The sequence below is a fragment of the Camponotus vicinus genome, unplaced genomic scaffold (assembly GCF_025532165.1).
Source record: "Camponotus vicinus isolate PSW18456_S1 unplaced genomic scaffold, iyCamVici1.0 SCAF_12, whole genome shotgun sequence".
Classification (NCBI taxonomy): domain Eukaryota; kingdom Metazoa; phylum Arthropoda; class Insecta; order Hymenoptera; family Formicidae; genus Camponotus; species Camponotus vicinus.
The window spans coordinates 7,682,326-7,812,064 of record NW_028141948.1 but is presented as its reverse complement, the minus strand read 5'-3'; the positions used below and the strand labels follow the sequence as shown (position 1 = coordinate 7,812,064).

At 34.0% G+C, this 129,739-nt stretch overlaps 7 protein-coding genes across 12 annotated transcripts; 5 read left to right on the top strand and 2 right to left on the bottom strand.

Annotated features, from left to right (window-relative positions):
- The first annotated feature begins 10,220 nt into the window (after positions 1–10,220).
- LOC145963115 (facilitated trehalose transporter Tret1) lies at positions 10,221–23,465 on the top strand. Of its 2 annotated transcripts, XM_083084783.1 has the most exons (11): positions 10,221–11,505; positions 15,009–15,217; positions 15,294–15,471; positions 16,752–16,887; positions 20,436–20,644; positions 21,056–21,325; positions 21,423–21,645; positions 21,751–21,947; positions 22,015–22,191; positions 22,350–22,484; positions 22,560–23,465. In XM_083084783.1, the coding sequence occupies exons 2-11, from the start codon at positions 15,195–15,197 to the stop codon at positions 22,635–22,637; spliced, it is 1,626 nt and encodes a 541-aa protein (XP_082940909.1). In that variant the 5' UTR covers positions 10,221–11,505; positions 15,009–15,194; the 3' UTR covers positions 22,638–23,465. The 2 variants fall into 2 exon arrangements, with proteins under 2 accessions (XP_082940909.1, XP_082940910.1); XM_083084784.1 differs by lacking the exons at positions 10,221–11,505; positions 15,009–15,217; positions 15,294–15,471 and adding an exon at positions 16,252–16,507.
- Eno (alpha-enolase) lies at positions 23,000–26,695 on the bottom strand. The gene is made up of 7 exons (XM_083084785.1): positions 26,343–26,695; positions 25,506–25,620; positions 25,243–25,416; positions 24,990–25,147; positions 24,584–24,884; positions 24,222–24,508; positions 23,000–24,109 (listed from the first exon to the last, which is right to left on the bottom strand). The coding sequence occupies exons 2-7, from the start codon at positions 25,566–25,568 to the stop codon at positions 23,788–23,790; spliced, it is 1,305 nt and encodes a 434-aa protein (XP_082940911.1). The 5' UTR covers positions 25,569–25,620; positions 26,343–26,695; the 3' UTR covers positions 23,000–23,787.
- A 15,587-nt stretch (positions 26,696–42,282) lies between these two features.
- On the top strand, positions 42,283–44,507 carry LOC145963089 (uncharacterized). The gene is made up of 2 exons (XM_083084744.1): positions 42,283–44,033; positions 44,386–44,507. Exon 1 carries the CDS (start codon positions 42,324–42,326, stop codon positions 44,028–44,030), a length of 1,707 nt encoding a protein of 568 aa, XP_082940870.1. The 5' UTR covers positions 42,283–42,323; the 3' UTR covers positions 44,031–44,033; positions 44,386–44,507.
- Positions 44,508–44,745: 238 nt separating this feature from the next.
- On the top strand, positions 44,746–117,294 carry LOC145963110 (uncharacterized). Of its 3 annotated transcripts, none has more exons than XR_014436078.1 (4): positions 44,746–45,815; positions 116,011–116,419; positions 116,501–116,707; positions 116,834–117,294. XR_014436078.1 is itself a non-coding variant. In XM_083084775.1 (4 exons), the coding sequence occupies exons 2-4, from the start codon at positions 116,330–116,332 to the stop codon at positions 117,188–117,190; spliced, it is 654 nt and encodes a 217-aa protein (XP_082940901.1). In that variant the 5' UTR covers positions 44,746–45,815; positions 116,011–116,329; the 3' UTR covers positions 117,191–117,289. The 3 variants fall into 3 exon arrangements, 2 of the variants coding, with proteins under 2 accessions (XP_082940901.1, XP_082940900.1); XM_083084775.1 differs by having other exon boundaries at positions 116,834–117,289; XM_083084774.1 differs by lacking the exon at positions 44,746–45,815 and having other exon boundaries at positions 115,555–116,419; positions 116,834–117,289.
- Positions 95,141–102,245, top strand: LOC145963167 (uncharacterized). The gene is made up of 6 exons (XM_083084855.1): positions 95,141–96,261; positions 96,342–96,564; positions 99,023–99,131; positions 99,403–99,647; positions 100,131–101,831; positions 101,903–102,245. The coding sequence occupies exons 1-5, from the start codon at positions 95,141–95,143 to the stop codon at positions 100,308–100,310; spliced, it is 1,878 nt and encodes a 625-aa protein (XP_082940981.1). The 3' UTR covers positions 100,311–101,831; positions 101,903–102,245.
- LOC145963111 (uncharacterized) lies at positions 100,998–101,960 on the bottom strand. The gene is made up of 2 exons (XM_083084776.1): positions 101,901–101,960; positions 100,998–101,561 (listed from the first exon to the last, which is right to left on the bottom strand). The coding sequence occupies exon 2, from the start codon at positions 101,559–101,561 to the stop codon at positions 101,166–101,168; it is 396 nt and encodes a 131-aa protein (XP_082940902.1). The 5' UTR covers positions 101,901–101,960; the 3' UTR covers positions 100,998–101,165.
- A 1,584-nt stretch (positions 117,295–118,878) lies between the features above and the next one.
- LOC145963087 (proto-oncogene tyrosine-protein kinase ROS-like) lies at positions 118,879–129,033 on the top strand. 3 transcript variants are annotated; one of them, XM_083084739.1, is made up of 11 exons: positions 118,879–119,221; positions 119,707–119,922; positions 121,442–121,586; positions 122,148–122,241; positions 122,368–122,694; positions 122,910–123,212; positions 124,786–126,212; positions 127,152–127,253; positions 127,441–127,661; positions 127,931–128,404; positions 128,652–129,033. In XM_083084739.1, the coding sequence occupies exons 2-11, from the start codon at positions 119,779–119,781 to the stop codon at positions 128,997–128,999; spliced, it is 3,585 nt and encodes a 1,194-aa protein (XP_082940865.1). In that variant the 5' UTR covers positions 118,879–119,221; positions 119,707–119,778; the 3' UTR covers positions 129,000–129,033. The 3 variants fall into 3 exon arrangements, with proteins under 3 accessions (XP_082940865.1, XP_082940864.1, XP_082940866.1); XM_083084738.1 differs by having other exon boundaries at positions 118,879–119,922; XM_083084740.1 differs by having other exon boundaries at positions 118,879–119,922; positions 127,931–128,147; positions 128,652–128,844.
- Positions 129,034–129,739: the final 706 nt, after the last annotated feature.

Here is a 129,739-nt window from a genome sequence, read left to right as displayed (position 1 = left end):
CACGCAATCTGCGAGGCTCGAGTGGCAATCGAATTTCCAGCGACTCCTTCCTCTTTGAAGACTCGATTTAGAGATTCTATTTGGGGCTTCGACCCTATCTACGGCGCGGTCGTCTCTAAGTCAAGCTGAAAATCTTCTTATAACTCTATTTATCCGGTAGTTAAGTTCATCGATTTGAGATTTGTTTTTGGTTTTTGCATACATTTTGGATCGTACGATTTTTACAAAGAGTTTTCGCACGAGTGGATGGTTTCCTTCGTGTCTTATAAATGAAACTAATTCCTCCTCTCATAAAGTTACTTCGAACTAATGTTTAATTTGCCCTTTCACGGCCGATTTGACCAGGAAGGTGTTACGTCATTACGACATGATTTTTCTTCTGATCTTCGAGAGAGAGCTTTCTTTGAGAAACCTCGCGCATCGCTCAAGTTTTCTCGCCCACTGCTTCGCTTTCTCCGAAGTGCCGCCTTCGCTAAGTACACCCTGCGGAAGTGTGTTTACCCTTTCCATCAGCGCTCTCCTTGCACTTGTTCAGCTCTTTTTCTTCTCTTATCCAAAGACCATTTCGTCTCTATGACGCGCGGAGAGGAAGCGAGCCGTTGTTCCCGTGCTTCCATTTTCGATTCGAGGCACGTAAGAACTCGGGAAATGCTCCATCTGGGATCGCATTCCCCATTGGAATTTAAAACAGACTCACGGCAAGTTATCCTCCCGTTCTCAATTACCTCTCGTCCGTTCTCGCCTACCTGTCATCTCATTTTTCGCGTGGTGGATATTCTTTTTCATCCCACGCGCCTCTTCAGCCTCCTCTTTTCGTGTCCGAGACCCGGTTGCAACTATCGCTTTCCGACGATACAGATTTTCGATGGGTGTCATCTGAACCCTTCTTCCGCGATGCACGCTTCCTTCTCCCCCTCCGTGAACTTCGGATCCATTTATCTCTTTCAGCGGATTCGTCCCCTCGGTTAAATCTCTCGCGTCACGCCGAGTATTTCTTACGCATTGTCAACCGCGTGTGATGGATGGCGGTATCTCGTGCGGCCGCTTACTTGTCTGGGGTCGATCATTATGTTTTATGGACTCCAACAGGGCCCCAAGGTTGCCGTTAGGGATGCACCTTATCTGTCGGAGACGCTAGACTTTACGAACGATTCGCGGAGACAAATGCCCGACAGTGACATTATGGATTTATAGCAACGTGCCGTTTACGGTGTCTCTTCCGTATGGAGTGATTCGGAGAGCAGTTTAAAGCGCGTGGCTAAAACGAGATACGAGATCGTCATTTTTCGATCGCAGGTTTGTCGAGATGCGCTCTTTATCGTGATTCACCAGGAGTTTTGTCGCAGAAAGATTTTCGAATGATTTGATATTCTACGAACGATAGGATTCTTTGCTACATCTATTATTGGCTGCATGCCACACGTTCTAGAAACAAAACGACATGACAGCACACGTAGAGCAAGTGGCAGATGAAATATGGTATGCGATACGTGATGATACTTTTTAAAAAAAAAAAAGGAGAAAAGACGCTAAGTCCACGCGCCTGTTGTAAGAACACTATTTTGTAATATTATTTTAATAAAAATAACAATAATAAAAATAATAATTGTAAGAAATAATATTGTTGTAAAAAAACTATCCTATGAAATGGTGTTGTTTTAATTTGTTCAAAAGTAACAATATCACACACGTAAAAAATTGTATCAACTAATAAAAATAATGAGTAAAAAATAATGTATATAAATAGTTAAAAATGAAAACGTTATCTTATAATCTATTCTTAAAAAGCAGTATTAATATAATAAAAAAATCTTATTCTGCAAAAAATTTTATCTTTAATTTATAAACTATTTATATATAATTTATAATTATAATTAAGAGATAATATAAGAATGTGCTATTTTATAATTAATTAAATTTATATAATTATAAGAGATATTTATAAGATGTATCTATTTATCTATTATATAGAATGCACTTAAAAATATGGATACCACGATCACCTGGTCGAGATTTGGAACGTGTATCTTAATCGCGACTGATGAATGTACTATAGCATTTTTTATTACGTGCCACTGATAATATAGATAAAATATAATATATGAAAAAAGACATTGCTTGTTTTCCGAAATATTTTACGTATCTTTTGCTATATATATATATACATATACACGTATTCAGGCCATTATTGACCTACTTTACGTAGCTTATATTGTTTTTCGGACTAGTATATATTGGATCTACTTTTTGTCGTCCCTGATTATATTTATTCTGGCTACATTTAGCCACTTCAATCTTTATTACAAATCGAAACAGGAAAAAGATTCTCCTTCTATGTGTCGACTAATTACTGTTACTGGCAGATAAGCGTAAACATTTGACATTGTTCGTTTACGATTATGCGACTTTACGATCGCTTGTTGAGCATCATTTTAATGTAATTTTGCTTTAGCTGATATAAAAGTTGTTAATAAAAAAATTGATTAATTAAAAAAATTTTATAATAATATATAAAATAATGAAATGAAATCATTTTAATAATGAAGTAAAATTATTTTAATAATGAAATAAAATTATAAAATAATTTTATAATGAAATGAAATATAATATTACTTTATAATAAAATAAAATTAACTTTTATTCAATTAATTTTTACCTTATATATAATTAATTAATACTTTATCTTTACATTAGTTAAAGGAAAATTTTCTAATATATGAATATAGATAGATGGACTATAAAAAATTAAGATAAAATCGACGCATCTTATAAGAAGTAAGTTATTATTATACACAATTAATAAAATTACTAGATTATTCTGTATGAAAAATAATTAGATGAATTTCACTAATTAAAAAAATATTTTCTACTCTTTTATAATTTACACTTTAAATTATTTTTGCAATACATGTGTATTTAAAAAATCCATATTAAAAGTTATTTAATCTATTTTAGCCCATCTAGAATAAAGCAATGCATCTACCTATAATGGATCTATAATACTATCTACATTTATAATCTCTATAAATCCGTTGCCTCTCAAAATAAAATGAAAGTCACTCATCGACTGATGCAACGGAGATTTTAATAAAAATTTACATTGAAGCTGTATTGATCTGTAACATGTAAAACTCAAATTACAGCAGCGCCGAAAAAAACAATTAATATTTTTAAAAATTATTATATGAATTTTTTTCAATAATAAATATACATAGAATATAATGAAATAATTTTATAAATTCTGAAAACTTTTTTTAAATAAAAACTTTTATAGAATTTATATTAAAATTTCTCTTTAATTTTCTCTTGCTTTGTTGAAATACTGTTCAAAAACAAACTGAATTAATGTGCGATTTATAAATGTCAACTATTATACAAATAATAAATATTCATTTTAGAGTTGCTTCGCGTTCGATGCTTTTCCTAGACCTCCTTCTCTTCTTAGACTGTCAGGATTGTTAAAATAATCAGAGTTTGTCGATACATTTACATGTTGTACACAACTCGTGAAAAGTTTATTATGTTACGCACGCATACATACACACCTTTGTGCCTCCACACTTGGATGTGCGGTATTTTGGACGGCACTGCCGAATTCCGCGGTCACGAAACAATGTGCCGTTCCACGCTAGGATCGCACTTTGAGTCTACGAGGTAATCTAGAGCAAGAGTTAAGCCCGAGGCGGTAGAAGATGGAATTGATGGATAGAGTTGATTGCTACTCTGACTCTTATTTTAGGACATAATTCGAATTTCAAACTTGCTTAAACACGATTCGTTATGACGTCATCTTATAGACGCGATGAAGAAGAAAAATACCCATTTTCGATCATCTAGATGATCTAGAAAATAGAGGTAAATTCTCTTTTTTTCTCTTTTCGTCGCAAAAATCGTGCAAAGTGGTTCCCAACCAGCTCATCAAGGTGAAACATATATGTCTTCAAAGTATTAAAAAAAAGAGACCATTGTGTTCACATTAGACTACATGAAGACGTGTATAGAATTGGTATATGGTGTATATCACACAACGATCTCACCTACCCTTATCGGACAATCGACGAAACTTTAACCGATTTGAGCCGAACCAATTGTCCAAAGCAGGGTATTGTCCAGCAATATTCAATGAGACTTAATTCAATTTCGTCGGCATCGGAAGTACGACCCTCGGTAACAATAACGCGAAATCGGGATATCACTGAAAACCGACGCACTATTCAGTGTGAACTCAAAGACCTCAATATATATAAGTTATTAACGAATCGTGGCAATGTTATTTTGAATACATGCAGAAATCCGTAAAAAACTCATAAGAATCGCAAGGGAACGATAATTTATAATTTTGATCTCTGAATTTTTTATTCTTATTCTTATTTTTATTCTTTAAAATGAATAGAGAAATATACATTTCGATAAGAGTCGATAGTCACGATATAATTATATAGTGTTATTAAAATAGATTAATTATAATAATCATAACGAATTATTTTCTGATATTTGTCGCAATCGCGTTTAGAAAAAGAATTTGACAGTGTTTCGTACTACTATCTTACTGATTGAATGTAACCGCTCCAAAACTGAACACTTGTGACAACAATAACTATAGGTAGTACAAGGTCAAATATCATTACAGTTAATTTGCTCTCAATATTTAATACACATGTATATTATATATATATATATATATATATATATATATATATATATATATATAATACACATGTATATTATATATATATATATATATATATATATATATATATATATATAATCTTATAATATAAATTAATATCTATAATATAAATTAATGCTGAATATGTATTCTGTACTTTGCATTTCAAATTAATATTAAATCATTAATTTAATTTTGAGATTAAATTTGATTAAATTAAATTATCTTCGCAAATAAAATGTTGCTCGAAGAAAAAAATTTATTGTATTTTAATCAAGAGATTATTGATATAAATTAAAATTTAATATATATATCATTATATTGTCATCAAAATAATAAAATTTTTTTTCTCCCTCTTTCTCTTTCTCTTTTATTAATGTAGTATTTCTCTCAAAAGCTTTTGCTATTTTTGAAAGAATAATTTATTTCGCGTGAATCTTACGTATAATCTTTGCTTCTAAAAGATAATCTATTTCGTAAGCGAATCTTACATGTATTGTACGAATTATTTTACACTTGATATGTTAAAGCAGATATTCTATATATTTGCGTAATTATTTGCATTTCAAATTAATATTAAATCATTAATTTAATCTTGAGATTAAATTTGATTAAATTAAATTATCTTCGCAAATAAAATGTTGCTCGAAGAAAAAAATTTATTATATTTTAATCAAGAGATTATTGATATAAATTAAAATTGTATATATATATATATATATATATATATATATATATATATACACATAATTATATTGTCATAAAAAAATTTAATCCATTTGTCATAATATAATGTTTTATAAGATACAATGTGATTAGCTTAAAAATGTAACTTTTATAAAAATTTTCTCTGCAAATATTATCAATTCGTAATGTTACAAAATATTTGCTATTGTTATATTTTTATATGAATAAATTGACGCGTTAAATGTAAGATAACTTACTTAATAAAAATTAAATTAAATATTACATTAAAATTAAATATTACAATTAAATTAAATATTATTCTTGTTGATCTCTGCTTGTAGAATTTGTTCATTAAATTGATTATTTCTTTTAAAATAAGCAAATCTAAAATATTCACTTAAGACAAGCAAATTTAAAATAAGTACTTTGTTTTGAGAATAAACGAACGATTAATCTGATTACACAAATAGACGAGAGCGTGATAATATATACATCAGATAATTTAATTTATAATTGTGTATAAAATATAATAAGAAAAGATAACGCGATATTGCGTTAACTTGCTCAATCAATTCATGACTGCAAGTATTGTTTTAATGGTTGTATAAATGTAATGTCATTACAAACGTTATTGTTGGTCAATAATATGCCTAGAGATTAATGTATGTTGCATTGTAAGATGTACGCGTTATTTTATACGATGATAATAAGGATTAAATTGTATAAATATATTTATGTTTAATTGTTATCTTGTTATTTAATTGTTACGTCTAATAATAAAAAATCGAAATTGTCAAAGTGATAATATCTTTACATTCATTTATTCATATAAACAATACATCTATTATTGTTTTAAGAAAATCTTAATAAAACAATAATAGTATTATACGAATTGCAAGGGAGAGTATAGTTGTATTTGTGTTAAGAAACTAATGCGCATGCATTTATTCATGGTTTATGGAAATGTATGACAAACGTGAATATAATACTTCGCTTGCGAAATTGTAGAAGTTTAGGAAAACGGCAGAACCAGGATTAATTCCTCTCGTGGCAATTTGCCCGCAATCGTAGATTGCTTTTATAAATATATATGTATGATGTACACGAAAAGCCACGATAGGCACTTTAGTTTCTATATCGTATCCTGCTGCAAGTTTTCCTACTTTTAGTATTTTTAAATATGGTTTTGTAGACTTGTAATTTTGATCTCTGGACAGGTTTGTGATAAATTGTTACGTCAACGGAAATGCAAATATACCTCATCATTTTTTCCACAAATAAATTTTTCAATATCGTGTGCAAATGATGTAACTCGACAGGTAGAAAAACGCGCGTATCATTCTGCTTGCGTAACAAGCAAGAAAAAAATAATAATTGCCTATTATACCGGTTTCAAATCGTCCGACGTTGCCAAAAAGTTTGAAAAAAAGTAAATACTCTAATTTCATCCATAATTCCATCCATATTTCATCCATATTTTAGAAAAAGGACATGTACAAAACATTTATAAAGCATTTATATATAATCTTAATAAAAATTTCTCTCAATTTTAATAATTTTATTTCTCTTTAATTGAACATAGACTTCCACGTGAAATTTCGTATAATAAAAAAAAGAGCGAAGATTAAAATTCCGATGCAGTACGTTAGAGCGAGCGAATTAAAATAAAAAATACGAGTTACACAAGAGTGGATTACAAGAGATTTCTCTTGATAAGACGGTCTTGATGAGAAACCGCAGCGCTTCTAACGACCTTGTGCTAGTACGATCGTAAGGGATATACGAGTAGGATCTCCATCGAATATTCTTCCTCTACATTTATGCTATCCAATCTAAACTTTTAAGCTTCAACAGTTCAACGAATAATGACTAATAGACTTATCCTGAAAAACCATACATAAGTAAAATACGAAACTGCCACGTCAAACAATTATATCCAATGCGATGTGACATATTGCAATTTTATTTCTTCTATTATCTACAAGAAATAGAAGAAAAAATTTTTATATTATTTTAAATAGAAAAAAAGAAATGTTAATATATTTTATCTAGAATTATTTTCGCGCAAACCGATTTACTTATTACGTAGAATATAAATTATATTATTATCCTGATGTAAAAAAATAGAGATATGTAAAATAAAATAATTGATAAAAAAATGATAAAGAAATTCACTCGGGTTCTATATTTTTATTAGATAAAAAGCCAATAGTTTACGCAGATGAGATAGATCTCCCTGAGGTATAACTTAAAATTAAGAACAATAAGAAGTTACGTTCGCAGCGATCGTATTCGATTATGATTCGTACTTGAGGGAGCTACAATAAAATTGTCGTAATTGTTATCGCGGCTTCTCATTTTCGTCTGTATCAGCGAGCGGCGCATAGATGCGACCCTGGACCACTTTGCGAGATCATAAATCTAGGAAGAGAGACGCCGGTGGAAGACCCTCCACGAATCAACGAGCGTGCATGTATACAAACGATCGTACGTATGTATGAACGTATTCGAACGAGGTGGTTCTCTCAATCTAATCAGTCAGGTTAGAGTCGTTAGCCTTGTCGACGAATTTATCTGAATATCGGGTCAAGGTTAGCAGACGTTAATGGACGAATGTTCGGCTGGCTGATACTTGATGACCGATAAAGATGACACTTCACTCGAACGAGCGTCGCGTCGCATCGGCCCTTCTGTCGGTTTGCAATTGAAGCTAGCGGTCACTCGAGAGCCGTTTACGAATCATTATTTGCTTGAAAATCCACTTGTCTATCTGGAATCGCGAGCACATAACAGGATTGCGCGTTTTAAAAGTGTTTTATGAATTACGTAAAATAAAACAAACGCATGTGTGAAATAATTCCTTATTTTTCTTAATAACTAAAATAAGCGGATATTATGTTGAAGGGTATTTAATTTCAGTGGCATCGTGCAAACGAGACGTAATTAGTAACATAGGTATTTGGATAATAATGCCAACCGCAGCATAAACGCGATCGGTTAACCCGGATTCGAATTCGGGAATCTCTCCCTATGATAAGCATTGTTAATGCAAGTACACCGCAACGATCCGTTCAATGATCAGCGGTTCGTTCTCAATACGAAATTTTGAATAATTACAAAATTTCATTATTGTTATAAATAATACATTTAAACTAAAAAAAGCGAATTGATTCGATTTGTTAAGTTCATAAATCTTGTAGCTGATATAATTAACGAGCGACTTTTGATTACACCGACAGCTCGGTTATCATCTCGGTTAATTAACGTTGATTAGAAATTCCCTTTTAGATCATCGACATCATCCGGCTAAAATTCAGCTCGAACAAGAACACTTAATTAACTAGCACATTTCCCGGTACATGCAAAACACGACCTGCCTTGCTCTTTATTACAAGTTCTATATCATGTAACTAATTGTTAGAGAAAAATTACTTACAATAGGTTTTATCTTTTTCCAACATAACATTCTGTCATTCTTCTTTCCGCAAGATTGGATTCGCGAAAGATAATTGAACAATTTTTCAAATAATTCAACTCGCGACCTCGTAACTATAACATTGATTGTCACTGCGAGTACACCAGGTGACCCGATTAATTTCCAAATAGCCGGCGGCCAATTACGGATAATTAGGGAATATCCGTGGATCCACCTCCGGCATAGATGCGGGAAATACGCAACATCATCTCTGTATCCAATCGACAACGCATAATTCCTCGCTAAATCTTAAGCACCTTTTGCAACATTGTGTAAGCTGGCGATTAATTGATTTTTCCTCCAGCTTATTTCTCTCTCTTTTTCTCCCTTTTGTATAAGGACACTATAAGTCCAAAAAAAAATAGGTCGCTAATTCAGCATTAATTATTTCAAATGATCGATATGAGGCCTAAGACGCGTTGAAGTTGCGTCGAGCGTTGATAGCGAAAAACCTTCATTAATCTCCGTTATTTTACACGGATCTATGGCGCAGTTTATCATCGTTACGAGAAATTTCCCTGTATATTATTAATGCACGCCTTAATTGTATACCTCGTAAATTGTTTGGCGACTTAGCGCGTGTATCGATTATGAATACGCGACATTAGAGATATCATGAATGATAGATATAATATTACCTTTCTTCACAACTTTAATGATTCAAAACAGGAAAAAACCGAAAATATGAGATAAAATGAAATGATAAGTCTTGAAAATAATTATAAGAATAACTTATCACTCGCACTTTTGCGAAACCTAATTGATTGTATATCACATACGTAAAGTAATTATAAATAATAAAGTAATAATTGTATATCACATACGTAATTAAATAATTTATCAAGCTATCGCAAATATTTCAAGAATGCGATATTCTCTTCTAAGGACAGAAGGAAATTGTCCTTCCCTTGCTCGGGAACATTAATTGAAATAAAATGATATTTTGAATTAGAACCTTTTGCATGCGAGAGAAAAATTTTATTATCATCAAAATGATTCAGAACTATTTTTAATAAATTTTCATTAAATAAAATTCATAGCATTCCTCAATATTTTGCAATATTTCTCGCTAATTTTATCGTAATAAGTGACGAAACTCTTGTTACGATATCAGAAAATTTCTTTTATATCAACAAATTTTTAATCAAGAACGAGATCCGCGTATGGATCTATTTATAATGAAAATGTTATTGCGAAAACAAGATTAATTTTTGACATTTCTGGCTTGTTTCCTTTTAAGGCCGTCATTGAGAAAAGAGAGTCCCTGGACATTTTCTTCGCAGAGATCAGCGAGCCAAGGCCTTCGTGGCGGACACCAGCTCGTCGTCGAAAAAGGGGCCTAATCGAAGTGAGCGGCCTATAAGAGCGAGCCACGGACAGATGTCTCATTCAGTAGAGTCGGCGAATAAGCCAAGGCGAGCTTGGACGACCACGTGCGATATTTAGTCGCGAATGTCGACCGGCTTTTCTGTTACGAAATTTTCATATTCGAACGAGTTTTATTCGCGATGAATTGCTAACGAGGAGGCGACCTCTCTGATAACGAGAATATCTGAAGCATATCGTATACGACTATCACACCGTTTAAAAGCAATTAGCATCAAGGAGAGATATACCTAAATTGCGGAAATAAACGATTTTCGCGATAGCGCCGTTACTTAGTGAAGGAAAAAAGGAAATTGAAGGCGAAGAGAGCTGCCACGGGTTCTCGAAGATCCACGATTATAATAATACGTAAAGTCAATATGTAGACTTCATCATTACGTTCGCAGGCATTAAGTCCATAAGAAACGAAGTCAATTGGTCTCACATCTGTTAAAGTGAATTATAGTGATAATACACATAAATCTCAGCTTGACCAGATTTGAAAGATTCGCGTGAGAAAATCGAAGCTTTTCTTCATCGAGAAAAGCTATAACTGCCTTTATAAAACGCATTTTTTAAAACGTATTTAAATCGTGATTACGCATATGTTACTTATAACGCACCAATCTAGTATATAAATTAAATCATTGCCGTGACTTACGTCAAACTTTTTCCTCGTCATCACGTTCAAAGCCTATTTAGTCGGACTGTACATTAAGAAGCATAGATATAAAAAGTATAGATATAATGAAAGTTATAGATATAATGAAAGTTACTGAAGGTGATGTTGCCTCCGACTTCATTGATTATTCAAAAGGCTGCATTACCGCTGGAAACACACGAAGGCTGTGATTGGCTTGTGACAGTTGAACAAGTGAAGGCGCGCAAATTCTTTCCACCTTAACGAATAATTATAATCGATCGAATGGCATAGACTTCATAGATATAAGCAATCGTAATCGCTTCGTTTATTCTGCTTGTCATCGTGACGAGAGATAATCAATTGGCACTTATCTCTCATTCGCGTAGTTCATAGAACTTTGCTCGTTACGAGACACACAAGACGGGGAAATGACGAGGATCACGTCTCGTGTTTCGGACAGATGCCTCCCAAAGTAGCAAGAGACTGACAGACGAGACGAGTCGAAGTTTCTGCGAAAGAGTGCTGGGGTGAAATACGATTCGCAAACGCGAGTTCAATGTTCTCCAGGGAGATGAATGAGTCGACCCACGGGTAAAGTTGTGATGTCACGTGATTCCTCGACCAAGAGATCGTCAGAGAGAAAGTTGAATCAGATCGAAGTAGTCGGTAAGCGTGTTTTTCTATCTTCTAGTATCCTCTTAGACACTCTTCGCGTTCAAGTATACAGGGTTTAGCAAAAGTGTGGAAACCCCTTAATATTTCGAAAAATACGCATTTAAAAAAAAAATGTTCGTACAAAAGTTATAGGGTTTTATGTGGCGCATTACACAGCAACATTATTATGACCTCGAATAGCGTTGTCAAGGTTATGTGAAGGTCACCTCCAACTTTTTAAATGGGACACCCTATATGCTTTTGCATATTCTTGTAGCTTATCTCGAGAGCTTTCCAAAACACTATAATTAAGTTAGTTTTCATTAAGTACTTTCCGAGTTATGAGGCTTGAAATCATTTCTTAATTTTACATAAACCATAAAATATCTTATAAAATATTCATTTTTCGATTATCTTACCTTAATACTTTTATGTACAAAATAATGAGAGAAATCAATTGGTGTAAAGAAAAAACATAGTTGTTTTTAAGAAAAAATATGTAATTTGCAATTAACAATTACATATTTTTTCTTAAAAACAACTGTGTGTTTTCTTTACACTAATTGATTCCTCTCATTATTTTGTACATAAAAGTATTAAGGTAAGATAATCGAAAAATGAATATTTTACAAGATATTTTATGGTTTATGTAAAATTAAGAAATGACTTGAAGCCTCATAACTCGGAAAGTACTTAATGAAAACTAACTTAATTATAGTGTTTTGGAAAGCTCTCGAGATAAGCTACAAGAATATGCAAAAGCATATAGGGTGTCCCATTTAAAAAGTTGGAGGTGACCTTCACATAACCTTGACAACGCTATTCGAGGTCATAATAATGTTGCTGTGTAATGCGCCACATAAAACCCTATAACTTTTGTATGAAACATTTTTTTTAAAATGCGTATTTTTCGAAATATTAAGGGGTTTCTACACTTTTGCTAAACCCTGTATAATAAGTTTGTTTCATACATATAGCAAAGAAAAGATTTATGAAATCTGCATAGATTAAATGTGCTAAAGTAAAAGTTTATTGTATTCTTTAACTCTATCTTCTTTTTATGTAAAAAAATTTATATATGTAAAAATAATCTTTGTTGATAAAAAACTGTGCGCGATTAAAAACACGCAAGCATGAAGAGAGACAAAAAATATAGTTAATTCAGATTTTTATAAGATATAGTTCATTCAGATTTTTTTTTTATAAGATATTCTTATTAGTAAAATATTCACAATTCCGTTTAATATAAAAGATATGAATAAAATTTTATTTCGATGAAACGGAAATGACAAAATTATGTCAAGTATTATTGATTTTATCGAAGCTTCAAGATCATGATAATAATTAGATAAGAAAATAACGTGCAATGCTTGTCAGTTCAAAGAGTAATATTTTAATGATATGATAATCATGAAAATATGTATGTATATAGTAAATAATACATATTAAACATTTATAGTAAATTTCTTCGTGTGAAAATATTAAGTCGTTAGAGGCTTGGAAATGTAAGGAATACTTTTAACAATGACCTCCAATGTGACTAAAAAACTCTGAAAATCGATCAAAAGAAATTCTTCTTTTCAGGATAAAACAGGAAAAAGAAAATTTTGAAAATGTGAACAAGCAAATAATAGCACTTAAAAAATTAAAAGTTTAATAGAAATTTTAAATGTGAAAAAATACATTTAATATAAATCAATAACAGAACCATGTGAATAAATAATGAGAAATGTTTGAGAGAAAAAAAACAAAAAAATTAAGAGAGAGAGAGAGAGAGAGAGAGAGAGAGAGAGAGATCTAATAAATTAAATATAAATAATTCTTATATAAGTTTACCCGTTTTTTGTATAAACTTTCTAATTTTTAAATATTCTATTCTTTTTATTTTGATTCGATACATTATTTTATATCGTGTCTTATGTGTTATCTCTTGATGGACATTGTTTTTCACATGTTTGCGAGTTTTTTTAACTCATAATCTGTGACAGTAGATATCTCTCAACATACATTCGCGCGAATGTTTTTCCATTTTCATTTTTTCGGCTGTTGCTATTTAAGATCTATATACACTGTGTATTATACTGTGTGTTATATGAAGTCAATCAGTTCACTTGAAATAAATCTAGAGAATAACATATTGTCTCTATCTCAAGTTACCTTCCATATTTTTTCGTCATTTAGTCTAAATTCCGATGTCAAATTTGGGAAATAACAGTGGACGCAAATAAATAACAATATTTTATACAAATATGTCTATACTGTTTTTTAATTATTGTTAATTATATTTTACATCAATATATCTGTAATAACTATAATGACGATGCTAAAAACATATATTTAAAATTTATTTTCCTTTCGAATTAAATTAGTAATCTGCAATGCAGATTAATAAAACGTTGCAATTATGTTGTTATATGTTCTTTTTCATATATGTTTGTTTTATCTTTTCATCTCTAAATTGAACTATCTACGTCAATAGATGTAATCATTGAATTATATTTACTTTTTTATGTCACGTAATTATATATATATACAGGGTGTCCCACACACAGACCATCCGTACACCCCTTTTAAAATGAAAATAAATGGCTTTTATTTAAATCGCGAACAATTTTTAAGTAAATCGTGTACGCTCTATCAAATGGTGATATTTTCAACTTTTGATTCCGACCGGAAATACGCCATCCGGATCGGAAGTTGAATTTTTTTAGGGGAACATGGTACTTTTTATTACAGATTCGAATTGTACGTGAAAAAATAAGAAACTTTTGTATCAAACGTTTTTTCTAAAAGTGCCTCTGTCAATCTTAACATTTGAAGTTCATTATTTCATCACAGTTACTTTCAAGGTCAATTTTAAGATTGACAGAGACACTTTTAGAAAAAACGTTTGATACAAAAGTTTTTTATTTTTTCACGTACAATTCGAATCTGTAATAAAAAGTACCATGTTCCCCTAAAAAAATTGAACTTCCGATCCGGATGGCGTATTTCCGGTCGGAATCAAAAGTCGAAAATATCATCATTTGATAGAGCGTATCCGATTTACTTAAAAATTGTTCGCGATTTTTAAAAGCCATTTATTTTCATTTTAAAAGGGATGTACGGGTGGTCTGGGACACCCTGTATATGGAAATTATTATAGCAACCGTTTGAGTGCCACGGACTTTTGTAGAAATTCGATTGAAAGATGCCAAGCGGCGCTATAACGCTTCTAATTCCGAGTCGAAAAGTTTATTATATTGTTATGATAATGCTTGTTTATAATATTTAAAAAATGTATACCTGCAGAGTGTTGTATTACTTCAATTTCCTCTTAATTTGATTATGATCAAACAGTAACAGTAAACACATGCGTCGATAAAAACCGAGTTATTGGAAATTTACAAATTGATACACTGGCACTTTTAAGCATTGGACAGAAGAAGCGCGATCGCGTCGCTTGGCACTCAAACGATTAACATAAGACAGATTTGCGTGTATATCTCACGTGGTCATTATCTCACTCTTTTTAGAAGATACTTATGCAATCCAAGAGCGAAGACAATTAAAAACAAACTGCAGCAGTGCTGCCGCATAAAACGTGATCAGAACTTGTTAATGATAAATGTAGTGCTAGAGACGTCTCGTTTTGCAAGTGGAAATTACGGATCGAAGATATTTGAGAATTTCGTAGCAAATATAGCGATTCAGTTACATAGATGAAAATGGCTCTCGAGACAAGGTACATACCGACTAATCTGGTGCAAATTATACTTGTAGAAAGAGAAAAATTGAGAAAATATATTTTTCTTGTCAAGATTAAGCGAGGAACTGCATCCGATGGTGAATTCATCGGGTGACATACAACGAGTGGCATATACATCGGACACCGAGAATAATAATAACAATAACAATGTCAAGAATGGAAAGAGCCCTTTGCATAAAGAAGAAGCGGCTGTGCAATATTCATCGAATGCGAAAGGAGTGCTCGCGCAGGTATTAAATTAAAAATTGTTACAGATAAAAGAAATTGCTTATTCTTCTCTTCCTTTAATATAATCGTAGGAGTTTTCCTTCACGCCATCATTTTCTCTGATATCTTTACGACATTATTGAAACGTTCGCGCAGTAGATTGCAAAAAAATCAAAACACTTGAAAACATATTCTAGAGCTTATCGCGTGCATGACAGATTTCTCTCTTCTTTTGCTCGCAATCACTCAGCGTGTGAATTGCTAACTTTCATGCAAAAGGGAACTTGTAACGCGGTAGTCGCGTGTTCAACGATGCGAGAGCGACGGAGATATTCTGGATTAGTGCCAGAACATTTTTCTGTTTAAAAATAGATAGAAAGCTGCCAAATACAGCACCTACCATTCTTCATCGCGCTTTCTTCTTGTTGTTTCGCTGCAGAAATGCAGCATACAGTAACGTAAATATATCTGAGATAAACGATATTTCTAAAAGGATTTTCTAAAAGGTCGTAGAGTGCGTATAAAATTATATATTAATATTCCTTAGTAAAGATATCGCGTCTTTAAGCTTGTTCAATAAGTGCGTGCAGAGAAATGTTCATAAAGTATATTTATACGTATCTGCAACATGTAATTTGCGTTACGTCATAATGAATAGCCTCAGCGTAAAATTATGCTTATGCACTTGTGTACACTTATCTCCTCCTCTCTCGATACGATGTGTTATTTATCGTTTCTCGCAAGACACACATCCATGAGTCTAGAGATTTTTGTTGTAAGCATACCCTCTTTGCCTCGAATGTCGTGCGACGTATAAATATCCTCCAGCAGCTTATGTCAGTATCTGCGAGGAAGTGCACAGGAACGGGAAAAATGCCATACTATATAATAGCTGTTCAGATTTTATAGAAAGAATGCAGGCGAAGCGATAATAAATCTTGTCAACCACACATGTTTCTTATCCGTTTTTCAATTCGGTCAAGCTTTCGTATACAATTACTACGTAGCTATCCGTAGGAAATGCTGCAAAATTCTTCTTATGATCTCTTTGTGATTAAAGTACGTGTAATTTTGCGATCGTCAATTTTGCGATGTTACCGATTCAAACCTTCCCGATATTAATCCATGCGATTTAAAAATGTATTCAGCCATAATTGGAATTTTGATCCCAAATATCGCGATCATATGCGCTTCTTTGTTACTTCATACCAACAATGAATTAAATATTTCGGGATAATTCCGCTGCAACAATTCTACTAGCGAACACAATGAGCGAAATAATTAACGGTTGAATTATTTGCAGTGTTTAGTAACAGGTGCAGTATTATTACTGGTAACGGGTGGCGGAATGCCGATTGGCTACAGCGCTGTATTGTTGCCGCAATTGTCCGAAAGCAACAGTACTATTTACATGGATCGTGAAGTTGGTTCCTGGATAGGTGAGAACATCTATATTTGACAATTTTACACGATAAAAAAATATATAAATTATAAAAAAAATTATTTTCACACACACACACAGATATTTTTTTCATACTCTCTAAAAGTGAATCAGTGAAAATATCACTAATTTAAACAGTAAAATAAGATTTCACTGAGAATCAGTGAGTATTTTACTGATCTTCAGTGGAAACGCTTATTTTTTGTTATTTTATCTTATATCTCACTGATTATGGTCAGTTAAAATAAAATTCACTGTAAAATCAGTAAATTTCACTGTAAAACCAGTAATCGCTAGTTTGTTCGTTTACCGCTACGATCGCTATCTCTCTCGTATTTAATTTTAGTCATAAGAATTATATAAAGTTTGCAAAAAGCGATATTTAAAATTAGAAGTATTATTTCGATTTAATTTCTGATACAATCTCAATAGAGAGGCTTCAGATATTAAATCGATCTTTATAAATCGGACAAATAAATGTCTGGCGACTTAATGAAAATTATTCGTTATTTATTTAAAATAATAAGTTCAATATGCATGTAATATATAAATAAAATAAAATTTTTAATATAATAAATATTTAGTAAATATAAATAAAATTTTTAATTTTATATGAAATAGATAGAGAGATGAATTGTAGTTTAATATTACTGACAATAACGAAAGAAATATTACTGATATTGAGAAATATTACTGATTGAAACAGTCAAAATTATTAACTGATTCTTTCAATAAAATATCACTGATTTACAGTTGTACTTATAACTGCTGTAATCAGTGACTATTTACTGTTTTTTAGTGATAATACACTGATTCACTTTTAGAGAGTACAAATTAGTTTCATGAACTTTTTTCCTTCGTTTCTCAAAATGAATAAAACGATTCGCGAGTCGCAAAATGAATTTGGAACAAATAGAGAAATAAATTACAGTCTACGCGAAATTGAGAAATGTCTCCTCTCTTGGACCTTGCGAGTTCAAGAACCAGCGTGCAGGTTCAAGGTTGCATTAGCTACAACCCTCGCGCAAATGAAGTGACCGCCGCCGATCGTTGCAAGCACCGCATGCTGTAACTGACCTACATACTGTTTCATTGGATAATCTTTATCAATGAGTGTCAAGGCCAAGTTCGTGCGCGAAGGATATCGTTCGAAAGCCTAGGTCTTGATAATGCGCGAAGCCGCAATTAAAGCAACTAAAGTAAAAAACGCAATGTCTCTTCGTAAGTACCAATCAAATCGGTCGTACGGTCTTTTGAAAATGAAAACTCGAGAAAGAATCATCTGCAATGCGACTTTTAAAACAGCTTCTCTTATGCATTTCCACTTATACATCTTGCATACGTAGCGCACAAAACTGCATCTATTATTTTTTAAACGGACAGCGCATACAGCGGAACTACGATGTCAGCACGCGATAATTATCATTTTTTTCCCTCTCTTTTAATGCCACATACCACATACGATGTTTTAGTGCGTCGTAAAATTCGCGATACTCAGCACATTATGTATTTTATAGTTTGCAGATGGCAAACGTAGATTTGTTAACATATATCGTGCATTTATGCGAATCCGCGTAGAAATTCGGATATGCTTTTTATTACGTCAATTTCACTGGGAAAAATAATATGTAAAGTACCTTTCTCCAAAAGAAGAATTCGATGATGTTTGATTTAACATTGCGTTGGATTTTCAAGTATTCAAGGATAATAGGGAGATGTGACCCGAAATTTTTCTTTTTCACGCTTCTGTTCAGACCGTGATCGAATGGGCTTAAAAAGAAGCTAATTTTAGAATGTGGGTCACGCATGTTAAGGGTTGACAGTTTATTGAAATATATCAAGTCGAAACATGGTCCATAGATATATGGATAGGTCCGTAGGTGGTTCCCGCATGGTTGATTTCGCTATTCCGATACGGAATTTATCTTGCCATGTATCACGAGTGACTAATGTTGCTGACAATTGCATGCGTCCGTTGTGATCGATGATCCATTTCCCTAGATATCATTATTCGCGATCATTGGTTGCGTCTCACCACATTAAAATATTTCATTCCGGTCATATATATCTCAAAATTCCAATGTGCCATAAAGAATATTTCTTGATGCTTGCAAATCCGTTAATTGAAAATTTGACAATAGAAATAATTTAATTTAATTTAATTTAAATCTATAATTTATAAACGATTTTTCGTGTAAAAAACTGAAGTGTAAAAAAGTTATATATTATAAATATAATTATAAACAAATCCTAAAAATATATATTTTATCATGAATAATAAAATAATATAGTATAAATTGTATACTCTAAATTACTTCTCTTTTGCTTTTTTCTAAACTTTCTAATATATTTAGCTCTTTTTTTTCAACCGGTCAAATAATTACTTTAGTTTTTTATCTGATTTTGTGTGCTGTGTGAACCTAGATATCCGGCAAAACTGTCCTTCTATCGGAGCTGTGTGTAACGGATCCTTTTAATTTTATTAAAGCAATGTAAAAAGACAAGTTCGATACACGTGAACTGTGATTACATTCCTCCCTGTGGACGCAATGAGAACGTCGATAAGCTGAGACGAAAAAAAGTGGAGTCGCAATTTGCATTAATCAACCGGTACCACGGGCATTCCGTTAATCTATTGGATATCGATAATAAGGAATCAATAACGAGAATCAAGCATTAATAAGCGCGTTATTTAAGAAGCTTCTATTTTCTGGCGCGAGAGCAAATTAAAATAATTATTACTTTGAAAAAAGCTTGCCGCAATTCTCTTTTAATTATAAGATGTAAATTCTTGTAACGCGCAGCGAGTTCTTCTCATTTTCAGGAGAGAAAAGAACGCAAAGCTTATATTCATGCTGATAATTGCCTCCTCATTCATATAATATTCAGCGATATACCTGTAATTTTATCTGCTGAAAGTCGACGAGTAATAGAGCGACAGAATCTTGACAGCTTTTCGCGCCAAGTCGGTAGAAATTTTTACAGGAGATTCTCTTTTGTGCAAACGTATATCAAGTATGCGATAACACGCGATTATGATCGTGTCATTGAAAGTTAAACTTTTAACATTTATAACAAAGCATCCTACGCGCAATCCAATAATAACGTAAATACACACGTGATCGTAAATAGATTGATGCAACGCCTTAATGGGACTTTTGAAAAGTGTTTTTATGGTTGAACCGTTAACATATGTAACTATACACGCCGGTCGATGAGCTCATTATAAACACATAAATTTACATTTCTAGGATATTTTCAGTTCTGCTCATCTCTCATGTGACTCATGAATCTGTAAAAAATTCCCATACAGCATGTATATTCAAAAGATATGCAAGGGATATCCTAAAAACATCCTTCATCATCATCTAAAGATATCTTCTGAATATCTTTCGGATATTCATGTTGTATATTTAGCTTCTCGATTACGAAATACGAAAATCAAAATTTTCCTAGGGAAGGAAAGATATCAAAGCTATTCAAGTTCATTACCTTGTAAAACATGGATTGATGGGATTAAAGCGATTAATTTTATTTGTTATGCAGCCTCGATTCACAGTCTGTCTACTCCTGTTGGCTCGTTGCTGTCGGGACCATTGCTGGAAATGATTGGTCGACGAAGTAGTCTGCAATGGGCGACAATTCCTCTCTGCATAGGATGGCTGATCATCGGTTTCTCGAAAAGCGTGGTCGCTATTTTAATAGGAAGAATCGTTTGCGGCATATCTGTAGGATTGATGCCGGTGCCCTCACAGGTACAGTAATAAAATAATACGGTTGTCTTGATGATGATGTATAACATCAATGGAATTTTTCGAAATAAATTTCGCGCTAATCAAAGCTGAATATTATAGTGAAAAATTATATTTAAAATCATTGAGTCAGTTTTTTGTATCATAATATTATCCCACGCAACATTGGATAATTTCATCGACATTTAATGTGATGTTATGCAATTATATTTTTTCTGATTGCTTCAATTTCTTTTCGATCTGCTCATAAAGCTTTTTACAGCAACTTTTACTACTTATTTCATTGTAACTGTTGCTACTGATTTTATGGATATAATTTTTCCATTTATTTTATTACATAAATTGTAGATAAATTAATGGTATTATTTGAAAAATGATTATTTTAAGTTACATTTTATTCTGTGAATTCGTCAGATTCTGGTGGGAGAAATGGCGGACCCTGGCCTACGTGGCTTTTTACTAGTCTTCTCGTTCGCTTCGTATTGCCTCGGTATCCTGATGGTTTACGTTTTAGGCGCCTCTTTTAATTGGGATATTGTGGCATTTAGCGGCCTCGTGCTTCCTATTCTGGCTTTTATCGCTCTTTGTTTGGTGCCCGAAAGTCCGACCTGGCTCGTTAGACGGAAAAAAAATGAAGAAGCCAAGAAGGCTCTTTTATGGCTCAGAGGCGGCGATGTAGATCAGGTAGAAACTCGTAAACTTGCGTATTTCAAGACCATAAAGCAGCAAACGAGCTAAACATTGATCACTGATTAAAGCGAAATTATTTTTAATTAATTAGGTGAATGCAGAAATAGCTCTCTTGAACGCGGGAATGGGAACTGATGTGACTGAAAAGGCTACAAATGTGTCGCTGAGGAAAAGGATCTTCTCGGCGATGTCCGTCATCCGCGATCCGGGCGTGTTGAAACCATTGATCATCATCGGTATATTCAATATTCTTCAATTGAGCAGCGGAACTTACATTATTGTCTTCTACGCCGTCGATATAATCAAGGAAATCGGTGAGGAAGAGTCAATTTCATTTTCCGGCGAAACTTTAATTTCCGTCCGAGCAAATCTTTAAAGTGGATGTAACAAAATTTTTATCGCGTCTCTTCCTCTTGTAGGCGGCGGCGACGTCGATAATTATTTGGCGGCCGTGGTGACGGCGGTCATCAGATTTATCTTCTCCATTGTCTCTTGCGTTGTTCTACTTAAAATGGGCAGACGATCCTTAGGTATCGTTTCGGCGCTCGGTACGTCCTTGGCCTCGTTGATTCTCGCGGGATACATAATCGCCCGGAAGGAGGAATCTTCCGCAGACGTAAGTATCTCAATTTGCTATGTTCTCATATACAAACGAATCAATAAGACTTAACGAACGATTTCAGGGCTACGTGTTAGTTTGTTTGTTATTTTACGTCGGTGCGAACACCATGGGTCTGCTGACGCTCCCTGGACTGATGGCCGGCGAATTGTTTCCTTTAAAGGCTCGAGGTATCGGTGGCGGATGCACTTTCTTCGTCTACAATCTACTTTTATTCTTCGTTACCAAGTGCTTCCCATGGGTATATGAATCGTACATTATAATATTTAAATTAATTATAAAAATCGTATGCGAGATGAAAATCTTAAAAAATATACATTTGTTTCTATTAAACATATACACGCGCATGTGAAATATTTTGCATTTCCTTTCTTTTTTAAAAAGATTAAATATTTTCAGGTAAACACTACAGTTGGCGTCACAGGAGTTTTCGTTATCTTCGGCATTTCCGCTCTTTTAGAAGCTATCTTTATTTACCTCGCTCTACCAGAAACTAAGGATTGTACGCTTCAGGAGATTGAAGACTATTTCCAAGTAAGCAAACTTACGAAATTGGAAAGATTTATTAATCAGAGAGACAGCATACTTAACGTAATTGTGCTTTCACAGCAAAGTAATCTTCTATGGATAACTAGAACACGAAGCAGAAGGGATACATTCGTGCCGACGAACGATGCTTCCGCCTGAGCATTTAATCTTTCTATTTGATGTGTAAATAAGAACAAGTTTAATTTATATACGACTGCGATATTTAGACAATAATTGTATTATATATTTTTATATTGTATCTTAAATTTATCGCTATCTGAATTATGCGATATGTAAGTAAAAATTATGAATAATAAATTATATCATATGTATTGTAAATCTACAAAGTATATTAAGAAAAATTATATTCCAGTTTTACAACTGAGATTTGTGAATAAGACAGAATTTCTGATAAAAACTAAGCGATTTCATTACAATCGTCTAATAAATTAATTGTGGATAATTTAGAGCAATTTAGGGCAATAGAGAAACCGGCTGAAATAAAATAATGTACGTCAATGTTCAAATTCTTGAATCTCGTGCGTGTGTCTTCATTTATTTTATTTTATTTTTAGATATGGTTTTAACGGCAGAGAATTTACCAATACAATCTATCACTTATATATCACCTATATTGTCATATGTAATATTAAATATGATTTATAATCGAATAGAATTTTAATATTTTTCCCGCGTTGTCTCTTTTTTATTTCTCCTTGTATATGTTTTGCAGATTTCTGTAAAATTAGCTTTTTTCTAAAGCGCCGAATCTTTTTATAAATCGACGTTTTATAAAGCCTAAACTTTTTGTAAAAAAAGGCTGAATTTATAGAACCTGTGACATATATGTACATATAACTCTATGTAACATTTCTTTAATATAGTTATCTATTGTCGATATATATTTATATATTTTTATATTTAGAGGATTAAACATATATAGTAACCTATCAAGTCTTTATAACATACAACTCATAGAAATATAAATCGAAATATATATCGATTTGAAATTAAATGTTAATAAAAAAGAAAATAAAACTCTTTGATATTTTAAATTTTACTTTAATCTGTACAGCTCTTTTCCAATCGAGTCAAGATTCTTTTTCAATTGATTAATATAACTGTATTTAGCATGCTCTCTATTGTTATATACGATGTGTATCGATTTTATCAGGGTTACAAAATAATACATGTCTTCAAACTACATCGCATCTAATGCGATCACAAAAGTAAATGATTCGTTTACGTAACATTAGAGATAGCTAAAACTTTGTGATAATGGACTGTGACAGGTATGTTACAGCTTTATTTAAGCATGAGGATTGCGGAATTTCTCGCCAGCGTACTTCGCAGCAGCACCAAGTTCCTCCTCGATACGCAGAATCTGGTTATACTTGGCTAGACGTTCTGAGCGGCAGGGTGCGCCAGTTTTAATTTGACCGGTTGACAGACCAACAACCAAATCGGCGATAAATGTATCCTCTGTTTCTCCGGAACGATGAGAAACCATCGTACCCCAACCATTACTCTTGGCGAGCTTGTGCGCATTAATGGATTCTGTTACACTACCGATTTGGTTGACTTTTAACAACAAGCAATTGCAAGCCTTCTTCTCGATAGCTGTCTTGATTCTGTAATATATAAGTAAATACAAATATAGTAAGATATAATATAAATGACAAATATATAAATTTAGCTTGAAATAGCTTGAAATGAAATCAAGGCATTTATCTTGAATATTACCTTTCAGGATTTGTGACAGTAAGATCATCACCAACAATTTGAATAGGAGTGGCCGCAGTCAAAGCCGTCCAGGAATCCCAGCCATCCTGATCGAAGGGATCTTCAATCGATACGATCGGAAAATCTTTGATGAATTCCAAATACAAGTTTTTCAACGCTTCCGGTTCCAAGTATGTGCTCGGGTCAGATTTCTCATTTTTGAAGTCTAAATCATACTTTCCGTTCTTGTGGAATTCGGAAGCGGCAACGTCCATGCCGATTTTGATCTTTCCTTCGTAACCGGCAGTCTACAAATATTCATATTATTGTAAATTAATAATTATTATAAAATAATAATTCATTCAAATATCTTAAATTTTTACCTTAATAGCATCTATGATCAAGTTAAGAGCTTCCTTATTTTCCAAAATATTTGGTGCGAATCCACCTTCGTCACCGACAGCAGTGGCATCGAGGCCGAACTTCTTCTTGATACCTGCCTTCAAGTGATGGTATACCTCGCTGCCCATTTTCATGGCTTCTGTAAAGTTGGCTGCACCAGTAGGCAAGATCATGAATTCTTGCATAGCCAGCTTATTACCAGCATGAGAACCACCATTGATTACATTAAATGCTGGCACCGGCAAAATAATATCATTGTTGCCAGCCAACTCGGCGATATATCTGTAAAAAAAAATATATATATATATTTATATATATATGTGTAAAATATTTTCATAAATGTGAATATAGTTAAATATTTTTAAATTTATCATTAGATAAATTTACTTGTACAAGGGTAAACCCTTTTTAGCAGCACCAGCTTTGCAAATTGCTAAAGAGACACCTAAAATCGCATTTGCTCCAAGTTTGGATTTATTTGGTGTACCATCTAGCTTCAGCAAGAAGTTATCAATATCTGTTTGTTGCGTGACTTCCAAATTGGCCTTAAAAATAAAAGTGTTTCTTTATCTATTCTTAATAATTGTTAAATGTTACATAACAAAGACTTTGCACTTATATACTTATTCAGATAGCGTACCTTTAACAATTCAGGAACAATGATAGAGTTAACATTTTCTATGGCTTTGAAAACAGACTTCCCATGATATTTAGATTTATCATTATCCCTCAGTTCCAGAGCTTCGTGAACTCCGGTAGATGCGCCAGATGGCACAGCTGCACGAAAAGTACCAATCTCAGTAACAAGATCAACCTATAACAGAGCATATATAATATTATTAAAATACTCAAAAAATATATATATATATTACATATATATTTCTCTAAAATCTTTTCAAATACCTCAACTGTGGGATTTCCACGAGAATCATAGATCTGACGAGCCTTGATACTTTGTATAGGCATTTTGATGCAATTACTTGCAGATGATGAAAAGCACCTTGCTAAGGTAAAAGCACTAAAACCAATGCAATAATATAAGTAAAATATATTGATGTATTAAAGATAATAAAATTGCATGATATTTATAACACAATATTTTTCTTTCTTCTCTCACGCTCATTGTTTGTCACAAGAAATAATCATAGTATTATAAATATACTTATTTATAAGTACTCTTCAATATTAACGATTATCACCGAATGATTTTGTGATACATCATTATTTGTTAAATATAAGAACTCATGTGATTTAATTTGCAACAATTGTTACAACAGAGAGAAATGCAATAAATATAGATAAAATATAGATTAGTAATTGACAATCCCTCCAATAAAAAAAAGAACTCTCAAACTCAAGAACACTCCAACATAGTGCGATAAAAGAATATCTAAAAGTGACAATATAAATAATCGAGTATCTTTGAAAAAAACAACCTTGCAAATATCAATCTAAGAGTTAACACTGTATCAATAAAATAATATAAACGTCAATAATCGCGGCAGATCTCCTGATTGACCTTGTCAAGGTCATCGCATGACCCACCCATTTTAAAAAATCGAAATTCAAAGAAAAATATGTTTCAAATTCCATTAGGAGCACTATTTTCTGTCAATAGATCATGCTATTAGTAAGATTAAATGTCGTTAATGATCGTGTAATTGAATACATGGGACGATGTAACCGGCATTAACACTTCTCCGAAAGAGGTCGATTGTGCGAGGAAAAAAATCCACTCACGCGATTCGGATGATTTTAAGCGGAAGAGCTCTCTCGATCTTCACGATGATTTTCCACGGATATATCGAGTATTGCTGAGAGATGCTCGCCTAACGTGACAATCCTCACGGACCGATTGACGAGGAATGAGGTTTGACCTAGCGGATGACCTCTGTCGTGATGCAAGCGAAGAGCTATCGATTGCAAGATTCGCGCGCAAAGTTAGGTTAAGAGAAAAAAAAGGATTTGTCTCTTATGAGAAATTCCATGAATGCATAAATAATCAATATTTAAGGATTCTCCCTCTCTCGTTATCGTTCTTGGCACTTATGTAACTCCTCTCGACAATTATTTTATCATATAACACGCATTTGCGTAATAAGCGACGTCTGCTTTCGTCTTTTATAAAATTGGACACATTTATCGCAGGCCAATAGTTGGGCACCTTTGGAATAGAAAATGAAAAGATGATTGGTCGACGTGAAGTGCATCCACCAGTCGCGTTCGATTGTCATTTGTCGGAATGGGCTCCGGAAACTTGGCACCCTTATTTTGACTTTCCGATTTTTTTTTATCGTTTATGATTCGTTTGTAGATGATTGTGAGATTAATTAAAACGTTTGTGAGATTAATTAAAACGTTTGTGAGATCGCTGTGAAATAGAAAATAAAAATGACCATTAAGACCCAGTTCCACAACTTACTTTAACCGGTTTAGCTCGTTAAAGGAGGATTTACATTGGCCGCATTCAGCAGACTCAACCGCTAAGTAGCAATCGAACATGATTGGTTTTTACTTTCAGGTCCGACCAATCAGCGTCGAATTACATCGGAAAATCTAGTAATGTTGCCCAACTGTTGAGTCTGCTGAATGCGGCCATTGCATCCAAAGCCCACTGTATCCAATCCACGGTCTTACATACAGGTCTGGAAACTCAGGCCTTTTTTAGTGGTGGGGGAGGTCTCACTTAGGGCCTGAGCAGAATGGCTGCCTCATAATTTTAAGACTATGTTTTATGCCTTAGGTCTTTGTCTTAGGTAACGCACAATACTGTGTGTTATGTCTCGAGTCTTATGTATACGTGAATGTTTGTAAGAAATAAACGTTCGCGTATACATAAGACTCGAGACATAACACACAGTATTGTGCGTTACCTAAGACAAAGACTTAAGGCATAAAACATAGTCTTAAAATTATAAGGCAGCCATTCTGCTCAGGCCCTTAGTGTGTCCGTTTTTCGACTAGAAGTCGCAATACGAGCGAGAGAGACAGAGATAGACGGCAGTAGTCGTTCTCTCTCTAACATATGTCTAAAATGACTTCTAGGTCGCAGCGAACCTAGCAGGCAAGCCGTGAACTTCCGAAAAACGGACACACTAAGTGAGACCTCCCCCACCACCGGAGTTTCCAGCCTGTATGTAAGACCGTGATCCAATCGGACGTCATACATTGGACATTGGACGCAATGGCTGCGTTCAGCAGGAAAAGCTGCTTTGCAACTGTTGTAAAATTCGTGAATCTGATTGGTGTATGCTCTTAGATTCAGTCAAAATTAAGAGCATACACCAATCAAGCTCACGAATTTTACAACAGTTGCAAAGCAGCTTTTCCTGCTGAATGCAGCCAATATAAATCCTCTTTTAACGAGCTAAACTTCGGTTAAAGTAAATTGTGGAACTGGGCCTAAGTTAGCGCCCTCGTTTTTAATTTCAATCCTATATTTAAGTTCGTGGTCCTGTCCACTGTCGAAGAATCACCGGACGCAACTGACGACCTCGCTTAGGAAAGCCCTGGGTGCACCTTCTCCTTATGACATTTTTGAGATCCTAAAATATCCTACTGTCAAAATCATAAATCCTCTTTTGTCCTATCTTCACAAGACTGAAGTGCAAGTATAATTGGCCCACACAAACGCTAGTTGAATCAAAATAAATTTTTTAAATAAAGAAGATATCTGGCAGCATGGGCGAAAAATAATATCGCCCAGTGCCAAAACAGAAAAAGAAGAAGAAGTATATTTAAGTTTTACAAAGGGTCAATCGACACGAAATTGTTTGAGTCACGAATATACCAATTAAAACGTTCGAAAATCTACTCATCGGACAGAATTAGCTTTGACTGACCTATTAGGACAGAGAAATCTTTGATTTTTTAATACATACATTACTTTATTCCTATGAATTTTCGAATATAACCCAACAGTGCTGATATGTATCTTAATTTTTTGCGCATGCGCGGCATCAATAAACCCATATGACAGAACATTGCAGCAATATTACAATGGTCTAGTTTCCACCGAAGCGTTAATTCGCATCTAGTGCGGCGTAGAATCAAATTTAAGTCGATGGAAACGCGGTTAACCGTATTCATTTCACTCCCGCTTCGCTCTACAAGCTTTATCGGAGTGGCAGAGTGAACTGATATCAAATTTAGTCCGTGGAAACACCTCAATATAGTTAGCAGACAAATTCAATATTTCGCATTTTCTATTATTGCATTCGTTTGGGAATCATTTGGGCAAGTTTAGGAAAGCATTTTCATAGTTTGGGAAATAATAGTTTATTTATAATTAATTAAAATAAATTGAGCGTATAGTTAGCAGACATAAATATTTAAAAAAAATTTTTTTTTTTTAATTAACGTGAAATTATTTGGGAAATATGTCTGTAATGTTTTTAACGTTTGGGAAATAATTATTTCATCTGAAAATCGGTAAATATGTCGATGAAAGGAGCCCGCCTCGACCTCCGGGAACTTAGCCGGGCAACTTCGACTTTTTTAATTTTTTTCTTTTTTAATCGTTTGTTGGTTAATTTCTTACGACAAGCATGGAGCTGACACACACACACACACACACACACGGGGGGGTGCAAGGGGGCCCCCCTCCCGCAACCACCCCGTCCCCCTCGCTTCGCGTGATAAGTTGCAAAATGGAACCTCGCTTCGCGTGGAAAGTTGCACCCTACCATAGGCACCCCTACCGGCAGGGTGGGTGCAGGAGGGTGCAACTTTCCACGCGAAGCGAGGTTTCACTTTGCAACTTTCCACGCGAAGCGAGGTTCCACTTTGCAACTTATCACGCGAAGCGAGTGGGACGGGGTGGGTGCGGGAGGGGGGCCGAAGGCCCCCCTTGCACCCCCCCCCGTGTGTGTGTGTGTGTGTGTCAGCTCCATGCTTGTCGTAAGAAATTAACCAACAAACGATTAAAAAAGAAAAAAATTAAAAAAGTCGAAGTTGTCCGGCTAAGTTCCCGGAGGTCGAGGCGGGCTCCTTTCATCGACATATTTACCGATTTTCAGATGAAATAATTATTTCCCAAACGTTAAAAACATTACAGACATATTTCCCAAATAATTTCACGTTAATTAAAAAAAAAAAAATTTTTTTTAAATATTTATGTCTGCTAACTATACGCTCAATTTATTTTAATTAATTATAAATAAACTATTATTTCCCAAACTATGAAAATGCTTTCCTAAACTTGCCCAAATGATTCCCAAACGAATGCAATAATAGAAAATGCGAAATATTGAATTTGTCTACTAACTATATGATCGTCGTGGAAACGCTTGAGAATAAATAGTGCCAACCATATATTTAGAGGTCAGAAGTCAGATCACATACTGTATTACATTCAACAAAAGTTAAGTTGGCTGCACTGAAATTTAATCTTCCTCACTTCTAATTCGTATTAAGTTAGCCGGAAATTTTTCAGCCAACCAAAAATCTCCTTATGGAATCGTTTGTATTTCGTATGAAGATGTTTGAAGTGTGATTAAAAACGTTTGTGAGTAATTAGAATAATTATAAAAAATTAATCATTTTTACAGTATGTAGTTAGCCAACATAACTAAATATTAAAAATTCTCCTTATGAATCGTTTGTATTTCGTATGAAGAGTTTTGAAGTATAATTAAAAAGGTTTGTGAGTCATTCGTTTAATTTTAATTAAATTTTTTTATATTGTGAAGTTAGCCGGAAGCTATATAAAATGGACGCCGTCCTGTGATTGGTCGATTTGCTTATGGTAAATACTAAAATTTTCTCATGTGTACTGACTTTAAGTGTAAGCAAAACGAGCAAATTTATCTCTTTTGTAACTTTTAATCCATAACTAATTTATTATTAATTCCGCATAATCGCATAATATATCATGGATCGTGGATAAGCGTAGATAATTGAAATATGTTTTTCTACCAATAAATAAGTAAATCTTTTATAATTGTTTTATAATGTAGTCATCATTCAGAAAATGATCACAATTTGTGATTATGTATTTAATTGTTATTTTATATTCGCTTTCAAATAATAAACTATATAATAATAAAATTTATATAAAAAGATGGTAATATATGTAATCCAATTAATTATAATTGACAAAATAATTTCTTGTGAAAAAATAAAAGTAAAAAATATAGAATTTTTTTTATAGCTTGTATAAAAAATCAGTTTTATGCTAAGTATATTATAATTTTCTGGACTGTAGTAATATTTAATATATAATTTTTGCTATATAAATATATATTTCTGATATAAAATCTATTTCTACAGATAGTAAGATGTATTTTCAAATATGTATATATAAGCGCACATTTTTAGCATATTCTTTTATGTTATCATTTTTTTTGTTAATTATTATTGATTATTATTGATTACTTTGTTAATTATTGTCAATTAACAAAGTAATCAATAATAATCAATAATAATTAACAAAAAAAATGATAACATAAAAGAATATGCTAAAAATGTGCGCTTATATATATTTGAAAATACAAAAGAAGACTTACTTCCGATAAGGCATGGGCAACTTTCAAGTTTTCGGATGCAAAAATAATAAAATCTACAGAGATATCTATTTTTGCTCTTACAACATCAGCAATGGATTCATATTGATATATGCCATCTCCTCTCTCTCGCATTTTGATGTAAGCCTTCCGATATTCTGTGACATGACTCAGCCGATCTTACTATCTGTAGAAATAGATTTTATATCAGAAATATATATTTATATAGCAAAAATTATATATTAAATATTACTACAGTCCAGAAAATTATAATATACTTAGCATAAAACTGATTTTTTATACAAGCTATAAAAAAAATTCTTCTATATTTTTTACTTTTATTTTTTCACAAGAAATTATTTTGTCAATTATAATTAATTGGATTACATATATTACCATCTTTTTATATAAATTTTATTATTATATAGTTTATTATTTGAAAGCGAATATAAAATAACAATTAAATACATAATCACAAATTGTGATCATTTTCTGAATGATGACTACATTATAAAACAATTATAAAAGATTTACTTATTTATTGGTAGAAAAACATATTTCAATTATCTACGCTTATCCACGATCCATGATATATTATGCGATTATGCGGAATTAATAATAAATTAGTTATGGATTAAAAGTTACAAAAGAGATAAATTTGCTCGTTTTGCTTATACTTAAAGTCAGTACACATGAGAAAATTTTAGTATTTACCATAAGCAAATCGACCAATCACAGGACGGCGTCCATTTTATATAGCTTCCGGCTAACTTCACAATATAAAAAAATTTAATTAAAATTAAACGAATGACTCACAAACCTTTTTAATTATACTTCAAAACTCTTCATACGAAATACAAACGATTCATAAGGAGAATTTTTAATATTTAGTTATGTTGGCTAACTACATACTGTAAAAATGATTAATTTTTTATAATTATTCTAATTACTCACAAACGTTTTTAATCACACTTCAAACATCTTCATACGAAATACAAACGATTCCATAAGGAGATTTTTGGTTGGCTAAAAAATTTCCGGCTAACTTAATACGAATTCACTTCTATTCTACTTTCGATGGAAACCACAGACATCTATACTATATACTAGACTGCTAACTTGCGTCAAATACATGTCCACGAAATTTATGTACTAAATTCTCACGCATGCGTAACGTTGGTGGATAGCAGTCACGTTTGTGATTGGTTGATGTTATGTACAATGTACATAAGTATGTAATTTGTGTATAAACTTACAGTTGAATATAAGTTATTTTTAAATAATATGTTCTTCGTTTTTAATTAATATTTATTACAGCCTTTAAAGATAAAATATATCAAAATATATTTAAAAGGTATATGATATAATTAAAATCAAGATTAAAAATATATAAAGATTAAAAATATATGTATATAACATTTATATATATATTTATATTTATTTTATTACAAAATTAAAAGTTTATAATGTAAAAAGTACAAGATTTAAGGTGAAAACTTAAATATTAGCTGGCTACAAGTGTTCACCATATTAGTTTTCCACCAATATTACGTATGTGCGACCGCCATATTACATGGTTTTCGGGGACACATTTTATGTACAAAATCAATGGGAGTTAGCGATCTAGTTATAGTATAGATATCTATGATGGAAACAGTATGTTAAATCCGATGCGCACCGAAGCAGAATCGGATTGAAGACTTCGGTGGAAACTAGACCAATGTTGTTGCAACATTGCAATATTCCCGCAATATTGCTGTAATGTTCTGTGCTATATGGGAAATATCTATGAAATATTTGCAAAATTTCAATTATTTGCTTTCTCTTTCTAGTTTGTACCTCAAAGAAACTAAGTAGTAAAACTCTTTGACTATAGAAACATGGACCGCCAGTCCCCCACTTTTTCCATTCATAAACAATGCAACGAGTGTATCCAACATCTTTGCGATATAAGCCCCGCCTCATCGACCAAAGACCGGGAAATTTGAACGATTAAACTGCATCTATTGTTGTGTGTTGTGTGTATATGAAATCCAATTTATATAACTTTTCGAAAAAATATAAAATTAGATGTTTGTTTTATTTTATATTATTTTATATTTATTTTATATTATTATTAAAGAAATGTGCACATAAATTTATAAAATTTATTATATAATAATAATATAAGTATATAAAGAGAAAAGATGAATAAGATATAATATAGATAGATAAATAAGATAAGACAAATGTATATAAGAAATATGTATTTAAACATAGAATTTGGACACAATACCAAATAATAAAATAAGATAACATTTAAACATAATAACAAATAAGATAAAGTATAAATATAAAAACATAAGTAATTTTTTAAATAATTGCAATGTATTTATTGGCCACTAAAAGTAATCGTTTTTGTTAAATTGTGTCTAAGAAATGAATTGTGCTGTCTTAATGTATATTGCTTTCCATAATGATATAATTTAATTTTGAAAAATAGCTGTAGAATTAATTTTATAATCATATACATATTTGTGATTTTCCATTATATTAAAAGTTTCCATAAAGTCACGAGTATGAAAATCAATGTTTTTAAAAAGTTTAGTTACATTAACATTTCTTAACGTATTAATAATCATTTTATTAAAAACATTTAAATCATTTAATTTAATTGCAAAATGTTTAATGCAGATTCTGCTTTTGTATATGCATTTGCATTATTTTGCTTATTTAAATGTATCAAATTATTTATCCATTTCTGGTGAAGTTCTTCTTTACTGGGAAATCTGTAAAAGGAAAAATATTCAAATATATCTCTATTTAAAACCAATTTGAAACCAATTTAATAATTACTAATAATAAATGTTTAATTCTACTAAATAAAATTGTAAGATATGATATTTGAGATTAATTTTGACTTACGTATACATTGGAATTTTAGATTTATATTTACTTGATCTGTAACCATTTACAAAACAATAATTAACCATCTTGATATCTTTTGTATTATTAAATAAACTTGGATTATTTTAAAAAAACGAGTGTTTTTTCACTGTTGGATTGACACATGGGCTGCCTTCCGTTTCACGCATTGAGCGCATAGTTCGCAATCAGTGTGATGCGCGCATTAATATCGTTCCGTTTCTATTAATGCGCAAATATAGTCTTGGAAACGGAATGACTTTTGATGCGTTTAATGTGAAACAGTATGGCTGCTATCGAAGTAAATGACACACACATGTATTACATGTGTATATACAGAGGTTGTTAACTCTCTGCGCATGCTCGCATTAACTTCTTCGGGTCCAACCTGTAGTAGCTGATGCGTTGTTGATGCGCTGGAAGTGGGGGGATTCTAGGAAATTCTATGCGCTATCAATGCGCGCATTAAATGAAACGGAATAGTTTTCTCTGCAGCTTATGCGTTTATGCGTGAAACGGAAGGCACCCATGCAGACATTTGAACATTCATTTTAGTTCCTGAATTACTCAATGGTCGATAGCGGCACGACACATCTTAACCTCAATATAGTTAGCAGACAAATTCAATATTTCGCATTTTCTATTATTGCATTCGTTTGGGAATCATTTGGGCAAGTTTAGGAAAGCATTTTCATAGTTTGGGAAATAATAGTTTATTTATAATTAATAAAAATAAGTTCGGCGTATAGTTAGCAGAAATAATTTAAAAAAAAATTTTTTTTTTTTTTAATCAACGTAGAATTATTTGGGAAACACTTCTGTAACGGTCCCATAGTTTGGGAAATAATAATTTCAATGTAATAAATAAACGATCATATAGTTAGCAGACAAATTTGATATTCTCTATTATCTATTAAACCAATCGCTTGGGAATCGTTTGGACACATTTAGGAATAGATTCTCATAGTTTAGGAAATAATAGTTTATTTATAATTAATTAAAATAAATTGAGCGTATAGTTAGCAGACATAAATATTTAAAAAAAAAATTTTTTTTTTTAATTAACGTGAAATTATTTGGGAAATATGTCTGTAATGTTTTTAACGTTTGGGAAATAATTATTTCATCTGAAAATCGGTAAATATGTCGATGAAAGGAGCCCGCCTCGACCTCCGGGAACTTAGCCGGGCAACTTCGACTTTTTCAATTTTTTTTTTTTTTAATCGTTTGTTGGTTAATTTCTTACGACAAGCATGGAGCTGACACACACACACACACACACACACACGGAGGGTGCAAGGGGGGCCTTCGGCCCCCCTCCCGCACCCACCCTGTCCCCCTCGCTTCGCGTGAAAAGTTGCAAAGTGGAACCTCGCTTCGCGTGGAAAGTTGCAAAGTGAAACCTTGCTTCGCGTGGAAAGTTGCACCCTCCTGCACCCACCCCGCCGGTAGGGGTGCCTACGGTAGGGTGCAACTTTCCACGCGAAGCGAGGTTCCATTTTGCAACTTTTCACGCGAAGCGAGGGGGATGGGGTGGGTGCGGGAGGGGGGCCGAAGGCCCCCCTTGCACCCTCCGTGTGTGTGTGTGTGTGTGTGTGTGTGTGTGTCAGCTCCATGCTTGTCGTAAGAAATTAACCAACAAACGATTAAAAAAAAAAAAATTGAAAAAGTCGAAGTTGCCCGGCTAAGTTCCCGGAGGTCGAGGCGGGCTCCTTTCATCGACATATTTACCGATTTTCAGATGAAATAATTATTTCCCAAACGTTAAAAACATTACAGACATATTTCCCAAATAATTTCACGTTAATTAAAAAAAAAAATTTTTTTTTTTAATATTTATGTCTGCTAACTATACGCTCAATTTATTTTAATTAATTATAAATAAACTATTATTTCCTAAACTATGAGAATCTATTCCTAAATGTGTCCAAACGATTCCCAAGCGATTGGTTTAATAGATAATAGAGAATATCAAATTTGTCTGCTAACTATATGATCGTGAAATTTTTATTTATTTATTACATTGAAATTATTATTTCCCAAACTATGGGACCGTTACAGAAGTGTTTCCCGAATAATTCTACGTTGATTAAAAAAAAAAAAAAATTTTTTTTAAATTATTTCTGCTAACTATACGCCGAACTTATTTTTATTAATTATAAATAAACTATTATTTCCCAAACTATGAAAATGCTTTCCTAAACTTGCCCAAATGATTCCCAAACGAGTGCAATAATAGAAAATGCGAAATATTGAATTTGTCTGCCAACTATATTGAGGTCACATCTTAGCTACAAGTCTGAACCACAGTATATACAGTAGCGTAACTCTGGCAATTTCAGCGTGGGTAAAAATAAATTGCACATGCGCGCACTTGGTAGGTAACCAATCACGGCAGTGACCTTTTGTCTCGCTTGCTCTCTCTTTGTCTCTCTTTCTAACCTATTATACACACACTATACAGGGCGAGACATCTGACATCGGAACATACACTATACTAGGTGACTCATTTGAAATATACAATTTCAGATCAGGTCACTGCCGTGATTGGTTACCTACCAAGTCCGCGCATGTGCAGTTCATTTTTATCCATGCTAACATCAAAAGTGCCGACAGAGAGTTGCGCTACTGTATATACTGTGTTTGAACTTAGTTATTGGCAGTCCATGTTTTTATAGTCAAAGGTAAAACTATTACTATTATATTAGTATATATGAAAAAATATTCCTTTTCTTAAAAACATTTATTTAATTTTTCGAATCCTATAATTTTTATATTATTTATACAATTTCTAACAATCAAGTACTCAATTATTAATTACAATTTTTATACTAGATAATCATATTGACTGATGTTTTATATTAGAAATAACAAATAATTGAATTTTAAAGACTCAGAGATTTATTTAACACGCATGCGTTTTTATAAAGAAATTATGACTATAAAATTTGATTATGATGCTATAATGATAAAGCAAAATTTTTCCTTATGAACACAAATCACAGATATAAGAACAAGAATTCTGATTCATTCTATTGCATTTAGATTCACAGGAACTTTTAACTTACATATCAAGAAGCACTAGCATTTGCTATTTCCTCCTTAAAACTTTCCAAAATATTTTTGTCTATTTTCTTGTTATGTTCTATCTGTGTTGTAGGCGATATGTAATCCACAGCAAATTTGATTGAAATTTTTTTTAAATCCTGAAAAACAGCATTTATGCATTACTTGTGATATACATACAAATAAATATAGCAATTAATTTAATTTTGATAGATCCATTGCGCAAATACACGGTAGCTTGTATTAGAAACACGAAAAAGGCATGCAGAAATGACAAACATCAAATATCATAGAACGAGACATACGGGACCGTCGAATAAAGTTTGCGAGCATTTCAGTACATCCGATTGTACATCTATGTATCCAAGTTCATTCATAAATAAAATCACGGAATATGCGTCGATACAGTGCAAGTGCTTCTTGTATGTTCGAAAAATGAGTAACAATCGGAGATTCAATATTACAGCCAAAGTAATTTCCCCATACATATAGATATATCCATTATTTCCAAGAATAACACTTCTCTCACTGTGATATACTGCAGCAATGTCCAATACACAAAGAACACATTGTAGTCAAAATGACATCATTTTGACGTCATAATTACATCACAATAGAAGAAATCAAAATGACGATTTTTGGTTACAAAATTTGATGATTTGTTGACGATTATTAATATACGCAATAAATGGATTATTTCTCATTTATATCCGCCTAATTTCAAATAATCTGTTTAATATTCTGAATTCCAACAAGGAATCCAGATTATTAAATAAATTATTTTAAATTTAGTTTATTAGAAATTAAACTGATAAATAGTGATGCCAGGAATAAAAAGAGGACATTACCCATACGCACACAAGCAGAGAGCTGCTACGTGGTTCCCTGATTGTGTGCATGTGAGCACCGTCCTCTTTCTGGCACTATTGCTCACAAAAGGAAAAAAAATATACTATAGATCTTATCTAATGCTTAGTAGCACTTTATATATATCCTTTATATACATTCATGATGAAAAATTGAATTCGAGTTTAGTTAAATTTGATACGCCACGTGGCGGCAAATATAGAAACTTACTGTATAAATAACTATAAGAAATTAGGCTCTGTGTATTAAAACATAAACTTAAATTTAAACAGGCCATAAGAGCTAAACGCGGATGATAGTGCGTAAGTTCAACGAGAAAATAAGTTTTTCGTTGAAACTTATTTGTGTGCACAGGGCACAAATTGCAAAGGGAAAGAGGGATAATAATTAAATAAATTCTCGAATTGAGAATTATTTAAATTTGCTTGGTATCGTACCAAGAAAATTTGTGCCCTGTGCACACAAATAAGTTTCAACGAAAAACTTATTTTCTCGTTGAACTTACGCACTATCATCCGCGTTTAGCTCTTATGGCCTGTTTAAATTTAAGTTACTGTATAAATGTATATAAAAGTAAGATGATAATAGAAAGGCTATTAAATTATAAAAAATGATCCATTAATGGCATCGAAGTGACATAAAGCCATATACATTAATAATAATTTTCAGAACTTTTACGTATACTAAACTTAATACTATACTAACTATACTAAATTTGCAAGACAAGCGCAAAATCATTTTTCCGTCATGAGCAGTATATGTTACTGAGGTCAAATTTTCGTCACATGACTATTTCGAGTCAAAATAAAGTCATTTTGACTTTTTCTTGACTTTAGTGTGTTCCTTGGCTACCTCTTGCAATTCCGGCATGTTCAACTGCAGATTACACAAAATTATGTGATTTCTGTCTTTTTTTATTGTGATAACTAAAATAATAAATGAATTACCAAATAATAATTTTGTTTCAAGACATAGGAGCTGTCCTTCATTTGTAAGTGGCAATGCTGTGCACATCCACAGACTACTTTAACTGAAATATCAATATCAGTTGTTCAGCAATATCCTTGCATTTGAAAGTGTTTTTATTACATTGAGTTATTATTATATTTTTGAAGACAAAATTTTAGGAACAAATTACCTATTACTACATTTTAAAGCTCAGTGATCTTTTGCGGAAATACATTACATAAATGACCAGTATCTGGAGAACTAAAATGAAAGCCTTTACTGTATACTTCACCCATATCAGTAACAGCCATAACGAAGGACGAGCCACAAGCGATGCAAACGATCTTATTTCTATCAAATTTTTCTTCCTATAATATGTGCTCAATAATTTATGTCTCTGAGGAAAAGTCTAACTTTGATTTTGATTCTGATTCTGACTCTGAAGAAGATGATACCTGTATTGGATCAAGGTACGCAAACCAACTATATATCTGAAATAATCATAAATTATTATAATGATATAAATATTATTGTTAGATTTTACATGAAATATTTACTTTTCCATCATCAATAAGGACGAGAAAATCTGTTTTATTGCAAGCAATATCCATAATATGTTTCTCTTTTAATTCAAGCATTTTAGTGGGTTCAGTTATGACCGTACCCAGTCAACAAAGTCTGTTCAAACAGATTTTGTCAATTTCTGCTACAAATTTTTGTCGACAGTAAGATTGCAGATTGTATAAAAAATTTGTTATATCAAATAATGATAACAGAATGTCAGCAGAAATGTTACAAAACCTGCTGACATAATTTGATAGCAGAAACTGAACATGATTTGTTTAAAATTATCATAGTAGATTGGTGGCAGAAACCGAGCAGGATCTGCGCAATGAAATTTGATATCAAATTGTCGGCAGATATCGAGTAGAGCCTGCTGATATAACTGACGGCAGATTGATGGCAGAAATTGAACATGATCTGTGCGACGCAATTTGACAGTAGATTGTCGGCAGAAACCGAGCAAGATCTGCGCAATGAAATTTCATGTCAAATTATCGGCAGAAATCGAGTAAAGCCTGCAGATATAACTGACGGTAGATTGATGGCAGAAATTTAACAGGATCTGTGAGGCGCAATTTGATAGCAAATTGATAACAAAAATCGAGCAGGATCTGCGCACACAATCTCTGATAGCAGATTGACGGCAGAAACGGAACAGAGTTTGCATGATTCGATAGTTCCTTCACTTATCGCTACGTGAGCTGTATTTTCTCGTAATCTAATTTCTGTCAGAAATATATATAAAGTCGCGAATATGAATAAAAGACTAAAAATATAGTAATTATCATTTTAATTTCTATCACTTTAATTTCTGGTATCTGATACAAGCAGATGAGATTCAGAATATTAAACTGATTGGAATCAATATGATAAATGGAAAATTATTCATGTACTGCCTATTTGAGGCATAAAGCAAGAATTTAATTCTAAATAAATTACATCTCCAGTTTTACAAGTTACAATTACTTTTACCATTTACTTTATTATTAATTAAATTAAATTAAATTAGTCCTTCGCTATATGAGATGTGACTACGATATAACATATATTACATTAACATATATTACGATATAACATATGACATATATGTCATTTTAGAAGAAAATTGTAATTAACTTGCCGATAATATTCTTATTTAGCACTTGTAATAATCAATTTTGTTGCATTTATATAATATTAATAAAAGTAAGCGCAAATCTTGTGCAGTTTCTGCTGTCAATTTGCCATCAGGTTGCATGCGCAGATTCTGCTCGGTTTCTGCTGGCAATCTAACATCAAATTGCATCGCGCAGATCCTGCTCGGTTTCTGTCGACAGTTTGTTGACAGGTTATGTTTTACAGATTCTGTCGCCAAAACAAAAGCTTAATGCGGACATAGATGACTACAGTTCTGGTGTGGGATTCTGATCGAATTTGCTGCCAATCTGCTGCCAACCTGCTAACATTTTGCTTACTGGGTAATGTCATCTTTTCTTATATTCGGAAATTTATATACAGACTCTCCTTGATAACCCATCCATAAATATACCTTTTAGAAAGACAATGTCATTAATTTTAATATTCTATTTATACATTCTGATTTATTTTATACACAGAATATCAAAAAATTTGATTACAAAGATAATAATAAAAAAATTATAGAAAATAAATTTTTTTTACTCATTTATATATTATTTTAGCATGGATACTACATATAATCTGATGAATTTATTATTAACACATAAGAAAGAGATACATTAATTTTAAAATATCTTTAAAGCTAACAATGTGAATGTATTAAATGTAAAAAAAATTATATATTGTAATCTCCATTCTCTTTGTACAATAAAGATAAGAAAACATCAAAATTCTTCTAAAGTTTGAAATTCAAAGTTAAATCTTTTTATCTATACACTTTATTTAAAAAGGTAACAATTATATTTTTCAAACATTGTACTTAAAATTTTATACTTATATATAATAAAACTTATTTCTATAACATTATTACACACACAATGCTTTATAAAATATAATATAATATGTATAAAAACATTTTATATAATTTTAACATTATAATTTTTGAGCATACTTCTCCTTCTTTTGTAAGAAGAACTTCTTTATATCTTTATTACAAATTTTATTTAAGATTTCTACTTTTGTTAGCTGTAATATATTATCTCTATCTGGTATCCCTAATTGATGATTTTTGTTATTTCTTATGGCATATATATGTTATTTTATCTCTCGTTACAATTAAAGCTCCATCATCTGTTTGAAAATACATGAAAGTTTAAATGTTATTGTCAAAGCAGGAAAAGATAACAAAAAATAAGAAGAAATTTTACCATATATCAAAGCCAGATCAATTCGCAGAAGAATTTCCTCTTCTAGCAGAATAAAGATTGGCCATTTCTTCAAGTTGAACAGATATTTGTTACTAACAAAATTATTTTGCAAACTTTTTGTCTTGTCACTCCATCTCTCTATTAAGGGGGGATATACATTTAGAACGATGAAAAAAATCATTTTTTTTTTTTTTAACGATAGAGCTATATCTGTAGAATATTTTCCCAAAATTTCAAAGAGAAATTCGAAAAACTTCAAAAGTAACAACCCGTGAACGCTACTCCTCACCGCTTGCATTCGGAGCGTGCGCTGCAGGTAGAATCGAGAGCTCAGAGGGAAAGATAGGAGGACCTTCCTTTTATAATCCCTTTCTTCAAATTCTTAGCACGGTTAGTATTTCTCAACCAGATGTTTCTAAGACGATTAGTAGAGTAGAAAGTGGGGATTATAACAGCTGTAGTCGGAGTCAGTTGAGTTTTGAAATTCGAGCCGTGTAGAACGATTTCATTTGTGTACACAATGTCCACGTATCCGAAAAGTAGTGATGGATCATCGTATCGGTCGTCGAGACCACGGAAAAGAAGGTTCTACGGTAAAAAAATCTAATGAAGAGAGAGATAAGTCTGCAAAAGAGAGTGCTAGCACTCGAAAACTCGCCAGTGCAAGTAGTGATGATGTGCCATGGAATCGCTTGCATGGATACCGGCTCATCGAATTTTTTACGGTATTCACAACGCTGTCGGATCTCGTGATTTGTCGAGAGTGTAAAAAAACAGTGAAATTTGAGGAGGCTGGAAATCGAGGCCTCGGATTCAAACTTGTCTTGATGTGCCAATGTGGTCGCCGTGATATAAACTCATCACCACTAATTAACACTGGTTTTGAAGTAAATAGAAGAATCGTGTTTGTGATGCGTCTATTAGGTATTGGTATGGATGGATTAAATTTATTTTGCAATTTAATGGATTTGTGCGAAGGTTTGAGAGAGAGTTCGTATAATAATATTGTCAATCACATTTACGAAACTACAAAGTCAATATTCGAATTGTGCTCGAAGAAAGCCGTCGAGGAAGAAAAAAAAGAAAATGAAAAGCAAGAGCGACCTATATTAAATTTGAAAGTATCCGGAGACGGTTCTTGGAAGAAACGTGGCTTCAAATCGCTGTACGGTGTGACGACGCTCATAGGCTACTACTCTGGAAAAGTAATAGATTTAGTCGTGAAGAGCAGTTATTGTCAAGCGTGTACATATTGGAAAAATAAAAAAGGTACTGAAAAATATAATGAATGGTTTGAAGAACATGAAGAGGAATGTTTGAAAAACCACGAAGCCTCTGCAGGCAAAATGGAAGTTGCTTCAATAATAGAAATGTTCTTAGCTTCTGAAGAAAAGTTTGGCGTGAAATATGAAAATTATATAGGTGACAGCGACTCAAAAACATTTAAGGCAATTTTAGATGTAAATCCATATGGCGAAGATTTTACAGTAATAAAAAATGAATGCATAAGTCACGTCGCAAAAAGGATGGGTACTCGACTCCGAAATGTGAAAAAAGAACATAAACTTGGTGGCAAAGGTAAATTAACTGATTCTTTGATAAAAAAATTGACAACCTACTATAGTCTTGCAATTCGGCGAAATATTAACAGTGTGGAAGATATGAAAAAAGGAATTCTGTCGACTTATTATCATATGTGCTCTACGGGCAAAAATCCGAGGCATGAGTACTGTCCACTTGGAGCCGACAGTTGGTGTGAATGGAAAAAAGCAGAAGCTACAGGAGCCAATCCAAAGCTATTGAAGCACCCTACACCACTGCATCCAGACGTACAAAGACACATTCTGCCGATTTATGAAAGTTTATCGAATGAAGAGTTATTGCAGAGATGTTTAGGCGGCCACACGCAAAATGCCAACGAAAGTTTAAATTCGACCGTTTGGCGTCTTGCTCCGAAGCACCTGCATTCTGGACTGAAAATCATAGAGATTGCAGCTTATTTAGCAGCTGGTTTGTTTAATGAAGGCTATGCATCTATTTTACAAGTTATGCATGCGTTACAACTGGAAATAGGAACGTACGCCAAAAATTTTGCTGACAACAGTGATCGGAAGCGAATACAGCGACAGGAGCGGCGTAACCTTTCACAAACGAAAGAGGCCCGTAAAGCTAGAAGGGAACAATTGATGAAGGAAAATCAGCTTTACGATAAAGATGAAGACTTATTGTATGGGCCCGGTATCGCTGATTAACCCGTAAGTAATTTAATCATTGACTTTTTACGTGTCAAAACTTTAAACGCGTTTTTCTCAAAACTGCATTTTCATAACTGCCGTACAAGATTACTCAAAAATTATTCAACCGATTTTATTCAAACTTTGCAGAAATATTAATAACATAATTACCTTCTCTTTAAATTGAATAGTTTTTGAAAATTAAGAAAAAAAAATTTTTTATTAGTAAAATATTACAGAAAATTTGCGTAAAATATTGAATTTTTTTTTCAATGCGTGCCATTTTTTTAAATTTGCATTTTCTTAAATTTAATTATATTCATATAGAAACTATACATATTCTAACTGAAAAATTTTTTGAATTTTGTTGCAGATCAAAGTCTACAGCAAGCTACATCGTACGGCAACTTGCAACTCCCGTGGAAACCTTCCCGGAACACTGAGCCACAGATCCGCCATTTTGAAAATAAATAATAAAAAAAATTTTTTTTTGTATGCTTCAATATACCATTAAAGTATACCTACAGTTTTGTAAATGTAGAACCATTATATTTTTGTTAAAAAATTCCTGACAATTGACTAATTATTGCCCGTCTAAATGTATATCCCCCCATAAGACTGATTTTTTAATTTATTTAATAAATTATTAATAGAACAAGTTTGACAAATTAATTGATAAATATTTGATCTGCTTCAAATATTTGAAATTTTGATTTCAATTACTTCAGGAGCTCCCCACTCTCGATCGCCGCAGCGGCCGAGCCGCCAAAATCGAGGGACTTCAGAGCAGGCCCAGACTCAGTCAGTCTAACTCGCGACACCGAACCGACAAGTCCTAAACTGGACTCTAACTCTAAATCCTAATTCCAAATCGTAATCTTAACTCTAACTCTAATTCTAATTCTAATTTTAAACCTTAAGTTCATTTATAAATTCATTCTCAAGTTTAAGTGTTAGTTTAAATATATTACATTGTGTGTATTAATTTAGAAATATATATTAGTGTGTGCTAAATCTTGTGATTATTCAAAGGGAATCCTAATTCAATAAATCCATATCCCACGCGACGCGACGTTAACATATAGATATATTCTTATCCAGGCACGTGCTAATAAATTTATTATAATAATTAAATCGGGACTTCGCATTTGAAGTGACGACTCAGAGAGGACGAACCGTTCGCCGCCTACAGAGAATCCGAAGCATAATTAACTACTAAAATTAATAATTCTGATTTGAAGTGACGGCTCGGAGAAGACGAACCGCTCGCCGCCTACAGAGAATCCGAAAAATAATTAAACATCAGAATTAATAATTCGGATTCGTGGTGTTTGTTCTGAAAGGACGAACAGCGCGCAAACACAGCTAAGGCAATCCTTGACAGTGAGGATCGCCGCAAATTGAATCATTGCCAAGGCAACACAAATCTGAATATGATTTTCAATTTTTACAATGCCTAAGACACGCCGTGCCGGTAGAAAAAACCAACTCCGTCGATTAATAGCAAGATATCATCGTGCCGCGTCCACTGACTACATACTGACTCGATATCGTGTAGACGGATCATTACGACAAAGAATACGAACTGCTATTCGCGGGTAAAGTGATAAATAGTGATTGCGAGATTAAGTGGCCAGCTCAACTCACACCGATAGACGTAGAGGACAAGCCCTACCGCTCGACAACTTTCCACGAGAAGGATCCACGAGGCGTGACGTCATCCAATGTGCCTGCGTAATTAATCAGTGGAAAATAATCAACCACGTGATGGAAAATATTCTACAGGATTTTAGAATATATCAGGTAAGTGGAAAATTTGAAATCTTCTGTTCAAGAAATCCTGCACATGCAAGTTTCACTTTTATTACCCGATCCTTGTTTTTCTGATGCGACCCGAGTTTCACTTTTATTGCCCTGGGCGAACCTTTGTTTTGTGAGTCAGGACGATTTCACTTTTATTGCCCCAGGTAACACTTAAGTTTCACATTTTCCAGCCAATTTTAACCGTCTAAAATATTTTCTAAAATATTATTCTCACGTAAAATATACATAATATTTCTTAACATACAAATTATTGATATAAATATTATTAAATTAATAATTAATAATCTATAACTAATCGAATTAGACGGTGTAGAATCATTAAACTTAAATTAGATATTCTAATTCATATTAAGGTCTGATTAATTATAGAATTTTCGTAATTGTTAATAACAATCGTGTACTTTTCGACTCATGTGCCCACGAAAATTCTACAATTACATTCCTGCTCCTGAAGAGGAAGAAGTTATCTTCGAACCCGAACACATCTTTTGTTCTAAGGCATGTGGCTATCGACATATCATTACTAAGGCCGCCTGTGTTTACTCTGTCGCGATAAACTCTCCGCAACTGAGCAGGGGTCTTGGGAATTCGTAGCCTGACATTCATTACTAATCGGAGATAGCCCAGTTGATTTAGAATGCTCTGCGTGTCCTAATCGTCTAACTCGTGTGCATGACGTAAATGAATGCCTCGCGTGCTTGCGAAAGCATTCGGAATATCAAAAATTTGTTACGTCCCGGCCGGTCGTTGCTGCGAAGGCGGATGCAGGTACTCGGATTACGGCCCAGACAATGATCGCTTTTTCGGGTCAAACGAATTACGCGATTCTTCCCGGGGATACGCGCGATCTATTATATTCGCGATGTATAAAAAAATTTTCCAAAATTTTCTTCCGCGATATATTTAAGAATAGTGCAAGCTCTATAAGGCGAGTGCAAATAAATCGGATAATTCGTCTCTAGCGGCACTAACTCGATCTATTATGTGTATGTATATCATTCCGTCGGAGTTGCTGGTATAATCGTTAGGATTATTTTGATTGAACACCACGAATCTGAACTATTAATTCTGATGTTTAATTATTTTTCGGATTCTCTGTAGGCGGCGAGCGATTCGTCCTCTCCGAGTCGTCACTTCAAATCAGAATTATTAATTTTAGTAGTTAATTATGCTTCGGATTCTCTGTAGGCGGCGAACGGTTCGTCCTCTCTGAGTCGTCACTTCAAATCCGAAGTCCCGATTTAATTATTATAATAAATTTATTAGCACGTGCTGGATAAGAATATATCTATATGTTAACGTCGCGTCGCGTGGGATATAGATTTATTGAATTAGAATTCCCTTTGAATAATCACAAGATTTAGCACACTAATATATATTTCTAAATTAATACACCCAATGTAATATATTTAAACTAACACTTAAACTTGAGAATGAATTTATAAATAAACTTAAAGTTTAAGATTAGAATTAAAATTAGAGTTCAGATTACGATCGATTTCGTAGATTTATCGAAGTTTCGCTTTTTCTTCTTCGTTTTCTTGTGTGTCTTTTTCTCTCGCTAATAGTAGCTTTTTTATAGTATTAAAATTAATTCGCCGCGAGTTCTCGTAATTGAGAGTAATACCCTTAACTTTACAAGTTTCGTGAGTATTACCCTCCGGTGTTCGCACGATGTAGGCGTAAAATTTCGGGCCCCCGGACACGAACGCCTCGATATAGCTACCACGGCCGTAGCTTTCGAGTTCGTTCGTCATGTCGCCTAGAAAATTTCCCGTAGGCGGCACGTATTCGTTCGAATCACCGGTGCTTATAAAAATACACGAATCCGTATCGTAATATAATACACGACGATCTAACCGTTCTAGGTACTTGTACAATTTTAAACGCGCTAGTGCAGTCGTATACGCGGCTATCACGACGTTTGTTATCGGCGAGAGAACGAGAGCCTCTTGTCGCAGTCGCCACGAAACATACATTACCTCGTCATTCACGGATAATATGTCGGTTATCTCGTATTCGACGCTCGTTAATAATGTCGCGAAACGTTGTTGTGTTTTTACGATTTCGGTAGTCGGCAAATTGGATCGTTGGCCGAATTTTCCCCAGAATGAATTTAAACACAGTTTCGCAACCGAGCGTAAACCGGGATTCCGCGCGATGTTTCGCTTATCAAGAGCGATACCATCGGTTTTTTCATATTCCCTCAAGTATCGCTCTTTTGTCTCATCGTCTCACGTTTTCCCCGCATTCGCTCGGCCAACCACTGGCTTCTTGTTTAAGCTGTAAAAACGTATTAATATATTCGGCGAACAATCCACCCTGCCGCGACGTACGATCGTATTGGCTAACTTTATATTGCCAAATTTCGCTTACTAACGTTACGAAATAACCTTTTTCGACGGCCTTGCGTAATTCGCAGGTTACCCAGGTACCCTCGAATTCACGCTCGCTATCATTATGGGTGCACGGTGTCTGAGAAAATGTTTCGCAGCAACTACGACATAACGCGAAGAGTAATTTTCCTCGTACGCGATGCGGAAGTACAGGGTGAAATAAATCACGAGGAGGGAGTACTCTACAACGTATGAGGCCTTCGACCAAATCGAAATTATAATTCGGCGACCTTCCGACTAACGCGCTGCATTCATCGTCGACGTAAATTTCCGGATGGCCGATCGGAAAAGCGCCCGTCTTCAATACAAACGGGTATAAAGAGCATACGTCGACATAGCGTATTTTCTCCGTATCCGTGACTTCGTATTGAGTTGCGATATTTCCCGTACGCCCACCGAAAAACGCGTCGCGAGGATCGAGCGGCGGTGTTTCTACCATCGGATGGTTCGCGAGAAAATCATACATTACACGATTGTCGCGCATTTCTTGGTCGAAGGCGCACTCCCACTTTTCCGACACTATGTATCGCCGCTGACGAAGTCGCCATGAAACTGCGAGAGTTCGTTCATATCGCAAATTTAATGTATCTCCGCGATCCTCCCCCGACGAAAGCGCTTTATCGCGATTTACAGGGAAACAAGACGGACATCCGTGCCAAAAGCAACCGTGAAATTGCAATACGTGACGCTGCGTTCTTCCCGCAACAGACGTTTCGAAGTAACCGTCGACGAGCGTACCCTCGATCGTGCGATATTCCCGCGCACGCCCCGCATGGTTTTATGGTTTATACGACGGTCGAGTTCGCGCTCCATCTATATCAGCCATTGTAAGGCTTTACGCGAATGATTGCTCGCGCATCTGTATTCCCCCGTAGGAATGATGCCTATCGTATCGGCTTGCAAAAAGTTTTTCCGGAAAACCGTCATGCAAGTCGAAGCAATAGTTGTACATTCTTCGAACGGACATACATTTCCGCGATCTAGGAAAATTTTTCTAAACGCTACGCACGCTCGTCGAAGAATATCAACATCGTTATGGCAATAACACACTATCTCGCGTTGGAAATCGAACGCGGTATTTTTTTCCCTCATTTCGGTATGCCATGTGAGAAAGCGTTCGCGCTCTTGCAATTTCATGCTATCCGGAGAATAATATCGTGCTTCAGGTAACGGTCCGACGTACGTTTGATTTTCGATAGTATTAAATAAATGCGGAAAAATGCCTTTATCCTCAGTGTCCTTTAGCCCGAAAGCCTTAGGTAATTCGGATAAGCGTATCGGCATATAATTAACGCTATCGATGAATTTTGTATGTCCCGCAGTTAAAAGAATAATTTTGGTGCCGTTTAAAATTACTTTCGGTTCAATATCTCTGCAATTTTCCACGATATATTTCAAAATAAATTGCGCGTCGAACGCTTTTGCATTATGCGCTATACAAATTATGTGTTTAAAATATTTTACCGGACGCGTAACAAAATCTACAAACTGTTTAACCGGATCGTGTTGAAATACGAACTCTCGCACTCCGCACTAACGATACCACACGGACATGTTATTTTCCCCCGCGCATGCTTCGCAAATCTGTTGCGCAATGCATAGTGTCGGAATATGTTTTTTTATATTTCCCGTTCCTTCGACCGTCTCGTCCTGTCGCGTTTCGAAATCGTAAAATACGAATGCCACACGTCCCTTTCCGCGTTCATATACACGTTCGTTTTTTTCCGCGTTATCACATATGTTTCGTGCTTCTTCTTCTCTCGTACTAGATATATCTACCTCATCCGGTACCATCGTTGACGAAGATGGCCCGGCAGAGGAAATATCGCCACGTTGACGAAGAGGTTGCATATAACACATATGATTGCGCGGTTGTTGTGAACGGCATAATTTACAGTAAGAAACGCCGCATTCGTGTTTTAAATTTGATTTAACGATACGTCCGCAACTATCGCAAAATCGCACGATGCTACAAACATTAGCGCGTGTTCTACCGTCGTACAATTTCTCGCTACGATGACGCTCGAAACACCCTGCACCGTAAAATAACCGATTGCACGCGTCGCATTTTATTTCGGCGTAAGTGGAATCGCACGGCGATACGGATAAACATCGCGGGCATTTATTTAAACACCGGTGACTATTAGGCCTATCATTTCGAAAGCCTACATTACACGCTACACAATAATCGCGAGTACCAGCGGCGGCTTTTAAATTTAAAATAGGATTATAATGATGCGAATCCTCGTAATACAAGATATTTAATCGCCGCGAGGACTCACGTCCGAGAGAAGCGAGTATTTCGGTTCCGTCTTACAACGGCTTTTCGCCGCGACCGAAAGTATTAAAATTATACACAACAATCGCGATATTGTCGGCGGCGAAATAACGTTGGAAACGTTCGATTTCGCGAGTCCCTCTTCCGGTATTACGACACCGGCATTTCTCGTTAATTGCAATGCACATTCGCGTTGTAACGAAGAATGCGGATATCTTATCGCATTCCATTTCTCATGCAGCTCACCTGCACAGGTATTACCGCATTCCCTATAAGTTTGAGCTACTACGAGGGCGCGAGGGAAGCACAGGTTATCCGAATTATTAATTTCGACTATCGAACGTTTCGCGACATCCCCGCGTGTTAACGCGACGCGACCGCGACCTGAAGGCATCGAGACATTATAAACCCGTATGTTAAATTGGTCAGCGATATCGAGACCGGCGCTCTGAGCTAACGAACTCACGAGTCTCCAAATATCCTCATAATTCAAATCACGCGCCGGACGAAAAAATATACCCGCAGGACCATGAGATAAATTCGGCGAATCAAACGATAATCCTACGTAATCGCCCGGTTTGCGTGAATTTAACGCATACGCGTGAATTTCGCGAAACGCGTTTTCTAACGAGTGATATATATCGACGCCTTCAGTCAACGGTCGTATCGTGAAACTCGCTTCTCTACCGATTACCCGGAATCTTCTAAATTGTCGCGCATTTTCCGATATTAAATTTACAAAATTGAAATTATTATTTCCGACCTGTTGCTGAAGTTGTTGCTGCTGTTGTTGTTGCTGTTGTTGATGTTGTTGTTGCTGCTGGTACTCATGCTCCTCCTCCTCCTCCGCGCCTTCTTCACCCTCCACAGTCTCGGATGAAATATTTTCCGAGCGGGGTAACTCAGCTACTTCCCCCTCAGTTTCCTCTTCCTCCGCTTCTTCTTCCACATTGCTGCGAGAGAGCGCTGAATTTTGTTCGCCGTCAACACCACCTCCGTATTGCACTGTTAAAAACAAAAAGCCGTATAAATACTACATTATAAAATACTATTTTTATTATTTTTATTATTTTTATATTTTTATACTCGAATGTAATCCGTACTATGAATGTTATAATACAACGAAATAACTCACCTTTTTAGCAATATTCGTTGTTTTTATTCCGTTACTAATATTCTGGGGAATAGCTAATCCCCCAGCGACGAGTTTCTAAAGAAAAATTAAGAATTTGTTGGATTAAATTCGAGCATAAAAATACCGAGAAATAAATTAATAAAGTTACCTTCTTTGGAGGGAGCGTATACATTTTCGTCTTCTTCATCCCCCTCTTCTTCCTCTCTCTTTGTCTCTTCTTCTTCTACGACTATCACTTCTTCCTCTTCCTGCACTTCTTCTTTTTTTCCGCTTTCCTCTGGCTCTTCTTCATTAATCTCCACTCTCTCGCGCTCCTCCATCTCTCAGAAATTCTAATAATATTTTAAGATTTGAATATTTAATATTATAGAATCAAAATTTAAAAAAAGTTTTAAAAATACTATTATATTCGGAATTTCGTTTTAGTATATATTTTACATCCACATCTTACCTGGCGAGAACACTTCGCTATCGGGGCTGCTGACTGCGTATGTGATGTCGGCAGCGTCATCGTCCATGTTTTCCTCGCCGTTGTCGTCGTCGTCATCGTCGTCAAGAACGACAACGGGAATCGCCGGATTTTCCTCGAGTAATCGCGGTCTTCCTGAAATGTAGAACATTATTATTAGTATTAATTATTATTTTTATTACTACCGAACAATCTATCTGAGAAAAATTAGCACGCGTTTTTATTACGTGCAAACTTACGTGAAGGACCTGCCTCGGATTCTTCTTCAGCGCGGCGTCTACGCGAAGGTCGCACCATCGCTGTTCTCGCGGGATTATTGTTTCCTGTGATTAATTAGTAATTAAATATTTAACTTTATAATCGCGATTTTTCGTATTTTTTTTCATCGAAAGTAAGAATAAATAAAATAAGTAAAATAATTACCCGTCGACTGGATCCTGCTGTAGTTTTGGAGTAGGTAGGTTAAATGTCCACCTACATCAACCTCTTCTTCATATTTCTCATCTTCTCTCAAGGCCCTTCGTGCACTAATTATTTCGCCGGCAAGATTTAGCAATTTCGCGTCGCCGCCGAAATGCCCCAATTTATATAAAATTGCAAGCATTGTATCGGAGCAGACACACGCGAAACTCGAAAATACACTATAATTATGTTCACTCGTTTCCGTTAATTTGGAAATGTAGCTCGCGGAATTTATCTTTGGAGATAAATTCGCAGCCAACTTTACACATCTCGATATCAAAGTCTTATTACACGCCACTTTTTTTCCTCAAAGGAATAACACGCGAGCGAAAATCGTACAAGTTTCCTCGGGCGAAGAAAATCTCGAGAATGCTTATATTCGGTTAAAGGTTGTCCGTTTTATATATTTTGCTTCCCACTCGAAAAAGGAAAGCCAAACAAACCTTTATCGCCGCTCGGAGAAGTTCGAAAAAAATGTAGAAGTTTGAAATTTCTTGTAGTCATACCGTATTGTAATTATATTTTTCATCGTAGCGCGAATAATCTATTTTTGATTTCTTATTTTGTTTTTCGAAAAAGCAACTGACGCCAAGCATTTTTCTAATTACCTTAATTAAGTATTGGTATACGCATATGATTTCTTGAAAACTAAGCGTAATAAAAAGAATTTGTAATTATTTCATTTGTCAAAGATTTTTATTTTGCGTTGACCATAGCTATTACACGAATAGAATAAATTTTTAAAATCATTTGTTTTTTTATAAGAAAAAATACTCGTTTAATGCTAATAATAATAATAATAATAATAATACACGACGTGTTGCTGCGTGTTCGCAGTAAAGGACAGAAGGAGATATTGGGAGATATATTGAAAACGTAGTAAAAAAAAGTACTCTGTGAATTTTTTTTAAGAAAAACTTGATATTTATTATTAAATTTTATCGATGTACATTCATTTATTGGTTTTCATAAAATTTTCGTTTCTGTAAAATCGTACAAGAAATTTCATTAAATTTAAGGGGGGAAGACCCTCCAGACAACAGGTTTTTCAATAATTTTTTACAAAAAACTGAGAGTATTTATTACATTGAATGAAATTACATATTGACATTGATGTTCAAATGTATACACACAAATTTTTTTATAAGAAAAAAAAACAAAATGGCGGCGCTACAGCTGCTCAAACTTGGCTCCTTCATTTTGCGCTGTGGAATGCCCAGCCCCTTGTAGTCAACTGAAATCAACCAATCAAAAGTTTTTCATTAAAATAAGTTATTTCGCTTTGTATGTACCTATTTTTAACGAAAAAAAAAATGAAAATTTGAACACAAAAAGAAAAAAATTACACTTTTTTTTATAAACAAATTGTTAAAAACAATATTTTTAGTAATAATTATTACTAAAAATATTGTTTTTAACAATTTAATTTTTTTCTTTTTGTGTTCAAATTTTCATTTTTATTTTTTTTCGTTAAAAATAGGTACATACAAAGCGAAATAACTTATTTTAATGAAAAACTTTTGATTGGTTGATTTCAGTTGACTACAAGGGGCTGGGCATTCCACAGCGCAAATTGAAGGAGCCAAGTTTGAGCAGCTGTAGCGCCGCCATTTTGTTTTTCTTATAAAAAAATTTGTGTGTATACATTTGAACATCAATGTCAATATGTAATTTCATTCAATGTAATAAATACTCTCAGTTTTTTGTAAAAAATTATTGAAAAACCTGTTGTCTGGAGGGTCTTCCCCCCTTAAGCGAAAGTATCTCTACAAATACAATGCTGAAATATACATCTAAAAATGTTAAATTATTAATTTGAGTTCGGACACTTTGTTCGATTTCTTCATAATTTCCTTTAATTTTATAATTTCACAATCTATGTACGATGAGGGAAGTTTTAATTCTATTTCGTTTAATATATAGTTAGCACGTATTGACAGTATCAACGATATTAATTAATTGCGACAAATGCGTATCTACGCATTTTATAATATTTTCCAAACCGAGGAACGTAACTTTTTGCATCAAGATAGCGGTGTTATAAGTTTTTCGTTTCTTCAACGCAGGTTCTTCTTCCTTCTCGCCATTAGTCGCGGAATATTCGGTGGTTTCCTTGTATGCCACTAGAATAGCCCTCGCGCCATAAGCACTGGTAAAGTTGATGATGATATTGTTAATAATAATCGGATTTAATCCCCCCGTTCTTTTTTGATCCTCGTTCAAATACTGCCTCATATGATCCATGCAAGCTTGAAATTGCTGCCACGTGTCGGAGTCGAGATAAATCCTATCGGCATTATTGCTCGTTAATTTAACAATTGGAACGAAGCAATCTTCCTTCGTCGATTGCAATCCTACTTGTATCTTCTTAGTGAAGGATGAATTAAGTCCATATGTTGTTGATAGCAACAAATGTCGGTTTCTTCCACCGTTACCGATTTTATTGTCTCCATTTCCCGGCTCCTTAATATCACAACGTGCGCGGATTTCACAAAACTGGCTATTTCCGTCGTTCCAGCCATTGCTATTAACTTTCGAGTGTACTATGTAAAAAATAGTCACAACAACGATAGCGTATTTGCGTAGAATTTTTCTTCTTCGCTCGAGGCTTAACTTCTGTTAACGACGGAATTCGAATGAATACGCGGTTTGTCCTCGCGCATATATTACTGCTTCTCCCCCTCAAAAAAAATCTAAAAAGAGTGGGGGGAAAATAATATGCGCAGAAGTGAGCATAAATGCGTGTTCAAACAAAATATTTTACAATAATCAAAGAAAAAATACCGAGAAACTTCTATAAACGTTTCTAGAAACTTCTAAAATTTTTCTCTAAGCTATATCTCGGTGATTCACCACGGGAAAAATATTTAACGATGTTTTATTAGGGAAGATTTTTTTTCATTATGAAAATATTTTTCTTAACCTTCTAAAATAATTAGAAAAAGACTTGTAAATCTAAATGATAGATATTACGTGCGGGGGTATATGCGAATGTTTAATGTAAAAAATGTGAAATCTTATCAGATTTCTTAGTCGATACGGTATATATGCTGTTTCGGCATGAGAAAAAAATAGGTGGGTTTAGGATGAGGGTCTCGCTAGGGTGGATTCAAGGCGAGAATATTTTCCATATCTTCCTAAATTATTTAGAAATAGAATTGTTTTCTTAATCACTATTGCAAATATAACGGATCTATTTTAAAATAAAAACCATTCACGGTTATCTTAAGATGAAATTATTTTAATGGATGTCTCTAGTTTTTTTAACGTGTGTTTAGGCTTTTAAGAATCTCTAGACATTATTATTATATCACGAGGGATGGTATTTGTCTGAGAGAGCTATCGGCTGTCTCATAAAATACGTGTATATACAGGTATTTTGTAATTTAGACGATACAACGATTTAAAATATATTTTCTAGAATTTAAGCATTTGTTACGTCCGGCGGACTCCACGATTCTTTTTTTTCCTCGAAATTATACGATAAACATTGGTAGGGCCAATTCTTACTCGTAGATATCTGAGACAGGGAATAATAAATGGAATCTGACATTAAGCGGATGACCAGTCGCTGTCAACTCAAATTTTTTACTATAAAATCAAATAGTCGTATATGGTTATAGTTGGTACGTCCGGTGAAATGTAACACCACTTGCGCTCAAACGATCCTTATCAAGTACCACGTCAACAATAAGCATATGATACTCTGTCTCTTAGAGTAAGAAACAATAAATAAAAGTAATACTAAGGGTGACCAGTAGCTATAACCTAAGATTTTTTAAAACAAAATTGTAGTTACAGCTGTCACGTAAAAATCCAAGTGCTTCGCATATTTATAATGGTCCATATGAAACTTTTCTATTTGACAATTTAGACAAAAAGCATACTGGATCTTGGAAAAATTATCAAAAAGAAAACAATCTTTGAGACGACACATATGTTTGACTCACGAGCAAATTCTCATGAACAGTAAATTAGTCATCCTACTCCCATTCTACTGGATAAAGCTAAGTCTCGAGCCAAAGAGCTCAATCAATTAAAAATCTCAAGAAACCCCTCTCCTTCCAAAAACTTCCTTGTCCCTAAGAAGGGAGTAATTGAAATTGTCTCATTCGTTCAAAAAGATCCCTACTATCCAGTATGGAGGAGGAGCAATGATTTTAAAATACGCGAGCACAAGTTGCAGCGGGGGGATTCATACATTCATTCATTAGCACTCTTTTTCTTAGTCACAGTCGAGATTCAGTTATAGTTAAATATAGAATTTTGAGAATTCAGTCTTAATCTGATTCAAATTATATAGCCTCGGGGATTCTTTCTTGTGTCACGCAATTGAATTATTAATCCGCTTTATGTCTTAGCGAAAATGTCTTATTAAGATTTAATTGTGCATTATGTGTAAGTGGATATTTATTAAACATCTTCTGGTGGACATCTCCATTAGCCAGCTCTTCATGCTATAATGGCGAAGACTTCAGCCAATTTTATCAAAGCATTCACTCTTGTGATGTCAACGAGTAGTGAGTAAAATTGAGTAATTTTTATTTCCTCTCTTTCACATATCTTATTATTTCACCATTTAAATTGAAACATTTCATCTTTTATTTATTAACTTCTTGCTTTTCTCTCTGAAAGATGGTTCTCGATTAACTCCTTGATTCTTATTTCCCTTTAATTGTTCTTTCAGATTAATTCAGCGCGAATTAGTATAATTTTTTAACTTTATACCTCATTTCAGCCTTTCCTTATATATATATTTAACTCTCCCTATTTCTATTTTTCCCATTCACTTTTCTTTAATTTCTCATCTCCTTTATATTATTATTGTTATTATTATTATTATTATTTTTTTACATTATTTTTCTTTATATTATCATTACTTTTTGAAGAAACCGTTAAAGTAGATGAATGATTTTCGAGCTCAGACTTGGCGCGAATCTCTTATCTTAATTTTATTACTATACTTTAATTTAGATCTGTGTTTCAGCGAATTTATAAAATTTTAATTCTAATTACAACACATATGCGCAAGCGACGAATACTATACTTCCTTTAATGAGTAAGCGTTATTCATATTCTTATTACACATTCGGTTTTTATTTTTGTTTTATTTCTTATATTATATTAAATATATATATATATATATATATATATATATATTGTAATAACCAGTCAGAACTTGATTCTTAACGTAAATTCCTCCCTGTATATTCTGACTGATGACCTCCGAACGATTGTAACACCCGCGAGAATATATACATACACATAGATACCCACACACACCTAGTTATAAGCGCTAACATGTATTTTTCATTCTTTCTTTATCTTTTTAAATATTATATTGTATTTTTAATTTAATATATAATTTAATTATTTAATCCGTTTTCTTCCCTAAATCCTGAGATCGCACTAGGTCCCATCCCGCGTAACAAGGATTAAATTCCTTTACCGAAAAGGGACTACCGAGCGAATAGGCTTAAAAACACAGCGTTAAAAAGACCTTCGCTCGCTGACCTGTGTCAGGCCCTTCACATTCGTTCGACCCGATCCATACACACGCCTGAATAAAATGTGTCACGGGGTAAGTAAGTTACGTTCTTCCATACGGCCCACCCATTCCAGGGCCTGGACGTAACATACTGATAAATTTGGGGGCTCGTCCGGGATAGAAAAGTGCGATCTTGGAAATGGGAAGGAATGTAAAAATCTCGATAAAAATTAAAAAATCCTTTTAAAAGACAATTCTTTGAGAGTAAAATATATTCAAATTAAATTTAAACCTTAATTTATATCAGATGGTATTCAGATTTATATCAGATTTATATCTTTGAATTATACACGCTATACACATATATTCCGATAGCAACTCCTAAATCTATTTCAAAACAAATCTATTTTAGTTTGTGGATATTAGAAACAAACTCTTCTTTTTATTTATTCATAATGTCAATATACGATACATCCTAGCCAAAGTCCGATGATTTTCTCGATATAATTATTAATCAAAAACAAAACAAAAATTAAATAAAATTTGTATTACAGAAATTTATATTAAATTCGTATTAAAGAAATAGGAAGTGATTTCAAAACAATGTCTTATCAAAATCCTTTCGCTACGCTAAAATACGCTGTTGAAGCTGTTCCTTTCTTCGACAGCAATAACATTCCACTAAATTATTTCATTGAAGGATGTAAAGAAGCAAAATCTATGTTACCTGAAGAAGTAGAATTGCAATTTACTAAAATCATAAGAACCAGAATAATCGGAGAAGCTCGGCGAATTATACAACATCAATTTTTTAGTAGCGTATCGCAATTAACGTCCTATTTAAAACGAATTTACGGTCCTTCGAAAAATGTTTATCAATTGCAAGGAGAATTAGGATGTATTTATCAAAAACACAAAGAAGACGTAATTAGTTATGCTAGTAGAATTAAAACTCTTGGAAAACAAATCTTAGAAGCATATCAATATCTAGAAAAAGTTTTGCCTGATGAAAATATTAAAATATTATTAGAAAAGAACATGTGTGAATGTTTCATAAGAGGGTTGAAGCCCAACATAGAACAAAGAATTACCAGAAATCTAAACATAGAAGACACCATTGCCGACGCTTTGAGGATTGAACGAGAATTTCGAGAGATAGTAAATTTGCGACAGAAGCAAGACGCCAACTCAAATCAAAACGAGCTACATTATACTAAGTGGTTGCAGGAAACATGTCAAATCTGTTTTAAAAAGGGACATATAGCCAATAACTGTTGGAAACTCACTCAATTTTCTCCGCAAATTTACAATGAGACAAATTTGAAAACCGAAATATTAATATGTCAAATTTGCAAAAAACGCGGACATGGCGCTGATAATTATCGCCTACGTAATCTTCGATATCGTCAATCCACAAATATAATACGAGAGGAAGTTATCTCGTGTCAGTTATGTTCGAAATCAGGTCATGATGCAAAGTCGTGTCTGCAAAACGATATTAATAATCTAACTAATAAAATTTCTATAATCTGTCAGTGGTGTGAAAGGCCTGGCCACTTAGCTAAAAATTGTTGGAGAAAACAGAATTGTTACGTCCGATGGACGTCGTGATTCTTTTCTTTCTTTGAAGCTATACAAAAACTATACGATAACCATGTGCGCGGGTAACTCTCGGCGATATCCAAATCAAGGAAACGAAAAATAATAAATGAGTCTAGACTACGCGGACAACATGTTATTATAAATAGAAAATTTCCACTAAAATAAAGAACTGTAATAAAATCGAACTCGCACATGTTTACAGTTAGGACGTTCGTTAGAACCATCGGAACTCTAGTAACAAAGCGATCCATCTTAAGAATCGCACCAACTATAAACATATGTATATCTAACCCTTGCAGCGGATATCTGAGATCAAGAGACTCGAAGCAAAAATATACAAGAAAAACTAGAGCTAAGGATGGTCAGTCGTTGGAACTTAGAAATTTTAAATCGGAACCAGAACCGCAATAAAATTTTTATAGCGCTCCACACGTGGAGCTATGAAAATAGAAACCCTCCAGGGCTGCAGAATCTTAAGCTAGTAATCAAAAGGGGAAACTAAACAATTCGCCTGGCCACCCTTAAGCGCTAACCGAAACGCGAAAAGACTCTCGCAAGTCATAAAATCTGTCCGCTAAGCTCCCACTCTCTGCTGAATAGAGCCAGAATTTGGAACCAAAGGGGCAGCCTATTACAATCTTAGAACCGCCTTTCCCTCCAAAATCAGCCCCCTTGTTCTTAAGAAGGGGAGCAACTGAAATTATCTCATTCGCCCAAAAGGGATTCCCACTATCCAGAAAAGAGGAGCAGCAATGACTTTAAAAACTCGAGCGCAAGACGCGAGACACAGTCTTTCCGTACTCAAAAAATTCTCCTGCAGTTGCCAGTACTTCTTCCGCAGTTTGAGCGTCTGGGTCTTAGCTTTCGCGAGTTAGATTAACCGAAAAAAGAAACCCGAAGTACACGAAGTGAACAGAGTCCAACATCAACCAGGTCACCTGTTCTCCAGCATTGGGGCCTCTCCGACCGCGACTAGAGACTCGCCTTGACTAAATCGTTATTTATATATGTATATATATATATATATATATATATATATATATCAACGCTCTCAATAAGTAGTAAGTCTAAATCCTCTCTCAGTCCTTATTTCTCCTTCCCATTCGATTGAGAAACGATCTTTAAGTAATTAAAGAGTTGAATTACAGATCTTTAAGGTAATAAGAATTTAATCAATAATACTCCCGATCAGTTAAAATTCCATAGTAACCATCAATAGTAATCTATCGTTAACAGTTCAATTCCCCTCTCTCGTGTTAACCAACTGTCATTGGGAATGATCCTTGATTTTTCCTCTAATCTATAGAAGATAAATTTCGACAATTTAATAATCGTTTAATTACTTCTTGTCTCTTTCCTCTTCCTAATTATCCTCCTCATCTCTCCCTGTTCGTCTAGAATCTCCGCAAGGCGATTCGCGAACAATCCCTCGTTCGCCGGGAATCTCCGCAAGGCGATTCGCGAACAATCCCTCGTTCGCCGGGAATCTCCGCAAGGCGATTCGCGAACCATTCCTCGTTCGCCGGGAATCTCCGCAAGGCGATTCGCGAACAATCCCTCGTTCGCCGGGAATCTCCGCAAGGCGATTCGCGAACAATCCCTCGTTCGCCGGGAATCTCCGCAAGGCGATTCGCGAACAATCCCTCGTTCGCCGGGAATCTCCGCAAGGCGATTCGCGAACAATCCCTCGTTCGCCGGGAATCTCCGCAAGGCGATTCGCGAACCATTCCTCGTTCGCCGGGAATCTCCGCAAGGCGATTCGCGAACAAATCCTAAACCGAATTTCTCCTAAATTTCAAACCTTTATTTGAAACCATTTTAGAGTCACGTTAATTCATTTCATTCCCCTTCTATTTATTACTTAACTATCTCTTTATTTGTATGACCAATTTAAACTTAAGAGTAAAATCTTTCAGAACGAATTATTATTTTGCCTAAGGCTTATCCATCTTTTCCCAATGACAACAGTGATATATTTTATAATAGCTAGTCTAACATCAAATCAGTAAGATATTCAGCGTCAAAATTATTATTAGTGCCTCCCACCGGTAAACGGCGGGCAGCGTTGCGGTGGCGGAATCGGCTGAACAGACGGATACAGGCTCAATCTTTACCTAAACCTATTAATGGCGATACCTTAGATAATATTGACGCGCCCGTTAGCAGTAAAAAACTCGACACACACACCTAACCCCTCTTCCTCACCCCGTATTCCGAATTATTCTCCAATCTCGTCCCCAGGGCATTCCTCGACCTTCCCCGGTACACCTGTTCCAGGCCCCGCGCCGTCGTCTGGTTCACCCCCCAGATCTCCTACCCTGACCCCACCAGAATTTTCTCCTTCCCCAGCTACTTCATCAACCCTTGTATTCCAACCCTCTCCTTTGCCTTCTCCCGAACCCCCTCGTTCCCCTTCACCACCGGGAGCGTACTCCTCCCATACCTGTCATCACCCTCGACTCAGACCCTCCTTCCCCTTCCACCTCCTCAGAGTTTTCTGAATTCAGCGAGGCTCTAGGAGATTTCGCGAGAGATCTTCCCGACCTTGAACAAGATTCCCCCGATTTCGACTTCCCTCCCGATTCCCCGTCGGAACATCCTCACCATAACGAAACACCTGAATCTCCCCATCCCGATTCTCTAAATTATTTCTTATCTCAGTTCCCCTTCTTCGATCTCCCCATACCTGAAGGAACATTCTGCGTGGGCCCAGGCCGAGTTAACCACCAAGATCTACTGAATCACATAACCACCGCCCCTTCCAATTCCGTCATCCCCTGGTACCTCCCGGGTTATCACCTCCCTTTAGCTGTCCCTATCCAAGCCCTCTGGAGGAGGTTTCCTCCTTCCACAGCTAGGATTGAAGAACTCTGACCCTTCGCTTTTTCCCTCACCCAATAAATTTGTACATAACCCCCCACTTCCTGTAACTTACACACACTTATCCGCAACCGACGAATTCTATACCTCCCTTAATTAGTAAGAGTTATTCATCCTTTTTTATTTTATTTACACATTCACTTTTTCATTTTGCTTTATTTCTTATATTATATTAATTATATGTATATTGTATTAACCAGTCAGAATTTAATTCTTAACGTAAATTCTTCCCTGTATATTCTGATTGATGACCTCCGAACGATTGTAACACCCGCGAGAATATATACACACACACGCAGATACCTACTCACCCATAGCTACAACTGCTAAGATGTATTTTTCTTTCTTTATTTTTGCATAATATATGTACTTTTAATTTAATGTATAATTTAATTATTTAACCCGTTCTCTTCCCTAAATCCTGAGATCGCACTAGGTCCCATCCCGCGTAATAAGGATTAAATTCCTTTATCGAAAAGGGACCATCGAACGAAGGCTTAAAACGCAGCGTTATAGAGACCTTCGGTCGTTGACCTGTGCCAGGCCCTTCACATTCGTTCGACCCGATCCATACACACGCCCGAATAAAGTGTGTCACGGGGTAAGTAAGTTGCGACCTTCCATACGGCCCATCCATTCCAGGGTCTGGACGTAACAGAATGAAGAGTATAATTTAAAAGATAAACAACAAATTATTTGTCAAATTTGTAATAATTTTGGACATACTACCAAAAATTGTTGTTCTAAAGTAAGTCAAATTTCAACCTCTAAAGATAATTCAATTTGTCGATATTGCAAAGAACAAGGTCATCTCCTTAAAAATTGTCAATTACGAATTGCAACGAATAATTACCGAGAGAAAAATAATCAGAAAAATTACAATAACTTCTCGATGTCGGATATAGAGGAAGCTCAAATAGATTTCAAGCCCGTCCTAGAGAATCAAGTAGATTATCAAGTAATAAACGCACGGCCTGTAACAATAAATCTTGATAAACGCGGTCGCGCGCCTACTGACCAAGTTAATATTAATGATAAACCCACTCAAACCATTTTTATGATAGATAAAGGATCCAGTCCAAATTTAATTAAAGAAAATTTTATACCTAAAAATATAAACATTAATTATACAAAAATATTGCAATTAAATGGCATATATAATTATCCAGTATATACGTTCGGGAAGATCATATTAAATCTTTTTAAGATATCTGTGCCTTTTCATATAGTATCTCACGATTTTCCAATCCCAGAAGCTGGAATATTAGGGAATGATTTTTTAAAACAAACTTCCTCAAAGTTAGACTACGCACAAGGATGTCTGACCGTATCTGAAATTAATAATATACCTTTCTTCACGCCGGAAATGATCACAGTGCCTCCACGGTCAGAGTCATTATTTTATGTAAGAGTGGAAAATCCTGAAATAAAAGTAGGATATATACCAAAATTAAAAATAGCACATGAAATCTATTTAGGAGATACCATCGTGGAAAACTTCGCTGGAAAGGCATATTTAAACGTCCTAAGTACATTGAATGAAGAAATGGATGTCCACGTTCCTATTATACGTCTAACATCTTTGAATAATCTACTTGGTAATCAAGAAAAAGATTTTGAAGTTCTAAGGAATCAGGAACAACCAACGGATAAAAGGGGAGAAACTAGTATTTAATAAAACGCACGAAGTATTTAATAAAATATTTAATGAGTTTGATGATCGTGAAAATAAAATAGAAATTGGAGACAAAATCAATAACCGTCAAAATAAAGATCATCAAGATAATATTATTATTAAAGAAGCTCGGGACGAAGATAAGAAAGAAATGTTAAATCAAGAAGAGAAGACTCAAACCCAAAATAAAAACAGAATTAATTGTGAAAACAAAATAATGAATAAAAATGAGAAGAAAAACAAAAAAGATTATCTAAACAACTTGAATAATCCCAAGTTCCTTGGAGAGGGAAATTACCAAACTCCTCCTGAAAATATTAATAATCCAAAAATCCTTGGAGGGGAAAATGACCAAACCCTTCCTGAAAATATTAATAATCCAAAAATCCTTAAGGAAGGAAGCTTCCAAGCTTCCCCTAAAAGAAAAATTTCTAGATTTTCGGAGGGAAATTTCCAAATCTCTTTAGAAAATTCTAGCTCCGTCGATTGCGAGGAGGGAAGTTACCAAACCTCACCACGCAACTCGGCACGTTTCAAATCTAAAAATTCTAAGGAGAGAAGACAAATATCCTCTATAAATATTAATTTTCCAAGGATTGGATTATCCACAAGAAATCTCAAGAATAAATTTAAATCTTCTCATGTCACAACTGATGACGTTGTTGAAAGGGCTCAAATTTATAATTTAAAAACAAAAAATTTTCGATGCAAAAATAAGCCTTCTTCCAAGCTCCTTTATTCCTCTCAAATTAAAACACAAGAAGTTATAGAGAAATTTATGCGAAAACGCAAATCACAAGAAGAGGAAAATATAGAAAATCGAGTAATTATTCCCAATAATTTTGAACTGCACCAATGTTTAATAGTCGCCGAAGAAACGAAGAAGAATCAACCCAAGAAGATTATGGAGCTGCTACGATTGAAACATTCAAATGAAAAACAACAATACAGTATTGGAGACACGTTATCCAGGAAACCTGTGAGTTTCGAAGAGGTGAAATATAAAATGACGACAATCAGGAAATTTTTAAATCTAAACAATTCAAAAGACACAGAAGCAATCTCTGAAACATTGACAGGATTTGATAACAAGAAAGAAGAAAATGATGATTTTAATTTGTGTTTTTCGAATACCGAGAAAATCGAAAATATTATATCTGAAAACAATTTATCCAATATTGATATTGATTCTACATCATTTACATTCGGAGAATTAAGCCAATCTTTTGGATTACAAATATCAGAACAAACTTTAATTCACAGTTTTCTTAAGCGAAACAAAATACAAACAAGGAGCCAAACAGTGAAATTAAAGGATAATATTAAAGAACTAAAAAAACGAAACGACCCGCCGGATAAAAACTATCATGTAAGGAAAAAAGATGAGAAGAGAAAAGAAACGACGGAAGAAAAAGCAGTTGGAGTCAAAATAAAGAAGCCTACTATAATTACTTCTTTCAACAAAATAACTGGAAACATCATGAAATTTTCATCAAAAATCGGAAGAAGTAGCAAAAATATATTAACACTTCAAGATCAGTCGGCAAAATTTTGCATGAGAATATCTCTATCACATCAGACATCCAAAATCACCGCAAGGATTTTTGCAATCCGATTTATTCGTACACTTGAAGCATCGAAAGCGATATTAATAGATCCAGAAAAAATTCCCGCTAATAATTTAATGAAGGAAATTTCTAAATTATTGAAAATTTACAAATTTTGTATCTCTTATCTACAATCAAATGAATTATTAGAAAGATCTGATCATATAATAGAATATTTTAAACAATGTACAAATGAGCAGAAACAATGGAATAGATGGATCGATTTCACAACGTTCAATTATAATATCAACATATACGAAACAATTAAACATACTCCATATGAAATGAGTTTTCATGAAATAGAACGAGTTTCATCACACGAGTTTTTCATCCCAGAAGATAATTTAATAAACTACGATAAATACTTAATAAACTCTGTAATATATCTTTCAAGAAAGTCTTTTTACGCAATTCAAGAAAATATTCATAATGTCAAAGCGGAACTCAGATCTGAAGAGCATTATCAGACCATTCAAAATTTTAAATCAGAAAATCAAGTATTTTCATCGAAAAGATCGAAAGCGAGAAGATTCAGAGATTAGTATCCAAGACTTCATTAAACATTGAAGAAATTAAATAAGAATAATGCAAAAATTAAAATAAAAATAAACAATCTAATCGTGCACTTTAATCGTTTATGGATTTATTACATTAAATCCAAATCCAACGAGATAATCTTCAAAGAATTAAAGAAGTGCTGCTTTTTAACGCCGAAGATAATAGATAACTCGAGTTCAACGCATAGACGAAAACAATTCTCAGAATCAGGAGATTCTTATTTTTCACCACCTTTAAAGGAAACTTCTACCTACACTACAACTCAAGGACTGAAAATTATAAAGTATGACCAGCTATGTATAAGCCATGCCAAGAATACTTTCTATTACTTAGGCTTATATATAAACAAGATTTCTAGCATTACTAATTGTAATCGTAATCACTACTCTTATACACATGTATACTTTCTATTACAGTTTATATTTCCCTTTTATTATATAGGTTATTATATATTGTTATACTTCTCCGTACAAATAATTTTTAAGAAATGATTAGATATTACGATATATTAAGATAATATATATACATACTCTGAGAATTATCTCAAATTTTTCCTTTTCCAATATATGTGCATAAAATAAAAAAAAACAAAAAAAAGTTTTTTTATATACTAAATATACATATATAATTATATTATACATATACAACATAACTATCATATGAAGAGAAATTTCTTTTAAAACTTTCTCTCATTATTAACTTCATTTATACATATATATTATCTTAACATCTTATTTTTCCTTTGACTATAGATAAATTTAAATATATAGTTATATAAATATTAAGAAATATTGGAATAAATATTAAGAAATTATATACATATATATATATATATATATATATTGAGAAAGGGGCGAATAGAGAACTATTTTTCCTTGCATTCCTTTTTTTTCTATTTTATTTAAAGTCGAATGAAAACTACTTGATCATCAATATAATATAGAAATGTTAGCATATCGTCGTTGTATCCAGTGAAGTCTCGTAATAGAAAAAAAGGGGGATAAATATCTCTTATATACATGGATAATACATGGATCAACGGTATACAGCATACATGAAAAAATTCACTTGGAAACCGTTCAAAATCTAATGAAAATGCATCATAATCATTAGATCTGCTATTAACATTATCCCAATACGTAAGCAGAGTGCAATCCGGATATACACCTACTCTACAATCTGCTCCACATAAAATTTCTGCTCATATTAAAAATAAGCTATATCTATAAAAATTTACGGCATAATAAAATTAACTCTGTAAACAAATGCAGGAATTGCATTGAAAAAATATCCATACGTATACAAAGCATTCTCGATTGAGATAGTGCCGAAAATCGCAAAACGAACGGAAAAAGAAAACAGGTTCTTCAACAATCCCTTTGACACTCAATATATATATTTTTCTTCATCATTGATGATCAAGTAGCTGTAACTACGTATATTCTTTAGTTTTATTTCTTTTCATGTCAACGAAAAGGAAAAAGAGTTCTATAAAATTTTTATTGCGTAATTATGTGTAATATTACATACACACAGATTTTTACTAATATCCATATAATATAAAATAAGTCAGAGAATTAAAATTCTTTTTATGCTCGAAACTTATAAAGGAAAGACGAAAGAATTAAGATAGCAGTTTTGAAATTAAGATTTCTTTCCTCCATTTTGAATAAAAAATATATAATATACATGTATAATATAAGTAAAAGATAATTAATAAGGTTTAAGAAAGAATAATTAATAAAAAGAGAAGAAATGTAATCACTACATAATCATATATTCTAATCATTATATGCTCTAATCATTAAACATTATTATCATTTAAGAATATGTTATAAGAAAATCTGTACAAGAAGGACGAGAGAACAAAGAAATAGTTCTGGAAGTTGCCTATTCTTTCCTCCTTCTTTAAATAATAAAAGAGAACTAACTTATACTATTATAACTACACTATATACTTATATTATACTATTACACATTACCATAAGTACATAACAATGCGTATAGTAATTCTTCTTTCTCAGAAAGAAAAGAATCGAATATTTCTATTATTTGCAAATGTTGTGTACCCCCAACATATGTCTAAGGCGGGGGGTGTTACGTCCGGCGGACTCCACGATTCTTTTCTTTCCTCGAAATTATGCGATAAACATTGGTAGGGCCAATTCTTACTCGTAGATATCTGAGACAGAGAATAATAAATGGAATCTGACATTAAGCGGATGACTAGTCGCTATCAACTAAAATTTTTTACTATAAAATCAAATACATAAAAAATATTCCACCTTGTATGCAACAAAATGTTTTAATAAAAAAGTATCGCTAAAAATAATTTATAAAAATTTTCCCTCAAAAAATATATATAATTTTCCTAAAAAGAAAATCAAAACTAAATATGAAATCAATAATTAACTAGCCAAGTACATTGAAGCAATTGATAGGATTTGTAATTTGAAATAAATTTATCACAAATTCTATCTTATATTTATGTATTACAGATTCTCGACAAAATGAAAATGATTTTCAAAATAAGTTCAATACTTTGTATGATATATAAAAATACATTATTATGTGTGATCCAAATAAATATTTGTACAAAATATGAAATAGCACTAATATATTGCGGGTTTTATATTAGATTACAAATAGTAAGTCATGAAACTATTTAACACTTACTGCAATACATCGATTGCATTAATCGCTAATTTTGAATTTAAAGAGAAAAACTAATCGACTTGGTTTAAGATCATAAGTTTTACTATGTAAACCTGGAACTAAAGGATTTAAGAAAAGTTACATACAAAAATTTTACCCGAGTTGTAAATTCAGAACTAAAAAAATTAAGATCAAAACGACTTACAAAAACTTGGCGTGCTCGAGTCATATTATAATACACATAATTTTACAAAGTTTGCGAATTATATACATGTAATTAATTTCAATTATAGATTAATACGACCCGAGCTCGCGACAAATATCCTCATAATTCAAATCACGCGCCGGACGAAAAGATATACCCGCAGGACCATGCGATAAATTCGGCGAATCAAACGATAATCCTACGTAATCGCCCGGTTCGCATGAATTTAACGCATAGGCGTGAATATCGCGAAACGCGTTTTCTAACGAGTGATATATATCGACGCCTTCAGTCAACGGTCGTATCGTAAAACTCGCTTCTGTACCGATTACCCGGAATCTTCTAAATTGTCGCGCATTTTCCGAAATTAAATTTACAAAATTGAAATTATTATTTCCGACCTGTTGCTGAAGTTGTTTCTGCTGCTGTTGTTGCTGTTGTTGATGTTGTTGTTGCTGCTGGTACTCATGCTCCTTCTCCTCCTCCGCGCCCTCTTCACCCTCCTCAGTCTCGGATGAAATATTTTCCGAGCGGGGTAACTCAACTACCTCCCCCTCAGTTTCCTCCTCCTCCGCTTTTTCTTCCTCATTGCTGCGAGAGAGCGCTGAATTTTGTTCGCCGTCAACACCACCTCCGTATTGCACTGTTAAAAATAAAATAACCGTATAAATTATAAAATACTATTTTTATTATTTTTATTATTTTAATATTTATATACTCGAATGTAATCCGTACTATGAATGTTATAATACAACGAAATAACTCACCTTTTTAGCAATATTCGTTGTTTTTATTCCGTTACTAATATTCTGGGGAATAGCTAATCCTCCAGCGACGAGTTTCTAAAGAAAAATTAAGAATTTGTTGGATTAAATTCGAGCATAAAAATACCGAGAAATAAATTAATAAAGTTACCTTCTCTGGAGGGAGCGTATACATTTTCCTTTTCTTCATCCCCCTCTTCTTCCTCTCTCTTTGTCTCTTCTTCTTCTTCTTCTACCATTATCACTTCTTCCTCTTCCTGCACTTCTTCTTCTTCTTGTCCGCTCTCCTCTGGCTCTTCTTCATTAATCTCAGAAATTCTAATAATATTTTAAGATTTGAATATTTAATATTATAGAAACAAAATTTAAAAAAAGTTTTAAAAATACTTTTATATTCGGATTTTCGTTTTAGTATATATTTTACATCATCATCTTACCTGGCGAGAACACTTCGCTATCGGGGCTGCTGACTGCGTATGTGATGTCGGCAGCGTTATCGTCCATGTTTTCCTCGCCGTTGTCGTCGTCGTCATCGTCGTCAAGAACGACAACGGGAATCACCGGATTTTCCTCGAGTAATCGCGGTCTTCCTGAAATGTAGAATATTTTTATTAGTATTAATTATTATTTTTATTACTACCGAACAATCTATCTGAGAAAAATTAGCACGCGTTTTTATTACGTGCAAACTTACGTGAAGGACCTGCCTCGGATTCTTCTTCAGCGCGGCATCTACGCGAAGGTCGCACCATCCCTGTTCTCGCGGGATTATTGTTTCCTGTGATTAATTAGTAATTAAATATTTAACTTTATAGTCGCGATTTTTCGTATTTCTTTTCATCGAAAGTAAAAATAAATAAAATAAGTAAAATAATTACCCGTCGACTGGATCCTGCTGTAGTTTTGGAATAGGTAGGTTACATGTCCACCTACATCTTCCTCTTCTTCATATTTCTCATCTTCTCTCAAGGCTCTTCGTGCACTAATTATTTCGCCGGCAAGATATAGCAATTTCGCGTCGCCGCCGAAATGCCCCAATTTATATAAAATTGCAAGCATTGTATCGGAGCAGACACACGCGAAACTCGAAAATACATTATAATTATGTTCACTTGTTTCCGTTAATTTGGAAATGTAGCTCGCGGAATTTATCTTTGGAGATAAATTCGCAGCCAACTTTACACATCTCGATATCAAAGTCTTATTACACGCCACTTTTTTTCCTCAAAGGAATAACACGCGAGCGAAAATTGTACAAGTTTCCTCGGGCGAAGAAAATCTCGAAAATGCTTATATTCGGTTAATGGTTGTCCATTTTATATATTTTGCTCCCCACTCGAAAAAGGAAAGCCAAACAAACCTTTATCGCTGCTCGGAGAAGTTCGAAAAAAATGTAGAAGTTTGAAATTACTTGTAGTCAAATCGTATTGTAATTATATTTTTCATTGTAGCGCGAATAATCTATTTTTGATTTCTTATTTTGTTTTTCGAAAAAGCAACTGACGCCAAGCATTTTTCTAATTACCTTAATTAAATATTGATATACGCATATGATTTCTTGAAAACTAAGCGTAATAAAAAAAATTTGTAATTATTTCATTTGTCAAAGATTTTTATTTTGCGTTGACCATAGCTATTACACGAGTAGAATAAATTTTTAAAATCATTTGTTTCTTTATAAGAAAAAATACTCGTTTAATGCTAATAATAATAATAATAATAATAACAATACACGTGTTGCTGTGTGTTCGCAGTAAAGGACAGAAGGAGATATTGGGAGATATATCGAAAACGTAGTAAAAAAAAGTACTCTGTGAATTTTTTTTAAGAAAAACTTGATATTTATTATTAAATTTTATCGATGTACATTTATTTATTGGTTTTCATAAAATTTTCGTTTCTGTAAAATCGTACAAGAAATTTCATTAAATTTAAGCGAAAGTATCTCTACAAATACAATGCTGAAATATACATCTAAAAATGTTAAATTATTAATTTGAGTTCGGACACTTTGTTCGATTTCTTCATAATTTCCTTTAATTGTGAGTTTTATAATTTCACAATCTATGTACGATGAGGGAAGTTTTAATTCTATTTCGTTTATTATATAGTTAGCACATGTATTGACAGTATCAACGATATTAATTAATTGCGACAAATGCGTATCTACGCATTTTATAATATTTTCCAAACCGAGGAAAGTAACTTTTTGCATAACGATAGCGGTGTTATAAGTTTTTCGTTTCTTCAACGGAGGTTGTTCTTCCTTCTCGCCATTAGTCGCGGAATATTCGGTGGTTTCCTTGTATGCCACTAGAATAGCCCTCGCGCCATAAGCACTGGTAAAGTTGATGGTGATATTGTTAATAATAATCGGATTTAATCCCCCCGTTCTTTTTTGATCCTCGTTCAAATACTGCCTCATATGATCCATGCAGGCTTGAAATTGCTGCCACGTGTCGGAGTCGAGACAAATCCCATCGGTATTATTGCTCGTTAATTTAACAATTGGAACGAAGCAGTCTTCCTTCGTCGATTGCAATCCCACTTGTATCTTCTTAGCGAAGGATGAATTAAGTCCATATGTTGTTGATAGCAACAAATGTCGGTTTCTTCCACCGTTACCGATTTTATTGTCTCCATTTCCCGGCTCCTTAATATCGCAACGTGCGCGGATTTCACAAAACTGGCTATTTCCGTCGTTCCAGCCATTGCTATTAACTTTCGAGTGTACTATGTAAAAAATAGTCACAACAACGATAGCGTATTTACGTAGAATTTTTCTTCTTCGCTCGAGGCTTAACTTCTGTTAACGACGGAACTCGAATGAATACGCGGTTTGTCCTCGCGCTTATATTACTGCTTCTCCCCCTCAAAAAAAAATCTAAAAAGAATGGGGGGAAAATAATATGCGCAGAAGTGAGCATAAATGCGTGTTCAAACAAAATATTTTACAATAATAAAAGAAAAAATATCGAGAAACTTCTATAAACGTTTCTAGAAACTTCTAAAATTTTTCGCTAAGCTATATCTCGGTGATTCACCACGGGAAAAATATTTAACGATGTTTTATTAGGGAAGATTTTTTTTCATTATGAAAATATTTTTCTTAACCTTCTAAAATAATTAGAAAAAGACTTGTAAATCTAATTGATAGATATTACGTGCGGGGGTATATGCGAATGTTTAATGTAAAAAATGTGAAATCTTATCAGATTTCTTAGTCGATACGGTATATATGCTGTTTCGGTATGAGAAAAAAATAGGTGGGTTTAGGATGAGAGTCTCGCTAGGGTGGATTCAAGGCGAGAATATTTTCCATATCTTCCTAAATTATTTAGAAATAGAATTGTTTTCTTAATCACTATTGCAAATATAACGGGTCTATTTTAAAATAAAAACCATTCACGGTTATCTTAAGATGAAATTATTTTATTGGATGTCTCTAGTTTTTTTAACGTGTGTTTAGGCTTTTAAGAATCTCTAGACATTATTATTATATCACGAGGGATGGTATTTGTCTGAGAGAGCTATCGGCTGTCTCATAAAATACGTGTATATACAGGTATTTTGTAATTTAGACGATACAACGATTTAAAATATATTTTCTAGAATTTAAGCATTTGTTACGTCCGGCGGACTCCACGATTCTTTTTTTTCCTCGAAATTATACGATAAACATTGGTAGGGCCAATTCTTACTCGTAGATATCTGAGACAGGGAATAATAAATGGAATCTGACATTAAGCGGATGACCAGTCGCTGTCAACTCAAATTTTTTACTATAAAATCAAATAGTCGTATATGGTTATAGTTGGTACGTCCGGTGAAATGTAACACCACTTGCGCTCAAACGATCCTTATCAAGTACCACGTCAACAATAGGCATATGATACTCTGTCTCTTAGAGTAAGAAACAATAAATAAAAGTAATACTAAGGGTGACCAGTAGCTATAACCTAAGATTTTTTAAAACAAAATTGTAGTTACAGCTGTCACGTAAAAATCCAAGTGCTTCGCATGTTTATAATGGTCCATATGAAACTTTTCTATTTGACAATTTAGACAAAAAGCATACTGGATCTTGGAAAAATTATCAAAAAGAAAACAATCTTTGAGACGACACATATGTTTGACTCACGAGCAAATTCTCATGAACAGTAAATTAGTCATCCTACTCCCATTCTACTGGATAAAGCTAAGTCTCGAGCCAAAGAGCTCAATCAATTAAAAATCTCAAGAAACCCCTCTCCTTCCAAAAACTTCCTTGTCCCTAAGAAGGGAGTAATTGAAATTGTCTCATTCGTTCAAAAAGATCCCTACTATCCAGTATGGAGGAGGAGCAATGATTTTAAAATACGCGAGCACAAGTTGCAGCGGGGGGATTCATACATTCATTCATTAGCACTCTTTTTCTTAGTCACAGTCGAGATTCAGTTATAGTTAAATATAGAATTTTGAGAATTCAGTCTTAATCTGATTCAAATTATATAGCCTCGGGGATTCTTTCTTGTGTCACGCAATTGAATTATTAATCCGCTTTATGTCTTAGCGAAAATGTCTTATTAAGATTTAATTGTGCATTATGTGTAAGTGGATATTTATTAAACATCTTCTGGTGGACATCTCCATTAGCCAGCTCTTCATGCTATAATGGCGAAGACTTCAGCCAATTTTATCAAAGCATTCACTCTTGTGATGTCAACGAGTAGTGAGTAAAATTGAGTAATTTTTATTTCCTCTCTTTCACATATCTTATTATTTCACCATTTAAATTGAAACATTTCATCTTTTATTTATTAACTTCTTGCTTTTCTCTCTGAAAGATGGTTCTCGATTAACTCCTCGATTCTTATTTCCCTTTAATTGTTCTTTCTGATTAATTCAGCGCGAATTAGTATAATTTTTTAACTTTATACCTCATTTCAGCCTTTCCTTATATATATATTTAACTCTCCCTATTTCTATTTTTCCCATTCACTTTTCTTTAATTTCTCATCTCCTTTATATTATTATTGTTATTATTATTATTATTATTTTTTTACATTATTTTTCTTTATATTATCATTACTTTTTGAAGAAACCGTTAAAGTAGATGAATGATTTTCGAGCTCAGACTTGGCGCGAATCTCTTATCTTAATTTTATTACTATACTTTAATTTAGATCTGTGTTTCAGCGAATTTATAAAATTTTAATTCTAATTACAACACATATGCGCAAGCGACGAATACTATACTTCCTTTAATGAGTAAGCGTTATTCATATTCTTATTACACATTCGGTTTTTATTTTTGTTTTATTTCTTATATTATATTAAATATATATATATATATATATATATATATATATATATATATATATATATATTGTAATAACCAGTCAGAACTTGATTCTTAACGTAAATTCCTCCCTGTATATTCTGACTGATGACCTCCGAACGATTGTAACACCCGCGAGAATATATACATACACATAGATACCCACACACACCTAGTTATAAGCGCTAACATGTATTTTTCATTCTTTCTTTATCTTTTTAAATATTATATTGTATTTTTAATTTAATATATAATTTATTTATTTAATCCGTTTTCTTCCCTAAATCCTGAGATCGCACTAGGTCCCATCCCGCGTAACAAGGATTAAATTCCTTTACCGAAAAGGGACTACCGAGCGAATAGGCTTAAAAACACAGCGTTAAAAAGACCTTCGCTCGCTGACCTGTGTCAGGCCCTTCACATTCGTTCGACCCGATCCATACACACGCCTGAATAAAATGTGTCACGGGGTAAGTAAGTTACGTTCTTCCATACGGCCCACCCATTCCAGGGCCTGGACGTAACATACTGATAAATTTGGGGGCTCGTCCGGGATAGAAAAGTGCGATCTTGGAAATGGGAAGGAATGTAAAAATCTCGATAAAAATTAAAAAATCCTTTTAAAAGACAATTCTTTGAGAGTAAAATATATTCAAATTAAATTTAAACCTTAATTTATATCAGATGGTATTCAGATTTATATCAGATTTATATCTTTGAATTATACACGCTATACACATATATTCCGATAGCAACTCCTAAATCTATTTCAATACAAATCTATTTTAGTTTGTGGATATTAGAAACAAACTCTTCTTTTTATTTATTCATAATGTCAATATACCATACATCCTAGCCAAAGTCTGATGATTTTCTCGATATAATTATTAATCAAAAACAAAACAAAAATTAAATAAAATTTGTATTACAGAAATTTATATTAAATTCGTATTAAAGAAATAGGAAGTGATTTCAAAACAATGTCTTATCAAAATCCTTTCGCTACGCTAAAATACGCTGTTGAAGCTGTTCCTTTCTTCGACGGCAATAACATTCCACTAAATTATTTCATTGAAGGATGTAAAGAAGCAAAATCTATGTTACCTGAAGAAGTAGAATTGCAATTTACTAAAATCATAAGAACCTGAATAATCGGAGAAGCTCAGCGAACTATACAAGATCAATTTTTTAGTAGCGTATCGCAATTAACGTCCTATTTAAAATGAATTTACGGTCCTTCGAAAAATGTTTATCAATTGCAAGGAGAATTAGGATGTATTTATCAAAAACACGAAGAAGACGTAATTAGTTATGCTAGTAGAATTAAAACTCTTGGAAAACAAATCTTAGAAGCATATCAATATCTAGAAAAAGTTTTGCCTGATGAAAATATTAAAATATTATTAGAAAAGAACATGTGTGAATGTTTCATAAGAGGGTTGAAGCCCAACATAGAACAAAGAATTACCAGAAATCTAAACATAGAAGACACCATTGCCGACGCTTTGAGGATTGAACGAGAATTTCGAGAGATAGTAAATTTGCAACAGAAGCAAGACGCCAACTCAAATCAAAACGAGCTACATTATACTAAGTGGTTGCAGGAAACATGTCAAATCTGTTTTAAAAAGGGACATATAGCCAATAACTGTTGGAAACTCACTCAATTTTCTCCGCAAATTTACAATGAGACAAATTTGAAAACCGAAATATTAATATGTCAAATTTGCAAAAAACGCGGACATGGCGCTGATAATTATCGCCTACGTAATCTTCGATATCGTCAATCCACAAATATAATACGAGAGGAAGTTATCTCGTGTCAGTTATGTTCGAAATCAGGTCATGATGCAAAGTCGTGTCTGCAAAACGATATTAATAATCAAACTAATAAAATTTCTATAATCTGTCAGTGGTGTGAAAGGCCTGGCCACTTAGCTAAAAATTGTTGGAGAAAACAGAATTGTTACGTCCGATGGACGTCGTGATTCTTTTCTTTCTTTGAAGCTATACAAAAACTATACGATAACCATGTGCGCGGGTAACTCTCGGCGATATCCAAATCAAGGAAACGAAAAGTAATAAATGAGTCTAGACTACGCGGACAACATGTTATTATAAATAGAAAATTTCCACTAAAATAAAGAACTGTAATAAAATCGAACTCGCACATGTTTACAGTTAGGACGTTCATTAGAACCATCGGAACTCTAGTAACAAAGCGATCCATCTTAAGAATCGCACCAACTATAAACATATGTATATCTAACCCTTGCAGCGGATATCTGAGATCGAGAGACTCGAAGCAAAAATATACAAGAAAAACTAGAGCTAAGGATGGTCAGTCGTTGGAACTTAGAAATTTTAAATCGGAACCAGAACCGCAATAAAATTTTTATAGCGCTCCACACGTGGAGCTATGAAAATAGAAACCCTCCAGGGCTGCAGAATCTTAAGCTAGTAATCAAAAGGGGAAACTAAACAATTCGCCTGGCCACCCTTAAGCGCTAACCGAAACGCGAAAAGACTCTCGCAAGTCATAAAATCTGTCCGCTAAGCTCCCACTCTCTGCTGGATAGAGCCAGAATTTGGAACCAAAGGGGCAGCCTATTACAATCTTAGAACCGCCTTTCCCTCCAAAATCAGCCCCCTTGTTCTTAAGAAGGGGAGCAACTGAAATTATCTCATTCGCCCAAAAGGGATTCCCACTATCCAGAAAAGAGGAGGAGCAATGACTTTAAAAACTCGAGCGCAAGACGCGAGACACAGTCTTTCCGTACTCAAAAAATTCTCCTGCAGTTGCCAGTACTTCTTCCGCAGTTTGAGCGTCTGAGTCTTAGCTTTCGCGAGTTAGATTAACCGAAAAAAGAAACCCGAAGTACACGAAGTGAACAGAGTCCAACATCAACCAGGTCACCTGTTCTCCAGCATTGGGGCCTCTCCGACCGCGACTAGAGACTCGCCTTGACTAAATCGTTATTTATATATGTATATATATATATATATATATATATATATATCAACGCTCTCAATAAGTAGTAAGTCTAAATCCTCTCTCAGTCCTTATTTCTCCTTCCCATTCGATTGAGAAACGATCTTTAAGTAATTAAAGAGTTGAATTACAGATCTTTAAGGTAATAAGAATTTAATCAATAATACTCCCGATCAGTTAAAATTCCATAGTAACCATCAATAGTAATCTATCGTTAACAGTTCAATTCCCCTCTCTCGTGTTAACCAACTGTCATTGGGAATGATCCTTGATTTTTCCTCTAATCTATAGAAGATAAATTTCGACAATTTAATAATCGTTTAATTACTTCTTGTCTCTTTCCTCTTCCTAATTATCCTCCTCATCTCTCCCTGTTCGTCTAGAATCTCCGCAAGGCGATTCGCGAACAATCCCTCGTTCGCCGGGAATCTCCGCAAGGCGATTCGCGAACAATCCCTCGTTCGCCGGGAATCTCCGCAAGGCGATTCGCGAACCATTCCTCGTTCGCCGGGAATCTCCGCAAGGCGATTCGCGAACAATCCCTCGTTCGCCGGGAATCTCCGCAAGGCGATTCGCGAACAATCCCTCGTTCGCCGGGAATCTCCGCAAGGCGATTCGCGAACAATCCCTCGTTCGCCGGGAATCTCCGCAAGGCGATTCGCGAACAATCCCTCGTTCGCCGGGAATCTCCGCAAGGCGATTCGCGAACCATTCCTCGTTCGCCGGGAATCTCCGCAAGGCGATTCGCGAACAAATCCTAAACCGAATTTCTCCTAAATTTCAAACCTTTATTTGAAACCATTTTAGAGTCACGTTAATTCATTTCATTCCCCTTCTATTTATTACTTAACTATCTCTTTATTTGTATGACCAATTTAAACTTAAGAGTAAAATCTTTCAGAACGAATTATTATTTTGCCTAAGGCTTATCCATCTTTTCCCAATGACAACAGTGATATATTTTATAATAGCTAGTCTAACATCAAATCAGTAAGATATTCAGCGTCAAAATTATTATTAGTGCCTCCTACCGGTAAACGGCGGGCAGCGTTGCGGTGGCGGAATCGGCTGAACAGACGGATACAGGCTCAATCTTTACCTAAACCTATTAATGGCGATACCTTAGATAATATTGACGCGCTCGTTAGCAGTAAAAAACTCGACACACACACCTAACCCCTCTTCCTCACCCCGTATTCCGAATTATTCTCCAATCTCGTCCCCAGGGCATTCCTCGACCTTCCCCGGTACACCTGTTCCAGGCCCCGCGCCGTCGTCTGGTTCACCCCCCAGATCTCCTACCCTGACCCCACCAGAATTTTCTCCTTCCCCAGCTACTTCATCAACCCTTGTATTCCAACCCTCTCCTTTGCCTTCTCCCGAACCCCCTCGTTCCCCTTCACCACCGGGAGCGTACTCCTCCCATACCTGTCATCACCCTCGACTCAGACCCTCCTTCCCCTTCCACCTCCTCAGAGTTTTCTGAATTCAGCGAGGCTCTAGGAGATTTCGCGAGAGATCTTCCCGACCTTGAACAAGATTCCCCCGATTTCGACTTCCCTCCCGATTCCCCGTCGGAACATCCTCACCATAACGAAACACCTGAATCTCCCCATCCCGATTCTCTAAATTATTTCTTATCTCAGTTCCCCTTCTTCGATCTCCCCATACCTGAAGGAACATTCTGCGTGGGCCCAGGCCGAGTTAACCACCAAGATCTACTGAATCACATAACCACCGCCCCTTCCAATTCCGTCATCCCCTGGTACCTCCCGGGTTATCACCTCCCTTTAGCTGTCCCTATCCAAGCCCTCTGGAGGAGGTTTCCTCCTTCCACAGCTAGGATTGAAGAACTCTGACCCTTCGCTTTTTCCCTCACCCAATAAATTTGTACATAACCCCCCACTTCCTGTAACTTACACACACTTATCCGCAACCGACGAATTCTATACCTCCCTTAATTAGTAAGAGTTATTCATCCTTTTTTATTTTATTTACACATTCACTTTTTCATTTTGCTTTATTTCTTATATTATATTAATTATATGTATATTGTATTAACCAGTCAGAATTTAATTCTTAACGTAAATTCTTCCCTGTATATTCTGATTGATGACCTCCGAACGATTGTAACACCCGCGAGAATATATACACACACACGCAGATACCTACTCACCCATAGCTACAACTGCTAAGATGTATTTTTCTTTCTTTATTTTTGCATAATATATGTACTTTTAATTTAATGTATAATTTAATTATTTAACCCGTTCTCTTCCCTAAATCCTGAGATCGCACTAGGTCCCATCCCGCGTAATAAGGATTAAATTCCTTTATCGAAAAGGGACCATCGAACGAAGGCTTAAAACGCAGCGTTATAGAGACCTTCGGTCGTTGACCTGTGCCAGGCCCTTCACATTCGTTCGACCCGATCCATACACACGCCCGAATAAAGTGTGTCACGGGGTAAGTAAGTTGCGACCTTCCATACGGCCCATCCATTCCAGGGTCTGGACGTAACAGAATGAAGAGTATAATTTAAAAGATAAACAACAAATTATTTGTCAAATTTGTAATAATTTTGGACATACTACCAAAAATTGTTGTTCTAAAGTAAGTCAAATTTCAACCTCTAAAGATAATTCAATTTGTCGATATTGCAAAGAACAAGGTCATCTCCTTAAAAATTGTCAATTACGAATTGCAACGAATAATTACCGAGAGAAAAATAATCAGAAAAATTACAATAACTTCTCGATGTCGGATATAGAGGAAGCTCAAATAGATTTCAAGCCCGTCCTAGAGAATCAAGTAGATTATCAAGTAATAAACGCACGGCCTGTAACAATAAATCTTGATAAACGCGGTCGCGCGCCTACTGACCAAGTTAATATTAATGATAAACCCACTCAAACCATTTTTATGATAGATAAAGGATCCAGTCCAAATTTAATTAAAGAAAATTTTATACCTAAAAATATAAACATTAATTATACAAAAATATTGCAATTAAATGGCATATATAATTATCCAGTATATACGTTCGGGAAGATCATATTAAATCTTTTTAAGATATCTGTGCCTTTTCATATAGTATCTCACGATTTTCCAATCCCAGAAGCTGGAATATTAGGGAATGATTTTTTAAAACAAACTTCCTCAAAGTTAGACTACGCACAAGGATGTCTGACCGTATCTGAAATTAATAATATACCTTTCTTCACGCCGGAAATGATCACAGTGCCTCCACGGTCAGAGTCATTATTTTATGTAAGAGTGGAAAATCCTGAAATAAAAGTAGGATATATACCAAAATTAAAAATAGCACATGAAATCTATTTAGGAGATACCATCGTGGAAAACTTCGCTGGAAAGGCATATTTAAACGTCCTAAGTACATTGAATGAAGAAATGGATGTCCACGTTCCTATTATACGTCTAACATCTTTGAATAATCTACTTGGTAATCAAGAAAAAGATTTTGAAGTTCTAAGGAATCAGGAACAACCAACGGATAAAAGGGGAGAAACTAGTATTTAATAAAACGCACGAAGTATTTAATAAAATATTTAATGAGTTTGATGATCGTGAAAATAAAATAGAAATTGGAGACAAAATCAATAACCGTCAAAATAAAGATCATCAAGATAATATTATTATTAAAGAAGCTCGGGACGAAGATAAGAAAGAAATGTTAAATCAAGAAGAGAAGACTCAAACCCAAAATAAAAACAGAATTAATTGTGAAAACAAAATAATGAATAAAAATGAGAAGAAAAACAAAAAAGATTATCTAAACAACTTGAATAATCCCAAGTTCCTTGGAGAGGGAAATTACCAAACTCCTCCTGAAAATATTAATAATCCAAAAATCCTTGGAGGGGAAAATGACCAAACCCTTCCTGAAAATATTAATAATCCAAAAATCCTTAAGGAAGGAAGCTTCCAAGCTTCCCCTAAAAGAAAAATTTCTAGATTTTCGGAGGGAAATTTCCAAATCTCTTTAGAAAATTCTAGCTCCGTCGATTGCGAGGAGGGAAGTTACCAAACCTCACCACGCAACTCGGCACGTTTCAAATCTAAAAATTCTAAGGAGAGAAGACAAATATCCTCTATAAATATTAATTTTCCAAGGATTGGATTATCCACAAGAAATCTCAAGAATAAATTTAAATCTTCTCATGTCACAACTGATGACGTTGTTGAAAGGGCTCAAATTTATAATTTAAAAACAAAAAATTTTCGATGCAAAAATAAGCCTTCTTCCAAGCTCCTTTATTCCTCTCAAATTAAAACACAAGAAGTTATAGAGAAATTTATGCGAAAACGCAAATCACAAGAAGAGGAAAATATAGAAAATCGAGTAATTATTCCCAATAATTTTGAACTGCACCAATGTTTAATAGTCGCCGAAGAAACGAAGAAGAATCAACCCAAGAAGATTATGGAGCTGCTACGATTGAAACATTCAAATGAAAAACAACAATACAGTATTGGAGACACGTTATCCAGGAAACCTGTGAGTTTCGAAGAGGTGAAATATAAAATGACGACAATCAGGAAATTTTTAAATCTAAACAATTCAAAAGACACAGAAGCAATCTCTGAAACATTGACAGGATTTGATAACAAGAAAGAAGAAAATGATGATTTTAATTTGTGTTTTTCGAATACCGAGAAAATCGAAAATATTATATCTGAAAACAATTTATCCAATATTGATATTGATTCTACATCATTTACATTCGGAGAATTAAGCCAATCTTTTGGATTACAAATATCAGAACAAACTTTAATTCACAGTTTTCTTAAGCGAAACAAAATACAAACAAGGAGCCAAACAGTGAAATTAAAGGATAATATTAAAGAACTAAAAAAACGAAACGACCCGCCGGATAAAAACTATCATGTAAGGAAAAAAAGATGAGAAGAGAAAAGAAACGACGGAAGAAAAAGCAGTTGGAGTCAAAATAAAGAAGCCTACTATAATTACTTCTTTCAACAAAATAACTGGAAACATCATGAAATTTTCATCAAAAATCGGAAGAAGTAGCAAAAATATATTAACACTTCAAGATCAGTGGGCAAAATTTTGCATGAAAATATCTCTATCACATCAGACATCCAAAATCACCGCAAGGATTTTTGCAATCCGATTTACTCGTACACTTGAAGCATCGAAAGCGATATTAATAGATCCAGAAAAAATTCCCGCTAATAATTTAATGAAGGAAATTTCTAAATTATTGAAAATTTACAAATTTTGTATCTCTTATCTACAATCAAATGAATTATTAGAAAGATCTGATCATATAATAGAATATTTTAAACAATGTACAAATGAGCAGAAACAATGGAATAGATGGATCGATTTCACAACGTTCAATTATAATATCAACATATACGAAACAATTAAACATACTCCATATGAAATGAGGTTTCATAAAATAGCACGAGTTTCATCACACGAGTTTTTCATCCCAGAAGATAATTTAATAAACTACGATAAATACTTAATAAACTCTGTAATATATCTTTCAAGAAAGTCTTTTTACGCAATTCAAGAAAATATTCATGATGTCAAAGCGGAACTCAGATCTGAAGAGCATTATCAGACCATTCAAAATTTTAAATCAGAAAATCAAGTATTTTCATCGAAAAGATCGAAAGCGAGAAGATTCAGAGATCAGTATCCAAAACTTCATAAAACATTGAAGAAATTAAATAAGAATAATGCAAAAATTAAAATAAAAGTAATCAATCTAATCGTGCACTTTAACCGTTTATGGATTTTTTACATTAAATCCAAATCCAACGAGATAATCTTCAAAGAATTAAAGAAGTGCTGCTTTTTAACGCCGAAGATAATAGATAACTCGAGTTCAACGCATAGACGAAAACAATTCTCAGAATCAGGAGATTCTTATCTTTCACCACCTTTAAAGGAAACTTCTACCTACACTACAACTCAAGGACTGAAAATTATAAAGTATGACCAGCTAAGTATAAGCTATGACAAGAATACTTTCTATTACTTAGGCTTATATATAAATAAGATTTCTGGCATTATTAATTGTAATCGTAATCACTACTCTTATACACATGTATACTTTCTATTACAGTTTATATTTCCCTTTTATTATATAGGTTATTATATATTGTTATACTTCTCCGTACAAATAATTATTAAGAAATGATTAGATATTACGGTATATTAAGATAATATATATATATTCTGAGAATTATCTCAAATTTTTTCCTTTTCCAATATATGTGCATAAAATAAAAAAAAACGTAAAAAAACAATTTTTTTATATAATAATTATACATATATAATTATATTATACATATACAACATAACTATCATATGAAGAGAAATTTCTTTTAAAACTTTCTCTCATTATTAACTTCATTTATACATATATTATCTTAACTTCTTATTTTTCCTTTGACTATAGATAAATTTAAATACATATATAGTTATATAAATATTAAGAAATATTGGTTATTTACATATATATATATATATATATATATATATATATATATATATATATTGAGAAAGGGGCGAATAGAGAACTATTTTTCCTTGCATTCCTTTTTTTTCTATTTTATTTAAAGTCGAATGAAAACTACTTGATCATCAATATAATATAGAAATGTTAGCATATCGTCGTCGTATCCAGTGAAGTCTCGTAATAGAAAAAAGGGGGATAAATATCTCTTATAGACATGGATAATACATGGATCAACGGCATACAGCATACATGAAAAAATTCACTTGGAAACCGTTCGAAATCTAATGAAAATGCATCATAATCATTAGATCTGCTATTAACATTATCCCAATACGTAAGCAGGGTGCAATCCGAATATACACCTACTCTACAATCTGCTCCACATAAAATTTCTGCTCATATTAAAAATAAGCTATATCTATAAAAATTTACGGCATAATAAAATTAACTCTGTAAACAAATGCAGGAATTGCATTGAAAAAATATCCATACGTATACAAAGCATTCTCGATTGAGATAGTGCCGAAAATCGCAAAACGAACGGAAAAAGAAAACAGGTTCTTCAACAATCCCTTTGACACTCAATATATATATTTTTCTTCATCATTGATGACCAAGTAGCTGTAACTACGTATATTCTTTAGTTTTATTTCTTTTCATGTCAACGAAAAGGAAAAAGAGTTCTATAAAATTTTTATTGCGTAATTATGTGTAATATTACATACACACAGATTTTTACTAATATCCATATAATATAAAATAAGTCAGAGAATTAAAATTCTTTTTATGCTCGAAACTTATAAAGGAAAGATGAAAGAATTAAGATAGCAGTTTTGAAATTAAGATTTCTTTCCTCCATTTTGAATAAAAAATATATAATATACATGTATAATATATGTAAAAGATAATTAATAAGGTTTAAGAAAGAATAATTAATAAAAAGAGAAAAAATGTAATCACTACATAATCATATATTCTAATCATTATATGCTCTAATCATTAAACATTATTATCATTTAAGAATATGTTATAAGAAGATCTGTACAAGAAGGACGAGAGAACAAAGAAATAGTTCTGGAAGTTGCCTATTCTTTCCTCCTTCTTTAAATAATAAAAGAGAACTAACTTATACTATTATAACTACACTATATATTTATATTATACTATTACACATTGCCTAAATGAGGCACAGAGAGCAAAATTGTGGGTTCTCCTTGATGATAATCAGAGTCTGTCTGACGTACAAAATCTTCGTCAGTTCTGAGTGCACTTGATCTTTTTTCATAAAGAAAGCACATTTTAGAGTTAATGTAATCTCCACTAATGGTACATTTAGTACAGCTTGAATAACCATTATGTCCTTTAATATTTAAAATAAAAGATTTTGATGGAGCATCGCAAATAATGGCTTTAATATTAACTTTAATATCACAGTTTAACATGTCTGAATGATATCCTCTCTGTATTAATGGTATTAATTCTGTCACAAATTGTTGTAAAAATTCATTGGCATTGTTTGGTTTCTTTTGACCAAAAAATAGTCCGACCATGTACACTTGGTTTGAAATATCGTCTGAAAGTAATATTGGCCAGAAACTCTTTGGCGATGATCTGGATAATGGCAAACCATTTATGTTAATTAATAAATTAATTTCAGATACTTTCAAAGACATACTTTTATAGTGTAGCAGGAATACTTCTAAAGTATTCGAAACACCAAAATGATAATACGATCCTCCAGATAATGTAACTATTTCAGCAGTTTTCCTAGGTGTTTTTAGAAGCGTTCTTGCATTCTTCGGCAAAGTATTGAATTGTGAATGTGGAGTATGCCTCAGAATTTTAATCAGAGCATTAATTGCGTTATGCCTAATTTTAAATGCAAAAGACCAATTTCGAAGATCGTGCAACAATTCATTATCCATACTTTTATCTTCATCGTCAATATATTCACCATCCATATCCTCTGCATCGTCACTGGAATCATCAGAGTCATACAATAACGGTAGCATTTCTTCTTTTTTTTCCTCAATATCAATCAAATCTTCGTGATCTGTGTCCACTTCTGATGAGTTATGTATTTCATCCGACGAAAATTCTTCTTTATTATTGCTACTAAAGTTTGACGAATACTGATTGATGTGCTTGTGATCAATATTAAGAGGTGATGTTGAAACTGATAATTGATCATTTTCATTTTCAATTCGACATTTTTTTATATATTCGACAGATGGACCATCAAAATTGGCCGATCGAACGAGCCCGCCGAAGGCGGGCTCGTTCGATCGTAATTATGCGGAGGGTCTCGTTCGAGAAGATCACTAGAAGATAACTAGGTAGTACCGCTTCAGTCCGATAGGAGTCACCACAATGTTCAGCGAATAAGAAGAAAGAGAGACACTCTATAGGGCCTCCGTCCGCCATCTTCCCTTCATATAGTTTAAAGTCTCGTTATTAATATTTGGGTGGGAAAACCTGGATCGAGTTTCCCTAAATGAGATACATATAAAGGGAGGGTAGTGATCTTCTCGAACGAGACCCTCCGCATAATTACGATCGAACTTCGCCCGCCACTAGAAGATAACTAGGTAGATGTTTAGAGTTGATCCTAGTTTCTGTAGTGTCTATATATAAACCTGGTAACTTCTGCATTGATATGCACATGTTTACATAAATACCTTTTCCTCTTAAGTTAATATTGCCTCTGCAAAAGTATTGTTCTTCTTGACAATAGGACGGTTGTAGAACCTATCAAAGATCATTGATTTTTCCGACCATCCCGCTAATCTCTTGATGACTGCTATATCAACTCCTTTCTTAAAAGCAACGGACGTAGCCGCGTGTCGAATACTGTGCGGGCCATAAATTTCACCGATGCCGCATTTCCCCAAGAAAGCACGAATCCATCTACTAATTATATCTTTCGACGCTGCTTTGAACGGCTTTCTGGTCGTAATAAACAGCGAATCAATCGCTCCTCTAAGATTTTTTGTAACAACTAGATATTTCTCGAGAGTAGTGGCTACACACAGTTTCAGATTTCCTTGAAATGTCGGTAGAGTCAGCAACGGTTGACAAGACCCTGGCCGTGTTGTTTTTATTCTGTCTGGAATCTCTATTTCATATCCATTATTTATTTTTCGAATGTTACAGATTTTTGTAAGAGCTAAAGTCTGTTTTCTGTGTGCTGTCACTATTGCCAGAAGCACAACTAATTTGTCTGTAAGATCCTGCAGACTAAGATTTTCTAATGGATATAACTTTTCTAATTCTTTTAACACAGGTTCTAGATCATAAATCTTGTGGTATTTTGCCTTTGTCGGCTTTTTATTAAATACTCCTTTTAAAAATCTTGAAATTATGGGGTTTTTTCCCACTCTCTCACCACAGATCAATGATAATGCCGATCTGTATGTATTTAAAGTCCCATAAGACGCGCCAGCCTTGTATTTTACTATCAGCCACTCCACTACCTGATTGATTTGTGGAATGAACATATCGAAATTGTTTGTCACACTAAACATGGCCCAATCTTCTAGAGGTTTTGAATATTGTTTGAGGGTCGATTGAGTTACTGAATTTAGGAGAAATTCTACTGCGTCTTCATTAATGTTTAGTCTTCGGAAGTTTTTCCGGACAATCTCCCGGCCACTAATGTCATTTTTCCTGCCAATGGATGATAAATTTTCCTACAAGCAGACAGTAAAAGCTTTTGATTAGGCTCAAAATATAAAGGTTGTGACGTCAGCATTGATTTCCATAAGGGAAACCAGGGCTGCGATTTCCAGTAAGGTACGATTAAGACACCCTGAGCTTGGTCTACTTGTATTTTTCTTAATACTCTCAATATTAATGCAAATGGGGAGAACGCATAAAATTTGTACTCCGTCCATTTGATTGTAAATGCATCAACACAGAAGGCCTCAGGATCACGATGCCATGAACAAAATTTTCTACACTTTTTGTTATTCTTTGATGCAAACAGATCAATTTCAGGTATTCCAAACCTTCGAACCACAGCTTGGAAAGCCTCAGACGCCAATTCCCATTCCGTGTCGATATTAATGATTCTGGATCCCTGGTCGGCCTCCACATTTTCTTTTGAAGCTATGTATGATGCTGTGATCCATAGGTTGCGTCGTTCACACCATTGTCAGATTTTTCTGGTTATGCTGTTGAGATGTGGGTATTGAATGCCTCCCATTCGATTAATATACGCAACAGCCGTTGTGTTATCAATTCGCAGCAATATTTCACAATCGTATTTTGTTACCGCAAAGCATCGTAACGCGTAAAACGCCGCCACCAATTCCAAGTAATTAATATGGGCAGACCGCTCTGCTTTATCCCAAGCTCCATACGTATTTTCTCCATTGCACGCAGCGCCCCAACCAGTTAACGACGCATCTGAAAATATTTCTAATGCATATTTCTGCTGTTTGATTGGGTTGATCGCATTGGAGATGTGCGACTCCCACCAGACGAAGTCCGATCTCAGTGTCGCAGACAGTCTCATTTTCGCATCGTAGTTTCCTCCAGTTTTCAACAACGCCAAATACTTTTGGCGTTCAAATCCCTTAGAAGCCCATCCGTATTGAACAGCCGGACAAGCTGCCGTGATGTTACCTACAAACTGAGCAAATTCTCGAATAGTGCAAGACTGTAAAGTTTTAAATTTTTTAATTATTGACAAAATCAACTGTCTTTTCGTCTCCGGAAGCTCGAGAGTCATGCGACTGGAGTCTAAAATGAATCCGAGAAACTGGCATCTTGTGCTCGGAATTAACTTACTTTTGCTTTCATTAATCAAATACCCCAACGACCTTAGAAGCTGCTGGGTTGACTCAATATTTTTTGAGCATTCCTTGATATTTTTCCCTAGACACAACCAATCGTCCAGATAAACTACTGATACAAAACCTTTCTCTCTTAAAACGTTCACTACCGGTTTTGTGATTTTTGTATATAACCACGGCGCCGTATTCAAACCAAAGGGAAGGCACACGAATTCCCACAATTTTTCCTTCCACATAAATCGTAAGAATTTTCGGCTATCGGTATCTATCGGAATAAGAAAGTAGGCATCCCGAAGATCTAGGGTAGTCATGAAACATCCCCTTGTCATTAACTTTAGCGCCGTACGGATGTCTTCCATTTTGAAGTGATCCGTTTTAATAAATCTGTTTAAGTCTTTTAAATTTAAAACAAATCTAAATTTACCATTTGTTTTTGGGACTAGAAAATACGATGATAAAATCTGCGACTCAGATGGAATGCATTGTTGAATTGCTCCTACTCTAAGCAAATTATCTATTACCTCTTGTAAGTGAGGTTCGTCCTGTGAGTTTAACGAAGTATTTCCAACCATTTTCAATTGAACTGGAGGTTTATGAAAAGTAATTTTGTATCCGGATATATTGTTTAATATAAATTTATCCGACGTGATCCTAGACCAGGCTTCAATAAAGTGTCTTAATCGTCCTGCTATTTTTACCATCTCTACTTCGACGTCGTCCCGGCATTCGACTGTCCCGTCGACTGTTGAATTGGCGTTTTTTCTCGATGTTTCTCGTGAGCTTTGCTCTGGTGATATGTCCTCCGAGGTGCGTTGTAGCCCTTGCGGTTGTAGCTCGCCTGAAACTGGTTGGAGGACTTCGCAGACGGGCCTCTCCAGTTTAACCCTGAATGAGACCTAAAGGATGGCTTTTTCTCCGCTACCTTAGTCTTCAACGATAGACCTACTTTCTCCACCGATTTTGCTGTCTTTACTCTCTGAGACAGTGTTGAACCAAACAGAAACTCATCGGTTTCCACTTTTTCAAGAAGAGCTTTGGCTTTTTTATCAAGTCCAGGATAAATAAACATCTTCCTTGCTTTGGTGAGTTGTTTGAACAGCTCACACATGATTCTGCCTGAGTCTGTTAAGGCTGTTAACAGCTCTTTTCTGTCGATCTCGTCTTTCTTATCGTTGAGGATCATATTGACTGCTTTTCCCAGCGACGATAAACTAGCACCACAAAGATCCTGGTCTATTGCCAGATATTTATCTCGCTATTTTACTGTGTCATTCAGGATTGCCTCGACCTCCGGATTTAATTTAGGCGTGTCAATGGGACAATTGCCCTTGCGTGGGTACATCTTGAAGAACTTAATTTTGCCCTCTTTATCGATACCTTCAACGAGGACTTTTTTCCAAGTCTCTGCCAATTTTGGATGAAATGTAAATTCCATCTCATTACTAGAGGGCCCTTCGCCAAGGATCTCTAATGTCTCCTCATCCAACTCGACAAAGTCTTCGTCCTTTTCGGGTTGTGCCATTTCCAGATTAATAGAGCTTTGATCTTTACTCTCGTTTTCTTTATCTCCGTCATCGTGCGGAGAATTGAACTCAATATTTAGAGAAACGTCTGGAAACACAAAGAAAGGATCGACATTTAGTGTAATTAGATCTAGGTTATAAGCTGTCAATTCATAGACGCGAAAGAGGTTGTTACTCTATATATAACCTAGTCAGCTCGTGCGAAATTTGCCTCACCCCTTGTGTGGGCTCACCGCCGACAAGATTTATCTCCCTCCTCGAGTGGGGAGTATATTTTAATATTTAGCGCCAAAAGATCTAGATTATAAGCTGTCAAACTATTGACGCGAAAGAGATTATTACTCTTCATATAATCTAGTCAGTTCGTACGGAATTTGTCTCACCTCTCGTGTGAGCTCACCGCCGATAAGCTCGATTTTTTCTCCCTCATCGAGCGGAGAATAAAATTCGATATTTAACGCAATAAGATCTAGGTTATATGCTGTCAATTCATTGACGCGGAAGAGGTTATTACCCTTCATACAACCTAGTCGATTCGTACGGAATGTCTCACCTCTCGTGTGAGCTCTCCGCCGATAAGGTTGCCTATTAATAAGGCATCGGATTATAATTTACCTGAATCTTTCGAAACTGACGGATTGGTATCGTCGTCTCTACTACATGATTGTGATACATTTATCACTTTACTATTCAATTTCTCTTGAATTCTTTTTAGCTTCTTTTGAAGCCTCTCCACCGAGGGGGAGCGATCTCTCCTTTTTGACTTCTTTCCCATTTTTATTTTGCACTTGCTGAAACAACGTGGTTTCTCGTTACGCACAAAAAAAACGTTATGAAGGGAAGATGGCGGACGGAGGCCCTATAAAGTGTCTCTCCTTCTTCTTATTCGCTGAACATTGTGGTGACTCCTATCGGACTGAAGCGGTACTACCTAGTTATCTTCTAGTGATCTCGAGAACGAGACACGATGCATAATCAGTCACATTACTGCTTGACGATTCTAGCAACAAATAATCTTTTTTCGTTTCTTCTTGTGCTAATCGTCTCTTATGTCTTGAAGAAATATCACAGTTATTTCTTTTAGCCATATTATAAAAATTATTATTATGTATCTATAAAACACGTAATCAAATACGCATTAACTGTGTACAGCAATTACATATACAATCGTGGAAATTCAATTCTATTGCAAAATAAGAACTTACCTTTGATTCACTGTTTAATTTAAAGGTGATCGTGAAGAAGAGGGGCTTCCTAGCTCCGATTGATTTCGTGAAAATTTCACAATTTTACGTAAAACACTCTTAATTACAAAAAAAAGTTATCAAAAACTCGGGACATTTAAGATCACAATTGTTTAAGGTTAGGAAACCTCTCATACCGATTAAATGTGACTACGCGCGCATGCGTTTTTAATTATCTGTCGCTAGTAGAGCGCTCGAAATTTGAAATATATATCAACTACGTGTTTGATACATTTATATATTTATATAATATGCGCAACATACCTGCATGTTATATATATATATATATATATATATATATATATTTTGACTTGGATATTTCATATCTATTGCGCTAATTATGTATTTAATACATTATGTTTGATATGAAATGAAATGCAATGTAAATGCAATATTGTTACGTAAGTAGTTAGTACTAGGAGAGTTTTAACACAGGTCCTCTCAGGAGGGGTGAGGGGCGAGGGGATCTCAGCGGCGCGGGGGAATGACGTCACGCAGGATGGAGGGGGATGACGTCACGTGGGTTCTAACTCAGGTCCTATCAGGGATGACGTCACGCGGGATTTCGGCGGCGCGGGGGCTGCGGGACGGGGGACGCACGTATAAACAAAAATGGCGGTATTACTTTGAAGAAGATTTTAGGTCTCTCTCTATCCCTCCCTCTCTCTCGCTCTCTCTCTCTCTTTCTCTCTTTATCACTTTTATCTCTCCCTCTGTCATCTCTGTATTATCGCAAGTATACAATATTACCAGTTAATAAACAATATAAATAGAAGTATTCTTTGAAGGATTGAACGGATGGAAATACGTAGATAACAACACATTTTTGAAATATTTCGGGGTCCGACCTTTTCGAGAAATCTATGAATCATAGCGAGATAACAACACATTTTCAACCCTAGGTTCAGTTACAAAAAATTTTTTCTTTTGTGCTCCCAACAATCTCTGAATATCCCTCTCTCTTTCTCTCTTTATCCCTTTTATCTCTCTGTCATCTCTGTATTATCGCAAGTATACAATATTACCAGTTAATAAACAATATAAATAGAAGTATTCTTTGAAGGATTGGGTGGATGGAAATGCGTGCGAAGAAATTACGTCATGATTTAGACTTAAAACTCTTTATTTATGTTTTATATATATTTTTCTTACGTACTACGGACTAAAAACTAAAGCTGCCAGTTCGCAATCGACGATTTGGTTACAATTAAAAAAATATATATAATTTATTTAAATGTGTGTATGTGTGAGTTTAATAAAAAGTATACAATATAAAAGAAAAATAATAATATATAAAATAGGCCGTCGGGCTATGTTGGGGAAGCCGTTTCTGAAAACAGAAGAAAACATATGCATTTCATTAGTTTAAATTATTTAATAATTTATTTTAAAATACTTTTGATATATAATAAATTAAAAGATACTTACAATGTTATCCATGACTCATCTATTTTAATTTGTGCAAATAGGGCACATGTTGCAGGCCAATATTTGATTCAAACATTTTCTGCACTCTGTGCATGACATATTTTCCACATGGACATAAGCTATGGTTCTATGTTCTCGAACAGAACTAGTTTCTTCAAACTGATACGGTACTCTTAGAAAGCATTCGATACAATATTTTGATCCATTTTCCATATAGTAATAGGAAATGCAACATATCTTTGTTGCTTCGTTGAATGTTATTATTTCAGGTATTTTGCTTAAATCTCGCTGTTTCTTTTGTAAAGTTCATCAAGAATATCGTCACTATTGTCACTATCGTAATCACTGTCCTTCGCCAAGGGTTCTATATCAGATCCATCATCTTCCATCTCTCTCCTCTCTCTCTCCTCTCTCTCTATCTCCATCCTCTCCGCCACAACTGGATCCATCCAATAATCGTAATCATCATCCGTATCGTCGTCGATGATAATTACGTTTTCTTCAGCCACCGTATCATCGTCGATGATAATTACGTTTTCTTCAGCCATTGCACAAGACTACCGAAACACAGAAGAGCAACGAAAGAAATGATACTCTAGTGCAGCAGACCACCGAAACACAAAAGAGCAATGAAAGAAATGATACTTTAGTGCAGCAGAGTCCTCTTCATCATATTTTTTTTAACATACACAATATAAATAGAAGTATTCTTTGAAGGATTGGGCGGATGGAAATACGTAGATAACAACACATTTTTGAGATATTTCGGGGTCCGACCTTTTCGAGCAATCTGTGAATCATAGCGAGATAACAACACATTTTCAACCCTAGGTTCAGTTACAAAAAAATTTTTTCTTTGTGCCCCCCCCAACAATCTCTGAAAGTTTGTTGGCTGAATATAAGAAGGATGACATAAAGTTATAAAAATATATATAAGGTTATAAAAGGTTTTTTATACCCTTATATGTTTTTTTATAACATTATGTCATAAACTTATATTTTGAGATATTTCGGGGTCCGACGTTTTCGAGCAATCTGTGAATCATAGCGAGATAACAACATATTTTCAACCCTAGGTTCAGTTACAAAAAATTTTTTCTTTTGTGCCTCCAACAATCTCTGAAAGTTGGTTGGTTGAATATAAGAAGGATCGAAGCGCATCAGATTATAGTACGTGATTTGAAAGCATCGACACGTCGGTATAGCAAAAGTATAGTCAAAAAGTATAGTGTTCTGTCAGAAAGTATAGTGTTCTATCAGAAAGTGTGATAATATATATATATATATATATTGTGTGTTTATATATAAAATGGAAAACATCGAACAGACTGAACGCGACCTGGTGGAGCAATCCAACCAAATTGCCACCTTGGGCAAATATTTTGCATGGCTACAACGATGCAACGAGTACATCGAGTCGCTGGACGAGCAAAGTCGGATCAAACGACCACGATTATCGATCGGGAATCGACAATCGCTGATTGCTCGGATCGCGCGACTCGAAGGTGCAAAGACTCGATTGCAGAGACAGTTTATGCCCAGTGGTGGTAATTACAGTGGTGAGAATAACGCGGGTGCCGGATGTAGCGCGCATCAAAATGAACTTGTGTGGCGCGAGATTGATACCGCGTTCGATAACCGTATTCTGACCGGTGCTGTGATTAACGCAAACCATATCGAACCTCGTCAATTTCTCGAGGATGCCAAAGACATCGTGCTCGAGCAAGTGCAAGACGTTATAAGAAGACACAACAGTGTAAAAGTGAACACTATATTCAACGGTGAATTTGTGTCGGGTGATAAGCGTGCAAATAAAAGTACCAATACGAGAAACTGTGAACTCTTTCGCACATCCGATTTACACGAGTGGTACGAGCGCCGCGTTATCGAGCCCACCCTAGCATTGCTAGAAGAATTTCAGGAACGCGATAGCGGGTGGACATTGTCGCGAATATTGAATTTGACTGTAAATATAAACAAGTATAATCCTATGCGCGCGGGATGTCATATAAAATTGCCGCGGGAGATTGTGATGAAGAGAGCGGTAATAAACATAAAATCAAAAGACAATGCGTGTTTCGCGTGGGCAGTGGTCGCCGCTCTATATCCCGCAGAAAAGAATGCGGAACGGGAATCATCGTACCCGCATTACGCGACAGTGCTGAATCTCCGGCACGTTGAGTTTCCAGTGACTGTCAATCAGATTAAAAAATTTGAACTTGTCAACGATATTTCGATCAACGTGTACAGCATCGAAAGCGAGAACATTGTCCCGATACGTTTTTCGGAGCAGAAGCGAGATAAGCACGTCAACCTGTTGTATGTGGAAGACGGCAACAGCGTCGGGCATTTCGCTTCGATCAAAAATTTATCCCGGCTCGTGAGCTCGCAACTGAGCAAACACAACGGTAAAAGATATATCTGTGATCGGTATGTATAATTTGAATAATTTATGTAATTATAAAATATAATGCATTGCATAAATCTTTAATTTAAATATTCTTTTACAGATGTTTACACTACTTTAATTCGAATGACAAGTTGCAGTTACATACGGTAGACTGCGGAAATATGAACGACTGCGCTATCCGGTTACCGAGCGATAAGGACAAGTGGTTATCGTTCAACAATTACAACAGGAAAGAGCAGCTTCCATTCATCGTGTACGCCGACTTGGAATGCGTTTTGACCAAGATGGAGGAGGAAGAAAAGAACGCGTATCAGCATCATCGGGTATTTAGTATAGCGTATTATATGCATTGTTCGTACGACGACTCGTTATCCGTTTATAATTCTCGCCGTAGCGCCGATTGCGTTTTGTGGTTCGCCAAAGAACTTAAAAATTTAGCAATTCGCGTTAAGACTATTTTAATGACTACAAATGTCCCCATGGTAGATTTAACGTTCGAAGAGTGGGAAAAATTTCACAGCGCAACGCATTGTCATATATGTGAAAAACCGTTTACGCAAGAAGACGATACACGTGTACGCGATCATTGTCATTTGACCGGACGATATAGGGGTCCCGCGCACTCAAATTGCAATCTAAATTACAAAGAATCATTATATATTCCGATAGTCTTTCACAATTTATCCGGTTACGACGCACATTTCATTATCGAGAATATAGCTACGGCGTTCGAAGGGGAAATCGAATTACTTCCGATAACCAAGGAAAAGTATATATCGTTTACAAAAACTGTTAAACTTGCACAAGACAATTGGAAAAAGTATATAAAATTAAGTTTTATCGATTCGTATAAATTTCTTACGGCAAGTCTCGACAAATTGGCATCTTATCTAGACAAAGACAAATTCAAAATTTTAAAATCAGAATTTCAAAATTTATCTGCAGAAAATTTCAGTTTATTAACACGGAAAGGCGTCTTTCCGTACGAATACGTCGACTCTGTGGACAGGTTGCAAGATACGTGTTTACCATCGCGCGAATCGTTTTACAGTTCTTTGATCGGTGAAACTATATTCGAGAGCGATTACGCGCACGCCGAGAACATCTGGACGCGATTCTCCATTCGAACGCTAGGCGAGTATAGCGATTTGTACCTGAAAATCGACGTCTTGTTATTAGCCGATATTTTTGAAAACTTTCGCGATAGTTGCATCAAAAGTTACGGACTCGACCCCGCGTATTATTATACTCTTCCCGGATACACGTGGGATGCCATGTTAAAGCATACAAAGATTACGTTCGAATTGCTTACCGACATCGACATGGTCATGTTTATCGAACGCGGTATACGCGGTGGTCTGAGTCAGTGTTCCAACAGATACGCGCGCGCTAATAACAAGTACATGCAACAATCGTACGATTCATCGAAACAATCGTCGTACTTGATGTATTTCGATGTAAATAATTTATACGGATGGGCAATGTGTCAACCGTTGCCCTATGCCGATTTTCGATGGGTCGACGACGTGTCGAATTTTGACGTAGCATCGATCGCGTTAGATTCGCCTACGGGTTATATCCTCGAAGTCGATCTCGAGTATCCGCAACATCTTCACGATACGCACACTGACCTTCCGTTTTGTCCGACACGCGACAAGCCGCCCGGCAAGCGGCAAGACAAACTCCTCGCAACATTATACGATAAGAAGCGTTACGTGATACACTACCGTAATCTACAGCAATGTACGCGACACGGCCTTCGCGTTACAAAAATACATCGAATTTTACAGTTTTCACAATCTCCGTGGCTTCGCAGTTATATCGAATTAAATACACAGTTTAGAACACTCGCGAAAAATGATTTTGAAAAAAATTTATATAAACTGATGAATAACGCGGTATTTGGCAAGACGATGGAAAATGTGCGTAATCGTGTCGACGTAAAATTATTAAACAAAGTGAGACGGACGATACGGCGCAGAAGCAATGATAGCGAAACCAAATTTCCATAGTCGAAGTATTTTTTCGGAGAATCTGGTTGCCATAGAATTACGCAAACTAGAAGTAAAATTTTATAAACCAATCTATGTCGGCATGTGCATACTAGACATTTCTAAAACGTGCTTGTACGAATTTCACCACGAGTACATGTTTCCTCTGTATCGCGACAAATGCCGGGTAATGTACACTGACACAGATAGTCTAATATATCACATCGAATGCGTCGATGTGTATGAAAACATGAAGCGCGATATCAACCGATTTGATACGAGCGATTATCCAATTGATAACGCGTACGGTATATCGCTCGTGAATAAAAAAGTACCGGGTTTAATGAAGGATGAAAATAATGGCGCGATAATGACCGAATTCGTCGGGCTTAGAGCAAAGATGTACGCGTTACGAGTGAATGGGAAAAAGGACACGAAGAAAGTTAAAGGTGTCAAGAGTAACGTTGTCACGAGAACGATAACATTTGACGATAACACGCGGTGTTTAAACGAAGAAATTGAAATGACGCGTCAGCAGACGTGTATAAGATCGAAATTACATCAAGTATACACGATCAGCGAGACGAAAATTGCTCTGAGTTCGTACGATGACAAGCGGTATATCGTACCCGAAACCACCAATACGCTACCGTGGGGACATTATAGGATATCTTTGTAAATAAATGTATATTTTATTTATTATTAATTGTGTATATTTTGTACATAACCATGTACGCCCCACCGAAAACCCCCTCCATCCTGCGTGACGTCATTCCCCCGCGCCGCTGAGATCCCCACGCGCCTCGCCCACCCTGAGAGGACCTGGGTTAGAACCGGCCTAGTCCTAACTACTGAGGGGGATGAAGAAGAGGAAAATGTATACGCTCCCTCCAGAGAATGTAACTTTATTAATTTATTTCTCGGTATTTTTATGCTCGAATTTAATCCAACTAATTCTTAATTTTTCTTTAGAAACTCGTCGCTGGGGGATTAGCTATTCCCCAGAATATTAGTAACGGAATAAAAACAACAAATATTGCTAAAAAGGTGAATTATTTCGTTGTATTATAACATTCATAGTACGGATTACATTCGAGTATAAAAATATTAAAATAATAAAAATAATAAAAATAGTATTTTATAATTTATACGGTTTTTTATTTTTAACAGTGCAATACGGAGGTGGTGTTGACGGCGAACAAAATTCAGCGCTCTCTCGCAGCAATGAGGAAGAAGAAGCGGAGGAGGAGGAAACTGAGGGGGAGGTAGCTGAGTTACCCCGCTCGGAAAATATTTCATCCGAGACTGAGGAGGGTGAAGAAAGCGCGGAGGAGGAGGAGGAGGAGCATGAGTACCAGCAGCAACAACAACATCAACAACAGCAACAACAACAGCAGCAACAACTTCAGCAACAGGTCGGAAATAATAATTTCAATTTTGTAAACTTAATATCGGAAAATGCGCGACAATTTAGAAGATTCCGGGTAATCGGTAGAGAAGCGAGTTTCACGATACGACCGTTGACTGAAGGCGTCGATATATATCACTCGTTAGAAAACGCGTTTCGCGAAATTCACGCCTATGCGTTAAATTCATGCCGTGCGATTACGTAGGATTATCGTTTGATTCGCCGAATTTATCGCATGATCCTGCGGGTATATCTTTTCGTCCGGCGCGTGATTTGAGTTATGAGGATATTTGTCGCGTGCTCAGGTCGTATTAATCTATAATTGAAATTAATTACATGTATATAATTCGTAAACTTTGTAAAATTATGTGTATTATAATATGACTCGAGCACGCCAAGTTTTTGTAAGTCGTTTTGGTCTTAATTTTTTTAATTCTGAATTTACAACTCGGGTAAAATTTTTGTATGTAACTTTTCTTAAATCCTTTAGTTCCAGGTTTACATAGTGTTACGTCTCGGCGAGATCGCGGCTCCTACGAGTATTCGGACCTTGCGCCGGACGGGTCGCTTATTTCAGGGTCAGAGGCCCTGGGGAGTGCCTGCGACTAGGCAACCCGAGCAACGGATTTTTCTGAGGGAAAACGAACCAAGGGGGCCCCGAAGGCGTTAGGAGCGGAAACGACGTTACCGGCCGCTGGGGAATTATCGACGAACAGGGTTACCGGCGAGGGGCGCTGTAGCTCTTGTGGTCACGGGAAGTCCCGTACGGTAAAGCTGGCGGGTATGGTGCCGGCTATGAAAACTTTAATCGGGTCGGGAAGTGAGTAATAACTTATGCCTTGCTGTCTTAACTCTCTGGCGAATCTAACGTATGCAGCGATACATTGATTGCAGTCGAAAGGGAAGAAGTTTGCGAGATTACGGGAACATGCGGTGCAGCGTACCCCGCTGTTGGTATCGCTATCTATGGCTAAATGGACGTGGAAATACGCATACGAGTCTTTGTTAATATTACTTGAGTTGGCGAAACAGTATGCGCAATAGGGAGTAAGATGAATTCTATGGGCGAATCCGGAAATGTATGTACAGCGGATGCTCGCGAGACGGTGGAATATCTCGACACGCAGTTGTTCGTGATTCATGTGGGCGATTAATTTGTAATGGTTTGCATTAGAGGAGTGGGATAACTTATAATGGTTTAACAGCTTTATTCAGCTATTCTCAGATTTCGGTTATTTACTAATTAACATTTATTTATTTGATAAAGGTGAACAAATGTATATGTATGTTACATCTTTCGCAAAAATATTATTTTGAGATTTTGAACGAGTATGAAAAAATGGAAATTGTTCCGAGAGGTCGGGGTGTAATAAAATTTCAGGCAAAGGGTTGCCTGGTCCGAAAGGTAATAAAAGGGGAACCCTGTCTCGTCCGTGAGTAATAAAAGTGAAACTCACGGTTCCCTTATGTTTCGAAGTCGCGTTCTAACACGTTCCGGGAATTCGCTGAGTTGGAAACGTATGAATTACTCTAATACTATCGGCTGATCCGCGGTGCCCCAATGCTCGGGAGTACTGGCTTCGTACTCCGTGTGCAACACTTCCGCGCGGATCTCGAAGTAGCGCTCCTTCCGGGGGTCTCCGGGTACGTAGTTCAAAGGCGGCAGTGATGGATTAATTCCCACGTTTGTCAGGTTACGAGGCCACCGCGTATACTCGATTGATTTGATACGGATATCTTTTCTTACTGGTTTGGTGTCTTTTAGTTCGAAGCGCGGTTTGAAAAACGCTTCATATTCTGTATCAAAGTGCTCGCGCTCGGTCCCAAGGAACTCGCTGTCCGCTTCAGTCACAGGAGTATACTTAAACTTGTAATATAAGCTGCGCGCAAAAAACTGATGTCCGCCTCTCCTTTTAGGCATCTACAGGAAAAACTGAGTTAATAGACTGGCTGGGTTCGACCGTAAGAGAGGAGGGAAGTGTTCGAGAACAACGTGCAACTCAATCGCACCGGAGTTTCGATTTAAGAGCAGGGGTGCCGGATGTGCAGAGTATTAGCACCAAACGGCGGAAATGAGGGATAGTGATAAACGTGCCGAGTGGTAGGCACCGTATTATTACTAATCCAGGACGGTCGAAATCAGACGACGTATAAAATTTGCGTTAATTCGTCAAAGGAGATGCGTACTGAGGTTGGGTATATTCACTTTTGACACTGTATAAGATTCGCAAATATATTCGAATGTATTTAAATTACTTACAGTGTTAATTTTACAATCTCGGATCGCTTGAGAGCTATCGGCACGGACGCTGGCAGTAAGGAATAGTAATTATCGCTGTTCGCAATGGAATCGTGTTCGGATGTAGGAATACAATGCTTAAAATAGAATCACATTCGAGTATGGAAATATTTGAAATAGAATCACGTTCAGATATAGAAATAAAATGCTTGAAATAGAATCACGTTCGGATATAGAAATACTTCTGGGAATAGAAGTCGCGTGTCCGAAGAGTATTTCTGTAAGAGAAGTGACTCGCTCGGGGCTCGTAATGGAAGTGACTGGTTTTGGGACTGCACTGAGGTCCCTTGATTTGGGATTGAAGAGTGGGAGGTAGGGATGATGGGGGTGTTCCTTAGGGGTGGGAGATGACGGTTGCCATCTATCGGTGTGGCCGGGAGTTAGGTAGGGAGATGACTCGTTTTATCGTGGGTTAGTTCTATCCGGCGTTGGTAAGGTAGATTCGTTTTAGGCGGAGCCGGTGTTATCTGAAGTCGGTAATTTGGCTAAAATTTATGCGGGGACGTAACAATAGTAAAACTTATGATCTTAAACCAAGTCGATTAGTTTTTCTCTTTAAATTCAAAATTGGCGATTAATGCAATCGATGTTATTGCGAACGGAAATGAACGACCGTTGAACGGCAATTAAACGGCTATCAAACGGAAATGAACGACTGTCGAACGGCACGGCTATTGAAAAATGAACGACCGTTGAACGGCTATCGAACGGAAATAAACGATCGTTGAACGGCTATCAAGCGACTATCAACGCAAATCTATATTCAATTATCTATTAAATATTTATAATGTTTTATCATGTACCGCAATGTAGTAGTATTGAAATGTAATATCAGGCGTTTACGTAAAATGTTTAGGAATAGATAAATCGTTCTACTCTTGGATATATAAAAATTATGTATTGTATACGAAAACATCATACTATCGGTATGAGACTTATCGATGTCACTCCCGCATCGTAGATAAACTTTTAAATATGCTTTACGAACCAAATCATATCAATATGATAAAAAAATATGATTCAAAGTAGATGATTCGGTACGCGTAAGTAAATACAAGATCATCTTTGAAAAAGGTTTTATGCCAAATTAGACGATCGAATAATCCCGCGACATTCATACTCAAAGATTCGCGTGGAAGTCCCGTCGCTGGAGGATTCTACGAATACGAGTTACAACGCGTCGCTAATCCCGACGTATATCTCGTGGAAAAAATTTTGCAGGAAAAGGGTGATGACGTATACGTAAAATGGTTGGGAATGGATAAATCACACAACTCTTGGATACATAAAAATAATGTATTATAAACATTTATTAAAATAATATACATATAAACTATATAAATAATTTAATATATAAATATTTAATAATATATAAAATATATAAAATATATACATGGTTATGTACAAAATATACACAATTAATAATAAATAAAATATACATTTATTTACAAAGGTATCCTATAATGTCCCCTCGGTAGCGTATCGGTGGTTTCGGGTACGATATACCGCTTGTCATCGTACAGACTCAGAGCAATTTTCGTCTCGCTGATCGTGTATACTTGATGTAATTTCGATCTTATACACGACTGCTGACGCGTCATTTCAATTTCTTCGTTTAAACACCGCGTGTAATCGTCAAATGTTATCGTTCTCGCGACAACGTTACTCTTGACACCTTTAACTTTCTTCGTGTCCTTTTTCCCATTCACTCGTAACGCGTACATCTTTGCTCTAAGCCCGACGAATTCGGTCATTATCGCGCCATTATTTTCATCCTTCATTAAACCCGGTACTTTTTTATTCACGAGCGATATACCGTACGCGTTATCAATTGGATAATCGCTCGTATCAAATCGGTTGATATTGCGCTTCATGTTTTCATACACATCGACGCATTCGATGTGATATATTAGACTATCTGTGTCAGTGTACATTACCCGGCATTTGTCGCGATACAGAGGAAACATGTACTCGTGGTGAAATTCGTACAAGCACGTTTTAGAAATGTCTAGTATGCACATGCCGATATAGATTGGTTTATAAAATTTTACTTCTAGTTTGCGTAATTCTATGGCAACCAGATTCTCCGAAAAAATACTTCGACTATGGAAATTTGGTTTCGCTATCATTGCTTCTGCGCCGTATCGTCCGTCTCACTTTGTTTAATAATTTTACGTCGACACGATTACGCACATTTTCCATCGTCTTGCCAAATACCGCGTTATTCATCAGTTTATATAAATTTTTTTCAAAATCATTTTTCGCGAGTGTTCTAAACTGTGTATTTAATTCGATATAACTGCGAAGCCACGGAGATTGTGAAAACTGTAAAATTCGATGTATTTTTGTAACGCGAAGGCCGTGTCGCGTACATTGCTGTAGATTACGGTAGTGTATCACGTAACGCTTCTTATCGTATAATGTTGCGAGGAGTTTGTCTTGCCGCTTGCCGGGCGGCTTGTCGCGTGTCGGACAAAACGGAAGGTCAGTGTGCGTATCGTGAAGATGTTGCGGGTACTCGAGATCGACTTCGAGGATATAACCCGTAGGCGAATCTAACGCGATCGATGCTACGTCAAAATTCGACACGTCGTCGACCCATCGAAAATCGGCATAGGGCAACGGTTGACACATTGCCCATCCGTATAAATTATTTACATCGAAATACATCAAGTACGACGATTGTTTCGATGAATCGTACGATTGTTGCATGTACTTGTTATTAGCGCGCGCGTATCTGTTGGAACACTGACTCAGACCACCGCGTATACCGCGTTCGATAAACATGACCATGTCGATGTCGGTAAGCAATTCGAACGTAATCTTTGTATGCTTTAACATGGCATCCCACGTGTATCCGGGAAGAGTATAATAATACGCGGGGTCGAGTCCGTAACTTTTGATGCAACTATCGCGAAAGTTTTCAAAAATATCGGCTAATAACAAGACGTCGATTTTCAGGTACAAATCGCTATACTCGCCTAGCGTTCGAATGGAGAATCGCGTCCAGATGTTCTCGGCGTGCGCGTAATCGCTCTCGGATATAGTTTCACCGATCAAAGAACTGTAAAACGATTCGCGCGATGGTAAACACGTATCTTGCAACCTGTCCACAGAGTCGACGTATTCGTACGGAAAGACGCCTTTCCGTGTTAATAAACTGAAATTTTCTGCAGATAAATTTTGAAATTCTGATTTTAAAATTTTGAATTTGTCTTTGTCTAGATAAGATGCCAATTTGTCGAGACTTGCCGTAAGAAATTTATACGAATCGATAAAACTTAATTTTATATACTTTTTCCAATTGTCTTGTGCAAGTTTAACAGTTTTTGTAAACGATATATACTTTTTCTTGGTTATCGGAAGTAATTCGATTTCCCCTTCGAACGCCGTAGCTATATCCTCGATAATGAAATGTGCGTCGTAACCGGATAAATTGTGAAAGACTATCGGAATATATAATGATTCTTTGTAATTTAGATTGCAATTTGAGTGCGCGGGACCCCTATATCGTCCGGTCAAATGACAATGATCGCGTACACGTGTATCGTCTTCTTGCGTAAACGGTTTTACACATATATGACAATGCGTTGCGCTGTGAAATTTTTCCCACTCTTCGAACGTTAAATCTACCATGGGGACATTTGTAGTCATTAAAATATTCTTAACGAGAATTGCTAAATTTTTAAGTTCTTTGGCGAACCACAAAACGCAATCGGCGCTACGGCGAGAATTATAAACGGATAACGAGTCGTCGTACGAACAATGCATATAATACGCTATACTAAATACCCGATGATGCTGATACGCGTTCTTTTCTTCCTCCTCCATCTTGGTCAAAACGCATTTCAAGTCGGCGTACACGATGAATGGAAGCTGCTCTTTCCTGTTGTAATTGTTGAACGATAACCACTTGTCCTTATCGCTCGGTAACCGGATAGCGCAGTCGTTCATATTTCCGCAGTCTACCATATGTAACTGCAACTTTTCATTCGAACTAAAGTAGTGTAAACATCTGTAAAAGAATATTTAAATTAAAGATTTATGCAATGCATTATATTTTATAATTACATAAATTATTCAAATTATACATACCGATCACAGATATATCTTTTACCGTTGTGTTTGCTCAGTTGCGAGCTCACGAGCCGGGATAAATTTTTGATCCAAGCGAAATGCCCGACGCTGTTACCGTCTTCCACATACAACAGGTTGACGTGCTTATCTCGCTCTGCTCCGAAAGACGTATCGGGACAATGTTCTCGCTTTCGATGCTGTACACGTTGATCGAAATATCGTTGACAAGTTCAAATTTTTTAATCTGATTGACAGTCACTGGAAACTCAATGTCCCGGAGATTCAGCACTGTCGCGTAATGCGGGTACGATGATTCCCGTTCCGCATTCCTTTCTGCGGGATATAGAGCGACGACCACTGCCCACGCGAAACACGCATTGTCTTTTGATTTTATGTTTATTACCGCTCTCTTCATCACAATCTCCCGCGGCAATTTTATATGACATCCCGCGCGCATAGGATTATACTTATTTATATTTACAGTCAAATTCAATATTCGCGACAATGCCCACCCGCTATCGCGTTCCTGAAGTTCTTCTAGCAATGCTAGGGCTCGATAACGCGGCGCTCGTACCACTCGTGTAAATCGGATGTGCGAAAGAGTTCACAGTTTCTCGTATTGGTACTTTTATTTGCACGCTTATCACCCGACACAAATTCACCGTTGAATATAGTGTTCACTTTTACACTGTTGTGTCTTCTTATAACGTCTTGCACTTGCTCGAGCACGATGTCTTTGGCATCCTCGAGAAATTGACGAGGTTCGATATGGTTTGCGTTAATCACAGCACCGGTCAGAATACGGTTATCAAACGCGGTATCAATCTCGCGCCACACAAGTTCATTTTGATGCGCGCTACATCCGGCACCCGCGTTATTCTCACCACTGTAATTACCACCACTGGGCATAAACTGTCTCTGCAATCGAGTCTTTGCACCTTCGAGTTGCGCGATCCGAGCAATCAGCGATTGTCGATTCCCGATCGATAATCGTGGTCATTTGATCCGACTTTGCTCGTCCAGCGACTCGATGTACTCGTTGCATCGTTGTAGCCATGCGAAATATTTGCCCAAGGTGGCAATTTGGTTGGATTGCTCCACCAGGTCGCGTTCAGTCTGTTCGATGTTTTCCATTTTATATATAAACACACAATATATATATATATATATATATATATATATATATATATATATATAATCACACAATATATAAATACATATATATATATATATATATATATATATATATGTATTTATATATATATATATATATACATATATATATATACACTATACTTTCTGACAGAACACTATACTTTTTGACTATACTTTTGCTATACCGACGTGTCGATGCGCTTTCAAATCACGTACTATGATCTGATACGCTTCGATCCTTCTTATATTCAACCAACAAACTTTCAGAGATTGTTGGAGGCACAAAAGAAAAAATTTTTTGTAACTGAACCTAGGGTTGAAAATGTGTTGTTATCTCGCTATGATTCACAGATTGCTCGAAAACGTCGGACCCCGAAATATCTAAAAAATGTGTTGTTATCTCGCTATGATTCACAGATTGCTCGAAAACGCCGGACCCCGAAATATCTGAAAATATAAGTTTATGACATAAAGTTATAAAAAAATATATAAGGGTATAAAAAACCTTTTATAACCTTATATATATTTTTATAACTTTATGTCATCCTTCTTATATTCAGCCAACAAACTTTCAGAGATTGTTGGGGGGGCACAAAGAAAAAATTTTTTTGTAACTGAACCTAGGGTTGAAAATGTGTTGTTATCTCGCTATGATTCACAGATTGCTCGAAAAGGTCGGACCCCGAAATATCTCAAAAATGTGTTGTTATCTACGTATTTCCATCCGCCCAATCCTTCAAAGAATACTTCTATTTATATTGTGTATGTTAAAAAAAATATGATGAAGAGGACTCTGCTGCACTAAAGTATCATTTCTTTCGTTGCTCTTTTGTGTTTCGGTGGTCTGCTGCACTAGAGTATCATTTCTTTCGTTGCTCTTCTGTGTTTCGGTAGTCTTGTGCAATGGCTGAAGAAAACGTAATTATCATCGACGATGATACGGTGGCTGAAGAAAACGTAATTATCATCGACGACGATACGGATGATGATTACGATTATTGGATGGATCCAGTTGTGGCGGAGAGGATGGAGATAGAGAGAGAGGAGAGAGAGAGGAGAGAGATGGAAGATGATGGATCTGATATAGAACCCTTGGCGAAGGACAGTGATTACGATAGTGACAATAGTGACGATATTCTTGATGAACTGTTACAAAAGAAACAGCGAGATTTAAGCAAAATACCTGAAATAATAACATTCAACGAAGCAACAAAGATATGTTGCATTTCTTATTACTATATGGAAAATGGATCAAAATATTGTATCGAATGCTTTCTAAGAGTACCGTATCAGTTTGAAGAAACTAGTTCTGTTCGAGAACATAGAACCATAGCTTATGTCCATGTGGAAAATATGTCATGCACAGGGTGCAGAAAATGTTTGAATCAAATATTGGCCTGCAACATGTGCCCTATTTGCACAAATTAAAATAGATGAGTCATGGATAACATTGTAAGTATCTTTTAATTTATTATACAGGGTGACCCATTTTAACTTAGGCAGCCAAATAACTCGAAAAATAAGCAAGATAGAGAAAAATGTTTTAGACAAAAGTTGTATGGTTTCGAGGGGGCCATAAGATGGTATCATTGGTTTGACCTTGAAGAGTCATTTGAAGGTCACGTGAAGGTCACTTCAATTTTTTTAAATGGTACATCCTATATATTTTTGTACATTCTTGTAGCTCATCTCGAGAGCTTTCCAAAACACTATAATTAAGTACATTTTCGTTAAGTACTTTTTGAGTTATGAGGCTTGAAATAATTTCTTAATTTTACATAAACCGTAAAATATCTTGTAAAATATTCATTTTTCGATTACCTTACCTTAATAGTTTTATGTACAAAATAATGAGAGGAATCAATTGGTGTAAAGAAAACACATAGTTGTTTCGAAGAAAAAATATGTAATTTGCAATTAACAATTCCATATTTTTTCTTAAAAACAACTATGTGTTTTCTTTACACCAATTGATTCCTCTCATTATTTTGTACATAAAAGTATTAAGGTAAGATAATCGAAAAATGAATATTTTACAAGATATTTTACGGTTTATGTAAAATTAAGAAATTATTTCAAGCATCATAACTCAAAAAGTACTTAACGGAAAGGTACTTAATTATAGTGTTTTGGAAAGCTCTCGAAATAAGCTACAAGAATGTACAAAAATATATAGGGTATTCCATTTAAAAAAATTGAAGTGACCTTCACGTGACCTTCAAATGACTCTTCAAGGTCAAACCAATGATACCATCTTATGGCCCCCTCGAAACCATACAACTTTTGTCTAAAACATTTTTCTCTATCTTGCTTATTTTTCGAGTTATTTGGCTGCCTAAGTTAAAATGGGTCACCCTGTATATCAAAAGTATTTTAAAATAAATTATTAAATAATTTAAACTAATGAAATGCAGATGTTTTCTTCTGTTTTCAGAAACGGCTTCCCCAACATAGCCCGACGGCCTATTTTATATATTATTATTTTTCTTTTATATTGTATACTTTTTGTTAAACTCACACATACACACATTTAAATAAATTATATATATTTTTTTAATTGTAACAAAATCGTCGATTGCGAACTGGCAGCTTTAGTTTTTAGTCCATAGTACGTAAGAAAAATATATATAAAACATAAATAAAGAGTTTTAAGTCTAAATCATGACGTAATTTCTTCGCACGCATTTCCATCCACCCAATCCTTCAAAGAATACTTCTATTTATATTGTTTATTAACTGGTAATATTGTATACTTGCGATAATACAGAGATGACAGAGAGATAAAAGGGATAAAGAGAGAAAGAGAGAGGGATATTCAGAGATTGTTGGGAGCACAAAAGAAAAAATTTTTTGTAACTGAACCTAGGGTTGAAAATGTGTTGTTATCTCGCTATGATTCATAGATTTCTCGAAAAGGTCGGACCCCGAAATATTTCAAAAATGTGTTGTTATCTACGTATTTCCATCCGTTCAATCCTTCAAAGAATACTTCTATTTATATTGTTTATTAACTGGTAATATTGTATACTTGCGATAATACAGAGATGACAGAGGGAGAGATAAAAGTGATAAAGAGAGAAAGAGAGAGAGAGAGCGAGAGAGAGGGAGGGATAGAGAGAGACCTAAAATCTTCTTCAAAGTAATACCGCCATTTTTGTTTATACGTGCGTCCCCCGTCCCGCAGCCCCCGCGCCGCCGAAATCCCGCGTGACGTCATCCCTGATAGGACCTGAGTTAGAACCCACGTGACGTCATCCCCCTCCATCCTGCGTGACGTCATTCCCCCGCGCCGCTGAGATCCCCTCGCCCCTCACCCCCCATGAGAGGACCTGAGTTAGAACTCTCCTAGTACTAACTACTTACGTATTTAATATATATTTACAATGAAAGTTGCTGTGCGGGTTTCTTCCACCGTTACCGATTTTATTGTCTCCATTTCCCGGCTCCTTAATATCGCAAACGTGCGCGGATTTCACAAAACTGGCTATTTCCGTCGTTCCAGCCATTGCTATTAACTTTCGAGTGTACTATGTAAAAAATAGTCACAACAACGATAGCGTATTTGCGTAGAATTTTTCTTTTTCGCTCGAAGCTTAACTTCTGTTAACGACGGAATTCGAATGAATACGCGGTTTGTCCTCGCGCTTATATTACTGCTTCTCCCCCTCAAAAAAAAATCTAAAAAGAGTGGGGGGAAAATAATATGCGCAGAAGTGAGCATAAATGCGTGTTCAAACAAAATATTTTACAATAATCAAAGAAAAAATACCGAGAAACTTCTATAAACGTTTCTAGAAACTTCTAAAAATTTTCTCTAAGCTATATCTCGGTGATTCACCACGGGAAAAATATTTAACGATGTTTTATTAGGGAAGATTCTTTTTCATTATGAAAATATTTTTCTTAACCTTCTAAAATAATTAGAAAGAGACTTGTAAATCTAAATGATAGATATTACGTGCGGGGGTATATGCGAATGTTTAATGTAAAAAATGTGAAATCTTATCAGATTTCTTAGTCGATACGGTATATATGCTGTTTCGGCATGAGAAAAAAATAGGTGGATTTAGGATGAGGGTCTCGCTAGGGTGGATTCAAGGCGAGAATATTTTCCATATCTTCCTAAATTATTTAGAAAGAGAATTGTTTTCTTAATCACAATTGCAAATATAACGGGTCTATTTTAAAATAATAACCATTTACGGTTATCTTAAGATGAAATTATTTTATTGGATGTCTCTAGTTTTTTTAACGTGTGTTTAGGCTTTTAAGAATCTCTAAACATTATTATTATATCACGAGGGATGGTATTTGTCTGAGAGAGCTATCGGCTGTCTCATAAAATACGTGTATATACAGGTATTTTGTAACGTGTATATACAAGTATTTTGTAATTTAGACGATACAACGATTTAAAATATATTTTCTAGAATTTAAGCATTTGTTACGTCCGGCGGACTCCACGATTCTTTTCTTTCCTCGAAATTATACGATAAACATTGGTAGGGCCAATTCTTACTCGTAGATATCTGAGACAGAGAATAATAAATGGTATCTGACATTAAGCGGATAACCAGTCGCTGTCAACTCAAATTTTTTACTATAAAATCAAATAGTCGTATATGGTTATAATTGGTACGTCCGGTGAAATGTAAAACCACTTGCGCTCAAACGATCCTTATCAAGTACCACGTCAACAATAGGCATATGATACTCTGTCTCTTAAAGTAAGAAACAATAAATAAAAGTAATACTAAAGGGTGACCAGTAGTTATAACCTAAGATTTTTTAAAACAAAATTGTAGTTACAGCTGTCACGTAAAAATCCAAGTGCTTCGCATGTTTATAATGGTCCATATGAAACTTTTCTATTTGACAATTTAGACAAAAAGCATACTGGATCTTGGAAAAATTATCAAAAAGAAAACAATCTTTGAGACGACACATATGTTTGACTCACGAGCAAATTCTCATGAACAGTAAATTAGTCATCCTACTCCCATTCTACTAGATAAAGCTAAGTCTCGAGCCAAAGAGCTCAACCAATTAAAAATCTCAAGAAACCCCTCTCCTTCCAAAAACTTTCTTGTCCCTAAGAAGGGAGTAATTGAAATTGTCTCATTCGTTCAAAAAGATCCCTACTATCCAGTAAGGAGGAGGAGCAATGATTTTAAAATACGCGAGCACAAGTTGCAGCGGGGGGATTCATTCATTCATTCATTAGCACTCTTTTTCTTAGTCACAGTCGAGATTCAGTTATAGTTAAATATAGAATTTTGAGAATTCAGTCTTAATCTGATTCAAATTATATAGCCTCGGGGATTATTTCTTGTGTCACGCAATTGAATTATATTATTAATCCGCTTTATGTCTTAGCGAAAATGTCTTATTAAGATTTAATTATGCATTATGTGTAAGTGGATATTTATTAAAAATCTTCTGGTGGACATCTCCATTAGCCAGCTCTTCATGCTATAATGGCGAAGACTTCAGCCATTGCAATTTTATCAAAGCATTCACTCTTGTGATGTCAACGAGTAGTGAGTAAAATTTATACAATTTCTAACAATCAAGTACTCAATTATTAATTACAATTTTTATACCAGATAATCATATTGATTGACGTTTTATATTAGAAATAACAAATAATTGAATTTTAAATACTCAGAGATTTATTTAACACGCATGCGTTTTTATAAAGAAATTATGACTATAAAATTTGATTATGATGCTATAATGATAAAGCAAAATTTTTCCTTATGAACACAAATCACAGATATAAGAACAAGAATTCTGATTCATTCTATTGCATTTAGATTCACAGGAACTTTTAACTTACATATCAAGAAGCACCAGCATTTGCTATTTCCTCCTTAAAACTTTCCAAAATATTTTTGTCTATTTTCTTGTTATGTTCTATCTGTGTTGTAGGCGATATGTAATCCACAGCAAATTGATTGAAATTTTTTTTAAATCCTGAAAAACAGCATTTATGCATTACTTGTGATATACATACAAATAAATATAGCAATTAATTTAATTTTGATAGATCCATTGCGCAAATACACGTTAGCTTGTATTAGAAACACGAAAAAGGCATGCAGAAATGACAAACATCAAATATCATAGAACGAGACATACGGGACCGTCGAATAAAGTTTGCGAGCATTTCAGTACATCCGATTGTACATCTATGTATCTCCAAGTTCATTCATAAATAAAATCACGGAATATGCGTCGATACAGTGCAAGTGCTTCTTGCATGTTCGAAAAATGAGTAACAATCGGAGATTCAATATTACAGCCAAAGTAATTTTCCCATACATATAGATATATCCATTATTTCCAAGAATAACACTTCTCTCACTGTGATATACTGCAGCAATGTCCAATACACAAAGAACACATTGTAGTCAAAATGACATCATTTTGACGTCATAATTACATCACAATAGAAGAAATCAAAATGACGATTTTTGGTTACAAAATTTGACGATTTGTTGACGATTATTAATATATGCAATAAATGGATTATTTCTCATTTATATCCGCCTAATTTCAAATAATCTGTTTAATATTCTGAATTCCAACAAGGAATCCAGATTATTAAATAAATTATTTTAAATTTAGTTTATTAGAAATTAAACTGATAAATAGTGATGCCAGGAATAAAAAGAGGACATTACCCATACGCACACAAGCAGAGAGCTGCTACGTGGTTCTCTGATTGTGTGTATGTGAGCACCGTCCTCTTTCTGGCACTATTGCTCACCGACTACTTTTAAATCATCATAAGTCCGCGAAAAAAAATCGTAGCGAACTTTTTCAAAATCCGTTGTATTCGTCTTGAAAAACCCTTTCAAATGAGCCGTCATTCGACCCCCCGTGCCATTACAAAAATTCACCCCCCCGTCGCCCCCTGCCCCCCATTGGGGGCTGGATGAGGGGTTTTGTCGTTAAACGATCGATATTATAGTCCCATTGAACTCATATAAATTTTAGCCCTTTATCTTGAACCGTTCAAAAGTTATTTAACCGTTCCGGAACTTTTTCCCATCACTGTATATACAGGGTGACCCATTTTAACTTAGGCAGCCAAATAACTCGAAAAATAAGCAAGATAGAGAAAAATGTTTTAGACAAAAGTTGTATGGTTTCGAGGGGGCCATAAGATGGTATCATTGGTTTGACCTTGAAGAGTCATTTGAAGGTCACGTGAAGGTCACTTCAATTTTTTTAAATGGAACATCCTATATATTTTTGTACATTCTTGTAGCTCATCTCGAGAGCTTTCCAAAACACTATAATTAAGTACATTTTCGTTAAGTACTTTTTGAGTTATGAGGCTTGAAATAATTTCTTAATTTTACATAAACCGTAAAATATCTTGTAAAATATTCATTTTTCGATTACCTTACCTTAATAGTTTTATGTACAAAATAATGAGAGGAATCAATTGGTGTAAAGAAAACACATAGTTGTTTCGAAGAAAAAATATGTAATTTGCAATTAACAATTCCATATTTTTTCTTAAAAACAACTATGTGTTTTCTTTACACCAATTGATTCCTCTCATTATTTTGTACATAAAAGTATTAAGGTAAGATAATCGAAAAATGAATATTTTACAAGATATTTTACGGTTTATGTAAAATTAAGAAATTATTTCAAGCATCATAACTCAAAAAGTACTTAACGGAAAGGTACTTAATTATAGTGTTTTGGAAAGCTCTCGAAATAAGCTACAAGAATGTACAAAAATATATAGGGTATTCCATTTAAAAAAATTGAAGTGACCTTCACGTGACCTTCAAATGACTCTTCAAGGTCAAACCAATGATACCATCTTATGGCCCCCTCGAAACCATACAACTTTTGTCGAAAACATTTTTCTCTATCTTGCTTATTTTTCGAGTTATTTGGCTGCCTAAGTTAAAATGGGTCACCCTGTATACAGGGTTTAGCAAAAGTGTGGAAACCCCTTAATATTTCGAAAAATACGCATTTAAAAAAAAAAATGTTTCATACAAAAGTTATAGGGTTTTATGTGGCGCATTACACAGCAACATTATTATGACCTCGAATAGCGTTGTCAACATTATTATGACCTCGAATAGCGTTGTTATGTGAAGGTCACCTCCAACTTTTTAAATGGGACACCCTATATGCTTTTGCATATTCTTGTCTTAGCTTATCTCGAGAGCTTTCCAAAACACTATAATTAAGTTAGTTTTCATTAAGTACTTTCCGAGTTATGAGGATTGAAATAATTTCTTAATTTTACATAAACCGTAAAATATCTTGTAAAATATTCATTTTTCGATTATCTTACCTTAATACTTTTACGTACAAAATAATGAGAAGAATCAATTGGTGTAAAGAAAACACATAATTGTTTCGAAAAAAAAAATGTAATTGTTAATTGCTCTGCGTAACTATATTTGTGTCTACGCAGGCAAATGTAATAAATGTCTGTGTAACTATAATTATGGTTGCGCAGTCAAATATGTAAATTTCTACACACACACACATACATATGTATATATATGTATATAATTATGTACTATAGAACTATAGAGTTATAGATATACATACTTATATATAATTATGTACATAGATCATCTTTTTCTGCGTAACCATAATTTGTATGAATAGATTACTTGTGGGAATAAGGTTTAGATGTTGCATGGAAGTAGGAAAAGAGTAACATCGTATTTGTAAAACTGGAAATATATTTTAAGTTAGGTACAACTGCTGATAATGTAAGTATAATATATTTAATAGCTAATTATAATACCTTCTCATTACTGCATGATGAATTAATTTCTTGTTTTCACAGGAAATTGTCAAGATTCAATTAAGTACATGGATTCGAAATCATCGAGCTGTTTTGAAAAAGCAGCTACAAAAAAGAGACTATGAAGGCAAACCTATTACTCTCGCATCAGTTGATAGGCCTACCTCGTAACTTTAAAATTAAAAATGATTAAAAAATTAATAGTAAAAAAGAAAAGTAATTAATGATATCAATAATTACTGCTATAAACATTCTCTTTAGAATATTAAATGATTCTGACATAAAAAATGCTTAGAAAGAATTGGGAAAAAAATTTGTCAATATCAATGCATCACATGTGAAGTAACTTTTAAAAATTACAATGTCCGTGCGAAGGCAATGGATCGAAAAAGAATCCACTGGAATTGTTGATTTAGTAACTAAATATCCGTCATTGGAACATTATGAAATGGTATGTTATTTTATAAATATAATCTAATTGCTTTTTGTATTTTTTTTATTAATAAATATTAATATTAATATTCTGTTTCAGATGCTGTTTGAATTTTTAAATATCAAATCTATTACGGAAGAATTACTTTTTAACAAAACAAACTTCATGATCGATAAATTAATGAAATACTTTTCTGTACAGGACTTTACTGAGAAAACAAAGGCACACATCATAGAAAAATTATTTCATGAACTCCGAAATAAAAAATCAAAGAAAACATATTCCGTATTATTTACAGTAAAAGAGGTAAGTTCAAGAACATTTTATTAATTGTACTTATAATTAAATCATTTCTTACAAGCATTTTATAAAGATACTGATTATACTTTATACATATAACTAAATAATTATTTAAAAATGTATCCTTATTAGGTTCTGTCTTCAACTGAACATCTTAAGACGAATAAAGAAGAAGCTCCACGTGTCGTAATATATACATCAGTTGAAGGGGAAATTGCAGCAGCATACATCGTAGCTGACGAAGCAATTAAAATTAGAATTCCGCAGCCAACTGTTTCCAAAGTAATCATAGGTCTCTTATGTGCATATTATGTTTGGCATTTGGAGTACCCAACATATTACGCAAATGTTCTGGAGTATATCGATCATGAAATCCTAAATACTTCTTTTAAAAGTCGATCTACTGCTGTGGCAATATTTATTCGCAAACGTGACAATGTTTTAAAAGAATTAAATTCGGCTAATAGCGACACAATATTTTCGAAGTAAGTAAATATATTATTCAACAATCTAGATTGAAGAATTTATGGCTTTATAAGAAATTAATCAGTTAAAATTTTATAAAAGTTAATAAAATTTATTTTATAGAGAACTTAATATATATTTATAAAATAATAAATATATTAAATATAGTATATATATAAAGTGGTAAACATTAGTCCTTTATTAAAAAAATTTAGCATATAAACAGTTTATTTTTTTTTAATATTTTGTTATTTTATTATAATCATTTAATTTTAATTCTAAAGTTAGATATGGTTAGGTTATTTAGAGAAAAAAAATATATATATATATGTATTTCTTTGTAAAAATAAATATATTTTTATGAATTACAAACAAGCATTTTATTGTAATGTACCATTAATTTGAAACCTATACATTTTAAATATATTAAATTAATGCATTTAAATATGATTAATTAACACGTCTTAATGTATTAAATTAAAATATATCAAGTGCATATAAGTTATGCAGCAGGAAACGTATAAAAAGAGCTTCAGCTAATTTACGCATTTATACGTGTAAATATAACATTAAGATTTGCAGTGAGTCGAGTCGTATCCCAGCTGTCAAGTTGCGCGGACGCGTCTTGATTTCCCGAGCGAATATTATTGTTTATCCCGTTGCATTCTGGTGTTATTAAAGTTCCTGTGTTCTCTTTAAAATACGAGTTCTTATTTACGAGTGCGCGAGCGTGTGCGCGAGCGAGTACGCGGGTGCCGATCTTTGTTGCGCGCGATCGAAAAATATCGTTCCGCGGACGCAACAATATTATAAGTTTATTCAATGCAAATAATAATGATAATAATAGCCCGTACAATTAATTATATTACTTATTTTAGTTGTGTATGTACTACTGTAAATTTGTACTTATTTATAATAGTGCAAAAACGGTATGACGTTACGTATCGCTTGATTCAAACTGCATTATGTGAATGTACAGAAAACGCATAAATAACAATTAATTATATTACTTATTTTAGTTGTGTATGTACTACTGTAAATTTGTACTTATTTATAATAGTGCAAAAACGGTATGACGTTACGTATCGCTTGATTCAAACTGCATTATGTGAATGTACAGAAAACGCATAAACCACTTTTTTTAAATCCATTCTTACTTTTTTTATAATCAGAATATCTTTTTATATAGTAAACGTGCCCCTAGGATAAAGAGAAGATACTCAAAAATAAATTAATATAAAAAGTTTAATAAAATTTAAATTAAACAATTAAATATACATATAATTATTTTTATTTATGGAACTATTTTTGTTTTATACATATATAACCTTTTTATCAAACAATTTTTAAAGATTTTTTAATTCTTTTTGGAATAACGCCAAGTATTTTCGTAGAGAAAAATAAATTACAACGGAATACTAGCTGTATGCTTATTAGCTATAAGATGTCATGGTCAGAATCCGAATTTTGGTGTCGTTTTCCCCACTCCAAGTGCATGCTAGCGGCCGAACGCCGTGAAAAGCAGTACCGTCTATGCCGGTCTAATGATGGTAGCAAAGAGGGCACCGTCGCGTAGGAAAAAAATATATATATTAACATAGAATATGTTTATTTAATATTATACATAATATATAAAATAATATAATAAAATAATATATATGTATATATTATATAAAATATAAAATAATATAATAAATTATTATATTTTCTTTTTCTACGCGACGGTGCCCTCTTTGCTACCATCACTAGACCGGCTTAGACGGTACTGCTTTTCGCGACGTGGCATGCACATTGAGTGAGGAAAACGGGACCAAGATCCGGTTTCTGAGTCACAGTTTCTGGCAACACATGATTAGATTGATCATTCGAAGTCAGTTATTATTATGATCGAGCCAAAACACGCTACCGCGTTACTTATCGTTTAATTCAAACTGCATTATATGAATATCACAAAAAATTATGTACAAAGAGTGGATTTATATACCAATTTTTACTCACCAATAATGGATTTTGAAAAGCATACGTAGTAACACAATTGAATGTAGTAACACAATCGTACGAACGAATTGTCATAATTACATATTTCATAAAAGATATAGCAAATATTGAAGTGAATTCAATTACACGCTGCGTGTGCTTGAATATGGCTGAAAATGTTACAAGATCTATAATTCTATAACTTCTTTGATCGTTTGTAATTTGATTGTGGTTATCTTTTTATTGACTGCTTTTCTATTATAATATTAATGAAAAAGGAAAGATAATAATAATTATATTCCTGTATTTGCGATACAATCCAATGAATATATACCATTTTGCATTGTCATTTGTTCTCCTAAAAAAAGAAATAGAAATTATTTACTTACTAAGAATTCTCTAATTTAATCTTAAGATATATACTGTGATCGTGACTATAAAGAGAAATCTAAAAGCATAATATTAGAAGATAATAACTTGCGATTTTTTAAACTGAGTTTTAAGGAATTTATCGAAAATATATGTATATATGTGAATTAATATCAATTCGATTAACACATCAGAGTTAGTAGAGTGAGAAAAACAATTAATTGAGGATTCAACGGAAAACGATTGAGTGCAAACGTTTACGAAAAATGCAAATTATGTTTGGAGCAATTTTATGTGTTTTATTGAAAGGTTTAGTACTGACAAAGGCAATTATCACGCCGAAGGATTATACTTCAAACATCCTCCAGGAAGAAAGTGTTTCTATGTGTCCGGATTTAAATTTCACGCAGGTAAGAGATATTTTTCGCTTGATTAAGAAACAATTGAATGTTATTGCAGTTAGTAGTGTAACTAAAAATGAATGATAATAAATTATATATTCTACCTATAATAAGATAAGATAAAATAAAATAATTCAATACGAAAAAAAAAGTACGATGTTGTAAAAAAAAGGATAAAGTTTCGAAATTTTGTTTACAAATGGATGTTAGATAGTATATTAAATTTAATTAAAACGGTATTTTAAAATTTGACTGTATTATTTTGTCTCTCTCACTCTTCCTCCCTCTCCCTCTCTCTCTCTCTCTCTCCATATATATATATATATATATATATATATATATATATAATTATTATTTCTAATAATAACAATTTTTAAAATTAATGAAGTTTTCTGTCTACTATCTACTACATTAATATATACATACGATGGCACTTCAACAAATTTTTATGTTATTTTTTTTCAATTTTTAAAATTTATTTATTTTCCTAGATATATATATATATATATATATATATAAATAATATTTATTGATATATAGTAAACTTTATATTAATGTAGATTTTATTTTATGAAATTAATTTAGAAAGTTAGCATCATTTCTTTGTGTTAAGGACAATTATATAACGGAACAGAGCTACTAAATATCGATATAGAAAAAAATCTGTCTAATAAAAAAACCATTCATCAAACATTCTTCAAGTTGTATCTATTAACGCTAATATTTCGATCGACATATATATATATATATATATATATATATATATATATATATTCAATAACAATCACTATAATTTATATTAATTTTCATTGTACGTATATCCATTTATATACAATTATATCCACATATTTTTATGGAGGTTTATTTTCATTATCGGTTTATACTATCGGTTTATACTATCATTTCCAGGATTTGTTTGTATTAAAAATATAACGACATTCGAGAAAAAACTTGACAAGGTTATAAATAAAGGAATTTATATAATTCTATGACTAATATTTAATAACTCTAAAGAAACAATATTTTTAACTTTTTTATTCTTGAAGTACAAACATTAATAAAACTTTAGTAATATCATCAAATTTTTGAAAAGAAATTTGAGTTACGGTAAAATTGAGAAGAGTTAACTAACCTATCGTGAGAAAGAATCAAATCGTTAGACAAAATTGTTTTAATAATTGCAAAGAGCTACACTTTCGCTTGTACTACTTGCTAAAAGCTGTTATGAATTCCCATTGACTCTCGTTAACCTATTGATTGATTTTATTTTTGACATGAGTTATGTTTGATATACAAGATGTCTTAAAAAAATAAATAAAAAATATATTTTACGATATGAATAAAACTACATCACATTCAATTTATATCATTTAGGAATGGTATATATCAAACCGGTATTATTAAGCAAACAAAAAACGAATGGCAATTTTTCGTTTAATTTTATAATTTATATAATTTATCATTAAAAGCACCAGAAACAACCGCTTCAACGATATTCAATTCTTTTCGTATGTTATACTTTATGAAGGATATTTCAATGTCCGAGAAAAGTGATCATCATATACTAAATATCAAATCTGACCGGAGTCATTCTAATAGTATGACTGTGAGAAATGAGCGAGAAGTCGATGAAGTTCCACTTGCAAATATTTTTATGATCCCAGAACCTAACGGTAAGTTGTAAAAAAATGCATAAAACATTAATAACAAAATCTATGACGAAAAAGTGTAAATATAATTTAAATTGAAGAGAGAGTGGAAATAAAATCTAAAAATATCTTCCAGTAGTGAGAAGAATATAAATTCTATTCCGTCCAAAAAAGAAATCGAAAAGCATAATATAAACATAACATTGTACATAAAAATTGTCATAATTTAAGGTTGTCAATTTTATTAATTTGCTACTCCGTTTTAAAGCAGTTGCAAATATTATACTTCTGATTTCTTAAGCTATAGGAATTTTTCAAAAAGTACTTGTCATTTTATTAAAAGTTATTTATTCGTTTTTGCCCGTTTTTGAATTAACGATTACATTTCTAAATTTTAATGACGCAAAAAATTCTTATATTATTTTTTTAAAGGTCAATATTGTGCTAATTTCCATATTTTGTAGTTTACATTTATTTTTACTCTTTCCTTTATTTTCACATTAAATTGTTCTTTCTGAGATTTACTGAGATAATCCACTTAATCTTATATATAATTATGTTAATATACGATCTTAAAATCTCTAGAAAGCAATTTGAGCAAGCCAACATCTCTCAGAGCATTTGTACAATTCGACAGTCAATTCACAGAAAAAGTAAACGACATTTTTGTGACATTGAGGTAAGGAATCTAAATTCTTTCATTATTCTCTCTTTTTCTTAAATTCAACGACATAAATATATCAAAATGTTAATTCTGTTATAATTTTATTAAATATAAAAAGGTTAAAATTTTATTTTTTTACAGATGGAACCAACCTGAATTTATCGATAAAATAATAGAAGGGTATAGAGTGCAATGTTTTTTCATCGAGGACTTAAAAGAGATTCAAACCTGCGACGATAAAAATATCACAACTACAAAATTGGAACACACGGTGCACAATCTAACATCTAACACGACATATTATTTTCGAGTACGTGCGCATACTAAAATTGTTGCTGGTCCTTACACGGATTTAATCAATGTGTCGACTACACATGAAAATCCAATACCTAAATTATTCCTCACAACGGACGAAGGTATCTGCATATTGGACGTGGATTTAAACATTACTAATTTCTTAATGTTAGGGTACGTATAATGATAAAAAAAATAGTTATAATTATCATAAATTATTTTTAACACTAGCTATAAAGTTAAAGTTATTATTATTATGCACAAGTTTATTATTATTAACATTATAGTAGTAATAACTATAAAATTAGAAATCTCAACTATAATTTTTTACTATACAATTATAGTTCCTTTTTTTCAGATCAGTAATAGAATATAGCTTCTTTTTTCAGATCAGTAATAGATGCCGCTTATTCGATACAAGAACATAAAATTTATTGGATAACATCACAAGACCTAATGACATTGAAGATTAATGAAAATAATATCACAAAAATGGCTAGCCTTGATAATTATCCATATAATCTCTGCATTGATTGGGTAGCAAGAAATTTATATTTCAGCTGTTACAGGTCAGGCCATTATATTGTATTAAAGTTCGACTTAACAATGTGGGAAAATGGCATAATTAAATTTGATGAGATTTTCGAAGCAACAATGGCTGCCAACTATTTAAGTGTATCACCGTCTATGGGGTACGTTTACTACCGTTCACCTGAAAAAATAATTTTCCATTAAAGATTTAAGCAAAGGCCGTAGCCGGGTAAGCACGGCCAATCTGCCCCCGCAGGTATAGGGCTGAAATTTTTTCTGTAAGTTACTATCGATGGAACTTACAATTCCCTAAAATATTAGCCTCGAAACTGCACGTGTTTAAGAGTAAAAAATAATTATTGTTTTTCGAAATTAATTTTTTCTCCTAAACGGATCAATGAATTGTTAATTAACAATTACATATTTTTTCTTCGAAACAACTATGTGTTTTCTTTACACCAATTGATTCCTCTCATTATTTTGTACATAAAAGTATTAAGGTAAGATAATCGAAAAATGAATATTTTACAAGATATTTTATGGTTTATGTAAAATTAAGAAATGGTTTCAAGCCTCATAACTCGAAAAGTACTTAATAAAAACTAACTTAATTATAGTTTTTTGGAAAGCTCTCGACCTCAGCTATAGGAATATGTAATAAAAAATAGGGGTTGCCGATTAAGATTTTTATGGTGACTTTGATCGCGCTTTTCAAGGTCATCCCAAGGTCAAATAACTACCATCAGCTAATAGATTTTTTTAAACAATTTTTTTCTGTTTGAACCATTTTTTCAAAAAATTAATATTTTCTGAGATATTTAGTCGTTCCGGAACTTTTGCCCTCCCCTGTATATCTTGCTTTATTTTTTTAACAACCATCTACCTCTTAGATCAATTTATAAAAAAATCTATGTTGTACATTGCTACCTAAAGATATTTAAAAAAAAATCGGATAGGGGTTGAAGCAGTCTATAATATCGAAAAAAAATTGTGAAAATCTAAAATATTTTTTTTTCAATGAGATTATTATTCAACATTCTCAATTTTTTCATGAATGTGACTTAATAGTATCTAAAACATATTTTTTTTTTGATAATGATCCATGGAATCATTTATGAGAAAAAAAATATTAAAAATTTATTTAATCCATTTAACTATCGTCTATCCCTTTGATCGATTTATAGAAAATATGTGTTGTAGATTTATGCTCAAAAATATTACAAAAGAAAAATGGTAGGTGTACCAAGCGCCTATGATGTTGAAAAAAAATTTTGAAAGTTAAAATATTTTTTTTTCCAATGTTGTTATTCTCGAATTTGGACCCCAATTTTTTTTTTAATGCGGCGCAATTGTTCCCAAATTACATATTTTTTTCAAAACGATTCATTGATCCGTTTAGGAGAAAAAAATTAATTTCGAAAAAAATAATTATTTTTTACTCTTAAACACGTGCAGTTTCGAGGCTAATATTTTAGGGAATTGTAAGTTCCATCGATAGTAACTTACAGAAAAAATTTCAGCCCTATACCTGCGGGGGCCTTGGCCGTGCTTACCCGGCTACGGCCTTTGTAATTTTTCTATAATTTTACGAGATTTTGTAATTAAGATCATAAGTAAAAAGAAATAATAAGTTATTATATAATTATAAGAATTACGAATTTCCACTACATACAAATTTCTGTTTTTTTTTTAAATAATGTTTTATAATGAGTAAAATAATTATATATTTTTTAGAATTTTATATTTTCAATCAGACACTTCGTATTATGTATCTGATATAATAAAATATCATCTCGATGGAAAAGACGAGCAAATTGTTCAGATAAATGAATCCTTTTGCATATTTTTTTATATAAATTCTTTTCGTGATATGATAATTGATGACACGAATAATGAGGAGCCGTTAATTTATTGGTTAAATGATGATCACATATTTGTGACAGACATTAACTTTTCTATGTGCAATACAATTTTATATAAGAAAAACATAAGTGATAACATCCAATTCCAGTCTATGACGATTTACAAAACAAACATTTACATTTTAGCAAGAGATTATAACTATCAATTTATTCTCTACGTTTTGAAAAAGAAATATGCAAGTCTCAAAAGCGTAAATGCAGCCGAATATGTTGAGAAGATAATAATAAGCTCATATAAAAGATATCATCAGGAAATTTACGCTTTTGATAAATCTTTACAACCATATCCTCCAATGAGATGTCTGACACCTGACGAAAAAGTTTACAATTTTAAGAATGTGAAAGCAACGGCAAACAGCATCATTGTAAATCTTCCGAAGCCGATTGTAAAGAGTGAATGCAAAAAATATAATTTACCAACTACTATATATACTATCTCAGTAAGCTGTTTAGACAACAATCTCAACAAGAAATTCAATGTGTTGACGGCCGAGCGATATTACGAGATTCAAAATTTAACACCATTTACAGAGTACAAGTTAAAGTTTACTTTAAGCAATTTTTACTTTAATCAATTATCAATAAATCCATTCGATTCGAATGTGATACCAATAAAAACTAATTCGGGCAAGCTTAATGCACCAGAAAACATAAGTGTTCTAGCTTTGACGCCTACTATAGCAGTAGTTTATTGGATGCCACTCAAGAAAGTGAACTGCGTGGCCGTGACCTACGAAGTGCATTGGAAGTCAGTTACATTAGTGAACGGCACGCAACAAAAGAGCAAACAATTTATCAATATGCCGAAACGTATGGCAGACGGCAGATTTTTCACAAAGATTAACTTGTTGCTACCAGTACAAGATTATTTTATATACGTGCGTGTGTATCCAAATAATTTTAGCGATTTCTACAACGAGAGTTTAAACAAGATCGTTCACATATACTCAGAACCAAACAATATTACTTTGAGCGAGATTAACATAAATAGCATGGACATTTCATGGAACCCAAACATTAATCTGACGATCCCTCCTACACTAGAGTACAAAGATATTGCAGCAGAAAAGTGGCTAACAATGAATTATGTTAAAATAAATTATAACAAAGAAATAATATACCATATCGGAAACTTAAATTCGGGAACTTTATACAAGTTTCGCTTGATATTGAAATATCCCGAATATGAAGAAAATTTCACATGGCCGGCTTATGAAAGATTTATTTTTTCAACACTTGGTAAGCAAACGAAGATACCCATACAGTACAATAAGATTGCATGGATATATTGCAGAATAATTTCATTGAAACATTACTATATTGCAAATCGATTGTAAAACTCTACTGAATTATTGTTATAAGATTGTGCTGAAGTTAAGATGTCCGCTTTTTGCAATGAAATATTGTAGCAATATTACAGTGTAATATATTGGAAAGAATGCAATGTTATTGCAACCATTTAATAATATTACGTATAAAATATTTTTGTTTTCGATGGATAAATATCTTGGAAACATTTAATTAAATTAAAATTTTGATATAAATAGAAGTTTCCAATATCTAAGATAATCATATCTAAGATAATATATTGCAAAATTATATTTAAACATAATCATATAACATAAAATGTTATATTTTTATACAAAATTACTTTAAACTCTTATTTACGAATCACTTTTTATTTTAAATGTTCTACATACTCTTATAATGGGTAATACTTTATACACACACACACACATATATATATATATATATATATATATATATATATATATTAGTTATAGAATTAATTATACATTACTAATTATATTTTTATTTAAAAATTTAAAAAATCCGTTATAATTATGTTTATTTACATGTGAAAAATACATAAAAATGCATAGAAAAATATAATGATAGATGTAGTAGTATCTATTCTTAATATAATAAAAGATATATTATCTTTGAAGATTAATATCGTATTCGTACATGAAGTGAAAATATATTTGTAATATTGCAACATTGTTGCAAAGTAGTTGTAACATTCTGTGCTGCATAGATATTATGTGCTAATTTTTTAGATATGAATAGGCCTAAAATTTAAAAAAATTAAGTTTTGTAATAAAGTTATAAGTAAAAATAAATTTGTAAAAACATACACACACGAAGATATTAAAATTACATTTTTACTTAATATAGATATTCTGAGCACTGCTGGAATAGCGAAAGAATATTACTTATTATTGATGTTAAGTTTTATCGTTATAGTTACTATAATCTGCGTCTGCTACTTTTATCGTTGTAAGTATATTTGATGTAGATATCGACTTGAATTGTAGATTATACATATGTATATATCTGATATAATATCTAAACATTTACTGAAAATAGTAATTTACTTATATAAAACTAAACGAATAAATTTACTAAAAAGCAATAGATTTTATAATACATATTATTACATAATTAACTCGAAATTTTATAACAGTGTATCGTCAACGCAGAGGTAATAATGAACAATTTTTGTCTTCAACAACAATGACCGATATGGAATTGGCGATTCTACGTGAAGTACCTTACCAATACGCTCAATTCAATACGATTTACAATCCTATGTTACATTGTAATCCGGATGAATGTGCGATAACTAAAATCGCACGTAAACAAATTACAATTACAAAACTTCTTGGTAGCGGCGCATTCGGAATGGTAAAAATTAATTTTTTCAAGCAATGTTTCAAATTAATTTCTGGATCAACAAAACAGATATGTATTTTCTAATAAAGATATAAATTACATAAATTTTTATAATAGATTATAAGTAATGTAAAATTTAGATGAGACAACAAACGTGCACTTTATTATATATTTTTGTTGGATTATTTAATATAAAGTAAAATATAATATTATATACTTGACATTAAACTACACATTTTCTAATGAAGTACGCACATAAATTTGTGTGAAATATTTCGCAGGTGTATCAAGGAAAGGTAAAGAACTTAGAAAGATCGGGCACAGAGATATCCGTTGCAATAAAAACGCTTCGGAAAGATGCTTCTCCCCATGAGAAAAAGAATTTGTTAAAGGAAGCCAAGCTTATGAGTCATTTTCGACACGAACATATATTAAGATTGTTGGCCGTTTGTTTAGATGGGGATTCTTCTTTACTAGTGATGGAATTGATGGAAACTGGTGATCTGTTAAAATATTTGAGAGATTGTCGAAATTTGCAAGCGTCAGATTCGCCTGCTTTGCGTTTGCAGGATTTGTTCGCCATGTGCGAAGATGTTGCGCGAGGTTGTTGCTACTTGGAAGAGAAGCGTTTCGTACATAGAGATCTAGCGTGTCGCAATTGTTTAGTATCTTCGAGAAATCGCGAGAATCGTGTCATCAAAATTGGAGATTTTGGACTAGCTAGAAATATGTATAAGGATAATTATTATCGCATGGTATACAGTTATTAAAAAAAATTAATCATTAAAAAATGAATTCTTTTGAAAATACTTTCCATTTTTTTATCATAATAGTATCGTGCATTGTTTCTTTAAGTAATATATAATATAAATAGTTTTTATTTATATAATAGTTTTTATTTATATAAACAAGAGATAAATGAACGTTTTTTCATTTTACACATATTCCAAAAATGAACAACTTGAATCAGAAAATTAAATTTTTGTTTAAATCATATTTTAGAAAGGAGAACGTTGGTTTCCTATTCGCTGGATGGCACCCGAATCTTTGATGATTGAAATATTTACTTCTCAAAGCGATGTTTGGTCATTTGGGGTATTAATGTGGGAAATTACATTGTTGGGTGAGAAACCTTATATTGACAAGACTGATAAAGAAGTGATAAATTATGTACGTGCTGGAGGCAGGTTGCCGATGACTCTTAACTGTCCGTCACCATTGTACCAGTTGATGCTACGTTGCTGGAGTGCAGCGGATGCTAGACCAAATTTCGAATTTTGTCTGAAAAATATTATAGCATTAAGAGAGAACATGGAAGATGCCTTATTGAGTCCAGTCGATACTATTTAGCCGATATAATTACATTAATGTTTATCTTGTTTTCCAAACGATTCAATAAATCTTAATGTAGAAAAAATATTTCTAGAATATTTCTAAATTGATTCTGTTATTTTTAGGTTTAATCTTAATATTAGATTTATCAATGAAAATAAAAAAAATTTTTTAATCTTACCGTCCATAAAATTTTGATTATTAAAAAATATCACATCCGTTTTCATAATTGTAAACAATGTAATATAATGATATATCTAATTTATATTTTTGAGTAATCGAAGCGAAATCTAATAATTGCGATTATATATATATATATGTATGAACAATATCTTTTTCAACATGGAAATATAATTAATTTTCGATATTATATATAACCGATAATTACAAATGATTGTAAAATTTATGAGTGAAAGAGGAAACGCGAATAATATCCTAATTAGTTGTGAATATATAAATATAATAATATAATTATTTTTGAATTTATAACAGTTATCATGTATGAATTTCTACATCATTTGGGATAAGTATATACATATATTTTATCTTTATATTTAATGACTTACTTTATATTTAAATTATATTGATGATTACAAAAATATGCAGTTGTAAAAATGAACTATACTTATTGCTCTATCTTCACTAGCTACATTTAATAAAGCTAATAATGTATAATATTTACATACAATTACGGTCTATCATTTCGAAAGATCACCAAATACTGACAATGTTTTATAGATATGTATAATATTATACAT

What these genes read in the sequence shown, in the direction of transcription:
- LOC145963115 (XM_083084783.1), top strand. Translation starts at nt 15,195, where the DNA reads ATGAAAATGGCTCTCGAGACAAG. An exon ending in AGGAGGAATCTTCCGCAGAC is followed by an intron (nt 21,948 to 22,014) that starts GTAAGTATCTCA and finishes GAACGATTTCAG; the next exon opens with GGCTACGTGTTAGTTTGTTT. An exon ending in TTACCAAGTGCTTCCCATGG is followed by an intron (nt 22,192 to 22,349) that starts GTATATGAATCG and finishes AAATATTTTCAG; the next exon opens with GTAAACACTACAGTTGGCGT.
- Eno (XM_083084785.1), bottom strand. Translation starts at nt 25,568, where the DNA reads ATGCCTATACAAAGTATCAAGGCTCGTCAGATCTATGATTCTCGTGGA. An exon ending in TTGTTCCTGAATTGTTAAAG is followed by an intron (nt 25,148 to 25,242) that starts GTACGCTATCTG and finishes TTTATTTTTAAG; the next exon opens with GCCAATTTGGAAGTCACGCA. An exon ending in AAGGGTTTACCCTTGTACAA is followed by an intron (nt 24,885 to 24,989) that starts GTAAATTTATCT and finishes TTTTTTTTACAG; the next exon opens with ATATATCGCCGAGTTGGCTG.
- LOC145963089 (XM_083084744.1), top strand. Translation starts at nt 42,324, where the DNA reads ATGGATCATCGTATCGGTCGTCGAGACCACGGAAAAGAAGGTTCTACG.
- LOC145963167 (XM_083084855.1), top strand. Translation starts at nt 95,141, where the DNA reads ATGGAAAACATCGAACAGACTGAACGCGACCTGGTGGAGCAATCCAAC. An exon ending in AAAAGATATATCTGTGATCG is followed by an intron (nt 96,262 to 96,341) that starts GTATGTATAATT and finishes ATTCTTTTACAG; the next exon opens with ATGTTTACACTACTTTAATT. An exon ending in AGCAACAACTTCAGCAACAG is followed by an intron (nt 99,648 to 100,130) that starts GTCGGAAATAAT and finishes TAAATCCTTTAG; the next exon opens with TTCCAGGTTTACATAGTGTT.
- LOC145963111 (XM_083084776.1), bottom strand. Translation starts at nt 101,561, where the DNA reads ATGCCTAAAAGGAGAGGCGGACATCAGTTTTTTGCGCGCAGCTTATAT.
- LOC145963110 (XM_083084775.1), top strand. Translation starts at nt 116,330, where the DNA reads ATGTCCGTGCGAAGGCAATGGATCGAAAAAGAATCCACTGGAATTGTT. An exon ending in CATTGGAACATTATGAAATG is followed by an intron (nt 116,420 to 116,500) that starts GTATGTTATTTT and finishes ATTCTGTTTCAG; the next exon opens with ATGCTGTTTGAATTTTTAAA. An exon ending in TATTATTTACAGTAAAAGAG is followed by an intron (nt 116,708 to 116,833) that starts GTAAGTTCAAGA and finishes TATCCTTATTAG; the next exon opens with GTTCTGTCTTCAACTGAACA.
- LOC145963087 (XM_083084739.1), top strand. Translation starts at nt 119,779, where the DNA reads ATGCAAATTATGTTTGGAGCAATTTTATGTGTTTTATTGAAAGGTTTA. An exon ending in CGGATTTAAATTTCACGCAG is followed by an intron (nt 119,923 to 121,441) that starts GTAAGAGATATT and finishes TACTTTATGAAG; the next exon opens with GATATTTCAATGTCCGAGAA. An exon ending in GACATTTTTGTGACATTGAG is followed by an intron (nt 122,242 to 122,367) that starts GTAAGGAATCTA and finishes ATTTTTTTACAG; the next exon opens with ATGGAACCAACCTGAATTTA.